The following is a 144,179-nucleotide window of genomic DNA, read 5'->3' on the forward strand; positions in this document are numbered from 1 at the left end:
AGAGACACATGTATCTTGTGGTAAAACAAACAAATGAAAGCGCCAGTCAACTAATAACATGCAAATGGCTTGCATGTAATCTGGTGGTGAGCAATGTGTGAAGTACCATGAAACTACGACCCAGGACACCCCCTATATAAGGTTTTCTATTTCTGCCATTCATAGCATTCCTACAAGCTGGAGGAGGACACAAGGCATAGAGCTGTAGGTAAGAGCCCATTATGGGGGAAACAGTGTTTTAACTTGTGTCACTATTATTACTTTAACTTTAGCACTGACTTGTCTTTTAAATTCAGTAAGTGCTACTTGTTGGGGTAGTTTTAATTGACTGGTGCACATACTCGATTGGTGGAAATAAACACTGATTAACTCATAGCATAGAAGAGTTGACTCATGCACACAAAAATAGCTCCACCTTGATGGAAGCAACAAACTCAGATGTGGTTGAAAGTTGGTGGGCGTAAGCAAACTCAGATTACCTCAAATGGAGGCATTGATGATGTTTAAATGCATAAGTGCATCTCTTTGGGGTTGTCTTGGTTCTGTATATTCATCTACCATATTATCCTCTGTCACTATTATTACTTTGACTTTAGCACTGACTTGTCCTTTAAATACAGTAAGTGCTACTTGTTGGGGTAGTTTTATTTGACCAGTGCACCTAACAAGAACTCAATCATGATGGTTGGATACGCAATGTAACTATGATTGTTTTATGTCACTATTATTACTTTGACTTTAGCACTGACTTGTCCTTTAAATACAGTAAGTGCTACTTGTTGGGGTAGTTTTATTTGACCAGTGCACCTAACAAGAACTCAATCATGGCGGTCATAAAACAAGAAGGATCTGTGTAAACAAATCAAGATTACCTCTAATGGAGACATTGATGATCTTTAAATTCATAAGTGCTTCCCTTTGGGGTTATCTTGGTTCTGTGGTATCATCTCTTACATTTTGTCAATAATGTTACTGTGACATTTTGATGTTAAGAGACACATGTATCTTGTGGTAAAACAAACAAATGAAAGCACCAGTCAACTAATAACATGCAAATAGTTTGCATGTAATCTGGTGGTGAGCAATGTGTGAAGTACCATGAAACTACGACCCAGGACACCCCCTATATAAGGTTTTCTATTTCTGCCATTCATAGCATTCCTACAAGCTGGAGGAGGACACAAGGCATAGAGCAGTAGGTAAGAGCCCATTATGGGGGAAACAGTGTTTTAACTTGTGTCACTATTATTACTTTAACTTTAGCACTGACTTGTCTTTTAAATTCAGTAAGTGCTACTTGTTGGGGTAGTTTTAATTGACTGGTGCACATACTCGATTGGTGGAAATAAACACTGATTAACTCATAGCATAGAAGAGTTGACTCATGCACACAAAAATAGCTCCACCTTGATGGAAGCAACAAACTCAGATGTGGTTGAAAGTTGGTGGGCGTAAGCAAACTCAGATTACCTCAAATGGAGGCATTGATGATGTTTAAATTCATAAGTGCATCTCTTTGGGGTTGTCTTGGTTCTGTATATTCATCTACCATATTATCCTCTGTCACTATTATTACTTTGACTTTAGCACTGACTTGTCCTTTAAATACAGTAAGTGCTACTTGTTGGGGTAGTTTTATTTGACCAGTGCACCTAACAAGAACTCAATCATGGCGGTCATAAAACAAGAAGGATCTGTGTAAACAAATCAAGATTACCTCTAATGGAGACATTGATGATCTTTAAATTCATAAGTGCTTCCCTTTGGGGTTATCTTGGTTCTGTGGTATCATCTACCATATTATCCTCTGTCACTATTATTACTTTGACTTTAGCACTGACTTGTCCTTTAAATACAGTAAGTGCTACTTGTTGGGGTAGTTTTATTTGACCAGTGCACCTAACAAGAACTCAATCATGGCGGTCATAAAACAAGAAGGATCTGTGTAAACAAATCAAGATGACCTCTAATGGAGACATTGATGATCTTTAAATTCATAAGTGCTTCCCTTTGGGGTTATCTTGGTTCTGTGGTATCATCTACCATATTATCCTCTGTCACTATTATTACTTTGACTTTAGCACTGACTTGTCCTTTAAATACAGTAAGTGCTACTTGTTGGGGTAGTTTTATTTGACCAGTGCATCTAACAAGAACTCAATCATGGCGGTCATAAAACAAGAAGGATCTGTGTAAACAAATCAAGATTACCTCTAATGGAGACATTGATGATCTTTAAATTCATAAGTGCTTCCCTTTGGGGTTATCTTGGTTCTGTGGTATCATCTACCATATTATCCTCTGTCACTATTATTACTTTGACTTTAGCACTGACTTGTCCTTTAAATACAGTAAGTGCTACTTGTTGGGGTAGTTTTATTTGACCAGTGCACCTAACAAGAACTCAATCATGGCGGTCATAAAACAAGAAGGATCTGTGTAAACAAATCAAGATTACCTCTAATGGAGACATTGATGATCTTTAAATTCATAAGTGCTTCCCTTTGGGGTTATCTTGGTTCTGTGGTATCATCTACCATATTATCCTCTGTCACTATTATTACTTTGACTTTAGCACTGACTTGTCCTTTAAATACAGTAAGTGCTACTTGTTGGGGTAGTTTTATTTGACCAGTGCACCTAACAAGAACTCAATCATGATGGTTGGATACTCAATGTAACTATGATTGTTTTATGTCACTATTATTACTTTGACTTTAGCACTGACTTGTCCTTTAAATACAGTAAGTGCTACTTGTTGGGGTAGTTTTATTTGACCAGTGCACCTAACAAGAACTCAATCATGGCGGTCATAAAACAAGAAGGATCTGTGTAAACAAATCAAGATTACCTCTAATGGAGACATTGATGATCTTTAAATTCATAAGTGCTTCCCTTTGGGGTTATCTTGGTTCTGTGGTATCATCTCTTACATTTTGTCAATAATGTTACTGTGACATTTTGATGTTAAGAGACACATGTATCTTGTGGTAAAACAAACAAATGAAAGCGCCAGTCAACTAATAACATGCAAATGGCTTGCATGTAATCTGGTGGTGAGCAATGTGTGAAGTACCATGAAACTACGACCCAGGACACCCCCTATATAAGGTTTTCTATTTCTGCCATTCATAGCATTCCTACAAGCTGGAGGAGGACACAAGGCATAGAGCTGTAGGTAAGAGCCCATTATGGGGGAAACAGTGTTTTAACTTGTGTCACTATTATTACTTTAACTTTAGCACTGACTTGTCTTTTAAATTCAGTAAGTGCTACTTGTTGGGGTAGTTTTAATTGACTGGTGCACATACTCGATTGGTGGAAATAAACACTGATTAACTCATAGCATAGAAGAGTTGACTCATGCACACAAAAATAGCTCCACCTTGATGGAAGCAACAAACTCAGATGTGGTTGAAAGTTGGTGGGCGTAAGCAAACTCAGATTACCTCAAATGGAGGCATTGATGATGTTTAAATGCATAAGTGCATCTCTTTGGGGTTGTCTTGGTTCTGTATATTCATCTACCATATTATCCTCTGTCACTATTATTACTTTGACTTTAGCACTGACTTGTCCTTTAAATACAGTAAGTGCTACTTGTTGGGGTAGTTTTATTTGACCAGTGCACCTAACAAGAACTCAATCATGATGGTTGGAAACTCAATTTAACTATGGTTGTTTTATGTCACTATTATTACTTTGACTTTAGCACTGACTTGTCCTTTAAATACAGTAAGTGCTACTTGTTGGGGTAGTTTTATTTGACCAGTGCACCTAACAAGAACTCAATCATGGCGGTCATAAAACAAGAAGGATCTGTGTAAACAAATCAAGATGACCTCTAATGGAGACATTGATGATCTTTAAATTCATAAGTGCTTCCCTTTGGGGTTATCTTGGTTCTGTGGTATCATCTACCATATTATCCTCTGTCACTATTATTACTTTGACTTTAGCACTGACTTGTCCTTTAAATACAGTAAGTGCTACTTGTTGGGGTAGTTTTATTTGACCAGTGCATCTAACAAGAACTCAATCATGGCGGTCATAAAACAAGAAGGATCTGTGTAAACAAATCAAGATTACCTCTAATGGAGACATTGATGATCTTTAAATTCATAAGTGCTTCCCTTTGGGGTTATCTTGGTTCTGTGGTATCATCTACCATATTATCCTCTGTCACTATTATTACTTTGACTTTAGCACTGACTTGTCCTTTAAATACAGTAAGTGCTACTTGTTGGGGTAGTTTTATTTGACCAGTGCACCTAACAAGAACTCAATCATGGCGGTCATAAAACAAGAAGGATCTGTGTAAACAAATCAAGATTACCTCTAATGGAGACATTGATGATCTTTAAATTCATAAGTGCTTCCCTTTGGGGTTATCTTGGTTCTGTGGTATCATCTACCATATTATCCTCTGTCACTATTATTACTTTGACTTTAGCACTGACTTGTCCTTTAAATACAGTAAGTGCTACTTGTTGGGGTAGTTTTATTTGACCAGTGCACCTAACAAGAACTCAATCATGATGGTTGGATACTCAATGTAACTATGATTGTTTTATGTCACTATTATTACTTTGACTTTAGCACTGACTTGTCCTTTAAATACAGTAAGTGCTACTTGTTGGGGTAGTTTTATTTGACCAGTGCACCTAACAAGAACTCAATCATGGCGGTCATAAAACAAGAAGGATCTGTGTAAACAAATCAAGATTACCTCTAATGGAGACATTGATGATCTTTAAATTCATAAGTGCTTCCCTTTGGGGTTATCTTGGTTCTGTGGTATCATCTCTTACATTTTGTCAATAATGTTACTGTGACATTTTGATGTTAAGAGACACATGTATCTTGTGGTAAAACAAACAAATGAAAGCGCCAGTCAACTAATAACATGCAAATGGCTTGCATGTAATCTGGTGGTGAGCAATGTGTGAAGTACCATGAAACTACGACCCAGGACACCCCCTATATAAGGTTTTCTATTTCTGCCATTCATAGCATTCCTACAAGCTGGAGGAGGACACAAGGCATAGAGCTGTAGGTAAGAGCCCATTATGGGGGAAACAGTGTTTTAACTTGTGTCACTATTATTACTTTAACTTTAGCACTGACTTGTCTTTTAAATTCAGTAAGTGCTACTTGTTGGGGTAGTTTTAATTGACTGGTGCACATACTCGATTGGTGGAAATAAACACTGATTAACTCATAGCATAGAAGAGTTGACTCATGCACACAAAAATAGCTCCACCTTGATGGAAGCAACAAACTCAGATGTGGTTGAAAGTTGGTGGGCGTAAGCAAACTCAGATTACCTCAAATGGAGGCATTGATGATGTTTAAATGCATAAGTGCATCTCTTTGGGGTTGTCTTGGTTCTGTATATTCATCTACCATATTATCCTCTGTCACTATTATTACTTTGACTTTAGCACTGACTTGTCCTTTAAATACAGTAAGTGCTACTTGTTGGGGTAGTTTTATTTGACCAGTGCACCTAACAAGAACTCAATCATGATGGTTGGATACGCAATGTAACTATGATTGTTTTATGTCACTATTATTACTTTGACTTTAGCACTGACTTGTCCTTTAAATACAGTAAGTGCTACTTGTTGGGGTAGTTTTATTTGACCAGTGCACCTAACAAGAACTCAATCATGGCGGTCATAAAACAAGAAGGATCTGTGTAAACAAATCAAGATTACCTCTAATGGAGACATTGATGATCTTTAAATTCATAAGTGCTTCCCTTTGGGGTTATCTTGGTTCTGTGGTATCATCTCTTACATTTTGTCAATAATGTTACTGTGACATTTTGATGTTAAGAGACACATGTATCTTGTGGTAAAACAAACAAATGAAAGCACCAGTCTATTATTACTTTGACTTTAGCACTGACTTGTCCTTTAAATACAGTAAGTGCTACTTGTTGGGGTAGTTTTATTTGACCAGTGCACCTAACAAGAACTCAATCATGGCGGTCATAAAACAAGAAGGATCTGTGTAAACAAATCAAGATGACCTCTAATGGAGACATTGATGATCTTTAAATTCATAAGTGCTTCCCTTTGGGGTTATCTTGGTTCTGTGGTATCATCTACCATATTATCCTCTGTCACTATTATTACTTTGACTTTAGCACTGACTTGTCCTTTAAATACAGTAAGTGCTACTTGTTGGGGTAGTTTTATTTGACCAGTGCATCTAACAAGAACTCAATCATGGCGGTCATAAAACAAGAAGGATCTGTGTAAACAAATCAAGATTACCTCTAATGGAGACATTGATGATCTTTAAATTCATAAGTGCTTCCCTTTGGGGTTATCTTGGTTCTGTGGTATCATCTACCATATTATCCTCTGTCACTATTATTACTTTGACTTTAGCACTGACTTGTCCTTTAAATACAGTAAGTGCTACTTGTTGGGGTAGTTTTATTTGACCAGTGCACCTAACAAGAACTCAATCATGGCGGTCATAAAACAAGAAGGATCTGTGTAAACAAATCAAGATTACCTCTAATGGAGACATTGATGATCTTTAAATTCATAAGTGCTTCCCTTTGGGGTTATCTTGGTTCTGTGGTATCATCTACCATATTATCCTCTGTCACTATTATTACTTTGACTTTAGCACTGACTTGTCCTTTAAATACAGTAAGTGCTACTTGTTGGGGTAGTTTTATTTGACCAGTGCACCTAACAAGAACTCAATCATGATGGTTGGATACTCAATGTAACTATGATTGTTTTATGTCACTATTATTACTTTGACTTTAGCACTGACTTGTCCTTTAAATACAGTAAGTGCTACTTGTTGGGGTAGTTTTATTTGACCAGTGCACCTAACAAGAACTCAATCATGGCGGTCATAAAACAAGAAGGATCTGTGTAAACAAATCAAGATTACCTCTAATGGAGACATTGATGATCTTTAAATTCATAAGTGCTTCCCTTTGGGGTTATCTTGGTTCTGTGGTATCATCTCTTACATTTTGTCAATAATGTTACTGTGACATTTTGATGTTAAGAGACACATGTATCTTGTGGTAAAACAAACAAATGAAAGCGCCAGTCAACTAATAACATGCAAATGGCTTGCATGTAATCTGGTGGTGAGCAATGTGTGAAGTACCATGAAACTACGACCCAGGACACCCCCTATATAAGGTTTTCTATTTCTGCCATTCATAGCATTCCTACAAGCTGGAGGAGGACACAAGGCATAGAGCTGTAGGTAAGAGCCCATTATGGGGGAAACAGTGTTTTAACTTGTGTCACTATTATTACTTTAACTTTAGCACTGACTTGTCTTTTAAATTCAGTAAGTGCTACTTGTTGGGGTAGTTTTAATTGACTGGTGCACATACTCGATTGGTGGAAATAAACACTGATTAACTCATAGCATAGAAGAGTTGACTCATGCACACAAAAATAGCTCCACCTTGATGGAAGCAACAAACTCAGATGTGGTTGAAAGTTGGTGGGCGTAAGCAAACTCAGATTACCTCAAATGGAGGCATTGATGATGTTTAAATGCATAAGTGCATCTCTTTGGGGTTGTCTTGGTTCTGTATATTCATCTACCATATTATCCTCTGTCACTATTATTACTTTGACTTTAGCACTGACTTGTCCTTTAAATACAGTAAGTGCTACTTGTTGGGGTAGTTTTATTTGACCAGTGCACCTAACAAGAACTCAATCATGATGGTTGGATACGCAATGTAACTATGATTGTTTTATGTCACTATTATTACTTTGACTTTAGCACTGACTTGTCCTTTAAATACAGTAAGTGCTACTTGTTGGGGTAGTTTTATTTGACCAGTGCACCTAACAAGAACTCAATCATGGCGGTCATAAAACAAGAAGGATCTGTGTAAACAAATCAAGATTACCTCTAATGGAGACATTGATGATCTTTAAATTCATAAGTGCTTCCCTTTGGGGTTATCTTGGTTCTGTGGTATCATCTCTTACATTTTGTCAATAATGTTACTGTGACATTTTGATGTTAAGAGACACATGTATCTTGTGGTAAAACAAACAAATGAAAGCACCAGTCAACTAATAACATGCAAATAGTTTGCATGTAATCTGGTGGTGAGCAATGTGTGAAGTACCATGAAACTACGACCCAGGACACCCCCTATATAAGGTTTTCTATTTCTGCCATTCATAGCATTCCTACAAGCTGGAGGAGGACACAAGGCATAGAGCAGTAGGTAAGAGCCCATTATGGGGGAAACAGTGTTTTAACTTGTGTCACTATTATTACTTTAACTTTAGCACTGACTTGTCTTTTAAATTCAGTAAGTGCTACTTGTTGGGGTAGTTTTAATTGACTGGTGCACATACTCGATTGGTGGAAATAAACACTGATTAACTCATAGCATAGAAGAGTTGACTCATGCACACAAAAATAGCTCCACCTTGATGGAAGCAACAAACTCAGATGTGGTTGAAAGTTGGTGGGCGTAAGCAAACTCAGATTACCTCAAATGGAGGCATTGATGATGTTTAAATTCATAAGTGCATCTCTTTGGGGTTGTCTTGGTTCTGTATATTCATCTACCATATTATCCTCTGTCACTATTATTACTTTGACTTTAGCACTGACTTGTCCTTTAAATACAGTAAGTGCTACTTGTTGGGGTAGTTTTATTTGACCAGTGCACCTAACAAGAACTCAATCATGGCGGTCATAAAACAAGAAGGATCTGTGTAAACAAATCAAGATTACCTCTAATGGAGACATTGATGATCTTTAAATTCATAAGTGCTTCCCTTTGGGGTTATCTTGGTTCTGTGGTATCATCTACCATATTATCCTCTGTCACTATTATTACTTTGACTTTAGCACTGACTTGTCCTTTAAATACAGTAAGTGCTACTTGTTGGGGTAGTTTTATTTGACCAGTGCACCTAACAAGAACTCAATCATGGCGGTCATAAAACAAGAAGGATCTGTGTAAACAAATCAAGATTACCTCTAATGGAGACATTGATGATCTTTAAATTCATAAGTGCTTCCCTTTGGGGTTATCTTGGTTCTGTGGTATCATCTCTTACATTTTGTCAATAATGTTACTGTGACATTTTGATGTTAAGAGACACATGTATCTTGTGGTAAAACAAACAAATGAAAGCACCAGTCAACTAATAACATGCAAATAGTTTGCATGTAATCTGGTGGTGAGCAATGTGTGAAGTACCATGAAACTACGACCCAGGACACCCCCTATATAAGGTTTTCTATTTCTGCCATTCATAGCATTCCTACAAGCTGGAGGAGGACACAAGGCATAGAGCAGTAGGTAAGAGCCCATTATGGGGGAAACAGTGTTTTAACTTGTGTCACTATTATTACTTTAACTTTAGCACTGACTTGTCTTTTAAATTCAGTAAGTGCTACTTGTTGGGGTAGTTTTAATTGACTGGTGCACATACTCGATTGGTGGAAATAAACACTGATTAACTCATAGCATAGAAGAGTTGACTCATGCACACAAAAATAGCTCCACCTTGATGGAATCAACAAACTCAGATGTGGTTGAAAGTTGGTGGGCGTAAGCAAACTCAGATTACCTCAAATGGAGGCATTGATGATGTTTAAATTCATAAGTGCATCTCTTTGGGGTTGTCTTGGTTCTGTATATTCATCTACCATATTATCCTCTGTCACTATTATTACTTTGACTTTAGCACTGACTTGTCCTTTAAATACAGTAAGTGCTACTTGTTGGGGTAGTTTTATTTGACCAGTGCACCTAACAAGAACTCAATCATGATGGTTGGAAACTCAATTTAACTATGGTTGTTTTATGTCACTATTATTACTTTGACTTTAGCACTGACTTGTCCTTTAAATACAGTAAGTGCTACTTGTTGGGGTAGTTTTATTTGACCAGTGCACCTAACAAGAACTCAATCATGGCGGTCATAAAACAAGAAGGATCTGTGTAAACAAATCAAGATGACCTCTAATGGAGACATTGATGATCTTTAAATTCATAAGTGCTTCCCTTTGGGGTTATCTTGGTTCTGTGGTATCATCTACCATATTATCCTCTGTCACTATTATTACTTTGACTTTAGCACTGACTTGTCCTTTAAATACAGTAAGTGCTACTTGTTGGGGTAGTTTTATTTGACCAGTGCATCTAACAAGAACTCAATCATGGCGGTCATAAAACAAGAAGGATCTGTGTAAACAAATCAAGATTACCTCTAATGGAGACATTGATGATCTTTAAATTCATAAGTGCTTCCCTTTGGGGTTATCTTGGTTCTGTGGTATCATCTACCATATTATCCTCTGTCACTATTATTACTTTGACTTTAGCACTGACTTGTCCTTTAAATACAGTAAGTGCTACTTGTTGGGGTAGTTTTATTTGACCAGTGCACCTAACAAGAACTCAATCATGGCGGTCATAAAACAAGAAGGATCTGTGTAAACAAATCAAGATTACCTCTAATGGAGACATTGATGATCTTTAAATTCATAAGTGCTTCCCTTTGGGGTTATCTTGGTTCTGTGGTATCATCTACCATATTATCCTCTGTCACTATTATTACTTTGACTTTAGCACTGACTTGTCCTTTAAATACAGTAAGTGCTACTTGTTGGGGTAGTTTTATTTGACCAGTGCACCTAACAAGAACTCAATCATGATGGTTGGATACTCAATGTAACTATGATTGTTTTATGTCACTATTATTACTTTGACTTTAGCACTGACTTGTCCTTTAAATACAGTAAGTGCTACTTGTTGGGGTAGTTTTATTTGACCAGTGCACCTAACAAGAACTCAATCATGGCGGTCATAAAACAAGAAGGATCTGTGTAAACAAATCAAGATTACCTCTAATGGAGACATTGATGATCTTTAAATTCATAAGTGCTTCCCTTTGGGGTTATCTTGGTTCTGTGGTATCATCTCTTACATTTTGTCAATAATGTTACTGTGACATTTTGATGTTAAGAGACACATGTATCTTGTGGTAAAACAAACAAATGAAAGCGCCAGTCAACTAATAACATGCAAATGGCTTGCATGTAATCTGGTGGTGAGCAATGTGTGAAGTACCATGAAACTACGACCCAGGACACCCCCTATATAAGGTTTTCTATTTCTGCCATTCATAGCATTCCTACAAGCTGGAGGAGGACACAAGGCATAGAGCTGTAGGTAAGAGCCCATTATGGGGGAAACAGTGTTTTAACTTGTGTCACTATTATTACTTTAACTTTAGCACTGACTTGTCTTTTAAATTCAGTAAGTGCTACTTGTTGGGGTAGTTTTAATTGACTGGTGCACATACTCGATTGGTGGAAATAAACACTGATTAACTCATAGCATAGAAGAGTTGACTCATGCACACAAAAATAGCTCCACCTTGATGGAAGCAACAAACTCAGATGTGGTTGAAAGTTGGTGGGCGTAAGCAAACTCAGATTACCTCAAATGGAGGCATTGATGATGTTTAAATTCATAAGTGCATCTCTTTGGGGTTGTCTTGGTTCTGTATATTCATCTACCATATTATCCTCTGTCACTATTATTACTTTGACTTTAGCACTGACTTGTCCTTTAAATACAGTAAGTGCTACTTGTTGGGGTAGTTTTATTTGACCAGTGCACCTAACAAGAACTAAATCATGATGGTTGGAAACTCAATTTAACTATGGTTGTTTCATGTCACTATTATTACTTTGACTTTAGCACTGACTTGTCCTTTAAATACAGTAAGTGCTACTTGTTGGGGTAGTTTTATTTGACCAGTGCACCTAACAAGAACTCAATCATGGCGGTCATAAAACAAGAAGGATCTGTGTAAACAAATCAAGATTACCTCTAATGGAGACATTGATGATCTTTAAATTCATAAGTGCTTCCCTTTGGGGTTATCTTGGTTCTGTGGTATCATCTACCATATTATCCTCTGTCACTATTATTACTTTGACTTTAGCACTGACTTGTCCTTTAAATACAGTAAGTGCTACTTGTTGGGGTAGTTTTATTTGACCAGTGCACCTAACAAGAACTCAATCATGGCGGTCATAAAACAAGAAGGATCTGTGTAAACAAATCAAGATTACCTCTAATGGAGACATTGATGATCTTTAAATTCATAAGTGCTTCCCTTTGGGGTTATCTTGGTTCTGTGGTATCATCTCTTACATTTTGTCAATAATGTTACTGTGACATTTTGATGTTAAGAGACACATGTATCTTGTGGTAAAACAAACAAATGAAAGCACCAGTCAACTAATAACATGCAAATGGCTTGCATGTAATCTGGTGGTGAGCAATGTGTGAAGTACCATGAAACTACGACCCAGGACACCCCCTATATAAGGTTTTCTATTTCTGCCATTCATAGCATTCCTACAAGCTGGAGGAGGACACAAGGCATAGAGCTGTAGGTAAGAGCCCATTATGGGGGAAACAGTGTTTTAACTTGTGTCACTATTATTACTTTAACTTTAGCACTGACTTGTCTTTTAAATTCAGTAAGTGCTACTTGTTGGGGTAGTTTTAATTGACTGGTGCACATACTCGATTGGTGGAAATAAACACTGATTAACTCATAGCATAGAAGAGTTGACTCATGCACACAAAAATAGCTCCACCTTGATGGAAGCAACAAACTCAGATGTGGTTGAAAGTTGGTGGGCGTAAGTAAACTCAGATTACCTCAAATGGAGGCATTGATGATGTTTAAATTCATAAGTGCATCTCTTTGGGGTTGTCTTGGTTCTGTATATTCATCTACCATATTATCCTCTGTCACTATTATTACTTTGACTTTAGCACTGACTTGTCCTTTAAATACAGTAAGTGCTACTTGTTGGGGTAGTTTTATTTGACCAGTGCACCTAACAAGAACTAAATCATGATGGTTGGAAACTCAATTTAACTATGGTTGTTTTATGTCACTATTATTACTTTGACTTTAGCACTGACTTGTCCTTTAAATACAGTAAGTGCTACTTGTTGGGGTAGTTTTATTTGACCAGTGCACCTAACAAGAACTCAATCATGGCGGTCATAAAACAAGAAGGATCTGTGTAAACAAATCAAGATTACCTCTAATGGAGACATTGATGATCTTTAAATTCATAAGTGCTTCCCTTTGGGGTTATCTTGGTTCTGTGGTATCCTCTGTCACTATTATTACTTTGACTTTAGCACTGACTTGTCCTTTAAATACAGTAAGTGCTACTTGTTGGGGTAGTTTTATTTGACCAGTGCACCTAACAAGAACTCAATCATGGCGGTCATAAAACAAGAAGGATCTGTGTAAACAAATCAAGATTACCTCTAATGGAGACATTGATGATCTTTAAATTCATAAGTGCTTCCCTTTGGGGTTATCTTGGTTCTGTGGTATCATCTCTTACATTTTGTCAATAATGTTACTGTGACATTTTGATGTTAAGAGACACATGTATCTTGTGGTAAAACAAACAAATGAAAGCACCAGTCAACTAATAACATGCAAATGGCTTGCATGTAATCTGGTGGTGAGCAATGTGTGAAGTACCATGAAACTACGACCCAGGACACCCCCTATATAAGGTTTTCTATTTCTGCCATTCATAGCATTCCTACAAGCTGGAGGAGGACACAAGGCATAGATCAGTAGGTAAGAGCCCATTATGGGTGAAACAGTGTTTTAACTTGTGTCACTATTATTACTTTAACTTTAGCACTGACTTGTCTTTTAAATTCAGTAAGTGCTACTTGTTGGGGTAGTTTTAATTGACTGGTGCACATACTCGATTGGTGGAAATAAACACTGATGAACTCATAGCATAGAAGAGTTGACTCATGCACACAAAAATAGCTCCACCTTGATGGAAGCAACAAACTCAGATGTGGTTGAAAGTTGGTGGGCGTAAGCAAACTCAGATTACCTCAAATGGAGGCATTGATGATGTTTAAATTCATAAGTGCATCTCTTTGGGGTTGTCTTGGTTCTGTATATTCATCTACCATATTATCCTCTGTCACTATTATTACTTTGACTTTAGCACTGACTTGTCCTTTAAATACAGTAAGTGCTACTTGTTGGGGTAGTTTTATTTGACCAGTGCACCTAACAAGAACTCAATCATGATGGTTGGAAACTCAATTTAACTATGGTTGTTTTATGTCACTATTATTACTTTGACTTTAGCACTGACTTGTCCTTTAAATACAGTAAGTGCTACTTGTTGGGGTAGTTTTATTTGACCAGTGCACCTAACAAGAACTCAATCATGGCGGTCATAAAACAAGAAGGATCTGTGTAAACAAATCAAGATTACCTCTAATGGAGACATTGATGATCTTTAAATTCATAAGTGCTTCCCTTTGGGGTTATCTTGGTTCTGTGGTATCATCTACCATATTATCCTCTGTCACTATTATTACTTTGACTTTAGCACTGACTTGTCCTTTAAATACAGTAAGTGCTACTTGTTGGGGTAGTTTTATTTGACCAGTGCACCTAACAAGAACTCAATCATGGCGGTCATAAAACAAGAAGGATCTGTGTAAACAAATCAAGATTACCTCTAATGGAGACATTGATGATCTTTAAATTCATAAGTGCTTCCCTTTGGGGTTATCTTGGTTCTGTGGTATCATCTACCATATTATCCTCTGTCACTATTATTACTTTGACTTTAGCACTGACTTGTCCTTTAAATACAGTAAGTGCTACTTGTTGGGGTAGTTTTATTTGACCAGTGCACCTAACAAGAACTCAATCATGATGGTTGGATACTCAATGTAACTATGATTGTTTTATGTCACTATTATTACTTTGACTTTAGCACTGACTTGTCCTTTAAATACAGTAAGTGCTACTTGTTGGGGTAGTTTTATTTGACCAGTGCACCTAACAAGAACTCAATCATGGCGGTCATAAAACAAGAAGGATCTGTGTAAACAAATCAAGATTACCTCTAATGGAGACATTGATGATCTTTAAATTCATAAGTGCTTCCCTTTGGGGTTATCTTGGTTCTGTGGTATCATCTCTTACATTTTGTCAATAATGTTACTGTGACATTTTGATGTTAAGAGACACATGTATCTTGTGGTAAAACAAACAAATGAAAGCACCAGTCAACTAATAACATGCAAATGGCTTGCATGTAATCTGGTGGTGAGCAATGTGTGAAGTACCATGAAACTACGACCCAGGACACCCCCTATATAAGGTTTTCTATTTCTGCCATTCATAGCATTCCTACAAGCTGGAGGAGGACACAAGGCATAGAGCTGTAGGTAAGAGCCCATTATGGGGGAAACAGTGTTTTAACTTGTGTCACTATTATTACTTTAACTTTAGCACTGACTTGTCTTTTAAATTCAGTAAGTGCTACTTGTTGGGGTAGTTTTAATTGACTGGTGCACATACTCGATTGGTGGAAATAAACACTGATTAACTCATAGCATAGAAGAGTTGACTCATGCACACAAAAATAGCTCCACCTTGATGGAAGCAACAAACTCAGATGTGGTTGAAAGTTGGTGGGCGTAAGCAAACTCAGATTACCTCAAATGGAGGCATTGATGATGTTTAAATTCATAAGTGCATCTCTTTGGGGTTGTCTTGGTTCTGTATATTCATCTACCATATTATCCTCTGTCACTATTATTACTTTGACTTTAGCACTGACTTGTCCTTTAAATACAGTAAGTGCTACTTGTTGGGGTAGTTTTATTTGACCAGTGCACCTAACAAGAACTAAATCATGATGGTTGGAAACTCAATTTAACTATGGTTGTTTTATGTCACTATTATTACTTTGACTTTAGCACTGACTTGTCCTTTAAATACAGTAAGTGCTACTTGTTGGGGTAGTTTTATTTGACCAGTGCACCTAACAAGAACTCAATCATGGCGGTCATAAAACAAGAAGGATCTGTGTAAACAAATCAAGATTACCTCTAATGGAGACATTGATGATCTTTAAATTCATAAGTGCTTCCCTTTGGGGTTATCTTGGTTCTGTGGTATCATCTCTTACATTTTGTCAATAATGTTACTGTGACATTTTGATGTTAAGAGACACATGTATCTTGTGGTAAAACAAACAAATGAAAGCACCAGTCAACTAATAACATGCAAATGGCTTGCATGTAATCTGGTGGTGAGCAATGTGTGAAGTACCATGAAACTACGACCCAGGACACCCCCTATATAAGGTTTTCTATTTCTGCCATTCATAGCATTCCTACAAGCTGGAGGAGGACACAAGGCATAGATCAGTAGGTAAGAGCCCATTATGGGTGAAACAGTGTTTTAACTTGTGTCACTATTATTACTTTAACTTTAGCACTGACTTGTCTTTTAAATTCAGTAAGTGCTACTTGTTGGGGTAGTTTTAATTGACTGGTGCACATACTCGATTGGTGGAAATAAACACTGATGAACTCATAGCATAGAAGAGTTGACTCATGCACACAAAAATAGCTCCACCTTGATGGAAGCAACAAACTCAGATGTGGTTGAAAGTTGGTGGGCGTAAGCAAACTCAGATTACCTCAAATGGAGGCATTGATGATGTTTAAATTCATAAGTGCATCTCTTTGGGGTTGTCTTGGTTCTGTATATTCATCTACCATATTATCCTCTGTCACTATTATTACTTTGACTTTAGCAAGTGCTACAGATGCTACAGATTACCTCAAATGGAGGCATTGATGATGTTTAAATTCATAAGTGCATCTCTTTGGGGTTGTCTTGGTTCTGTATATTCATCTACCATATTATCCTCTGTCACTATTATTACTTTGACTTTAGCACTGACTTGTCCTTTAAATACAGTAAGTGCTACTTGTTGGGGTAGTTTTATTTGACCAGTGCACCTAACAAGAACTAAATCATGATGGTTGGAAACTCAATTTAACTATGGTTGTTTTATGTCACTATTATTACTTTGACTTTAGCACTGACTTGTCCTTTAAATACAGTAAGTGCTACTTGTTGGGGTAGTTTTATTTGACCAGTGCACCTAACAAGAACTCAATCATGGCGGTCATAAAACAAGAAGGATCTGTGTAAACAAATCAAGATTACCTCTAATGGAGACATTGATGATCTTTAAATTCATAAGTGCTTCCCTTTGGGGTTATCTTGGTTCTGTGGTATCCTCTGTCACTATTATTACTTTGACTTTAGCACTGACTTGTCCTTTAAATACAGTAAGTGCTACTTGTTGGGGTAGTTTTATTTGACCAGTGCACCTAACAAGAACTCAATCATGGCGGTCATAAAACAAGAAGGATCTGTGTAAACAAATCAAGATTACCTCTAATGGAGACATTGATGATCTTTAAATTCATAAGTGCTTCCCTTTGGGGTTATCTTGGTTCTGTGGTATCATCTCTTACATTTTGTCAATAATGTTACTGTGACATTTTGATGTTAAGAGACACATGTATCTTGTGGTAAAACAAACAAATGAAAGCACCAGTCAACTAATAACATGCAAATGGCTTGCATGTAATCTGGTGGTGAGCAATGTGTGAAGTACCATGAAACTACGACCCAGGACACCCCCTATATAAGGTTTTCTATTTCTGCCATTCATAGCATTCCTACAAGCTGGAGGAGGACACAAGGCATAGATCAGTAGGTAAGAGCCCATTATGGGTGAAACAGTGTTTTAACTTGTGTCACTATTATTACTTTAACTTTAGCACTGACTTGTCTTTTAAATTCAGTAAGTGCTACTTGTTGGGGTAGTTTTAATTGACTGGTGCACATACTCGATTGGTGGAAATAAACACTGATGAACTCATAGCATAGAAGAGTTGACTCATGCACACAAAAATAGCTCCACCTTGATGGAAGCAACAAACTCAGATGTGGTTGAAAGTTGGTGGGCGTAAGCAAACTCAGATTACCTCAAATGGAGGCATTGATGATGTTTAAATTCATAAGTGCATCTCTTTGGGGTTGTCTTGGTTCTGTATATTCATCTACCATATTATCCTCTGTCACTATTATTACTTTGACTTTAGCAAGTGCTACAGATGCTACAGATTACCTCAAATGGAGGCATTGATGATGTTTAAATTCATAAGTGCATCTCTTTGGGGTTGTCTTGGTTCTGTATATTCATCTACCATATTATCCTCTGTCACTATTATTACTTTGACTTTAGCACTGACTTGTCCTTTAAATACAGTAAGTGCTACTTGTTGGGGTAGTTTTATTTGACCAGTGCACCTAACAAGAACTAAATCATGATGGTTGGAAACTCAATTTAACTATGGTTGTTTTATGTCACTATTATTACTTTGACTTTAGCACTGACTTGTCCTTTAAATACAGTAAGTGCTACTTGTTGGGGTAGTTTTATTTGACCAGTGCACCTAACAAGAACTCAATCATGGCGGTCATAAAACAAGAAGGATCTGTGTAAACAAATCAAGATTACCTCTAATGGAGACATTGATGATCTTTAAATTCATAAGTGCTTCCCTTTGGGGTTATCTTGGTTCTGTGGTATCCTCTGTCACTATTATTACTTTGACTTTAGCACTGACTTGTCCTTTAAATACAGTAAGTGCTACTTGTTGGGGTAGTTTTATTTGACCAGTGCACCTAACAAGAACTCAATCATGGCGGTCATAAAACAAGAAGGATCTGTGTAAACAAATCAAGATTACCTCTAATGGAGACATTGATGATCTTTAAATTCATAAGTGCTTCCCTTTGGGGTTATCTTGGTTCTGTGGTATCATCTCTTACATTTTGTCAATAATGTTACTGTGACATTTTGATGTTAAGAGACACATGTATCTTGTGGTAAAACAAACAAATGAAAGCACCAGTCAACTAATAACATGCAAATGGCTTGCATGTAATCTGGTGGTGAGCAATGTGTGAAGTACCATGAAACTACGACCCAGGACACCCCCTATATAAGGTTTTCTATTTCTGCCATTCATAGCATTCCTACAAGCTGGAGGAGGACACAAGGCATAGATCAGTAGGTAAGAGCCCATTATGGGTGAAACAGTGTTTTAACTTGTGTCACTATTATTACTTTAACTTTAGCACTGACTTGTCTTTTAAATTCAGTAAGTGCTACTTGTTGGGGTAGTTTTAATTGACTGGTGCACATACTCGATTGGTGGAAATAAACACTGATGAACTCATAGCATAGAAGAGTTGACTCATGCACACAAAAATAGCTCCACCTTGATGGAAGCAACAAACTCAGATGTGGTTGAAAGTTGGTGGGCGTAAGCAAACTCAGATTACCTCAAATGGAGGCATTGATGATGTTTAAATTCATAAGTGCATCTCTTTGGGGTTGTCTTGGTTCTGTATATTCATCTACCATATTATCCTCTGTCACTATTATTACTTTGACTTTAGCACTGACTTGTCCTTTAAATACAGTAAGTGCTACTTGTTGGGGTAGTTTTATTTGACCAGTGCACCTAACAAGAACTCAATCATGATGGTTGGAAACTCAATTTAACTATGGTTGTTTTATGTCACTATTATTACTTTGACTTTAGCACTGACTTGTCCTTTAAATACAGTAAGTGCTACTTGTTGGGGTAGTTTTATTTGACCAGTGCACCTAACAAGAACTCAATCATGGCGGTCATAAAACAAGAAGGATCTGTGTAAACAAATCAAGATTACCTCTAATGGAGACATTGATGATCTTTAAATTCATAAGTGCTTCCCTTTGGGGTTATCTTGGTTCTGTGGTATCATCTACCATATTATCCTCTGTCACTATTATTACTTTGACTTTAGCACTGACTTGTCCTTTAAATACAGTAAGTGCTACTTGTTGGGGTAGTTTTATTTGACCAGTGCACCTAACAAGAACTCAATCATGGCGGTCATAAAACAAGAAGGATCTGTGTAAACAAATCAAGATTACCTCTAATGGAGACATTGATGATCTTTAAATTCATAAGTGCTTCCCTTTGGGGTTATCTTGGTTCTGTGGTATCATCTACCATATTATCCTCTGTCACTATTATTACTTTGACTTTAGCACTGACTTGTCCTTTAAATACAGTAAGTGCTACTTGTTGGGGTAGTTTTATTTGACCAGTGCACCTAACAAGAACTCAATCATGATGGTTGGATACTCAATGTAACTATGATTGTTTTATGTCACTATTATTACTTTGACTTTAGCACTGACTTGTCCTTTAAATACAGTAAGTGCTACTTGTTGGGGTAGTTTTATTTGACCAGTGCACCTAACAAGAACTCAATCATGGCGGTCATAAAACAAGAAGGATCTGTGTAAACAAATCAAGATTACCTCTAATGGAGACATTGATGATCTTTAAATTCATAAGTGCTTCCCTTTGGGGTTATCTTGGTTCTGTGGTATCATCTCTTACATTTTGTCAATAATGTTACTGTGACATTTTGATGTTAAGAGACACATGTATCTTGTGGTAAAACAAACAAATGAAAGCACCAGTCAACTAATAACATGCAAATGGCTTGCATGTAATCTGGTGGTGAGCAATGTGTGAAGTACCATGAAACTACGACCCAGGACACCCCCTATATAAGGTTTTCTATTTCTGCCATTCATAGCATTCCTACAAGCTGGAGGAGGACACAAGGCATAGAGCTGTAGGTAAGAGCCCATTATGGGGGAAACAGTGTTTTAACTTGTGTCACTATTATTACTTTAACTTTAGCACTGACTTGTCTTTTAAATTCAGTAAGTGCTACTTGTTGGGGTAGTTTTAATTGACTGGTGCACATACTCGATTGGTGGAAATAAACACTGATTAACTCATAGCATAGAAGAGTTGACTCATGCACACAAAAATAGCTCCACCTTGATGGAAGCAACAAACTCAGATGTGGTTGAAAGTTGGTGGGCGTAAGCAAACTCAGATTACCTCAAATGGAGGCATTGATGATGTTTAAATTCATAAGTGCATCTCTTTGGGGTTGTCTTGGTTCTGTATATTCATCTACCATATTATCCTCTGTCACTATTATTACTTTGACTTTAGCACTGACTTGTCCTTTAAATACAGTAAGTGCTACTTGTTGGGGTAGTTTTATTTGACCAGTGCACCTAACAAGAACTAAATCATGATGGTTGGAAACTCAATTTAACTATGGTTGTTTTATGTCACTATTATTACTTTGACTTTAGCACTGACTTGTCCTTTAAATACAGTAAGTGCTACTTGTTGGGGTAGTTTTATTTGACCAGTGCACCTAACAAGAACTCAATCATGGCGGTCATAAAACAAGAAGGATCTGTGTAAACAAATCAAGATTACCTCTAATGGAGACATTGATGATCTTTAAATTCATAAGTGCTTCCCTTTGGGGTTATCTTGGTTCTGTGGTATCATCTACCATATTATCCTCTGTCACTATTATTACTTTGACTTTAGCACTGACTTGTCCTTTAAATACAGTAAGTGCTACTTGTTGGGGTAGTTTTATTTGACCAGTGCACCTAACAAGAACTCAATCATGGCGGTCATAAAACAAGAAGGATCTGTGTAAACAAATCAAGATTACCTCTAATGGAGACATTGATGATCTTTAAATTCATAAGTGCTTCCCTTTGGGGTTATCTTGGTTCTGTGGTATCATCTCTTACATTTTGTCAATAATGTTACTGTGACATTTTGATGTTAAGAGACACATGTATCTTGTGGTAAAACAAACAAATGAAAGCACCAGTCAACTAATAACATGCAAATGGCTTGCATGTAATCTGGTGGTGAGCAATGTGTGAAGTACCATGAAACTACGACCCAGGACACCCCCTATATAAGGTTTTCTATTTCTGCCATTCATAGCATTCCTACAAGCTGGAGGAGGACACAAGGCATAGATCAGTAGGTAAGAGCCCATTATGGGTGAAACAGTGTTTTAACTTGTGTCACTATTATTACTTTAACTTTAGCACTGACTTGTCTTTTAAATTCAGTAAGTGCTACTTGTTGGGGTAGTTTTAATTGACTGGTGCACATACTCGATTGGTGGAAATAAACACTGATGAACTCATAGCATAGAAGAGTTGACTCATGCACACAAAAATAGCTCCACCTTGATGGAAGCAACAAACTCAGATGTGGTTGAAAGTTGGTGGGCGTAAGCAAACTCAGATTACCTCAAATGGAGGCATTGATGATGTTTAAATTCATAAGTGCATCTCTTTGGGGTTGTCTTGGTTCTGTATATTCATCTACCATATTATCCTCTGTCACTATTATTACTTTGACTTTAGCACTGACTTGTCCTTTAAATACAGTAAGTGCTACTTGTTGGGGTAGTTTTATTTGACCAGTGCACCTAACAAGAACTCAATCATGATGGTTGGAAACTCAATTTAACTATGGTTGTTTTATGTCACTATTATTACTTTGACTTTAGCACTGACTTGTCCTTTAAATACAGTAAGTGCTACTTGTTGGGGTAGTTTTATTTGACCAGTGCACCTAACAAGAACTCAATCATGGCGGTCATAAAACAAGAAGGATCTGTGTAAACAAATCAAGATTACCTCTAATGGAGACATTGATGATCTTTAAATTCATAAGTGCTTCCCTTTGGGGTTATCTTGGTTCTGTGGTATCATCTACCATATTATCCTCTGTCACTATTATTACTTTGACTTTAGCACTGACTTGTCCTTTAAATACAGTAAGTGCTACTTGTTGGGGTAGTTTTATTTGACCAGTGCACCTAACAAGAACTCAATCATGGCGGTCATAAAACAAGAAGGATCTGTGTAAACAAATCAAGATTACCTCTAATGGAGACATTGATGATCTTTAAATTCATAAGTGCTTCCCTTTGGGGTTATCTTGGTTCTGTGGTATCATCTACCATATTATCCTCTGTCACTATTATTACTTTGACTTTAGCACTGACTTGTCCTTTAAATACAGTAAGTGCTACTTGTTGGGGTAGTTTTATTTGACCAGTGCACCTAACAAGAACTCAATCATGATGGTTGGATACTCAATGTAACTATGATTGTTTTATGTCACTATTATTACTTTGACTTTAGCACTGACTTGTCCTTTAAATACAGTAAGTGCTACTTGTTGGGGTAGTTTTATTTGACCAGTGCACCTAACAAGAACTCAATCATGGCGGTCATAAAACAAGAAGGATCTGTGTAAACAAATCAAGATTACCTCTAATGGAGACATTGATGATCTTTAAATTCATAAGTGCTTCCCTTTGGGGTTATCTTGGTTCTGTGGTATCATCTCTTACATTTTGTCAATAATGTTACTGTGACATTTTGATGTTAAGAGACACATGTATCTTGTGGTAAAACAAACAAATGAAAGCACCAGTCAACTAATAACATGCAAATGGCTTGCATGTAATCTGGTGGTGAGCAATGTGTGAAGTACCATGAAACTACGACCCAGGACACCCCCTATATAAGGTTTTCTATTTCTGCCATTCATAGCATTCCTACAAGCTGGAGGAGGACACAAGGCATAGAGCTGTAGGTAAGAGCCCATTATGGGGGAAACAGTGTTTTAACTTGTGTCACTATTATTACTTTAACTTTAGCACTGACTTGTCTTTTAAATTCAGTAAGTGCTACTTGTTGGGGTAGTTTTAATTGACTGGTGCACATACTCGATTGGTGGAAATAAACACTGATTAACTCATAGCATAGAAGAGTTGACTCATGCACACAAAAATAGCTCCACCTTGATGGAAGCAACAAACTCAGATGTGGTTGAAAGTTGGTGGGCGTAAGCAAACTCAGATTACCTCAAATGGAGGCATTGATGATGTTTAAATTCATAAGTGCATCTCTTTGGGGTTGTCTTGGTTCTGTATATTCATCTACCATATTATCCTCTGTCACTATTATTACTTTGACTTTAGCACTGACTTGTCCTTTAAATACAGTAAGTGCTACTTGTTGGGGTAGTTTTATTTGACCAGTGCACCTAACAAGAACTAAATCATGATGGTTGGAAACTCAATTTAACTATGGTTGTTTTATGTCACTATTATTACTTTGACTTTAGCACTGACTTGTCCTTTAAATACAGTAAGTGCTACTTGTTGGGGTAGTTTTATTTGACCAGTGCACCTAACAAGAACTCAATCATGGCGGTCATAAAACAAGAAGGATCTGTGTAAACAAATCAAGATTACCTCTAATGGAGACATTGATGATCTTTAAATTCATAAGTGCTTCCCTTTGGGGTTATCTTGGTTCTGTGGTATCATCTACCATATTATCCTCTGTCACTATTATTACTTTGACTTTAGCACTGACTTGTCCTTTAAATACAGTAAGTGCTACTTGTTGGGGTAGTTTTATTTGACCAGTGCACCTAACAAGAACTCAATCATGGCGGTCATAAAACAAGAAGGATCTGTGTAAACAAATCAAGATTACCTCTAATGGAGACATTGATGATCTTTAAATTCATAAGTGCTTCCCTTTGGGGTTATCTTGGTTCTGTGGTATCATCTCTTACATTTTGTCAATAATGTTACTGTGACATTTTGATGTTAAGAGACACATGTATCTTGTGGTAAAACAAACAAATGAAAGCACCAGTCAACTAATAACATGCAAATGGCTTGCATGTAATCTGGTGGTGAGCAATGTGTGAAGTACCATGAAACTACGACCCAGGACACCCCCTATATAAGGTTTTCTATTTCTGCCATTCATAGCATTCCTACAAGCTGGAGGAGGACACAAGGCATAGATCAGTAGGTAAGAGCCCATTATGGGTGAAACAGTGTTTTAACTTGTGTCACTATTATTACTTTAACTTTAGCACTGACTTGTCTTTTAAATTCAGTAAGTGCTACTTGTTGGGGTAGTTTTAATTGACTGGTGCACATACTCGATTGGTGGAAATAAACACTGATGAACTCATAGCATAGAAGAGTTGACTCATGCACACAAAAATAGCTCCACCTTGATGGAAGCAACAAACTCAGATGTGGTTGAAAGTTGGTGGGCGTAAGCAAACTCAGATTACCTCAAATGGAGGCATTGATGATGTTTAAATTCATAAGTGCATCTCTTTGGGGTTGTCTTGGTTCTGTATATTCATCTACCATATTATCCTCTGTCACTATTATTACTTTGACTTTAGCACTGACTTGTCCTTTAAATACAGTAAGTGCTACTTGTTGGGGTAGTTTTATTTGACCAGTGCACCTAACAAGAACTCAATCATGATGGTTGGAAACTCAATTTAACTATGGTTGTTTTATGTCACTATTATTACTTTGACTTTAGCACTGACTTGTCCTTTAAATACAGTAAGTGCTACTTGTTGGGGTAGTTTTATTTGACCAGTGCACCTAACAAGAACTCAATCATGGCGGTCATAAAACAAGAAGGATCTGTGTAAACAAATCAAGATTACCTCTAATGGAGACATTGATGATCTTTAAATTCATAAGTGCTTCCCTTTGGGGTTATCTTGGTTCTGTGGTATCATCTACCATATTATCCTCTGTCACTATTATTACTTTGACTTTAGCACTGACTTGTCCTTTAAATACAGTAAGTGCTACTTGTTGGGGTAGTTTTATTTGACCAGTGCACCTAACAAGAACTCAATCATGGCGGTCATAAAACAAGAAGGATCTGTGTAAACAAATCAAGATTACCTCTAATGGAGACATTGATGATCTTTAAATTCATAAGTGCTTCCCTTTGGGGTTATCTTGGTTCTGTGGTATCATCTACCATATTATCCTCTGTCACTATTATTACTTTGACTTTAGCACTGACTTGTCCTTTAAATACAGTAAGTGCTACTTGTTGGGGTAGTTTTATTTGACCAGTGCACCTAACAAGAACTCAATCATGATGGTTGGATACTCAATGTAACTATGATTGTTTTATGTCACTATTATTACTTTGACTTTAGCACTGACTTGTCCTTTAAATACAGTAAGTGCTACTTGTTGGGGTAGTTTTATTTGACCAGTGCACCTAACAAGAACTCAATCATGGCGGTCATAAAACAAGAAGGATCTGTGTAAACAAATCAAGATTACCTCTAATGGAGACATTGATGATCTTTAAATTCATAAGTGCTTCCCTTTGGGGTTATCTTGGTTCTGTGGTATCATCTCTTACATTTTGTCAATAATGTTACTGTGACATTTTGATGTTAAGAGACACATGTATCTTGTGGTAAAACAAACAAATGAAAGCACCAGTCAACTAATAACATGCAAATGGCTTGCATGTAATCTGGTGGTGAGCAATGTGTGAAGTACCATGAAACTACGACCCAGGACACCCCCTATATAAGGTTTTCTATTTCTGCCATTCATAGCATTCCTACAAGCTGGAGGAGGACACAAGGCATAGAGCTGTAGGTAAGAGCCCATTATGGGGGAAACAGTGTTTTAACTTGTGTCACTATTATTACTTTAACTTTAGCACTGACTTGTCTTTTAAATTCAGTAAGTGCTACTTGTTGGGGTAGTTTTAATTGACTGGTGCACATACTCGATTGGTGGAAATAAACACTGATTAACTCATAGCATAGAAGAGTTGACTCATGCACACAAAAATAGCTCCACCTTGATGGAAGCAACAAACTCAGATGTGGTTGAAAGTTGGTGGGCGTAAGCAAACTCAGATTACCTCAAATGGAGGCATTGATGATGTTTAAATTCATAAGTGCATCTCTTTGGGGTTGTCTTGGTTCTGTATATTCATCTACCATATTATCCTCTGTCACTATTATTACTTTGACTTTAGCACTGACTTGTCCTTTAAATACAGTAAGTGCTACTTGTTGGGGTAGTTTTATTTGACCAGTGCACCTAACAAGAACTAAATCATGATGGTTGGAAACTCAATTTAACTATGGTTGTTTTATGTCACTATTATTACTTTGACTTTAGCACTGACTTGTCCTTTAAATACAGTAAGTGCTACTTGTTGGGGTAGTTTTATTTGACCAGTGCACCTAACAAGAACTCAATCATGGCGGTCATAAAACAAGAAGGATCTGTGTAAACAAATCAAGATTACCTCTAATGGAGACATTGATGATCTTTAAATTCATAAGTGCTTCCCTTTGGGGTTATCTTGGTTCTGTGGTATCATCTACCATATTATCCTCTGTCACTATTATTACTTTGACTTTAGCACTGACTTGTCCTTTAAATACAGTAAGTGCTACTTGTTGGGGTAGTTTTATTTGACCAGTGCACCTAACAAGAACTCAATCATGGCGGTCATAAAACAAGAAGGATCTGTGTAAACAAATCAAGATTACCTCTAATGGAGACATTGATGATCTTTAAATTCATAAGTGCTTCCCTTTGGGGTTATCTTGGTTCTGTGGTATCATCTCTTACATTTTGTCAATAATGTTACTGTGACATTTTGATGTTAAGAGACACATGTATCTTGTGGTAAAACAAACAAATGAAAGCACCAGTCAACTAATAACATGCAAATGGCTTGCATGTAATCTGGTGGTGAGCAATGTGTGAAGTACCATGAAACTACGACCCAGGACACCCCCTATATAAGGTTTTCTATTTCTGCCATTCATAGCATTCCTACAAGCTGGAGGAGGACACAAGGCATAGATCAGTAGGTAAGAGCCCATTATGGGTGAAACAGTGTTTTAACTTGTGTCACTATTATTACTTTAACTTTAGCACTGACTTGTCTTTTAAATTCAGTAAGTGCTACTTGTTGGGGTAGTTTTAATTGACTGGTGCACATACTCGATTGGTGGAAATAAACACTGATGAACTCATAGCATAGAAGAGTTGACTCATGCACACAAAAATAGCTCCACCTTGATGGAAGCAACAAACTCAGATGTGGTTGAAAGTTGGTGGGCGTAAGCAAACTCAGATTACCTCAAATGGAGGCATTGATGATGTTTAAATTCATAAGTGCATCTCTTTGGGGTTGTCTTGGTTCTGTATATTCATCTACCATATTATCCTCTGTCACTATTATTACTTTGACTTTAGCACTGACTTGTCCTTTAAATACAGTAAGTGCTACTTGTTGGGGTAGTTTTATTTGACCAGTGCACCTAACAAGAACTCAATCATGATGGTTGGAAACTCAATTTAACTATGGTTGTTTTATGTCACTATTATTACTTTGACTTTAGCACTGACTTGTCCTTTAAATACAGTAAGTGCTACTTGTTGGGGTAGTTTTATTTGACCAGTGCACCTAACAAGAACTCAATCATGGCGGTCATAAAACAAGAAGGATCTGTGTAAACAAATCAAGATTACCTCTAATGGAGACATTGATGATCTTTAAATTCATAAGTGCTTCCCTTTGGGGTTATCTTGGTTCTGTGGTATCATCTACCATATTATCCTCTGTCACTATTATTACTTTGACTTTAGCACTGACTTGTCCTTTAAATACAGTAAGTGCTACTTGTTGGGGTAGTTTTATTTGACCAGTGCACCTAACAAGAACTCAATCATGGCGGTCATAAAACAAGAAGGATCTGTGTAAACAAATCAAGATTACCTCTAATGGAGACATTGATGATCTTTAAATTCATAAGTGCTTCCCTTTGGGGTTATCTTGGTTCTGTGGTATCATCTCTTACATTTTGTCAATAATGTTACTGTGACATTTTGATGTTAAGAGACACATGTATCTTGTGGTAAAACAAACAAATGAAAGCACCAGTCAACTAATAACATGCAAATGGCTTGCATGTAATCTGGTGGTGAGCAATGTGTGAAGTACCATGAAACTACGACCCAGGACACCCCCTATATAAGGTTTTCTATTTCTGCCATTCATAGCATTCCTACAAGCTGGAGGAGGACACAAGGCATAGATCAGTAGGTAAGAGCCCATTATGGGTGAAACAGTGTTTTAACTTGTGTCACTATTATTACTTTAACTTTAGCACTGACTTGTCTTTTAAATTCAGTAAGTGCTACTTGTTGGGGTAGTTTTAATTGACTGGTGCACATACTCGATTGGTGGAAATAAACACTGATGAACTCATAGCATAGAAGAGTTGACTCATGCACACAAAAATAGCTCCACCTTGATGGAAGCAACAAACTCAGATGTGGTTGAAAGTTGGTGGGCGTAAGCAAACTCAGATTACCTCAAATGGAGGCATTGATGATGTTTAAATTCATAAGTGCATCTCTTTGGGGTTGTCTTGGTTCTGTATATTCATCTACCATATTATCCTCTGTCACTATTATTACTTTGACTTTAGCACTGACTTGTCCTTTAAATACAGTAAGTGCTACTTGTTGGGGTAGTTTTATTTGACCAGTGCACCTAACAAGAACTCAATCATGATGGTTGGAAACTCAATTTAACTATGGTTGTTTTATGTCACTATTATTACTTTGACTTTAGCACTGACTTGTCCTTTAAATACAGTAAGTGCTACTTGTTGGGGTAGTTTTATTTGACCAGTGCACCTAACAAGAACTCAATCATGGCGGTCATAAAACAAGAAGGATCTGTGTAAACAAATCAAGATTACCTCTAATGGAGACATTGATGATCTTTAAATTCATAAGTGCTTCCCTTTGGGGTTATCTTGGTTCTGTGGTATCATCTACCATATTATCCTCTGTCACTATTATTACTTTGACTTTAGCACTGACTTGTCCTTTAAATACAGTAAGTGCTACTTGTTGGGGTAGTTTTATTTGACCAGTGCACCTAACAAGAACTCAATCATGGCGGTCATAAAACAAGAAGGATCTGTGTAAACAAATCAAGATTACCTCTAATGGAGACATTGATGATCTTTAAATTCATAAGTGCTTCCCTTTGGGGTTATCTTGGTTCTGTGGTATCATCTCTTACATTTTGTCAATAATGTTACTGTGACATTTTGATGTTAAGAGACACATGTATCTTGTGGTAAAACAAACAAATGAAAGCACCAGTCAACTAATAACATGCAAATGGCTTGCATGTAATCTGGTGGTGAGCAATGTGTGAAGTACCATGAAACTACGACCCAGGACACCCCCTATATAAGGTTTTCTATTTCTGCCATTCATAGCATTCCTACAAGCTGGAGGAGGACACAAGGCATAGATCAGTAGGTAAGAGCCCATTATGGGTGAAACAGTGTTTTAACTTGTGTCACTATTATTACTTTAACTTTAGCACTGACTTGTCTTTTAAATTCAGTAAGTGCTACTTGTTGGGGTAGTTTTAATTGACTGGTGCACATACTCGATTGGTGGAAATAAACACTGATGAACTCATAGCATAGAAGAGTTGACTCATGCACACAAAAATAGCTCCACCTTGATGGAAGCAACAAACTCAGATGTGGTTGAAAGTTGGTGGGCGTAAGCAAACTCAGATTACCTCAAATGGAGGCATTGATGATGTTTAAATTCATAAGTGCATCTCTTTGGGGTTGTCTTGGTTCTGTATATTCATCTACCATATTATCCTCTGTCACTATTATTACTTTGACTTTAGCACTGACTTGTCCTTTAAATACAGTAAGTGCTACTTGTTGGGGTAGTTTTATTTGACCAGTGCACCTAACAAGAACTCAATCATGATGGTTGGAAACTCAATTTAACTATGGTTGTTTTATGTCACTATTATTACTTTGACTTTAGCACTGACTTGTCCTTTAAATACAGTAAGTGCTACTTGTTGGGGTAGTTTTATTTGACCAGTGCACCTAACAAGAACTCAATCATGGCGGTCATAAAACAAGAAGGATCTGTGTAAACAAATCAAGATTACCTCTAATGGAGACATTGATGATCTTTAAATTCATAAGTGCTTCCCTTTGGGGTTATCTTGGTTCTGTGGTATCATCTACCATATTATCCTCTGTCACTATTATTACTTTGACTTTAGCACTGACTTGTCCTTTAAATACAGTAAGTGCTACTTGTTGGGGTAGTTTTATTTGACCAGTGCACCTAACAAGAACTAAATCATGATGGTTGGAAACTCAATTTAACTATGGTTGTTTTATGTCACTATTATTACTTTGACTTTAGCACTGACTTGTCCTTTAAATACAGTAAGTGCTACTTGTTGGGGTAGTTTTATTTGACCAGTGCACCTAACAAGAACTCAATCATGGCGGTCATAAAACAAGAAGGATCTGTGTAAACAAATCAAGATTACCTCTAATGGAGACATTGATGATCTTTAAATTCATAAGTGCTTCCCTTTGGGGTTATCTTGGTTCTGTGGTATCATCTACCATATTATCCTCTGTCACTATTATTACTTTGACTTTAGCACTGACTTGTCCTTTAAATACAGTAAGTGCTACTTGTTGGGGTAGTTTTATTTGACCAGTGCACCTAACAAGAACTCAATCATGGCGGTCATAAAACAAGAAGGATCTGTGTAAACAAATCAAGATTACCTCTAATGGAGACATTGATGATCTTTAAATTCATAAGTGCTTCCCTTTGGGGTTATCTTGGTTCTGTGGTATCATCTCTTACATTTTGTCAATAATGTTACTGTGACATTTTGATGTTAAGAGACACATGTATCTTGTGGTAAAACAAACAAATGAAAGCACCAGTCAACTAATAACATGCAAATGGCTTGCATGTAATCTGGTGGTGAGCAATGTGTGAAGTACCATGAAACTACGACCCAGGACACCCCCTATATAAGGTTTTCTATTTCTGCCATTCATAGCATTCCTACAAGCTGGAGGAGGACACAAGGCATAGATCAGTAGGTAAGAGCCCATTATGGGTGAAACAGTGTTTTAACTTGTGTCACTATTATTACTTTAACTTTAGCACTGACTTGTCTTTTAAATTCAGTAAGTGCTACTTGTTGGGGTAGTTTTAATTGACTGGTGCACATACTCGATTGGTGGAAATAAACACTGATGAACTCATAGCATAGAAGAGTTGACTCATGCACACAAAAATAGCTCCACCTTGATGGAAGCAACAAACTCAGATGTGGTTGAAAGTTGGTGGGCGTAAGCAAACTCAGATTACCTCAAATGGAGGCATTGATGATGTTTAAATTCATAAGTGCATCTCTTTGGGGTTGTCTTGGTTCTGTATATTCATCTACCATATTATCCTCTGTCACTATTATTACTTTGACTTTAGCACTGACTTGTCCTTTAAATACAGTAAGTGCTACTTGTTGGGGTAGTTTTATTTGACCAGTGCACCTAACAAGAACTCAATCATGATGGTTGGAAACTCAATTTAACTATGGTTGTTTTATGTCACTATTATTACTTTGACTTTAGCACTGACTTGTCCTTTAAATACAGTAAGTGCTACTTGTTGGGGTAGTTTTATTTGACCAGTGCACCTAACAAGAACTCAATCATGGCGGTCATAAAACAAGAAGGATCTGTGTAAACAAATCAAGATTACCTCTAATGGAGACATTGATGATCTTTAAATTCATAAGTGCTTCCCTTTGGGGTTATCTTGGTTCTGTGGTATCATCTACCATATTATCCTCTGTCACTATTATTACTTTGACTTTAGCACTGACTTGTCCTTTAAATACAGTAAGTGCTACTTGTTGGGGTAGTTTTATTTGACCAGTGCACCTAACAAGAACTCAATCATGGCGGTCATAAAACAAGAAGGATCTGTGTAAACAAATCAAGATTACCTCTAATGGAGACATTGATGATCTTTAAATTCATAAGTGCTTCCCTTTGGGGTTATCTTGGTTCTGTGGTATCATCTCTTACATTTTGTCAATAATGTTACTGTGACATTTTGATGTTAAGAGACACATGTATCTTGTGGTAAAACAAACAAATGAAAGCACCAGTCAACTAATAACATGCAAATGGCTTGCATGTAATCTGGTGGTGAGCAATGTGTGAAGTACCATGAAACTACGACCCAGGACACCCCCTATATAAGGTTTTCTATTTCTGCCATTCATAGCATTCCTACAAGCTGGAGGAGGACACAAGGCATAGATCAGTAGGTAAGAGCCCATTATGGGTGAAACAGTGTTTTAACTTGTGTCACTATTATTACTTTAACTTTAGCACTGACTTGTCTTTTAAATTCAGTAAGTGCTACTTGTTGGGGTAGTTTTAATTGACTGGTGCACATACTCGATTGGTGGAAATAAACACTGATGAACTCATAGCATAGAAGAGTTGACTCATGCACACAAAAATAGCTCCACCTTGATGGAAGCAACAAACTCAGATGTGGTTGAAAGTTGGTGGGCGTAAGCAAACTCAGATTACCTCAAATGGAGGCATTGATGATGTTTAAATTCATAAGTGCATCTCTTTGGGGTTGTCTTGGTTCTGTATATTCATCTACCATATTATCCTCTGTCACTATTATTACTTTGACTTTAGCACTGACTTGTCCTTTAAATACAGTAAGTGCTACTTGTTGGGGTAGTTTTATTTGACCAGTGCACCTAACAAGAACTCAATCATGATGGTTGGAAACTCAATTTAACTATGGTTGTTTTATGTCACTATTATTACTTTGACTTTAGCACTGACTTGTCCTTTAAATACAGTAAGTGCTACTTGTTGGGGTAGTTTTATTTGACCAGTGCACCTAACAAGAACTCAATCATGGCGGTCATAAAACAAGAAGGATCTGTGTAAACAAATCAAGATTACCTCTAATGGAGACATTGATGATCTTTAAATTCATAAGTGCTTCCCTTTGGGGTTATCTTGGTTCTGTGGTATCATCTACCATATTATCCTCTGTCACTATTATTACTTTGACTTTAGCACTGACTTGTCCTTTAAATACAGTAAGTGCTACTTGTTGGGGTAGTTTTATTTGACCAGTGCACCTAACAAGAACTCAATCATGGCGGTCATAAAACAAGAAGGATCTGTGTAAACAAATCAAGATTACCTCTAATGGAGACATTGATGATCTTTAAATTCATAAGTGCTTCCCTTTGGGGTTATCTTGGTTCTGTGGTATCATCTACCATATTATCCTCTGTCACTATTATTACTTTGACTTTAGCACTGACTTGTCCTTTAAATACAGTAAGTGCTACTTGTTGGGGTAGTTTTATTTGACCAGTGCACCTAACAAGAACTCAATCATGATGGTTGGATACTCAATGTAACTATGATTGTTTTATGTCACTATTATTACTTTGACTTTAGCACTGACTTGTCCTTTAAATACAGTAAGTGCTACTTGTTGGGGTAGTTTTATTTGACCAGTGCACCTAACAAGAACTCAATCATGGCGGTCATAAAACAAGAAGGATCTGTGTAAACAAATCAAGATTACCTCTAATGGAGACATTGATGATCTTTAAATTCATAAGTGCTTCCCTTTGGGGTTATCTTGGTTCTGTGGTATCATCTCTTACATTTTGTCAATAATGTTACTGTGACATTTTGATGTTAAGAGACACATGTATCTTGTGGTAAAACAAACAAATGAAAGCACCAGTCAACTAATAACATGCAAATGGCTTGCATGTAATCTGGTGGTGAGCAATGTGTGAAGTACCATGAAACTACGACCCAGGACACCCCCTATATAAGGTTTTCTATTTCTGCCATTCATAGCATTCCTACAAGCTGGAGGAGGACACAAGGCATAGAGCTGTAGGTAAGAGCCCATTATGGGGGAAACAGTGTTTTAACTTGTGTCACTATTATTACTTTAACTTTAGCACTGACTTGTCTTTTAAATTCAGTAAGTGCTACTTGTTGGGGTAGTTTTAATTGACTGGTGCACATACTCGATTGGTGGAAATAAACACTGATTAACTCATAGCATAGAAGAGTTGACTCATGCACACAAAAATAGCTCCACCTTGATGGAAGCAACAAACTCAGATGTGGTTGAAAGTTGGTGGGCGTAAGCAAACTCAGATTACCTCAAATGGAGGCATTGATGATGTTTAAATTCATAAGTGCATCTCTTTGGGGTTGTCTTGGTTCTGTATATTCATCTACCATATTATCCTCTGTCACTATTATTACTTTGACTTTAGCACTGACTTGTCCTTTAAATACAGTAAGTGCTACTTGTTGGGGTAGTTTTATTTGACCAGTGCACCTAACAAGAACTAAATCATGATGGTTGGAAACTCAATTTAACTATGGTTGTTTTATGTCACTATTATTACTTTGACTTTAGCACTGACTTGTCCTTTAAATACAGTAAGTGCTACTTGTTGGGGTAGTTTTATTTGACCAGTGCACCTAACAAGAACTCAATCATGGCGGTCATAAAACAAGAAGGATCTGTGTAAACAAATCAAGATTACCTCTAATGGAGACATTGATGATCTTTAAATTCATAAGTGCTTCCCTTTGGGGTTATCTTGGTTCTGTGGTATCATCTACCATATTATCCTCTGTCACTATTATTACTTTGACTTTAGCACTGACTTGTCCTTTAAATACAGTAAGTGCTACTTGTTGGGGTAGTTTTATTTGACCAGTGCACCTAACAAGAACTCAATCATGGCGGTCATAAAACAAGAAGGATCTGTGTAAACAAATCAAGATTACCTCTAATGGAGACATTGATGATCTTTAAATTCATAAGTGCTTCCCTTTGGGGTTATCTTGGTTCTGTGGTATCATCTCTTACATTTTGTCAATAATGTTACTGTGACATTTTGATGTTAAGAGACACATGTATCTTGTGGTAAAACAAACAAATGAAAGCACCAGTCAACTAATAACATGCAAATGGCTTGCATGTAATCTGGTGGTGAGCAATGTGTGAAGTACCATGAAACTACGACCCAGGACACCCCCTATATAAGGTTTTCTATTTCTGCCATTCATAGCATTCCTACAAGCTGGAGGAGGACACAAGGCATAGATCAGTAGGTAAGAGCCCATTATGGGTGAAACAGTGTTTTAACTTGTGTCACTATTATTACTTTAACTTTAGCACTGACTTGTCTTTTAAATTCAGTAAGTGCTACTTGTTGGGGTAGTTTTAATTGACTGGTGCACATACTCGATTGGTGGAAATAAACACTGATGAACTCATAGCATAGAAGAGTTGACTCATGCACACAAAAATAGCTCCACCTTGATGGAAGCAACAAACTCAGATGTGGTTGAAAGTTGGTGGGCGTAAGCAAACTCAGATTACCTCAAATGGAGGCATTGATGATGTTTAAATTCATAAGTGCATCTCTTTGGGGTTGTCTTGGTTCTGTATATTCATCTACCATATTATCCTCTGTCACTATTATTACTTTGACTTTAGCACTGACTTGTCCTTTAAATACAGTAAGTGCTACTTGTTGGGGTAGTTTTATTTGACCAGTGCACCTAACAAGAACTCAATCATGATGGTTGGAAACTCAATTTAACTATGGTTGTTTTATGTCACTATTATTACTTTGACTTTAGCACTGACTTGTCCTTTAAATACAGTAAGTGCTACTTGTTGGGGTAGTTTTATTTGACCAGTGCACCTAACAAGAACTCAATCATGGCGGTCATAAAACAAGAAGGATCTGTGTAAACAAATCAAGATTACCTCTAATGGAGACATTGATGATCTTTAAATTCATAAGTGCTTCCCTTTGGGGTTATCTTGGTTCTGTGGTATCATCTACCATATTATCCTCTGTCACTATTATTACTTTGACTTTAGCACTGACTTGTCCTTTAAATACAGTAAGTGCTACTTGTTGGGGTAGTTTTATTTGACCAGTGCACCTAACAAGAACTCAATCATGATGGTTGGATACGCAATGTAACTATGATTGTTTTATGTCACTATTATTACTTTGACTTTAGCACTGACTTGTCCTTTAAATACAGTAAGTGCTACTTGTTGGGGTAGTTTTATTTGACCAGTGCACCTAACAAGAACTCAATCATGGCGGTCATAAAACAAGAAGGATCTGTGTAAACAAATCAAGATTACCTCTAATGGAGACATTGATGATCTTTAAATTCATAAGTACTTCCCTTTGGGGTTATCTTGGTTCTGTGGTATCATCTCTTACATTTTGTCAATAATGTTACTGTGACATTTTGATGTTAAGAGACACATGTATCTTGTGGTAAAACAAACAAATGAAAGCACCAGTCAACTAATAACATGCAAATGGCTTGCATGTAATCTGGTGGTGAGCAATGTGTGAAGTACCATGAAACTACGACCCAGGACACCCCCTATATAAGGTTTTCTATTTCTGCCATTCATAGCATTCCTACAAGCTGGAGGAGGACACAAGGCATAGAGCTGTAGGTAAGAGCCCATTATGGGGGAAACAGTGTTTTAACTTGTGTCACTATTATTACTTTAACTTTAGCACTGACTTGTCTTTTAAATTCAGTAAGTGCTACTTGTTGGGGTAGTTTTAATTGACTGGTGCACATACTCGATTGGTGGAAATAAACACTGATTAACTCATAGCATAGAAGAGTTGACTCATGCACACAAAAATAGCTCCACCTTGATGGAAGCAACAAACTCAGATGTGGTTGAAAGTTGGTGGGCGTAAGCAAACTCAGATTACCTCAAATGGAGGCATTGATGATGTTTAAATTCATAAGTGCATCTCTTTGGGGTTGTCTTGGTTCTGTATATTCATCTACCATATTATCCTCTGTCACTATTATTACTTTGACTTTAGCACTGACTTGTCCTTTAAATACAGTAAGTGCTACTTGTTGGGGTAGTTTTATTTGACCAGTGCACCTAACAAGAACTAAATCATGATGGTTGGAAACTCAATTTAACTATGGTTGTTTTATGTCACTATTATTACTTTGACTTTAGCACTGACTTGTCCTTTAAATACAGTAAGTGCTACTTGTTGGGGTAGTTTTATTTGACCAGTGCACCTAACAAGAACTCAATCATGGCACAAGAAGGATCTGTGTAAACAAATCAAGATTACCTCTAATGGAGACATTGATGATCTTTAAATTCATAAGTGCTTCCCTTTGGGGTTATCTTGGTTCTGTGGTATCATCTACCATATTATCCTCTGTCACTATTATTACTTTGACTTTAGCACTGACTTGTCCTTTAAATACAGTAAGTGCTACTTGTTGGGGTAGTTTTATTTGACCAGTGCACCTAACAAGAACTCAATCATGGCGGTCATAAAACAAGAAGGATCTGTGTAAACAAATCAAGATTACCTCTAATGGAGACATTGATGATCTTTAAATTCATAAGTGCTTCCCTTTGGGGTTATCTTGGTTCTGTGGTATCATCTCTTACATTTTGTCAATAATGTTACTGTGACATTTTGATGTTAAGAGACACATGTATCTTGTGGTAAAACAAACAAATGAAAGCACCAGTCAACTAATAACATGCAAATGGCTTGCATGTAATCTGGTGGTGAGCAATGTGTGAAGTACCATGAAACTACGACCCAGGACACCCCCTATATAAGGTTTTCTATTTCTGCCATTCATAGCATTCCTACAAGCTGGAGGAGGACACAAGGCATAGATCAGTAGGTAAGAGCCCATTATGGGTGAAACAGTGTTTTAACTTGTGTCACTATTATTACTTTAACTTTAGCACTGACTTGTCTTTTAAATTCAGTAAGTGCTACTTGTTGGGGTAGTTTTAATTGACTGGTGCACATACTCGATTGGTGGAAATAAACACTGATGAACTCATAGCATAGAAGAGTTGACTCATGCACACAAAAATAGCTCCACCTTGATGGAAGCAACAAACTCAGATGTGGTTGAAAGTTGGTGGGCGTAAGCAAACTCAGATTACCTCAAATGGAGGCATTGATGATGTTTAAATTCATAAGTGCATCTCTTTGGGGTTGTCTTGGTTCTGTATATTCATCTACCATATTATCCTCTGTCACTATTATTACTTTGACTTTAGCACTGACTTGTCCTTTAAATACAGTAAGTGCTACTTGTTGGGGTAGTTTTATTTGACCAGTGCACCTAACAAGAACTCAATCATGATGGTTGGAAACTCAATTTAACTATGGTTGTTTTATGTCACTATTATTACTTTGACTTTAGCACTGACTTGTCCTTTAAATACAGTAAGTGCTACTTGTTGGGGTAGTTTTATTTGACCAGTGCACCTAACAAGAACTCAATCATGGCGGTCATAAAACAAGAAGGATCTGTGTAAACAAATCAAGATTACCTCTAATGGAGACATTGATGATCTTTAAATTCATAAGTGCTTCCCTTTGGGGTTATCTTGGTTCTGTGGTATCATCTACCATATTATCCTCTGTCACTATTATTACTTTGACTTTAGCACTGACTTGTCCTTTAAATACAGTAAGTGCTACTTGTTGGGGTAGTTTTATTTGACCAGTGCACCTAACAAGAACTCAATCATGATGGTTGGATACGCAATGTAACTATGATTGTTTTATGTCACTATTATTACTTTGACTTTAGCACTGACTTGTCCTTTAAATACAGTAAGTGCTACTTGTTGGGGTAGTTTTATTTGACCAGTGCACCTAACAAGAACTCAATCATGGCGGTCATAAAACAAGAAGGATCTGTGTAAACAAATCAAGATTACCTCTAATGGAGACATTGATGATCTTTAAATTCATAAGTACTTCCCTTTGGGGTTATCTTGGTTCTGTGGTATCATCTCTTACATTTTGTCAATAATGTTACTGTGACATTTTGATGTTAAGAGACACATGTATCTTGTGTTAAAACAAACAAATGAAAGCACCAGTCAACTAATAACATGCAAATAGTTTGCATGTAATCTGGTGGTGAGCAATGTGTGAAGTACCATGAAACTACGACCCAGGACACCCCCTATATAAGGTTTTCTATTTCTGCCATTCATAGCATTCCTACAAGCTGGAGGAGGACACAAGGCATAGAGCAGTAGGTAAGAGCCCATTATGGGGGAAACAGTGTTTTAACTTGTGTCACTATTATTACTTTAACTTTAGCACTGACTTGTCTTTTAAATTCAGTAAGTGCTACTTGTTGGGGTAGTTTTAATTGACTGGTGCACATACTCGATTGGTGGAAATAAACACTGATGAACTCATAGCATAGAAGAGTTGACTCATGCACACAAAAATAGCTCCACCTTGATGGAAGCAACAAACTCAGATGTGGTTGAAAGTTGGTGGGCGTAAGCAAACTCAGATTACCTCAAATGGAGGCATTGATGATGTTTAAATTCATAAGTGCATCTCTTTGGGGTTGTCTTGGTTCTGTATATTCATCTACCATATTATCCTCTGTCACTATTATTACTTTGACTTTAGCACTGACTTGTCCTTTAAATACAGTAAGTGCTACTTGTTGGGGTAGTTTTATTTGACCAGTGCACCTAACAAGAACTCAATCATGATGGTTGGAAACTCAATTTAACTATGGTTGTTTTATGTCACTATTATTACTTTGACTTTAGCACTGACTTGTCCTTTAAATACAGTAAGTGCTACTTGTTGGGGTAGTTTTATTTGACCAGTGCACCTAACAAGAACTCAATCATGGCGGTCATAAAACAAGAAGGATCTGTGTAAACAAATCAAGATTACCTCTAATGGAGACATTGATGATCTTTAAATTCATAAGTGCTTCCCTTTGGGGTTATCTTGGTTCTGTGGTATCATCTACCATATTATCCTCTGTCACTATTATTACTTTGACTTTAGCACTGACTTGTCCTTTAAATACAGTAAGTGCTACTTGTTGGGGTAGTTTTATTTGACCAGTGCACCTAACAAGAACTCAATCATGATGGTTGGATACGCAATGTAACTATGATTGTTTTATGTCACTATTATTACTTTGACTTTAGCACTGACTTGTCCTTTAAATACAGTAAGTGCTACTTGTTGGGGTAGTTTTATTTGACCAGTGCACCTAACAAGAACTCAATCATGGCGGTCATAAAACAAGAAGGATCTGTGTAAACAAATCAAGATTACCTCTAATGGAGACATTGATGATCTTTAAATTCATAAGTGCTTCCCTTTGGGGTTATCTTGGTTCTGTGGTATCATCTCTTACATTTTGTCAATAATGTTACTGTGACATTTTGATGTTAAGAGACACATGTATCTTGTGGTAAAACAAACAAATGAAAGCACCAGTCAACTAATAACATGCAAATAGTTTGCATGTAATCTGGTGGTGAGCAATGTGTGAAGTACCATGAAACTACGACCCAGGACACCCCCTATATAAGGTTTTCTATTTCTGCCATTCATAGCATTCCTACAAGCTGGAGGAGGACACAAGGCATAGAGCAGTAGGTAAGAGCCCATTATGGGGGAAACAGTGTTTTAACTTGTGTCACTATTATTACTTTAACTTTAGCACTGACTTGTCTTTTAAATTCAGTAAGTGCTACTTGTTGGGGTAGTTTTAATTGACTGGTGCACATACTCGATTGGTGGAAATAAACACTGATTAACTCATAGCATAGAAGAGTTGACTCATGCACACAAAAATAGCTCCACCTTGATGGAAGCAACAAACTCAGATGTGGTTGAAAGTTGGTGGGCGTAAGCAAACTCAGATTACCTCAAATGGAGGCATTGATGATGTTTAAATTCATAAGTGCATCTCTTTGGGGTTGTCTTGGTTCTGTATATTCATCTACCATATTATCCTCTGTCACTATTATTACTTTGACTTTAGCACTGACTTGTCCTTTAAATACAGTAAGTGCTACTTGTTGGGGTAGTTTTATTTGACCAGTGCACCTAACAAGAACTCAATCATGATGGTTGGAAACTCAATTTAACTATGGTTGTTTTATGTCACTATTATTACTTTGACTTTAGCACTGACTTGTCCTTTAAATACAGTAAGTGCTACTTGTTGGGGTAGTTTTATTTGACCAGTGCACCTAACAAGAACTCAATCATGATGGTCATAAAACAAGAAGGATCTGTGTAAACAAATCAAGATTACCTCTAATGGAGACATTGATGATCTTTAAATTCATAAGTGCTTCCCTTTGGGGTTATCTTGGTTCTGTGGTATCATCTACCATATTATCCTCTGTCACTATTATTACTTTGACTTTAGCACTGACTTGTCCTTTAAATACAGTAAGTGCTACTTGTTGGGGTAGTTTTATTTGACCAGTGCACCTAACAAGAACTCAATCATGGCGGTCATAAAACAAGAAGGATCTGTGTAAACAAATCAAGATTACCTCTAATGGAGACATTGATGATCTTTAAATTCATAAGTGCTTCCCTTTGGGGTTATCTTGGTTCTGTGGTATCATCTACCATATTATCCTCTGTCACTATTATTACTTTGACTTTAGCACTGACTTGTCCTTTAAATACAGTAAGTGCTACTTGTTGGGGTAGTTTTATTTGACCAGTGCACCTAACAAGAACTCAATCATGATGGTTGGATACGCAATGTAACTATGATTGTTTTATGTCACTATTATTACTTTGACTTTAGCACTGACTTGTCCTTTAAATACAGTAAGTGCTACTTGTTGGGGTAGTTTTATTTGACCAGTGCACCTAACAAGAACTCAATCATGGCGGTCATAAAACAAGAAGGATCTGTGTAAACAAATCAAGATTACCTCTAATGGAGACATTGATGATCTTTAAATTCATAAGTGCTTCCCTTTGGGGTTATCTTGGTTCTGTGGTATCATCTCTTACATTTTGTCAATAATGTTACTGTGACATTTTGATGTTAAGAGACACATGTATCTTGTGGTAAAACAAACAAATGAAAGCACCAGTCAACTAATAACATGCAAATAGTTTGCATGTAATCTGGTGGTGAGCAATGTGTGAAGTACCATGAAACTACGACCCAGGACACCCCCTATATAAGGTTTTCTATTTCTGCCATTCATAGCATTCCTACAAGCTGGAGGAGGACACAAGGCATAGAGCAGTAGGTAAGAGCCCATTATGGGGGAAACAGTGTTTTAACTTGTGTCACTATTATTACTTTAACTTTAGCACTGACTTGTCTTTTAAATTCAGTAAGTGCTACTTGTTGGGGTAGTTTTAATTGACTGGTGCACATACTCGATTGGTGGAAATAAACACTGATTAACTCATAGCATAGAAGAGTTGACTCATGCACACAAAAATAGCTCCACCTTGATGGAAGCAACAAACTCAGATGTGGTTGAAAGTTGGTGGGCGTAAGCAAACTCAGATTACCTCAAATGGAGGCATTGATGATGTTTAAATTCATAAGTGCATCTCTTTGGGGTTGTCTTGGTTCTGTATATTCATCTACCATATTATCCTCTGTCACTATTATTACTTTGACTTTAGCACTGACTTGTCCTTTAAATACAGTAAGTGCTACTTGTTGGGGTAGTTTTATTTGACCAGTGCACCTAACAAGAACTCAATCATGATGGTTGGAAACTCAATTTAACTATGGTTGTTTTATGTCACTATTATTACTTTGACTTTAGCACTGACTTGTCCTTTAAATACAGTAAGTGCTACTTGTTGGGGTAGTTTTATTTGACCAGTGCACCTAACAAGAACTCAATCATGATGGTCATAAAACAAGAAGGATCTGTGTAAACAAATCAAGATTACCTCTAATGGAGACATTGATGATCTTTAAATTCATAAGTGCTTCCCTTTGGGGTTATCTTGGTTCTGTGGTATCATCTACCATATTATCCTCTGTCACTATTATTACTTTGACTTTAGCACTGACTTGTCCTTTAAATACAGTAAGTGCTACTTGTTGGGGTAGTTTTATTTGACCAGTGCACCTAACAAGAACTCAATCATGGCGGTCATAAAACAAGAAGGATCTGTGTAAACAAATCAAGATTACCTCTAATGGAGACATTGATGATCTTTAAATTCATAAGTGCTTCCCTTTGGGGTTATCTTGGTTCTGTGGTATCATCTACCATATTATCCTCTGTCACTATTATTACTTTGACTTTAGCACTGACTTGTCCTTTAAATACAGTAAGTGCTACTTGTTGGGGTAGTTTTATTTGACCAGTGCACCTAACAAGAACTCAATCATGATGGTTGGATACGCAATGTAACTATGATTGTTTTATGTCACTATTATTACTTTGACTTTAGCACTGACTTGTCCTTTAAATACAGTAAGTGCTACTTGTTGGGGTAGTTTTATTTGACCAGTGCACCTAACAAGAACTCAATCATGGCGGTCATAAAACAAGAAGGATCTGTGTAAACAAATCAAGATTACCTCTAATGGAGACATTGATGATCTTTAAATTCATAAGTGCTTCCCTTTGGGGTTATCTTGGTTCTGTGGTATCATCTCTTACATTTTGTCAATAATGTTACTGTGACATTTTGATGTTAAGAGACACATGTATCTTGTGGTAAAACAAACAAATGAAAGCACCAGTCAACTAATAACATGCAAATAGTTTGCATGTAATCTGGTGGTGAGCAATGTGTGAAGTACCATGAAACTACGACCCAGGACACCCCCTATATAAGGTTTTCTATTTCTGCCATTCATAGCATTCCTACAAGCTGGAGGAGGACACAAGGCATAGAGCAGTAGGTAAGAGCCCATTATGGGGGAAACAGTGTTTTAACTTGTGTCACTATTATTACTTTAACTTTAGCACTGACTTGTCTTTTAAATTCAGTAAGTGCTACTTGTTGGGGTAGTTTTAATTGACTGGTGCACATACTCGATTGGTGGAAATAAACACTGATTAACTCATAGCATAGAAGAGTTGACTCATGCACACAAAAATAGCTCCACCTTGATGGAAGCAACAAACTCAGATGTGGTTGAAAGTTGGTGGGCGTAAGCAAACTCAGATTACCTCAAATGGAGGCATTGATGATGTTTAAATTCATAAGTGCATCTCTTTGGGGTTGTCTTGGTTCTGTATATTCATCTACCATATTATCCTCTGTCACTATTATTACTTTGACTTTAGCACTGACTTGTCCTTTAAATACAGTAAGTGCTACTTGTTGGGGTAGTTTTATTTGACCAGTGCACCTAACAAGAACTCAATCATGATGGTTGGAAACTCAATTTAACTATGGTTGTTTTATGTCACTATTATTACTTTGACTTTAGCACTGACTTGTCCTTTAAATACAGTAAGTGCTACTTGTTGGGGTAGTTTTATTTGACCAGTGCACCTAACAAGAACTCAATCATGATGGTCATAAAACAAGAAGGATCTGTGTAAACAAATCAAGATTACCTCTAATGGAGACATTGATGATCTTTAAATTCATAAGTGCTTCCCTTTGGGGTTATCTTGGTTCTGTGGTATCATCTACCATATTATCCTCTGTCACTATTATTACTTTGACTTTAGCACTGACTTGTCCTTTAAATACAGTAAGTGCTACTTGTTGGGGTAGTTTTATTTGACCAGTGCACCTAACAAGAACTCAATCATGGCGGTCATAAAACAAGAAGGATCTGTGTAAACAAATCAAGATTACCTCTAATGGAGACATTGATGATCTTTAAATTCATAAGTGCTTCCCTTTGGGGTTATCTTGGTTCTGTGGTATCATCTACCATATTATCCTCTGTCACTATTATTACTTTGACTTTAGCACTGACTTGTCCTTTAAATACAGTAAGTGCTACTTGTTGGGGTAGTTTTATTTGACCAGTGCACCTAACAAGAACTCAATCATGATGGTTGGATACTCAATGTAACTATGATTGTTTTATGTCACTATTATTACTTTGACTTTAGCACTGACTTGTCCTTTAAATACAGTAAGTGCTACTTGTTGGGGTAGTTTTATTTGACCAGTGCACCTAACAAGAACTCAATCATGGCGGTCATAAAACAAGAAGGATCTGTGTAAACAAATCAAGATTACCTCTAATGGAGACATTGATGATCTTTAAATTCATAAGTGCTTCCCTTTGGGGTTATCTTGGTTCTGTGGTATCATCTCTTACATTTTGTCAATAATGTTACTGTGACATTTTGATGTTAAGAGACACATGTATCTTGTGGTAAAACAAACAAATGAAAGCACCAGTCAACTAATAACATGCAAATGGCTTGCATGTAATCTGGTGGTGAGCAATGTGTGAAGTACCATGAAACTACGACCCAGGACACCCCCTATATAAGGTTTTCTATTTCTGCCATTCATAGCATTCCTACAAGCTGGAGGAGGACACAAGGCATAGAGCTGTAGGTAAGAGCCCATTATGGGGGAAACAGTGTTTTAACTTGTGTCACTATTATTACTTTAACTTTAGCACTGACTTGTCTTTTAAATTCAGTAAGTGCTACTTGTTGGGGTAGTTTTAATTGACTGGTGCACATACTCGATTGGTGGAAATAAACACTGATTAACTCATAGCATAGAAGAGTTGACTCATGCACACAAAAATAGCTCCACCTTGATGGAAGCAACAAACTCAGATGTGGTTGAAAGTTGGTGGGCGTAAGCAAACTCAGATTACCTCAAATGGAGGCATTGATGATGTTTAAATTCATAAGTGCATCTCTTTGGGGTTGTCTTGGTTCTGTATATTCATCTACCATATTATCCTCTGTCACTATTATTACTTTGACTTTAGCACTGACTTGTCCTTTAAATACAGTAAGTGCTACTTGTTGGGGTAGTTTTATTTGACCAGTGCACCTAACAAGAACTAAATCATGATGGTTGGAAACTCAATTTAACTATGGTTGTTTTATGTCACTATTATTACTTTGACTTTAGCACTGACTTGTCCTTTAAATACAGTAAGTGCTACTTGTTGGGGTAGTTTTATTTGACCAGTGCACCTAACAAGAACTCAATCATGGCGGTCATAAAACAAGAAGGATCTGTGTAAACAAATCAAGATTACCTCTAATGGAGACATTGATGATCTTTAAATTCATAAGTGCTTCCCTTTGGGGTTATCTTGGTTCTGTGGTATCATCTACCATATTATCCTCTGTCACTATTATTACTTTGACTTTAGCACTGACTTGTCCTTTAAATACAGTAAGTGCTACTTGTTGGGGTAGTTTTATTTGACCAGTGCACCTAACAAGAACTCAATCATGGCGGTCATAAAACAAGAAGGATCTGTGTAAACAAATCAAGATTACCTCTAATGGAGACATTGATGATCTTTAAATTCATAAGTGCTTCCCTTTGGGGTTATCTTGGTTCTGTGGTATCATCTCTTACATTTTGTCAATAATGTTACTGTGACATTTTGATGTTAAGAGACACATGTATCTTGTGGTAAAACAAACAAATGAAAGCACCAGTCAACTAATAACATGCAAATGGCTTGCATGTAATCTGGTGGTGAGCAATGTGTGAAGTACCATGAAACTACGACCCAGGACACCCCCTATATAAGGTTTTCTATTTCTGCCATTCATAGCATTCCTACAAGCTGGAGGAGGACACAAGGCATAGATCAGTAGGTAAGAGCCCATTATGGGTGAAACAGTGTTTTAACTTGTGTCACTATTATTACTTTAACTTTAGCACTGACTTGTCTTTTAAATTCAGTAAGTGCTACTTGTTGGGGTAGTTTTAATTGACTGGTGCACATACTCGATTGGTGGAAATAAACACTGATGAACTCATAGCATAGAAGAGTTGACTCATGCACACAAAAATAGCTCCACCTTGATGGAAGCAACAAACTCAGATGTGGTTGAAAGTTGGTGGGCGTAAGCAAACTCAGATTACCTCAAATGGAGGCATTGATGATGTTTAAATTCATAAGTGCATCTCTTTGGGGTTGTCTTGGTTCTGTATATTCATCTACCATATTATCCTCTGTCACTATTATTACTTTGACTTTAGCACTGACTTGTCCTTTAAATACAGTAAGTGCTACTTGTTGGGGTAGTTTTATTTGACCAGTGCACCTAACAAGAACTCAATCATGATGGTTGGAAACTCAATTTAACTATGGTTGTTTTATGTCACTATTATTACTTTGACTTTAGCACTGACTTGTCCTTTAAATACAGTAAGTGCTACTTGTTGGGGTAGTTTTATTTGACCAGTGCACCTAACAAGAACTCAATCATGATGGTCATAAAACAAGAAGGATCTGTGTAAACAAATCAAGATTACCTCTAATGGAGACATTGATGATCTTTAAATTCATAAGTGCTTCCCTTTGGGGTTATCTTGGTTCTGTGGTATCATCTAACATATTATCCTCTGTCACTATTATTACTTTGACTTTAGCACTGACTTGTCCTTTAAATACAGTAAGTGCTACTTGTTGGGGTAGTTTTATTTGACCAGTGCACCTAACAAGAACTCAATCATGGCGGTCATAAAACAAGAAGGATCTGTGTAAACAAATCAAGATTACCTCTAATGGAGACATTGATGATCTTTAAATTCATAAGTGCTTCCCTTTGGGGTTATCTTGGTTCTGTGGTATCATCTACCATATTATCCTCTGTCACTATTATTACTTTGACTTTAGCACTGACTTGTCCTTTAAATACAGTAAGTGCTACTTGTTGGGGTAGTTTTATTTGACCAGTGCACCTAACAAGAACTCAATCATGATGGTTGGATACTCAATGTAACTATGATTGTTTTATGTCACTATTATTACTTTGACTTTAGCACTGACTTGTCCTTTAAATACAGTAAGTGCTACTTGTTGGGGTAGTTTTATTTGACCAGTGCACCTAACAAGAACTCAATCATGGCGGTCATAAAACAAGAAGGATCTGTGTAAACAAATCAAGATTACCTCTAATGGAGACATTGATGATCTTTAAATTCATAAGTGCTTCCCTTTGGGGTTATCTTGGTTCTGTGGTATCATCTCTTACATTTTGTCAATAATGTTACTGTGACATTTTGATGTTAAGAGACACATGTATCTTGTGGTAAAACAAACAAATGAAAGCACCAGTCAACTAATAACATGCAAATGGCTTGCATGTAATCTGGTGGTGAGCAATGTGTGAAGTACCATGAAACTACGACCCAGGACACCCCCTATATAAGGTTTTCTATTTCTGCCATTCATAGCATTCCTACAAGCTGGAGGAGGACACAAGGCATAGAGCTGTAGGTAAGAGCCCATTATGGGGGAAACAGTGTTTTAACTTGTGTCACTATTATTACTTTAACTTTAGCACTGACTTGTCTTTTAAATTCAGTAAGTGCTACTTGTTGGGGTAGTTTTAATTGACTGGTGCACATACTCGATTGGTGGAAATAAACACTGATTAACTCATAGCATAGAAGAGTTGACTCATGCACACAAAAATAGCTCCACCTTGATGGAAGCAACAAACTCAGATGTGGTTGAAAGTTGGTGGGCGTAAGCAAACTCAGATTACCTCAAATGGAGGCATTGATGATGTTTAAATTCATAAGTGCATCTCTTTGGGGTTGTCTTGGTTCTGTATATTCATCTACCATATTATCCTCTGTCACTATTATTACTTTGACTTTAGCACTGACTTGTCCTTTAAATACAGTAAGTGCTACTTGTTGGGGTAGTTTTATTTGACCAGTGCACCTAACAAGAACTAAATCATGATGGTTGGAAACTCAATTTAACTATGGTTGTTTTATGTCACTATTATTACTTTGACTTTAGCACTGACTTGTCCTTTAAATACAGTAAGTGCTACTTGTTGGGGTAGTTTTATTTGACCAGTGCACCTAACAAGAACTCAATCATGGCGGTCATAAAACAAGAAGGATCTGTGTAAACAAATCAAGATTACCTCTAATGGAGACATTGATGATCTTTAAATTCATAAGTGCTTCCCTTTGGGGTTATCTTGGTTCTGTGGTATCATCTACCATATTATCCTCTGTCACTATTATTACTTTGACTTTAGCACTGACTTGTCCTTTAAATACAGTAAGTGCTACTTGTTGGGGTAGTTTTATTTGACCAGTGCACCTAACAAGAACTCAATCATGGCGGTCATAAAACAAGAAGGATCTGTGTAAACAAATCAAGATTACCTCTAATGGAGACATTGATGATCTTTAAATTCATAAGTGCTTCCCTTTGGGGTTATCTTGGTTCTGTGGTATCATCTCTTACATTTTGTCAATAATGTTACTGTGACATTTTGATGTTAAGAGACACATGTATCTTGTGGTAAAACAAACAAATGAAAGCACCAGTCAACTAATAACATGCAAATGGCTTGCATGTAATCTGGTGGTGAGCAATGTGTGAAGTACCATGAAACTACGACCCAGGACACCCCCTATATAAGGTTTTCTATTTCTGCCATTCATAGCATTCCTACAAGCTGGAGGAGGACACAAGGCATAGATCAGTAGGTAAGAGCCCATTATGGGTGAAACAGTGTTTTAACTTGTGTCACTATTATTACTTTAACTTTAGCACTGACTTGTCTTTTAAATTCAGTAAGTGCTACTTGTTGGGGTAGTTTTAATTGACTGGTGCACATACTCGATTGGTGGAAATAAACACTGATGAACTCATAGCATAGAAGAGTTGACTCATGCACACAAAAATAGCTCCACCTTGATGGAAGCAACAAACTCAGATGTGGTTGAAAGTTGGTGGGCGTAAGCAAACTCAGATTACCTCAAATGGAGGCATTGATGATGTTTAAATTCATAAGTGCATCTCTTTGGGGTTGTCTTGGTTCTGTATATTCATCTACCATATTATCCTCTGTCACTATTATTACTTTGACTTTAGCACTGACTTGTCCTTTAAATACAGTAAGTGCTACTTGTTGGGGTAGTTTTATTTGACCAGTGCACCTAACAAGAACTCAATCATGATGGTTGGAAACTCAATTTAACTATGGTTGTTTTATGTCACTATTATTACTTTGACTTTAGCACTGACTTGTCCTTTAAATACAGTAAGTGCTACTTGTTGGGGTAGTTTTATTTGACCAGTGCACCTAACAAGAACTCAATCATGGCGGTCATAGAACAAGAAGGATCTGTGTAAACAAATCAAGATTACCTCTAATGGAGACATTGATGATCTTTAAATTCATAAGTGCTTCCCTTTGGGGTTATCTTGGTTCTGTGGTATCATCTACCATATTATCCTCTGTCACTATTATTACTTTGACTTTAGCACTGACTTGTCCTTTAAATACAGTAAGTGCTACTTGTTGGGGTAGTTTTATTTGACCAGTGCACCTAACAAGAACTCAATCATGATGGTTGGATACGCAATGTAACTATGATTGTTTTATGTCACTATTATTACTTTGACTTTAGCACTGACTTGTCCTTTAAATACAGTAAGTGCTACTTGTTGGGGTAGTTTTATTTGACCAGTGCACCTAACAAGAACTCAATCATGGCGGTCATAAAACAAGAAGGATCTGTGTAAACAAATCAAGATTACCTCTAATGGAGACATTGATGATCTTTAAATTCATAAGTGCTTCCCTTTGGGGTTATCTTGGTTCTGTGGTATCATCTCTTACATTTTGTCAATAATGTTACTGTGACATTTTGATGTTAAGAGACACATGTATCTTGTGGTAAAACAAACAAATGAAAGCACCAGTCAACTAATAACATGCAAATAGTTTGCATGTAATCTGGTGGTGAGCAATGTGTGAAGTACCATGAAACTACGACCCAGGACACCCCCTATATAAGGTTTTCTATTTCTGCCATTCATAGCATTCCTACAAGCTGGAGGAGGACACAAGGCATAGAGCAGTAGGTAAGAGCCCATTATGGGGGAAACAGTGTTTTAACTTGTGTCACTATTATTACTTTAACTTTAGCACTGACTTGTCTTTTAAATTCAGTAAGTGCTACTTGTTGGGGTAGTTTTAATTGACTGGTGCACATACTCGATTGGTGGAAATAAACACTGATGAACTCATAGCATAGAAGAGTTGACTCATGCACACAAAAATAGCTCCACCTTGATGGAAGCAACAAACTCAGATGTGGTTGAAAGTTGGTGGGCGTAAGCAAACTCAGATTACCTCAAATGGAGGCATTGATGATGTTTAAATTCATAAGTGCATCTCTTTGGGGTTGTCTTGGTTCTGTATATTCATCTACCATATTATCCTCTGTCACTATTATTACTTTGACTTTAGCACTGACTTGTCCTTTAAATACAGTTTGGGGTTATCTTGGTTCTGTGGTATCATCTCTTACATTTTGTCAATAATGTTACTGTGACATTTTGATGTTAAGAGACACATGTATCTTGTGGTAAAACAAACAAATGAAAGCACCAGTCAACTAATAACATGCAAATAGTTTGCATGTAATCTGGTGGTGAGCAATGTGTGAAGTACCATGAAACTACGACCCAGGACACCCCCTATATAAGGTTTTCTATTTCTGCCATTCATAGCATTCCTACAAGCTGGAGGAGGACACAAGGCATAGAGCAGTAGGTAAGAGCCCATTATGGGGGAAACAGTGTTTTAACTTGTGTCACTATTATTACTTTAACTTTAGCACTGACTTGTCTTTTAAATTCAGTAAGTGCTACTTGTTGGGGTAGTTTTAATTGACTGGTGCACATACTCGATTGGTGGAAATAAACACTGATTAACTCATAGCATAGAAGAGTTGACTCATGCACACAAAAATAGCTCCACCTTGATGGAAGCAACAAACTCAGATGTGGTTGAAAGTTGGTGGGCGTAAGCAAACTCAGATTACCTCAAATGGAGGCATTGATGATGTTTAAATTCATAAGTGCATCTCTTTGGGGTTGTCTTGGTTCTGTATATTCATCTACCATATTATCCTCTGTCACTATTATTACTTTGACTTTAGCACTGACTTGTCCTTTAAATACAGTAAGTGCTACTTGTTGGGGTAGTTTTATTTGACCAGTGCACCTAACAAGAACTCAATCATGATGGTTGGAAACTCAATTTAACTATGGTTGTTTTATGTCACTATTATTACTTTGACTTTAGCACTGACTTGTCCTTTAAATACAGTAAGTGCTACTTGTTGGGGTAGTTTTATTTGACCAGTGCACCTAACAAGAACTCAATCATGGCGGTCATAAAACAAGAAGGATCTGTGTAAACAAATCAAGATGACCTCTAATGGAGACATTGATGATCTTTAAATTCATAAGTGCTTCCCTTTGGGGTTATCTTGGTTCTGTGGTATCATCTACCATATTATCCTCTGTCACTATTATTACTTTGACTTTAGCACTGACTTGTCCTTTAAATACAGTAAGTGCTACTTGTTGGGGTAGTTTTATTTGACCAGTGCATCTAACAAGAACTCAATCATGGCGGTCATAAAACAAGAAGGATCTGTGTAAACAAATCAAGATTACCTCTAATGGAGACATTGATGATCTTTAAATTCATAAGTGCTTCCCTTTGGGGTTATCTTGGTTCTGTGGTATCATCTACCATATTATCCTCTGTCACTATTATTACTTTGACTTTAGCACTGACTTGTCCTTTAAATACAGTAAGTGCTACTTGTTGGGGTAGTTTTATTTGACCAGTGCACCTAACAAGAACTCAATCATGATGGTTGGATACGCAATGTAACTATGATTGTTTTATGTCACTATTATTACTTTGACTTTAGCACTGACTTGTCCTTTAAATACAGTAAGTGCTACTTGTTGGGGTAGTTTTATTTGACCAGTGCACCTAACAAGAACTCAATCATGGCGGTCATAAAACAAGAAGGATCTGTGTAAACAAATCAAGATTACCTCTAATGGAGACATTGATGATCTTTAAATTCATAAGTGCTTCCCTTTGGGGTTATCTTGGTTCTGTGGTATCATCTCTTACATTTTGTCAATAATGTTACTGTGACATTTTGATGTTAAGAGACACATGTATCTTGTGGTAAAACAAACAAATGAAAGCACCAGTCAACTAATAACATGCAAATAGTTTGCATGTAATCTGGTGGTGAGCAATGTGTGAAGTACCATGAAACTACGACCCAGGACACCCCCTATATAAGGTTTTCTATTTCTGCCATTCATAGCATTCCTACAAGCTGGAGGAGGACACAAGGCATAGAGCAGTAGGTAAGAGCCCATTATGGGGGAAACAGTGTTTTAACTTGTGTCACTATTATTACTTTAACTTTAGCACTGACTTGTCTTTTAAATTCAGTAAGTGCTACTTGTTGGGGTAGTTTTAATTGACTGGTGCACATACTCGATTGGTGGAAATAAACACTGATTAACTCATAGCATAGAAGAGTTGACTCATGCACACAAAAATAGCTCCACCTTGATGGAAGCAACAAACTCAGATGTGGTTGAAAGTTGGTGGGCGTAAGCAAACTCAGATTACCTCAAATGGAGGCATTGATGATGTTTAAATTCATAAGTGCATCTCTTTGGGGTTGTCTTGGTTCTGTATATTCATCTACCATATTATCCTCTGTCACTATTATTACTTTGACTTTAGCACTGACTTGTCCTTTAAATACAGTAAGTGCTACTTGTTGGGGTAGTTTTATTTGACCAGTGCACCTAACAAGAACTCAATCATGATGGTTGGAAACTCAATTTAACTATGGTTGTTTTATGTCACTATTATTACTTTGACTTTAGCACTGACTTGTCCTTTAAATACAGTAAGTGCTACTTGTTGGGGTAGTTTTATTTGACCAGTGCACCTAACAAGAACTCAATCATGATGGTCATAAAACAAGAAGGATCTGTGTAAACAAATCAAGATTACCTCTAATGGAGACATTGATGATCTTTAAATTCATAAGTGCTTCCCTTTGGGGTTATCTTGGTTCTGTGGTATCATCTCTTACATTTTGTCAATAATGTTACTGTGACATTTTGATGTTAAGAGACACATGTATCTTGTGGTAAAACAAACAAATGAAAGCACCAGTCAACTAATAACATGCAAATGGCTTGCATGTAATCTGGTGGTGAGCAATGTGTGAAGTACCATGAAACTACGACCCAGGACACCCCCTATATAAGGTTTTCTATTTCTGCCATTCATAGCATTCCTACAAGCTGGAGGAGGACACAAGGCATAGAGCTGTAGGTAAGAGCCCATTATGGGGGAAACAGTGTTTTAACTTGTGTCACTATTATTACTTTAACTTTAGCACTGACTTGTCTTTTAAATTCAGTAAGTGCTACTTGTTGGGGTAGTTTTAATTGACTGGTGCACATACTCGATTGGTGGAAATAAACACTGATTAACTCATAGCATAGAAGAGTTGACTCATGCACACAAAAATAGCTCCACCTTGATGGAAGCAACAAACTCAGATGTGGTTGAAAGTTGGTGGGCGTAAGCAAACTCAGATTACCTCAAATGGAGGCATTGATGATGTTTAAATTCATAAGTGCATCTCTTTGGGGTTGTCTTGGTTCTGTATATTCATCTACCATATTATCCTCTGTCACTATTATTACTTTGACTTTAGCACTGACTTGTCCTTTAAATACAGTAAGTGCTACTTGTTGGGGTAGTTTTATTTGACCAGTGCACCTAACAAGAACTAAATCATGATGGTTGGAAACTCAATTTAACTATGGTTGTTTTATGTCACTATTATTACTTTGACTTTAGCACTGACTTGTCCTTTAAATACAGTAAGTGCTACTTGTTGGGGTAGTTTTATTTGACCAGTGCACCTAACAAGAACTCAATCATGGCGGTCATAAAACAAGAAGGATCTGTGTAAACAAATCAAGATTACCTCTAATGGAGACATTGATGATCTTTAAATTCATAAGTGCTTCCCTTTGGGGTTATCTTGGTTCTGTGGTATCATCTACCATATTATCCTCTGTCACTATTATTACTTTGACTTTAGCACTGACTTGTCCTTTAAATACAGTAAGTGCTACTTGTTGGGGTAGTTTTATTTGACCAGTGCACCTAACAAGAACTCAATCATGGCGGTCATAAAACAAGAAGGATCTGTGTAAACAAATCAAGATTACCTCTAATGGAGACATTGATGATCTTTAAATTCATAAGTGCTTCCCTTTGGGGTTATCTTGGTTCTGTGGTATCATCTCTTACATTTTGTCAATAATGTTACTGTGACATTTTGATGTTAAGAGACACATGTATCTTGTGGTAAAACAAACAAATGAAAGCACCAGTCAACTAATAACATGCAAATGGCTTGCATGTAATCTGGTGGTGAGCAATGTGTGAAGTACCATGAAACTACGACCCAGGACACCCCCTATATAAGGTTTTCTATTTCTGCCATTCATAGCATTCCTACAAGCTGGAGGAGGACACAAGGCATAGATCAGTAGGTAAGAGCCCATTATGGGTGAAACAGTGTTTTAACTTGTGTCACTATTATTACTTTAACTTTAGCACTGACTTGTCTTTTAAATTCAGTAAGTGCTACTTGTTGGGGTAGTTTTAATTGACTGGTGCACATACTCGATTGGTGGAAATAAACACTGATGAACTCATAGCATAGAAGAGTTGACTCATGCACACAAAAATAGCTCCACCTTGATGGAAGCAACAAACTCAGATGTGGTTGAAAGTTGGTGGGCGTAAGCAAACTCAGATTACCTCAAATGGAGGCATTGATGATGTTTAAATTCATAAGTGCATCTCTTTGGGGTTGTCTTGGTTCTGTATATTCATCTACCATATTATCCTCTGTCACTATTATTACTTTGACTTTAGCACTGACTTGTCCTTTAAATACAGTAAGTGCTACTTGTTGGGGTAGTTTTATTTGACCAGTGCACCTAACAAGAACTCAATCATGATGGTTGGAAACTCAATTTAACTATGGTTGTTTTATGTCACTATTATTACTTTGACTTTAGCACTGACTTGTCCTTTAAATACAGTAAGTGCTACTTGTTGGGGTAGTTTTATTTGACCAGTGCACCTAACAAGAACTCAATCATGGCGGTCATAAAACAAGAAGGATCTGTGTAAACAAATCAAGATTACCTCTAATGGAGACATTGATGATCTTTAAATTCATAAGTGCTTCCCTTTGGGGTTATCTTGGTTCTGTGGTATCATCTACCATATTATCCTCTGTCACTATTATTACTTTGACTTTAGCACTGACTTGTCCTTTAAATACAGTAAGTGCTACTTGTTGGGGTAGTTTTATTTGACCAGTGCATCTAACAAGAACTCAATCATGGCGGTCATAAAACAAGAAGGATCTGTGTAAACAAATCAAGATTACCTCTAATGGAGACATTGATGATCTTTAAATTCATAAGTGCTTCCCTTTGGGGTTATCTTGGTTCTGTGGTATCATCTACCATATTATGCTCTGTCACTATTATTACTTTGACTTTAGCACTGACTTGTCCTTTAAATACAGTAAGTGCTACTTGTTGGGGTAGTTTTATTTGACCAGTGCACCTAACAAGAACTCAATCATGGCGGTCATAAAACAAGAAGGATCTGTGTAAACAAATCAAGATTACCTCTAATGGAGACATTGATGATCTTTAAATTCATAAGTGCTTCCCTTTGGGGTTATCTTGGTTCTGTGGTATCATCTACCATATTATCCTCTGTCACTATTATTACTTTGACTTTAGCACTGACTTGTCCTTTAAATACAGTAAGTGCTACTTGTTGGGGTAGTTTTATTTGACCAGTGCACCTAACAAGAACTCAATCATGATGGTTGGATACTCAATGTAACTATGATTGTTTTTATGTCACTATTATTACTTTGACTTTAGCACTGACTTGTCCTTTAAATACAGTAAGTGCTACTTGTTGGGGTAGTTTTATTTGACCAGTGCACCTAACAAGAACTCAATCATGGCGGTCATAAAACAAGAAGGATCTGTGTAAACAAATCAAGATTACCTCTAATGGAGACATTGATGATCTTTAAATTCATAAGTGCTTCCCTTTGGGGTTATCTTGGTTCTGTGGTATCATCTCTTACATTTTGTCAATAATGTTACTGTGACATTTTGATGTTAAGAGACACATGTATCTTGTGGTAAAACAAACAAATGAAAGCACCAGTCAACTAATAACATGCAAATGGCTTGCATGTAATCTGGTGGTGAGCAATGTGTGAAGTACCATGAAACTACGACCCAGGACACCCCCTATATAAGGTTTTCTATTTCTGCCATTCATAGCATTCCTACAAGCTGGAGGAGGACACAAGGCATAGATCAGTAGGTAAGAGCCCATTATGGGTGAAACAGTGTTTTAACTTGTGTCACTATTATTACTTTAACTTTAGCACTGACTTGTCTTTTAAATTCAGTAAGTGCTACTTGTTGGGGTAGTTTTAATTGACTGGTGCACATACTCGATTGGTGGAAATAAACACTGATGAACTCATAGCATAGAAGAGTTGACTCATGCACACAAAAATAGCTCCACCTTGATGGAAGCAACAAACTCAGATGTGGTTGAAAGTTGGTGGGCGTAAGCAAACTCAGATTACCTCAAATGGAGGCATTGATGATGTTTAAATTCATAAGTGCATCTCTTTGGGGTTGTCTTGGTTCTGTATATTCATCTACCATATTATCCTCTGTCACTATTATTACTTTGACTTTAGCACTGACTTGTCCTTTAAATACAGTAAGTGCTACTTGTTGGGGTAGTTTTATTTGACCAGTGCACCTAACAAGAACTCAATCATGATGGTTGGAAACTCAATTTAACTATGGTTGTTTTATGTCACTATTATTACTTTGACTTTAGCACTGACTTGTCCTTTAAATACAGTAAGTGCTACTTGTTGGGGTAGTTTTATTTGACCAGTGCACCTAACAAGAACTCAATCATGGCGGTCATAGAACAAGAAGGATCTGTGTAAACAAATCAAGATTACCTCTAATGGAGACATTGATGATCTTTAAATTCATAAGTGCTTCCCTTTGGGGTTATCTTGGTTCTGTGGTATCATCTACCATATTATCCTCTGTCACTATTATTACTTTGACTTTAGCACTGACTTGTCCTTTAAATACAGTAAGTGCTACTTGTTGGGGTAGTTTTATTTGACCAGTGCACCTAACAATAACTCAATCATGATGGTTGGATACGCAATGTAACTATGATTGTTTTATGTCACTATTATTACTTTGACTTTAGCACTGACTTGTCCTTTAAATACAGTAAGTGCTACTTGTTGGGGTAGTTTTATTTGACCAGTGCACCTAACAAGAACTCAATCATGGCGGTCATAAAACAAGAAGGATCTGTGTAAACAAATCAAGATTACCTCTAATGGAGACATTGATGATCTTTAAATTCATAAGTGCTTCCCTTTGGGGTTATCTTGGTTCTGTGGTATCATCTCTTACATTTTGTCAATAATGTTACTGTGACATTTTGATGTTAAGAGACACATGTATCTTGTGGTAAAACAAACAAATGAAAGCACCAGTCAACTAATAACATGCAAATAGTTTGCATGTAATCTGGTGGTGAGCAATGTGTGAAGTACCATGAAACTACGACCCAGGACACCCCCTATATAAGGTTTTCTATTTCTGCCATTCATAGCATTCCTACAAGCTGGAGGAGGACACAAGGCATAGAGCAGTAGGTAAGAGCCCATTATGGGGGAAACAGTGTTTTAACTTGTGTCACTATTATTACTTTAACTTTAGCACTGACTTGTCTTTTAAATTCAGTAAGTGCTACTTGTTGGGGTAGTTTTAATTGACTGGTGCACATACTCGATTGGTGGAAATAAACACTGATGAACTCATAGCATAGAAGAGTTGACTCATGCACACAAAAATAGCTCCACCTTGATGGAAGCAACAAACTCAGATGTGGTTGAAAGTTGGTGGGCGTAAGCAAACTCAGATTACCTCAAATGGAGGCATTGATGATGTTTAAATTCATAAGTGCATCTCTTTGGGGTTGTCTTGGTTCTGTATATTCATCTACCATATTATCCTCTGTCACTATTATTACTTTGACTTTAGCACTGACTTGTCCTTTAAATACAGTAAGTGCTACTTGTTGGGGTAGTTTTATTTGACCAGTGCACCTAACAAGAACTCAATCATGATGGTTGGAAACTCAATTTAACTATGGTTGTTTTATGTCACTATTATTACTTTGACTTTAGCACTGACTTGTCCTTTAAATACAGTAAGTGCTACTTGTTGGGGTAGTTTTATTTGACCAGTGCACCTAACAAGAACTCAATCATGGCGGTCATAAAACAAGAAGGATCTGTGTAAACAAATCAAGATTACCTCTAATGGAGACATTGATGATCTTTAAATTCATAAGTGCTTCCCTTTGGGGTTATCTTGGTTCTGTGGTATCATCTACCATATTATCCTCTGTCACTATTATTACTTTGACTTTAGCACTGACTTGTCCTTTAAATACAGTAAGTGCTACTTGTTGGGGTAGTTTTATTTGACCAGTGCACCTAACAAGAACTCAATCATGATGGTTGGATACGCAATGTAACTATGATTGTTTTATGTCACTATTATTACTTTGACTTTAGCACTGACTTGTCCTTTAAATACAGTAAGTGCTACTTGTTGGGGTAGTTTTATTTGACCAGTGCACCTAACAAGAACTCAATCATGGCGGTCATAAAACAAGAAGGATCTGTGTAAACAAATCAAGATTACCTCTAATGGAGACATTGATGATCTTTAAATTCATAAGTGCTTCCCTTTGGGGTTATCTTGGTTCTGTGGTATCATCTCTTACATTTTGTCAATAATGTTACTGTGACATTTTGATGTTAAGAGACACATGTATCTTGTGGTAAAACAAACAAATGAAAGCACCAGTCAACTAATAACATGCAAATAGTTTGCATGTAATCTGGTGGTGAGCAATGTGTGAAGTACCATGAAACTACGACCCAGGACACCCCCTATATAAGGTTTTCTATTTCTGCCATTCATAGCATTCCTACAAGCTGGAGGAGGACACAAGGCATAGAGCAGTAGGTAAGAGCCCATTATGGGGGAAACAGTGTTTTAACTTGTGTCACTATTATTACTTTAACTTTAGCACTGACTTGTCTTTTAAATTCAGTAAGTGCTACTTGTTGGGGTAGTTTTAATTGACTGGTGCACATACTCGATTGGTGGAAATAAACACTGATTAACTCATAGCATAGAAGAGTTGACTCATGCACACAAAAATAGCTCCACCTTGATGGAAGCAACAAACTCAGATGTGGTTGAAAGTTGGTGGGCGTAAGCAAACTCAGATTACCTCAAATGGAGGCATTGATGATGTTTAAATTCATAAGTGCATCTCTTTGGGGTTGTCTTGGTTCTGTATATTCATCTACCATATTATCCTCTGTCACTATTATTACTTTGACTTTAGCACTGACTTGTCCTTTAAATACAGTAAGTGCTACTTGTTGGGGTAGTTTTATTTGACCAGTGCACCTAACAAGAACTCAATCATGATGGTTGGAAACTCAATTTAACTATGGTTGTTTTATGTCACTATTATTACTTTGACTTTAGCACTGACTTGTCCTTTAAATACAGTAAGTGCTACTTGTTGGGGTAGTTTTATTTGACCAGTGCACCTAACAAGAACTCAATCATGATGGTCATAAAACAAGAAGGATCTGTGTAAACAAATCAAGATTACCTCTAATGGAGACATTGATGATCTTTAAATTCATAAGTGCTTCCCTTTGGGGTTATCTTGGTTCTGTGGTATCATCTCTTACATTTTGTCAATAATGTTACTGTGACATTTTGATGTTAAGAGACACATGTATCTTGTGGTAAAACAAACAAATGAAAGCACCAGTCAACTAATAACATGCAAATGGCTTGCATGTAATCTGGTGGTGAGCAATGTGTGAAGTACCATGAAACTACGACCCAGGACACCCCCTATATAAGGTTTTCTATTTCTGCCATTCATAGCATTCCTACAAGCTGGAGGAGGACACAAGGCATAGAGCTGTAGGTAAGAGCCCATTATGGGGGAAACAGTGTTTTAACTTGTGTCACTATTATTACTTTAACTTTAGCACTGACTTGTCTTTTAAATTCAGTAAGTGCTACTTGTTGGGGTAGTTTTAATTGACTGGTGCACATACTCGATTGGTGGAAATAAACACTGATTAACTCATAGCATAGAAGAGTTGACTCATGCACACAAAAATAGCTCCACCTTGATGGAAGCAACAAACTCAGATGTGGTTGAAAGTTGGTGGGCGTAAGCAAACTCAGATTACCTCAAATGGAGGCATTGATGATGTTTAAATTCATAAGTGCATCTCTTTGGGGTTGTCTTGGTTCTGTATATTCATCTACCATATTATCCTCTGTCACTATTATTACTTTGACTTTAGCACTGACTTGTCCTTTAAATACAGTAAGTGCTACTTGTTGGGGTAGTTTTATTTGACCAGTGCACCTAACAAGAACTAAATCATGATGGTTGGAAACTCAATTTAACTATGGTTGTTTTATGTCACTATTATTACTTTGACTTTAGCACTGACTTGTCCTTTAAATACAGTAAGTGCTACTTGTTGGGGTAGTTTTATTTGACCAGTGCACCTAACAAGAACTCAATCATGGCGGTCATAAAACAAGAAGGATCTGTGTAAACAAATCAAGATTACCTCTAATGGAGACATTGATGATCTTTAAATTCATAAGTGCTTCCCTTTGGGGTTATCTTGGTTCTGTGGTATCATCTACCATATTATCCTCTGTCACTATTATTACTTTGACTTTAGCACTGACTTGTCCTTTAAATACAGTAAGTGCTACTTGTTGGGGTAGTTTTATTTGACCAGTGCACCTAACAAGAACTCAATCATGGCGGTCATAAAACAAGAAGGATCTGTGTAAACAAATCAAGATTACCTCTAATGGAGACATTGATGATCTTTAAATTCATAAGTGCTTCCCTTTGGGGTTATCTTGGTTCTGTGGTATCATCTCTTACATTTTGTCAATAATGTTACTGTGACATTTTGATGTTAAGAGACACATGTATCTTGTGGTAAAACAAACAAATGAAAGCACCAGTCAACTAATAACATGCAAATGGCTTGCATGTAATCTGGTGGTGAGCAATGTGTGAAGTACCATGAAACTACGACCCAGGACACCCCCTATATAAGGTTTTCTATTTCTGCCATTCATAGCATTCCTACAAGCTGGAGGAGGACACAAGGCATAGATCAGTAGGTAAGAGCCCATTATGGGTGAAACAGTGTTTTAACTTGTGTCACTATTATTACTTTAACTTTAGCACTGACTTGTCTTTTAAATTCAGTAAGTGCTACTTGTTGGGGTAGTTTTAATTGACTGGTGCACATACTCGATTGGTGGAAATAAACACTGATGAACTCATAGCATAGAAGAGTTGACTCATGCACACAAAAATAGCTCCACCTTGATGGAAGCAACAAACTCAGATGTGGTTGAAAGTTGGTGGGCGTAAGCAAACTCAGATTACCTCAAATGGAGGCATTGATGATGTTTAAATTCATAAGTGCATCTCTTTGGGGTTGTCTTGGTTCTGTATATTCATCTACCATATTATCCTCTGTCACTATTATTACTTTGACTTTAGCACTGACTTGTCCTTTAAATACAGTAAGTGCTACTTGTTGGGGTAGTTTTATTTGACCAGTGCACCTAACAAGAACTCAATCATGATGGTTGGAAACTCAATTTAACTATGGTTGTTTTATGTCACTATTATTACTTTGACTTTAGCACTGACTTGTCCTTTAAATACAGTAAGTGCTACTTGTTGGGGTAGTTTTATTTGACCAGTGCACCTAACAAGAACTCAATCATGGCGGTCATAAAACAAGAAGGATCTGTGTAAACAAATCAAGATTACCTCTAATGGAGACATTGATGATCTTTAAATTCATAAGTGCTTCCCTTTGGGGTTATCTTGGTTCTGTGGTATCATCTACCATATTATCCTCTGTCACTATTATTACTTTGACTTTAGCACTGACTTGTCCTTTAAATACAGTAAGTGCTACTTGTTGGGGTAGTTTTATTTGACCAGTGCATCTAACAAGAACTCAATCATGGCGGTCATAAAACAAGAAGGATCTGTGTAAACAAATCAAGATTACCTCTAATGGAGACATTGATGATCTTTAAATTCATAAGTGCTTCCCTTTGGGGTTATCTTGGTTCTGTGGTATCATCTACCATATTATGCTCTGTCACTATTATTACTTTGACTTTAGCACTGACTTGTCCTTTAAATACAGTAAGTGCTACTTGTTGGGGTAGTTTTATTTGACCAGTGCACCTAACAAGAACTCAATCATGGCGGTCATAAAACAAGAAGGATCTGTGTAAACAAATCAAGATTACCTCTAATGGAGACATTGATGATCTTTAAATTCATAAGTGCTTCCCTTTGGGGTTATCTTGGTTCTGTGGTATCATCTACCATATTATCCTCTGTCACTATTATTACTTTGACTTTAGCACTGACTTGTCCTTTAAATACAGTAAGTGCTACTTGTTGGGGTAGTTTTATTTGACCAGTGCACCTAACAAGAACTCAATCATGATGGTTGGATACTCAATGTAACTATGATTGTTTTTATGTCACTATTATTACTTTGACTTTAGCACTGACTTGTCCTTTAAATACAGTAAGTGCTACTTGTTGGGGTAGTTTTATTTGACCAGTGCACCTAACAAGAACTCAATCATGGCGGTCATAAAACAAGAAGGATCTGTGTAAACAAATCAAGATTACCTCTAATGGAGACATTGATGATCTTTAAATTCATAAGTGCTTCCCTTTGGGGTTATCTTGGTTCTGTGGTATCATCTCTTACATTTTGTCAATAATGTTACTGTGACATTTTGATGTTAAGAGACACATGTATCTTGTGGTAAAACAAACAAATGAAAGCACCAGTCAACTAATAACATGCAAATGGCTTGCATGTAATCTGGTGGTGAGCAATGTGTGAAGTACCATGAAACTACGACCCAGGACACCCCCTATATAAGGTTTTCTATTTCTGCCATTCATAGCATTCCTACAAGCTGGAGGAGGACACAAGGCATAGATCAGTAGGTAAGAGCCCATTATGGGTGAAACAGTGTTTTAACTTGTGTCACTATTATTACTTTAACTTTAGCACTGACTTGTCTTTTAAATTCAGTAAGTGCTACTTGTTGGGGTAGTTTTAATTGACTGGTGCACATACTCGATTGGTGGAAATAAACACTGATGAACTCATAGCATAGAAGAGTTGACTCATGCACACAAAAATAGCTCCACCTTGATGGAAGCAACAAACTCAGATGTGGTTGAAAGTTGGTGGGCGTAAGCAAACTCAGATTACCTCAAATGGAGGCATTGATGATGTTTAAATTCATAAGTGCATCTCTTTGGGGTTGTCTTGGTTCTGTATATTCATCTACCATATTATCCTCTGTCACTATTATTACTTTGACTTTAGCACTGACTTGTCCTTTAAATACAGTAAGTGCTACTTGTTGGGGTAGTTTTATTTGACCAGTGCACCTAACAATAACTCAATCATGATGGTTGGATACGCAATGTAACTATGATTGTTTTATGTCACTATTATTACTTTGACTTTAGCACTGACTTGTCCTTTAAATACAGTAAGTGCTACTTGTTGGGGTAGTTTTATTTGACCAGTGCACCTAACAAGAACTCAATCATGGCGGTCATAAAACAAGAAGGATCTGTGTAAACAAATCAAGATTACCTCTAATGGAGACATTGATGATCTTTAAATTCATAAGTGCTTCCCTTTGGGGTTATCTTGGTTCTGTGGTATCATCTCTTACATTTTGTCAATAATGTTACTGTGACATTTTGATGTTAAGAGACACATGTATCTTGTGGTAAAACAAACAAATGAAAGCACCAGTCAACTAATAACATGCAAATAGTTTGCATGTAATCTGGTGGTGAGCAATGTGTGAAGTACCATGAAACTACGACCCAGGACACCCCCTATATAAGGTTTTCTATTTCTGCCATTCATAGCATTCCTACAAGCTGGAGGAGGACACAAGGCATAGAGCAGTAGGTAAGAGCCCATTATGGGGGAAACAGTGTTTTAACTTGTGTCACTATTATTACTTTAACTTTAGCACTGACTTGTCTTTTAAATTCAGTAAGTGCTACTTGTTGGGGTAGTTTTAATTGACTGGTGCACATACTCGATTGGTGGAAATAAACACTGATGAACTCATAGCATAGAAGAGTTGACTCATGCACACAAAAATAGCTCCACCTTGATGGAAGCAACAAACTCAGATGTGGTTGAAAGTTGGTGGGCGTAAGCAAACTCAGATTACCTCAAATGGAGGCATTGATGATGTTTAAATTCATAAGTGCATCTCTTTGGGGTTGTCTTGGTTCTGTATATTCATCTACCATATTATCCTCTGTCACTATTATTACTTTGACTTTAGCACTGACTTGTCCTTTAAATACAGTAAGTGCTACTTGTTGGGGTAGTTTTATTTGACCAGTGCACCTAACAAGAACTCAATCATGATGGTTGGAAACTCAATTTAACTATGGTTGTTTTATGTCACTATTATTACTTTGACTTTAGCACTGACTTGTCCTTTAAATACAGTAAGTGCTACTTGTTGGGGTAGTTTTATTTGACCAGTGCACCTAACAAGAACTCAATCATGGCGGTCATAAAACAAGAAGGATCTGTGTAAACAAATCAAGATTACCTCTAATGGAGACATTGATGATCTTTAAATTCATAAGTGCTTCCCTTTGGGGTTATCTTGGTTCTGTGGTATCATCTACCATATTATCCTCTGTCACTATTATTACTTTGACTTTAGCACTGACTTGTCCTTTAAATACAGTAAGTGCTACTTGTTGGGGTAGTTTTATTTGACCAGTGCACCTAACAAGAACTCAATCATGATGGTTGGATACGCAATGTAACTATGATTGTTTTATGTCACTATTATTACTTTGACTTTAGCACTGACTTGTCCTTTAAATACAGTAAGTGCTACTTGTTGGGGTAGTTTTATTTGACCAGTGCACCTAACAAGAACTCAATCATGGCGGTCATAAAACAAGAAGGATCTGTGTAAACAAATCAAGATTACCTCTAATGGAGACATTGATGATCTTTAAATTCATAAGTGCTTCCCTTTGGGGTTATCTTGGTTCTGTGGTATCATCTCTTACATTTTGTCAATAATGTTACTGTGACATTTTGATGTTAAGAGACACATGTATCTTGTGGTAAAACAAACAAATGAAAGCACCAGTCAACTAATAACATGCAAATAGTTTGCATGTAATCTGGTGGTGAGCAATGTGTGAAGTACCATGAAACTACGACCCAGGACACCCCCTATATAAGGTTTTCTATTTCTGCCATTCATAGCATTCCTACAAGCTGGAGGAGGACACAAGGCATAGAGCAGTAGGTAAGAGCCCATTATGGGGGAAACAGTGTTTTAACTTGTGTCACTATTATTACTTTAACTTTAGCACTGACTTGTCTTTTAAATTCAGTAAGTGCTACTTGTTGGGGTAGTTTTAATTGACTGGTGCACATACTCGATTGGTGGAAATAAACACTGATTAACTCATAGCATAGAAGAGTTGACTCATGCACACAAAAATAGCTCCACCTTGATGGAAGCAACAAACTCAGATGTGGTTGAAAGTTGGTGGGCGTAAGCAAACTCAGATTACCTCAAATGGAGGCATTGATGATGTTTAAATTCATAAGTGCATCTCTTTGGGGTTGTCTTGGTTCTGTATATTCATCTACCATATTATCCTCTGTCACTATTATTACTTTGACTTTAGCACTGACTTGTCCTTTAAATACAGTAAGTGCTACTTGTTGGGGTAGTTTTATTTGACCAGTGCACCTAACAAGAACTCAATCATGATGGTTGGAAACTCAATTTAACTATGGTTGTTTTATGTCACTATTATTACTTTGACTTTAGCACTGACTTGTCCTTTAAATACAGTAAGTGCTACTTGTTGGGGTAGTTTTATTTGACCAGTGCACCTAACAAGAACTCAATCATGGCGGTCATAAAACAAGAAGGATCTGTGTAAACAAATCAAGATGACCTCTAATGGAGACATTGATGATCTTTAAATTCATAAGTGCTTCCCTTTGGGGTTATCTTGGTTCTGTGGTATCATCTACCATATTATCCTCTGTCACTATTATTACTTTGACTTTAGCACTGACTTGTCCTTTAAATACAGTAAGTGCTACTTGTTGGGGTAGTTTTATTTGACCAGTGCATCTAACAAGAACTCAATCATGGCGGTCATAAAACAAGAAGGATCTGTGTAAACAAATCAAGATTACCTCTAATGGAGACATTGATGATCTTTAAATTCATAAGTGCTTCCCTTTGGGGTTATCTTGGTTCTGTGGTATCATCTACCATATTATGCTCTGTCACTATTATTACTTTGACTTTAGCACTGACTTGTCCTTTAAATACAGTAAGTGCTACTTGTTGGGGTAGTTTTATTTGACCAGTGCACCTAACAAGAACTCAATCATGGCGGTCATAAAACAAGAAGGATCTGTGTAAACAAATCAAGATTACCTCTAATGGAGACATTGATGATCTTTAAATTCATAAGTGCTTCCCTTTGGGGTTATCTTGGTTCTGTGGTATCATCTACCATATTATCCTCTGTCACTATTATTACTTTGACTTTAGCACTGACTTGTCCTTTAAATACAGTAAGTGCTACTTGTTGGGGTAGTTTTATTTGACCAGTGCACCTAACAAGAACTCAATCATGATGGTTGGATACTCAATGTAACTATGATTGTTTTTATGTCACTATTATTACTTTGACTTTAGCACTGACTTGTCCTTTAAATACAGTAAGTGCTACTTGTTGGGGTAGTTTTATTTGACCAGTGCACCTAACAAGAACTCAATCATGGCGGTCATAAAACAAGAAGGATCTGTGTAAACAAATCAAGATTACCTCTAATGGAGACATTGATGATCTTTAAATTCATAAGTGCTTCCCTTTGGGGTTATCTTGGTTCTGTGGTATCATCTCTTACATTTTGTCAATAATGTTACTGTGACATTTTGATGTTAAGAGACACATGTATCTTGTGGTAAAACAAACAAATGAAAGCACCAGTCAACTAATAACATGCAAATGGCTTGCATGTAATCTGGTGGTGAGCAATGTGTGAAGTACCATGAAACTACGACCCAGGACACCCCCTATATAAGGTTTTCTATTTCTGCCATTCATAGCATTCCTACAAGCTGGAGGAGGACATAAGGCATAGAGCAGTAGGTAAGAGCCCATTATGGGGGAAACAGTGTTTTAACTTGTGTCACTATTATTACTTTAACTTTAGCACTGACTTGTCTTTTAAATTCAGTAAGTGCTACTTGTTGGGGTAGTTTTAATTGACTGGTGCACATACTCGATTGGTGGAAATAAACACTGATTAACTCATAGCATAGAAGAGTTGACTCATGCACACAAAAATAGCTCCACCTTGATGGAAGCAACAAACTCAGATGTGGTTGAAAGTTGGTGGGCGTAAGCAAACTCAGATTACCTCAAATGGAGGCATTGATGATGTTTAAATTCATAAGTGCATCTCTTTGGGGTTGTCTTGGTTCTGTATATTCATCTACCATATTATCCTCTGTCACTATTATTACTTTGACTTTAGCACTGACTTGTCCTTTAAATACAGTAAGTGCTACTTGTTGGGGTAGTTTTATTTGACCAGTGCACCTAACAAGAACTAAATCATGATGGTTGGAAACTCAATTTAACTATGGTTGTTTTATGTCACTATTATTACTTTGACTTTAGCACTGACTTGTCCTTTAAATACAGTAAGTGCTACTTGTTGGGGTAGTTTTATTTGACCAGTGCACCTAACAAGAACTCAATCATGGCGGTCATAAAACAAGAAGGATCTGTGTAAACAAATCAAGATTACCTCTAATGGAGGCATTGATGATGTTTAAATTCATAAGTGCATCTCTTTGGGGTTGTCTTGGTTCTGTATATTCATCTACCATATTATCCTCTGTCACTATTATTACTTTGACTTTAGCACTGACTTGTCCTTTAAATACAGTAAGTGCTACTTGTTGGGGTAGTTTTATTTGACCAGTGCACCTAACAAGAACTCAATCATGATGGTTGGAAACTCAATTTAACTATGGTTGTTTTATGTCACTATTATTACTTTGACTTTAGCACTGACTTGTCCTTTAAATACAGTAAGTGCTACTTGTTGGGGTAGTTTTATTTGACCAGTGCACCTAACAAGAACTCAATCATGGCGGTCATAAAACAAGAAGGATCTGTGTAAACAAATCAAGATGACCTCTAATGGAGACATTGATGATCTTTAAATTCATAAGTGCTTCCCTTTGGGGTTATCTTGGTTCTGTGGTATCATCTACCATATTATCCTCTGTCACTATTATTACTTTGACTGACTTGTCCTTTAAATACAGTAAGTGCTACTTGTTGGGGTAGTTTTATTTGACCAGTGCATCTAACAAGAACTCAATCATGGCGGTCATAAAACAAGAAGGATCTGTGTAAACAAATCAAGATTACCTCTAATGGAGACATTGATGATCTTTAAATTCATAAGTGCTTCCCTTTGGGGTTATCTTGGTTCTGTGGTATCATCTACCATATTATCCTCTGTCACTATTATTACTTTGACTTTAGCACTGACTTGTCCTTTAAATACAGTAAGTGCTACTTGTTGGGGTAGTTTTATTTGACCAGTGCACCTAACAAGAACTCAATCATGGCGGTCATAAAACAAGAAGGATCTGTGTAAACAAATCAAGATGACCTCTAATGGAGACATTGATGATCTTTAAATTCATAAGTGCTTCCCTTTGGGGTTATCTTGGTTCTGTGGTATCATCTCTTACATTTTGTCAATAATGTTACTGTGACATTTTGATGTTAAGAGACACATGTATCTTGTGGTAAAACAAACAAATGAAAGCACCAGTCAACTAATAACATGCAAATGGCTTGCATGTAATCTGGTGGTGAGCAATGTGTGAAGTACCATGAAACTACGACCCAGGACACCCCCTATATAAGGTTTTCTATTTCTGCCATTCATAGCATTCCTACAAGCTGGAGGAGGACATAAGGCATAGAGCAGTAGGTAAGAGCCCATTATGGGGGAAACAGTGTTTTAACTTGTGTCACTATTATTACTTTAACTTTAGCACTGACTTGTCTTTTAAATTCAGTAAGTGCTACTTGTTGGGGTAGTTTTAATTGACTGGTGCACATACTCGATTGGTGGAAATAAACACTGATTAACTCATAGCATAGAAGAGTTGACTCATGCACACAAAAATAGCTCCACCTTGATGGAAGCAACAAACTCAGATGTGGTTGAAAGTTGGTGGGCGTAAGCAAACTCAGATTACCTCAAATGGAGGCATTGATGATGTTTAAATTCATAAGTGCATCTCTTTGGGGTTGTCTTGGTTCTGTATATTCATCTACCATATTATCCTCTGTCACTATTATTACTTTGACTTTAGCACTGACTTGTCCTTTAAATACAGTAAGTGCTACTTGTTGGGGTAGTTTTATTTGACCAGTGCACCTAACAAGAACTAAATCATGATGGTTGGAAACTCAATTTAACTATGGTTGTTTTATGTCACTATTATTACTTTGACTTTAGCACTGACTTGTCCTTTAAATACAGTAAGTGCTACTTGTTGGGGTAGTTTTATTTGACCAGTGCACCTAACAAGAACTCAATCATGGCGGTCATAAAACAAGAAGGATCTGTGTAAACAAATCAAGATTACCTCTAATGGAGACATTGATGATCTTTAAATTCATAAGTGCTTCCCTTTGGGGTTATCTTGGTTCTGTGGTATCATCTACCATATTATCCTCTGTCACTATTATTACTTTGACTTTAGCACTGACTTGTCCTTTAAATACAGTAAGTGCTACTTGTTGGGGTAGTTTTATTTGACCAGTGCACCTAACAAGAACTCAATCATGATGGTTGGATACGCAATGTAACTATGATTGTTTTATGTCACTATTATTACTTTGACTTTAGCACTGACTTGTCCTTTAAATACAGTAAGTGCTACTTGTTGGGGTAGTTTTATTTGACCAGTGCACCTAACAAGAACTCAATCATGGCGGTCATAAAACAAGAAGGATCTGTGTAAACAAATCAAGATTACCTCTAATGGAGACATTGATGATCTTTAAATTCATAAGTGCTTCCCTTTGGGGTTATCTTGGTTCTGTGGTATCATCTCTTACATTTTGTCAATAATGTTACTGTGACATTTTGATGTTAAGAGACACATGTATCTTGTGGTAAAACAAACAAATGAAAGCACCAGTCAACTAATAACATGCAAATAGTTTGCATGTAATCTGGTGGTGAGCAATGTGTGAAGTACCATGAAACTACGACCCAGGACACCCCCTATATAAGGTTTTCTATTTCTGCCATTCATAGCATTCCTACAAGCTGGAGGAGGACACAAGGCATAGAGCAGTAGGTAAGAGCCCATTATGGGGGAAACAGTGTTTTAACTTGTGTCACTATTATTACTTTAACTTTAGCACTGACTTGTCTTTTAAATTCAGTAAGTGCTACTTGTTGGGGTAGTTTTAATTGACTGGTGCACATACTCGATTGGTGGAAATAAACACTGATGAACTCATAGCATAGAAGAGTTGACTCATGCACACAAAAATAGCTCCACCTTGATGGAAGCAACAAACTCAGATGTGGTTGAAAGTTGGTGGGCGTAAGCAAACTCAGATTACCTCAAATGGAGGCATTGATGATGTTTAAATTCATAAGTGCATCTCTTTGGGGTTGTCTTGGTTCTGTATATTCATCTACCATATTATCCTCTGTCACTATTATTACTTTGACTTTAGCACTGACTTGTCCTTTAAATACAGTAAGTGCTACTTGTTGGGGTAGTTTTATTTGACCAGTGCACCTAACAAGAACTCAATCATGATGGTTGGAAACTCAATTTAACTATGGTTGTTTTATGTCACTATTATTACTTTGACTTTAGCACTGACTTGTCCTTTAAATACAGTAAGTGCTACTTGTTGGGGTAGTTTTATTTGACCAGTGCACCTAACAAGAACTCAATCATGGCGGTCATAAAACAAGAAGGATCTGTGTAAACAAATCAAGATTACCTCTAATGGAGACATTGATGATCTTTAAATTCATAAGTGCTTCCCTTTGGGGTTATCTTGGTTCTGTGGTATCATCTACCATATTATCCTCTGTCACTATTATTACTTTGACTTTAGCACTGACTTGTCCTTTAAATACAGTAAGTGCTACTTGTTGGGGTAGTTTTATTTGACCAGTGCACCTAACAAGAACTAAATCATGATGGTTGGAAACTCAATTTAACTATGGTTGTTTTATGTCATTGGTGGGCGTAAGCAAACTCAGATTACCTCAAATGGAGGCATTGATGATGTTTAAATTCATAAGTGCATCTCTTTGGGGTTGTCTTGGTTCTGTATATTCATCTACCATATTATCCTCTGTCACTATTATTACTTTGACTTTAGCACTGACTTGTCCTTTAAATACAGTAAGTGCTACTTGTTGGGGTAGTTTTATTTGACCAGTGCACCTAACAAGAACTCAATCATGATGGTTGGAAACTCAATTTAACTATGGTTGTTTTATGTCACTATTATTACTTTGACTTTAGCACTGACTTGTCCTTTAAATACAGTAAGTGCTACTTGTTGGGGTAGTTTTATTTGACCAGTGCACCTAACAAGAACTCAATCATGGCGGTCATAAAACAAGAAGGATCTGTGTAAACAAATCAAGATTACCTCTAATGGAGACATTGATGATCTTTAAATTCATAAGTGCTTCCCTTTGGGGTTATCTTGGTTCTGTGGTATCATCTCTTACATTTTGTCAATAATGTTACTGTGACATTTTGATGTTAAGAGACACATGTATCTTGTGGTAAAACAAACAAATGAAAGCACCAGTCAACTAATAACATGCAAATGGCTTGCATGTAATCTGGTGGTGAGCAATGTGTGAAGTACCATGAAACTACGACCCAGGACACCCCCTATATAAGGTTTTCTATTTCTGCCATTCATAGCATTCCTACAAGCTGGAGGAGGACATAAGGCATAGAGCAGTAGGTAAGAGCCCATTATGGGGGAAACAGTGTTTTAACTTGTGTCACTATTATTACTTTAACTTTAGCACTGACTTGTCTTTTAAATTCAGTAAGTGCTACTTGTTGGGGTAGTTTTAATTGACTGGTGCACATACTCGATTGGTGGAAATAAACACTGATTAACTCATAGCATAGAAGAGTTGACTCATGCACACAAAAATAGCTCCACCTTGATGGAAGCAACAAACTCAGATGTGGTTGAAAGTTGGTGGGCGTAAGCAAACTCAGATTACCTCAAATGGAGGCATTGATGATGTTTAAATTCATAAGTGCATCTCTTTGGGGTTGTCTTGGTTCTGTATATTCATCTACCATATTATCCTCTGTCACTATTATTACTTTGACTTTAGCACTGACTTGTCCTTTAAATACAGTAAGTGCTACTTGTTGGGGTAGTTTTATTTGACCAGTGCACCTAACAAGAACTAAATCATGATGGTTGGAAACTCAATTTAACTATGGTTGTTTTATGTCACTATTATTACTTTGACTTTAGCACTGACTTGTCCTTTAAATACAGTAAGTGCTACTTGTTGGGGTAGTTTTATTTGACCAGTGCACCTAACAAGAACTCAATCATGGCGGTCATAAAACAAGAAGGATCTGTGTAAACAAATCAAGATTACCTCTAATGGAGACATTGATGATCTTTAAATTCATAAGTGCTTCCCTTTGGGGTTATCTTGGTTCTGTGGTATCATCTACCATATTATCCTCTGTCACTATTATTACTTTGACTTTAGCACTGACTTGTCCTTTAAATACAGTAAGTGCTACTTGTTGGGGTAGTTTTATTTGACCAGTGCACCTAACAAGAACTCAATCATGATGGTTGGATACGCAATGTAACTATGATTGTTTTATGTCACTATTATTACTTTGACTTTAGCACTGACTTGTCCTTTAAATACAGTAAGTGCTACTTGTTGGGGTAGTTTTATTTGACCAGTGCACCTAACAAGAACTCAATCATGGCGGTCATAAAACAAGAAGGATCTGTGTAAACAAATCAAGATTACCTCTAATGGAGACATTGATGATCTTTAAATTCATAAGTGCTTCCCTTTGGGGTTATCTTGGTTCTGTGGTATCATCTCTTACATTTTGTCAATAATGTTACTGTGACATTTTGATGTTAAGAGACACATGTATCTTGTGGTAAAACAAACAAATGAAAGCACCAGTCAACTAATAACATGCAAATAGTTTGCATGTAATCTGGTGGTGAGCAATGTGTGAAGTACCATGAAACTACGACCCAGGACACCCCCTATATAAGGTTTTCTATTTCTGCCATTCATAGCATTCCTACAAGCTGGAGGAGGACACAAGGCATAGAGCAGTAGGTAAGAGCCCATTATGGGGGAAACAGTGTTTTAACTTGTGTCACTATTATTACTTTAACTTTAGCACTGACTTGTCTTTTAAATTCAGTAAGTGCTACTTGTTGGGGTAGTTTTAATTGACTGGTGCACATACTCGATTGGTGGAAATAAACACTGATGAACTCATAGCATAGAAGAGTTGACTCATGCACACAAAAATAGCTCCACCTTGATGGAAGCAACAAACTCAGATGTGGTTGAAAGTTGGTGGGCGTAAGCAAACTCAGATTACCTCAAATGGAGGCATTGATGATGTTTAAATTCATAAGTGCATCTCTTTGGGGTTGTCTTGGTTCTGTATATTCATCTACCATATTATCCTCTGTCACTATTATTACTTTGACTTTAGCACTGACTTGTCCTTTAAATACAGTAAGTGCTACTTGTTGGGGTAGTTTTATTTGACCAGTGCACCTAACAAGAACTCAATCATGATGGTTGGAAACTCAATTTAACTATGGTTGTTTTATGTCACTATTATTACTTTGACTTTAGCACTGACTTGTCCTTTAAATACAGTAAGTGCTACTTGTTGGGGTAGTTTTATTTGACCAGTGCACCTAACAAGAACTCAATCATGGCGGTCATAAAACAAGAAGGATCTGTGTAAACAAATCAAGATTACCTCTAATGGAGACATTGATGATCTTTAAATTCATAAGTGCTTCCCTTTGGGGTTATCTTGGTTCTGTGGTATCATCTACCATATTATCCTCTGTCACTATTATTACTTTGACTTTAGCACTGACTTGTCCTTTAAATACAGTAAGTGCTACTTGTTGGGGTAGTTTTATTTGACCAGTGCACCTAACAAGAACTAAATCATGATGGTTGGAAACTCAATTTAACTATGGTTGTTTTATGTCATTGGTGGGCGTAAGCAAACTCAGATTACCTCAAATGGAGGCATTGATGATGTTTAAATTCATAAGTGCATCTCTTTGGGGTTGTCTTGGTTCTGTATATTCATCTACCATATTATCCTCTGTCACTATTATTACTTTGACTTTAGCACTGACTTGTCCTTTAAATACAGTAAGTGCTACTTGTTGGGGTAGTTTTATTTGACCAGTGCACCTAACAAGAACTCAATCATGATGGTTGGAAACTCAATTTAACTATGGTTGTTTTATGTCACTATTATTACTTTGACTTTAGCACTGACTTGTCCTTTAAATACAGTAAGTGCTACTTGTTGGGGTAGTTTTATTTGACCAGTGCACCTAACAAGAACTCAATCATGGCGGTCATAAAACAAGAAGGATCTGTGTAAACAAATCAAGATTACCTCTAATGGAGACATTGATGATCTTTAAATTCATAAGTGCTTCCCTTTGGGGTTATCTTGGTTCTGTGGTATCATCTCTTACATTTTGTCAATAATGTTACTGTGACATTTTGATGTTAAGAGACACATGTATCTTGTGGTAAAACAAACAAATGAAAGCACCAGTCAACTAATAACATGCAAATGGCTTGCATGTAATCTGGTGGTGAGCAATGTGTGAAGTACCATGAAACTACGACCCAGGACACCCCCTATATAAGGTTTTCTATTTCTGCCATTCATAGCATTCCTACAAGCTGGAGGAGGACATAAGGCATAGAGCAGTAGGTAAGAGCCCATTATGGGGGAAACAGTGTTTTAACTTGTGTCACTATTATTACTTTAACTTTAGCACTGACTTGTCTTTTAAATTCAGTAAGTGCTACTTGTTGGGGTAGTTTTAATTGACTGGTGCACATACTCGATTGGTGGAAATAAACACTGATTAACTCATAGCATAGAAGAGTTGACTCATGCACACAAAAATAGCTCCACCTTGATGGAAGCAACAAACTCAGATGTGGTTGAAAGTTGGTGGGCGTAAGCAAACTCAGATTACCTCAAATGGAGGCATTGATGATGTTTAAATTCATAAGTGCATCTCTTTGGGGTTGTCTTGGTTCTGTATATTCATCTACCATATTATCCTCTGTCACTATTATTACTTTGACTTTAGCACTGACTTGTCCTTTAAATACAGTAAGTGCTACTTGTTGGGGTAGTTTTATTTGACCAGTGCACCTAACAAGAACTAAATCATGATGGTTGGAAACTCAATTTAACTATGGTTGTTTTATGTCACTATTATTACTTTGACTTTAGCACTGACTTGTCCTTTAAATACAGTAAGTGCTACTTGTTGGGGTAGTTTTATTTGACCAGTGCACCTAACAAGAACTCAATCATGGCGGTCATAAAACAAGAAGGATCTGTGTAAACAAATCAAGATTACCTCTAATGGAGACATTGATGATCTTTAAATTCATAAGTGCTTCCCTTTGGGGTTATCTTGGTTCTGTGGTATCATCTACCATATTATCCTCTGTCACTATTATTACTTTGACTTTAGCACTGACTTGTCCTTTAAATACAGTAAGTGCTACTTGTTGGGGTAGTTTTATTTGACCAGTGCACCTAACAAGAACTCAATCATGATGGTTGGATACGCAATGTAACTATGATTGTTTTATGTCACTATTATTACTTTGACTTTAGCACTGACTTGTCCTTTAAATACAGTAAGTGCTACTTGTTGGGGTAGTTTTATTTGACCAGTGCACCTAACAAGAACTCAATCATGGCGGTCATAAAACAAGAAGGATCTGTGTAAACAAATCAAGATTACCTCTAATGGAGACATTGATGATCTTTAAATTCATAAGTGCTTCCCTTTGGGGTTATCTTGGTTCTGTGGTATCATCTCTTACATTTTGTCAATAATGTTACTGTGACATTTTGATGTTAAGAGACACATGTATCTTGTGGTAAAACAAACAAATGAAAGCACCAGTCAACTAATAACATGCAAATAGTTTGCATGTAATCTGGTGGTGAGCAATGTGTGAAGTACCATGAAACTACGACCCAGGACACCCCCTATATAAGGTTTTCTATTTCTGCCATTCATAGCATTCCTACAAGCTGGAGGAGGACACAAGGCATAGAGCAGTAGGTAAGAGCCCATTATGGGGGAAACAGTGTTTTAACTTGTGTCACTATTATTACTTTAACTTTAGCACTGACTTGTCTTTTAAATTCAGTAAGTGCTACTTGTTGGGGTAGTTTTAATTGACTGGTGCACATACTCGATTGGTGGAAATAAACACTGATGAACTCATAGCATAGAAGAGTTGACTCATGCACACAAAAATAGCTCCACCTTGATGGAAGCAACAAACTCAGATGTGGTTGAAAGTTGGTGGGCGTAAGCAAACTCAGATTACCTCAAATGGAGGCATTGATGATGTTTAAATTCATACGTGCATCTCTTTGGGGTTGTCTTGGTTCTGTATATTCATCTACCATATTATCCTCTGTCACTATTATTACTTTGACTTTAGCACTGACTTGTCCTTTAAATACAGTAAGTGCTACTTGTTGGGGTAGTTTTATTTGACCAGTGCACCTAACAAGAACTCAATCATGATGGTTGGAAACTCAATTTCACTATGGTTGTTTTATGTCATTGGTGGGCGTAAGCAAACTCAGATTACCTCAAATGGAGGCATTGATGATGTTTAAATTCATAAGTGCATCTCTTTGGGGTTGTCTTGGTTCTGTATATTCATCTACCATATTATCCTCTGTCACTATTATTACTTTGACTTTAGCACTGACTTGTCCTTTAAATACAGTAAGTGCTACTTGTTGGGGTAGTTTTATTTGACCAGTGCACCTAACAAGAACTCAATCATGATGGTTGGAAACTCAATTTAACTATGGTTGTTTTATGTCACTATTATTACTTTGACTTTAGCACTGACTTGTCCTTTAAATACAGTAAGTGCTACTTGTTGGGGTAGTTTTATTTGACCAGTGCACCTAACAAGAACTCAATCATGGCGGTCATAAAACAAGAAGGATCTGTGTAAACAAATCAAGATTACCTCTAATGGAGACATTGATGATCTTTAAATTCATAAGTGCTTCCCTTTGGGGTTATCTTGGTTCTGTGGTATCATCTCTTACATTTTGTCAATAATGTTACTGTGACATTTTGATGTTAAGAGACACATGTATCTTGTGGTAAAACAAACAAATGAAAGCACCAGTCAACTAATAACATGCAAATGGCTTGCATGTAATCTGGTGGTGAGCAATGTGTGAAGTACCATGAAACTACGACCCAGGACACCCCCTATATAAGGTTTTCTATTTCTGCCATTCATAGCATTCCTACAAGCTGGAGGAGGACATAAGGCATAGAGCAGTAGGTAAGAGCCCATTATGGGGGAAACAGTGTTTTAACTTGTGTCACTATTATTACTTTAACTTTAGCACTGACTTGTCTTTTAAATTCAGTAAGTGCTACTTGTTGGGGTAGTTTTAATTGACTGGTGCACATACTCGATTGGTGGAAATAAACACTGATTAACTCATAGCATAGAAGAGTTGACTCATGCACACAAAAATAGCTCCACCTTGATGGAAGCAACAAACTCAGATGTGGTTGAAAGTTGGTGGGCGTAAGCAAACTCAGATTACCTCAAATGGAGGCATTGATGATGTTTAAATTCATAAGTGCATCTCTTTGGGGTTGTCTTGGTTCTGTATATTCATCTACCATATTATCCTCTGTCACTATTATTACTTTGACTTTAGCACTGACTTGTCCTTTAAATACAGTAAGTGCTACTTGTTGGGGTAGTTTTATTTGACCAGTGCACCTAACAAGAACTAAATCATGATGGTTGGAAACTCAATTTAACTATGGTTGTTTTATGTCACTATTATTACTTTGACTTTAGCACTGACTTGTCCTTTAAATACAGTAAGTGCTACTTGTTGGGGTAGTTTTATTTGACCAGTGCACCTAACAAGAACTCAATCATGGCGGTCATAAAACAAGAAGGATCTGTGTAAACAAATCAAGATTACCTCTAATGGAGACATTGATGATCTTTAAATTCATAAGTGCTTCCCTTTGGGGTTATCTTGGTTCTGTGGTATCATCTACCATATTATCCTCTGTCACTATTATTACTTTGACTTTAGCACTGACTTGTCCTTTAAATACAGTAAGTGCTACTTGTTGGGGTAGTTTTATTTGACCAGTGCACCTAACAAGAACTCAATCATGATGGTTGGATACGCAATGTAACTATGATTGTTTTATGTCACTATTATTACTTTGACTTTAGCACTGACTTGTCCTTTAAATACAGTAAGTGCTACTTGTTGGGGTAGTTTTATTTGACCAGTGCACCTAACAAGAACTCAATCATGGCGGTCATAAAACAAGAAGGATCTGTGTAAACAAATCAAGATTACCTCTAATGGAGACATTGATGATCTTTAAATTCATAAGTGCTTCCCTTTGGGGTTATCTTGGTTCTGTGGTATCATCTCTTACATTTTGTCAATAATGTTACTGTGACATTTTGATGTTAAGAGACACATGTATCTTGTGGTAAAACAAACAAATGAAAGCACCAGTCAACTAATAACATGCAAATAGTTTGCATGTAATCTGGTGGTGAGCAATGTGTGAAGTACCATGAAACTACGACCCAGGACACCCCCTATATAAGGTTTTCTATTTCTGCCATTCATAGCATTCCTACAAGCTGGAGGAGGACACAAGGCATAGAGCAGTAGGTAAGAGCCCATTATGGGGGAAACAGTGTTTTAACTTGTGTCACTATTATTACTTTAACTTTAGCACTGACTTGTCTTTTAAATTCAGTAAGTGCTACTTGTTGGGGTAGTTTTAATTGACTGGTGCACATACTCGATTGGTGGAAATAAACACTGATGAACTCATAGCATAGAAGAGTTGACTCATGCACACAAAAATAGCTCCACCTTGATGGAAGCAACAAACTCAGATGTGGTTGAAAGTTGGTGGGCGTAAGCAAACTCAGATTACCTCAAATGGAGGCATTGATGATGTTTAAATTCATACGTGCATCTCTTTGGGGTTGTCTTGGTTCTGTATATTCATCTACCATATTATCCTCTGTCACTATTATTACTTTGACTTTAGCACTGACTTGTCCTTTAAATACAGTAAGTGCTACTTGTTGGGGTAGTTTTATTTGACCAGTGCACCTAACAAGAACTCAATCATGATGGTTGGAAACTCAATTTAACTATGGTTGTTTTATGTCACTATTATTACTTTGACTTTAGCACTGACTTGTCCTTTAAATACAGTAAGTGCTACTTGTTGGGGTAGTTTTATTTGACCAGTGCACCTAACAAGAACTCAATCATGGCGGTCATAAAACAAGAAGGATCTGTGTAAACAAATCAAGATTACCTCTAATGGAGACATTGATGATCTTTAAATTCATAAGTGCTTCCCTTTGGGGTTATCTTGGTTCTGTGGTATCATCTACCATATTATCCTCTGTCACTATTATTACTTTGACTTTAGCACTGACTTGTCCTTTAAATACAGTAAGTGCTACTTGTTGGGGTAGTTTTATTTGACCAGTGCACCTAACAAGAACTAAATCATGATGGTTGGAAACTCAATTTAACTATGGTTGTTTTATGTCATTGGTGGGCGTAAGCAAACTCAGATTACCTCAAATGGAGGCATTGATGATGTTTAAATTCATAAGTGCATCTCTTTGGGGTTGTCTTGGTTCTGTATATTCATCTACCATATTATCCTCTGTCACTATTATTACTTTGACTTTAGCACTGACTTGTCCTTTAAATACAGTAAGTGCTACTTGTTGGGGTAGTTTTATTTGACCAGTGCACCTAACAAGAACTCAATCATGATGGTTGGAAACTCAATTTAACTATGGTTGTTTTATGTCACTATTATTACTTTGACTTTAGCACTGACTTGTCCTTTAAATACAGTAAGTGCTACTTGTTGGGGTAGTTTTATTTGACCAGTGCACCTAACAAGAACTCAATCATGGCGGTCATAAAACAAGAAGGATCTGTGTAAACAAATCAAGATTACCTCTAATGGAGACATTGATGATCTTTAAATTCATAAGTGCTTCCCTTTGGGGTTATCTTGGTTCTGTGGTATCATCTCTTACATTTTGTCAATAATGTTACTGTGACATTTTGATGTTAAGAGACACATGTATCTTGTGGTAAAACAAACAAATGAAAGCACCAGTCAACTAATAACATGCAAATGGCTTGCATGTAATCTGGTGGTGAGCAATGTGTGAAGTACCATGAAACTACGACCCAGGACACCCCCTATATAAGGTTTTCTATTTCTGCCATTCATAGCATTCCTACAAGCTGGAGGAGGACATAAGGCATAGAGCAGTAGGTAAGAGCCCATTATGGGGGAAACAGTGTTTTAACTTGTGTCACTATTATTACTTTAACTTTAGCACTGACTTGTCTTTTAAATTCAGTAAGTGCTACTTGTTGGGGTAGTTTTAATTGACTGGTGCACATACTCGATTGGTGGAAATAAACACTGATTAACTCATAGCATAGAAGAGTTGACTCATGCACACAAAAATAGCTCCACCTTGATGGAAGCAACAAACTCAGATGTGGTTGAAAGTTGGTGGGCGTAAGCAAACTCAGATTACCTCAAATGGAGGCATTGATGATGTTTAAATTCATAAGTGCATCTCTTTGGGGTTGTCTTGGTTCTGTATATTCATCTACCATATTATCCTCTGTCACTATTATTACTTTGACTTTAGCACTGACTTGTCCTTTAAATACAGTAAGTGCTACTTGTTGGGGTAGTTTTATTTGACCAGTGCACCTAACAAGAACTAAATCATGATGGTTGGAAACTCAATTTAACTATGGTTGTTTTATGTCACTATTATTACTTTGACTTTAGCACTGACTTGTCCTTTAAATACAGTAAGTGCTACTTGTTGGGGTAGTTTTATTTGACCAGTGCACCTAACAAGAACTCAATCATGGCGGTCATAAAACAAGAAGGATCTGTGTAAACAAATCAAGATTACCTCTAATGGAGACATTGATGATCTTTAAATTCATAAGTGCTTCCCTTTGGGGTTATCTTGGTTCTGTGGTATCATCTACCATATTATCCTCTGTCACTATTATTACTTTGACTTTAGCACTGACTTGTCCTTTAAATACAGTAAGTGCTACTTGTTGGGGTAGTTTTATTTGACCAGTGCACCTAACAAGAACTCAATCATGATGGTTGGATACGCAATGTAACTATGATTGTTTTATGTCACTATTATTACTTTGACTTTAGCACTGACTTGTCCTTTAAATACAGTAAGTGCTACTTGTTGGGGTAGTTTTATTTGACCAGTGCACCTAACAAGAACTCAATCATGGCGGTCATAAAACAAGAAGGATCTGTGTAAACAAATCAAGATTACCTCTAATGGAGACATTGATGATCTTTAAATTCATAAGTGCTTCCCTTTGGGGTTATCTTGGTTCTGTGGTATCATCTCTTACATTTTGTCAATAATGTTACTGTGACATTTTGATGTTAAGAGACACATGTATCTTGTGGTAAAACAAACAAATGAAAGCACCAGTCAACTAATAACATGCAAATAGTTTGCATGTAATCTGGTGGTGAGCAATGTGTGAAGTACCATGAAACTACGACCCAGGACACCCCCTATATAAGGTTTTCTATTTCTGCCATTCATAGCATTCCTACAAGCTGGAGGAGGACACAAGGCATAGAGCAGTAGGTAAGAGCCCATTATGGGGGAAACAGTGTTTTAACTTGTGTCACTATTATTACTTTAACTTTAGCACTGACTTGTCTTTTAAATTCAGTAAGTGCTACTTGTTGGGGTAGTTTTAATTGACTGGTGCACATACTCGATTGGTGGAAATAAACACTGATGAACTCATAGCATAGAAGAGTTGACTCATGCACACAAAAATAGCTCCACCTTGATGGAAGCAACAAACTCAGATGTGGTTGAAAGTTGGTGGGCGTAAGCAAACTCAGATTACCTCAAATGGAGGCATTGATGATGTTTAAATTCATAAGTGCATCTCTTTGGGGTTGTCTTGGTTCTGTATATTCATCTACCATATTATCCTCTGTCACTATTATTACTTTGACTTTAGCACTGACTTGTCCTTTAAATACAGTAAGTGCTACTTGTTGGGGTAGTTTTATTTGACCAGTGCACCTAACAAGAACTCAATCATGATGGTTGGAAACTCAATTTAACTATGGTTGTTTTATGTCACTATTATTACTTTGACTTTAGCACTGACTTGTCCTTTAAATACAGTAAGTGCTACTTGTTGGGGTAGTTTTATTTGACCAGTGCACCTAACAAGAACTCAATCATGGCGGTCATAAAACAAGAAGGATCTGTGTAAACAAATCAAGATGACCTCTAATGGAGACATTGATGATCTTTAAATTCATAAGTGCTTCCCTTTGGGGTTACCTTGGTTCTGTGGTATCATCTACCATATTATCCTCTGTCACTATTATTACTTTGACTTTAGCACTGACTTGTCCTTTAAATACAGTAAGTGCTACTTGTTGGGGTAGTTTTATTTGACCAGTGCATCTAACAAGAACTCAATGGCGGTCATAAAACAAGAAGGATCTGTGTAAACAAATCAAGATTACCTCTAATGGAGACATTGATGATCTTTAAATTCATAAGTGCTTCCCTTTGGGGTTATCTTGGTTCTGTGGTATCATCTACCATATTATCCTCTGTCACTATTATTACTTTGACTTTAGCACTGACTTGTCCTTTAAATACAGTAAGTGCTACTTGTTGGGGTAGTTTTATTTGACCAGTGCACCTAACAAGAACTCAATCATGATGGTTGGATACTCAATGTAACTATGATTGTTTTATGTCACTATTATTACTTTGACTTTAGCACTGACTTGTCCTTTAAATACAGTAAGTGCTACTTGTTGGGGTAGTTTTATTTGACCAGTGCACCTAACAAGAACTCAATCATGGCGGTCATAAAACAAGAAGGATCTGTGTAAACAAATCAAGATTACCTCTAATGGAGACATTGATGATCTTTAAATTCATAAGTGCTTCCCTTTGGAGTTATCTTGGTTCTGTGGTATCATCTCTTACATTTTGTCAATAATGTTACTGTGACATTTTGATGTTAAGAGACACATGTATCTTGTGGTAAAACAAACAAATGAAAGCACCAGTCAACTAATAACATGCAAATGGCTTGCATGTAATCTGGTGGTGAGCAATGTGTGAAGTACCATGAAACTACGACCCAGGACACCCCCTATATAAGGTTTTATATTTCTGCCATTCATAGCATTCCTACAAGCTGGAGGAGGACACAAGGCATAGAGCAGTAGGTAAGAGCCCATTATGGGGGAAACAGTGTTTTAACTTGTGTCACTATTATTACTTTAACTTTAGCACTGACTTGTCTTTTAAATTCAGTAAGTGCTACTTGTTGGGGTAGTTTTAATTGACTGGTGCACATACTCGATTGGTGGAAATAAACACTGATTAACTCATAGCATAGAAGAGTTGACTCATGCACACAAAAATAGCTCCACCTTGATGGAAGCAACAAACTCAGATGTGGTTGAAAGTTGGTGGGCGTAAGCAAACTCAGATTACCTCAAATGGAGGCATTGATGATGTTTAAATTCATAAGTGCATCTCTTTGGGGTTGTCTTGGTTCTGTATATTCATCTACCATATTATCCTCTGTCACTATTATTACTTTGACTTTAGCACTGACTTGTCCTTTAAATACAGTAAGTGCTACTTGTTGGGGTAGTTTTATTTGACCAGTGCACCTAACAAGAACTAAATCATGATGGTTGGAAACTCAATTTAACTATGGTTGTTTTATGTCACTATTATTACTTTGACTTTAGCACTGACTTATCCTTTAAATACAGTAAGTGCTACTTGTTGGGGTAGTTTTATTTGACCAGTGCACCTAACAAGAACTCAATCATGGCGGTCATAAAACAAGAAGGATCTGTGTAAACAAATCAAGATTACCTCTAATGGAGACATTGATGATCTTTAAATTCATAAGTGCTTCCCTTTGGGGTTATCTTGGTTCTGTGGTATCATCTACCATATTATCCTCTGTCACTATTATTACTTTGACTTTAGCACTGACTTGTCCTTTAAATACAGTAAGTGCTACTTGTTGGGGTAGTTTTATTTGACCAGTGCACCTAACAAGAACTCAATCATGGCGGTCATAAAACAAGAAGGATCTGTGTAAACAAATCAAGATTACCTCTAATGGAGACATTGATGATCTTTAAATTCATAAGTGCTTCCCTTTGGGGTTATCTTGGTTCTGTGGTATCATCTCTTACATTTTGTCAATAATGTTACTGTGACATTTTGATGTTAAGAGACACATGTATCTTGTGGTAAAACAAACAAATGAAAGCACCAGTCAACTAATAACATGCAAATAGTTTGCATGTAATCTGGTGGTGAGCAATGTGTGAAGTACCATGAAACTACGACCCAGGACACCCCCTATATAAGGTTTTCTATTTCTGCCATTCATAGCATTCCTACAAGCTGGAGGAGGACACAAGGCATAGAGCAGTAGGTAAGAGCCCATTATGGGGGAAACAGTGTTTTAACTTGTGTCACTATTATTACTTTAACTTTAGCACTGACTTGTCTTTTAAATTCAGTAAGTGCTACTTGTTGGGGTAGTTTTAATTGACTGGTGCACATACTCGATTGGTGGAAATAAACACTGATGAACTCATAGCATAGAAGAGTTGACTCATGCACACAAAAATAGCTCCACCTTGATGGAAGCAACAAACTCAGATGTGGTTGAAAGTTGGTGGGCGTAAGCAAACTCAGATTACCTCAAATGGAGGCATTGATGATGTTTAAATTCATAAGTGCATCTCTTTGGGGTTGTCTTGGTTCTGTATATTCATCTACCATATTATCCTCTGTCACTATTATTACTTTGACTTTAGCACTGACTTGTCCTTTAAATACAGTAAGTGCTACTTGTTGGGGTAGTTTTATTTGACCAGTGCACCTAACAAGAACTCAATCATGATGGTTGGAAACTCAATTTAACTATGGTTGTTTTATGCCACTATTATTACTTTGACTTTAGCACTGACTTGTCCTTTAAATACAGTAAGTGCTACTTGTTGGGGTAGTTTTATTTGACCAGTGCACCTAACAAGAACTCAATCATGGCGGTCATAAAACAAGAAGGATCTGTGTAAACAAATCAAGATGACCTCTAATGGAGACATTGATGATCTTTAAATTCATAAGTGCTTCCCTTTGGGGTTATCTTGGTTCTGTGGTATCATCTACCATATTATCCTCTGTCACTATTATTACTTTGACTTTAGCACTGACTTGTCCTTTAAATACAGTAAGTGCTACTTGTTGGGGTAGTTTTATTTGACCAGTGCCCCTAACAAGAACTCAATCATGATGGTTGGAAACTCAATTTAACTATGGTTGTTTTATGTCACTATTATTACTTTGACTTTAGCACTGACTTGTCCTTTAAATACAGTAAGTGCTACTTGTTGGGGTAGTTTTATTTGACCAGTGCACCTAACAAGAACTCAATCATGGCGGTCATAAAACAAGAAGGATCTGTGTAAACAAATCAAGATGACCTCTAATGGAGACATTGATGATCTTTAAATTCATAAGTGCTTCCCTTTGGGGTTATCTTGGTTCTGTGGTATCATCTACCATATTATCCTCTGTCACTATTATTACTTTGACTTTAGCACTGACTTGTCCTTTAAATACAGTAAGTGCTACTTGTTGGGGTAGTTTTATTTGACCAGTGCATCTAACAAGAACTCAATCATGATGGTTGGATACGCAATGTAACTATGATTGTTTTATGTCACTATTATTACTTTGACTTTAGCACTGACTTGTCCTTTAAATACAGTAAGTGCTACTTGTTGGGGTAGTTTTATTTGACCAGTGCACCTAACAAGAACTCAATCATGGCGGTCATAAAACAAGAAGGATCTGTGTAAACAAATCAAGATTACCTCTAATGGAGACATTGATGATCTTTAAATTCATAAGTGCTTCCCTTTGGGGTTATCTTGGTTCTGTGGTATCATCTCTTACATTTTGTCAATAATGTTACTGTGACATTTTGATGTTAAGAGACACATGTATCTTGTGGTAAAACAAACAAATGAAAGCACCAGTCAACTAATAACATGCAAATAGTTTGCATGTAATCTGGTGGTGAGCAATGTGTGAAGTACCATGAAACTACGACCCAGGACACCCCCTATATAAGGTTTTCTATTTCTGCCATTCATAGCATTCCTACAAGCTGGAGGAGGACACAAGGCATAGAGCAGTAGGTAAGAGCCCATTATGGGGGAAACAGTGTTTTAACTTGTGTCACTATTATTACTTTAACTTTAGCACTGACTTGTCTTTTAAATTCAGTAAGTGCTACTTGTTGGGGTAGTTTTAATTGACTGGTGCACATACTCGATTGGTGGAAATAAACACTGATGAACTCATAGCATAGAAGAGTTGACTCATGCACACAAAAATAGCTCCACCTTGATGGAAGCAACAAACTCAGATGTGGTTGAAAGTTGGTGGGCGTAAGCAAACTCAGATTACCTCAAATGGAGGCATTGATGATGTTTAAATTCATACGTGCATCTCTTTGGGGTTGTCTTGGTTCTGTATATTCATCTACCATATTATCCTCTGTCACTATTATTACTTTGACTTTAGCACTGACTTGTCCTTTAAATACAGTAAGTGCTACTTGTTGGGGTAGTTTTATTTGACCAGTGCACCTAACAAGAACTCAATCATGATGGTTGGAAACTCAATTTAACTATGGTTGTTTTATGTCACTATTATTACTTTGACTTTAGCACTGACTTGTCCTTTAAATACAGTAAGTGCTACTTGTTGGGGTAGTTTTATTTGACCAGTGCACCTAACAAGAACTCAATCATGGCGGTCATAAAACAAGAAGGATCTGTGTAAACAAATCAAGATTACCTCTAATGGAGACATTGATGATCTTTAAATTCATAAGTGCTTCCCTTTGGGGTTATCTTGGTTCTGTGGTATCATCTACCATATTATCCTCTGTCACTATTATTACTTTGACTTTAGCACTGACTTGTCCTTTAAATACAGTAAGTGCTACTTGTTGGGGTAGTTTTATTTGACCAGTGCACCTAACAAGAACTAAATCATGATGGTTGGAAACTCAATTTAACTATGGTTGTTTTATGTCATTGGTGGGCGTAAGCAAACTCAGATTACCTCAAATGGAGGCATTGATGATGTTTAAATTCATAAGTGCATCTCTTTGGGGTTGTCTTGGTTCTGTATATTCATCTACCATATTATCCTCTGTCACTATTATTACTTTGACTTTAGCACTGACTTGTCCTTTAAATACAGTAAGTGCTACTTGTTGGGGTAGTTTTATTTGACCAGTGCACCTAACAAGAACTCAATCATGATGGTTGGAAACTCAATTTAACTATGGTTGTTTTATGTCACTATTATTACTTTGACTTTAGCACTGACTTGTCCTTTAAATACAGTAAGTGCTACTTGTTGGGGTAGTTTTATTTGACCAGTGCACCTAACAAGAACTCAATCATGGCGGTCATAAAACAAGAAGGATCTGTGTAAACAAATCAAGATTACCTCTAATGGAGACATTGATGATCTTTAAATTCATAAGTGCTTCCCTTTGGGGTTATCTTGGTTCTGTGGTATCATCTCTTACATTTTGTCAATAATGTTACTGTGACATTTTGATGTTAAGAGACACATGTATCTTGTGGTAAAACAAACAAATGAAAGCACCAGTCAACTAATAACATGCAAATGGCTTGCATGTAATCTGGTGGTGAGCAATGTGTGAAGTACCATGAAACTACGACCCAGGACACCCCCTATATAAGGTTTTCTATTTCTGCCATTCATAGCATTCCTACAAGCTGGAGGAGGACATAAGGCATAGAGCAGTAGGTAAGAGCCCATTATGGGGGAAACAGTGTTTTAACTTGTGTCACTATTATTACTTTAACTTTAGCACTGACTTGTCTTTTAAATTCAGTAAGTGCTACTTGTTGGGGTAGTTTTAATTGACTGGTGCACATACTCGATTGGTGGAAATAAACACTGATTAACTCATAGCATAGAAGAGTTGACTCATGCACACAAAAATAGCTCCACCTTGATGGAAGCAACAAACTCAGATGTGGTTGAAAGTTGGTGGGCGTAAGCAAACTCAGATTACCTCAAATGGAGGCATTGATGATGTTTAAATTCATAAGTGCATCTCTTTGGGGTTGTCTTGGTTCTGTATATTCATCTACCATATTATCCTCTGTCACTATTATTACTTTGACTTTAGCACTGACTTGTCCTTTAAATACAGTAAGTGCTACTTGTTGGGGTAGTTTTATTTGACCAGTGCACCTAACAAGAACTAAATCATGATGGTTGGAAACTCAATTTAACTATGGTTGTTTTATGTCACTATTATTACTTTGACTTTAGCACTGACTTGTCCTTTAAATACAGTAAGTGCTACTTGTTGGGGTAGTTTTATTTGACCAGTGCACCTAACAAGAACTCAATCATGGCGGTCATAAAACAAGAAGGATCTGTGTAAACAAATCAAGATTACCTCTAATGGAGACATTGATGATCTTTAAATTCATAAGTGCTTCCCTTTGGGGTTATCTTGGTTCTGTGGTATCATCTACCATATTATCCTCTGTCACTATTATTACTTTGACTTTAGCACTGACTTGTCCTTTAAATACAGTAAGTGCTACTTGTTGGGGTAGTTTTATTTGACCAGTGCACCTAACAAGAACTCAATCATGATGGTTGGATACGCAATGTAACTATGATTGTTTTATGTCACTATTATTACTTTGACTTTAGCACTGACTTGTCCTTTAAATACAGTAAGTGCTACTTGTTGGGGTAGTTTTATTTGACCAGTGCACCTAACAAGAACTCAATCATGGCGGTCATAAAACAAGAAGGATCTGTGTAAACAAATCAAGATTACCTCTAATGGAGACATTGATGATCTTTAAATTCATAAGTGCTTCCCTTTGGGGTTATCTTGGTTCTGTGGTATCATCTCTTACATTTTGTCAATAATGTTACTGTGACATTTTGATGTTAAGAGACACATGTATCTTGTGGTAAAACAAACAAATGAAAGCACCAGTCAACTAATAACATGCAAATAGTTTGCATGTAATCTGGTGGTGAGCAATGTGTGAAGTACCATGAAACTACGACCCAGGACACCCCCTATATAAGGTTTTCTATTTCTGCCATTCATAGCATTCCTACAAGCTGGAGGAGGACACAAGGCATAGAGCAGTAGGTAAGAGCCCATTATGGGGGAAACAGTGTTTTAACTTGTGTCACTATTATTACTTTAACTTTAGCACTGACTTGTCTTTTAAATTCAGTAAGTGCTACTTGTTGGGGTAGTTTTAATTGACTGGTGCACATACTCGATTGGTGGAAATAAACACTGATGAACTCATAGCATAGAAGAGTTGACTCATGCACACAAAAATAGCTCCACCTTGATGGAAGCAACAAACTCAGATGTGGTTGAAAGTTGGTGGGCGTAAGCAAACTCAGATTACCTCAAATGGAGGCATTGATGATGTTTAAATTCATAAGTGCATCTCTTTGGGGTTGTCTTGGTTCTGTATATTCATCTACCATATTATCCTCTGTCACTATTATTACTTTGACTTTAGCACTGACTTGTCCTTTAAATACAGTAAGTGCTACTTGTTGGGGTAGTTTTATTTGACCAGTGCACCTAACAAGAACTCAATCATGATGGTTGGAAACTCAATTTAACTATGGTTGTTTTATGTCACTATTATTACTTTGACTTTAGCACTGACTTGTCCTTTAAATACAGTAAGTGCTACTTGTTGGGGTAGTTTTATTTGACCAGTGCACCTAACAAGAACTCAATCATGGCGGTCATAAAACAAGAAGGATCTGTGTAAACAAATCAAGATGACCTCTAATGGAGACATTGATGATCTTTAAATTCATAAGTGCTTCCCTTTGGGGTTACCTTGGTTCTGTGGTATCATCTACCATATTATCCTCTGTCACTATTATTACTTTGACTTTAGCACTGACTTGTCCTTTAAATACAGTAAGTGCTACTTGTTGGGGTAGTTTTATTTGACCAGTGCATCTAACAAGAACTCAATGGCGGTCATAAAACAAGAAGGATCTGTGTAAACAAATCAAGATTACCTCTAATGGAGACATTGATGATCTTTAAATTCATAAGTGCTTCCCTTTGGGGTTATCTTGGTTCTGTGGTATCATCTACCATATTATCCTCTGTCACTATTATTACTTTGACTTTAGCACTGACTTGTCCTTTAAATACAGTAAGTGCTACTTGTTGGGGTAGTTTTATTTGACCAGTGCACCTAACAAGAACTCAATCATGATGGTTGGATACTCAATGTAACTATGATTGTTTTATGTCACTATTATTACTTTGACTTTAGCACTGACTTGTCCTTTAAATACAGTAAGTGCTACTTGTTGGGGTAGTTTTATTTGACCAGTGCACCTAACAAGAACTCAATCATGGCGGTCATAAAACAAGAAGGATCTGTGTAAACAAATCAAGATTACCTCTAATGGAGACATTGATGATCTTTAAATTCATAAGTGCTTCCCTTTGGAGTTATCTTGGTTCTGTGGTATCATCTCTTACATTTTGTCAATAATGTTACTGTGACATTTTGATGTTAAGAGACACATGTATCTTGTGGTAAAACAAACAAATGAAAGCACCAGTCAACTAATAACATGCAAATGGCTTGCATGTAATCTGGTGGTGAGCAATGTGTGAAGTACCATGAAACTACGACCCAGGACACCCCCTATATAAGGTTTTATATTTCTGCCATTCATAGCATTCCTACAAGCTGGAGGAGGACACAAGGCATAGAGCAGTAGGTAAGAGCCCATTATGGGGGAAACAGTGTTTTAACTTGTGTCACTATTATTACTTTAACTTTAGCACTGACTTGTCTTTTAAATTCAGTAAGTGCTACTTGTTGGGGTAGTTTTAATTGACTGGTGCACATACTCGATTGGTGGAAATAAACACTGATTAACTCATAGCATAGAAGAGTTGACTCATGCACACAAAAATAGCTCCACCTTGATGGAAGCAACAAACTCAGATGTGGTTGAAAGTTGGTGGGCGTAAGCAAACTCAGATTACCTCAAATGGAGGCATTGATGATGTTTAAATTCATAAGTGCATCTCTTTGGGGTTGTCTTGGTTCTGTATATTCATCTACCATATTATCCTCTGTCACTATTATTACTTTGACTTTAGCACTGACTTGTCCTTTAAATACAGTAAGTGCTACTTGTTGGGGTAGTTTTATTTGACCAGTGCACCTAACAAGAACTAAATCATGATGGTTGGAAACTCAATTTAACTATGGTTGTTTTATGTCACTATTATTACTTTGACTTTAGCACTGACTTATCCTTTAAATACAGTAAGTGCTACTTGTTGGGGTAGTTTTATTTGACCAGTGCACCTAACAAGAACTCAATCATGGCGGTCATAAAACAAGAAGGATCTGTGTAAACAAATCAAGATTACCTCTAATGGAGACATTGATGATCTTTAAATTCATAAGTGCTTCCCTTTGGGGTTATCTTGGTTCTGTGGTATCATCTACCATATTATCCTCTGTCACTATTATTACTTTGACTTTAGCACTGACTTGTCCTTTAAATACAGTAAGTGCTACTTGTTGGGGTAGTTTTATTTGACCAGTGCACCTAACAAGAACTCAATCATGGCGGTCATAAAACAAGAAGGATCTGTGTAAACAAATCAAGATTACCTCTAATGGAGACATTGATGATCTTTAAATTCATAAGTGCTTCCCTTTGGGGTTATCTTGGTTCTGTGGTATCATCTCTTACATTTTGTCAATAATGTTACTGTGACATTTTGATGTTAAGAGACACATGTATCTTGTGGTAAAACAAACAAATGAAAGCACCAGTCAACTAATAACATGCAAATAGTTTGCATGTAATCTGGTGGTGAGCAATGTGTGAAGTACCATGAAACTACGACCCAGGACACCCCCTATATAAGGTTTTCTATTTCTGCCATTCATAGCATTCCTACAAGCTGGAGGAGGACACAAGGCATAGAGCAGTAGGTAAGAGCCCATTATGGGGGAAACAGTGTTTTAACTTGTGTCACTATTATTACTTTAACTTTAGCACTGACTTGTCTTTTAAATTCAGTAAGTGCTACTTGTTGGGGTAGTTTTAATTGACTGGTGCACATACTCGATTGGTGGAAATAAACACTGATGAACTCATAGCATAGAAGAGTTGACTCATGCACACAAAAATAGCTCCACCTTGATGGAAGCAACAAACTCAGATGTGGTTGAAAGTTGGTGGGCGTAAGCAAACTCAGATTACCTCAAATGGAGGCATTGATGATGTTTAAATTCATAAGTGCATCTCTTTGGGGTTGTCTTGGTTCTGTATATTCATCTACCATATTATCCTCTGTCACTATTATTACTTTGACTTTAGCACTGACTTGTCCTTTAAATACAGTAAGTGCTACTTGTTGGGGTAGTTTTATTTGACCAGTGCACCTAACAAGAACTCAATCATGATGGTTGGAAACTCAATTTAACTATGGTTGTTTTATGCCACTATTATTACTTTGACTTTAGCACTGACTTGTCCTTTAAATACAGTAAGTGCTACTTGTTGGGGTAGTTTTATTTGACCAGTGCACCTAACAAGAACTCAATCATGGCGGTCATAAAACAAGAAGGATCTGTGTAAACAAATCAAGATGACCTCTAATGGAGACATTGATGATCTTTAAATTCATAAGTGCTTCCCTTTGGGGTTATCTTGGTTCTGTGGTATCATCTACCATATTATCCTCTGTCACTATTATTACTTTGACTTTAGCACTGACTTGTCCTTTAAATACAGTAAGTGCTACTTGTTGGGGTAGTTTTATTTGACCAGTGCCCCTAACAAGAACTCAATCATGATGGTTGGAAACTCAATTTAACTATGGTTGTTTTATGTCACTATTATTACTTTGACTTTAGCACTGACTTGTCCTTTAAATACAGTAAGTGCTACTTGTTGGGGTAGTTTTATTTGACCAGTGCACCTAACAAGAACTCAATCATGGCGGTCATAAAACAAGAAGGATCTGTGTAAACAAATCAAGATGACCTCTAATGGAGACATTGATGATCTTTAAATTCATAAGTGCTTCCCTTTGGGGTTATCTTGGTTCTGTGGTATCATCTACCATATTATCCTCTGTCACTATTATTACTTTGACTTTAGCACTGACTTGTCCTTTAAATACAGTAAGTGCTACTTGTTGGGGTAGTTTTATTTGACCAGTGCATCTAACAAGAACTCAATCATGGCGGTCATAAAACAAGAAGGATCTGTGTAAACAAATCAAGATTACCTCTAATGGAGACATTGATGATCTTTAAATTCATAAGTGCTTCCCTTTGGGGTTATCTTGGTTCTGTGGTATCATTTACCATATTATCCTCTGTCACTATTATTACTTTGACTTTAGCACTGACTTGTCCTTTAAATACAGTAAGTGCTACTTGTTGGGGTAGTTTTATTTGACCAGTGCACCTAACAAGAACTCAATCATGGCGGTCATAAAACAAGAAGGATCTGTGTAAACAAATCAAGATTACCTCTAATGGAGACATTGATGATCTTTAAATTCATAAGTGCTTCCCTTTGGGGTTATCTTGGTTCTGTGGTATCATCTCTTACATTTTGTCAATAATGTTACTGTGACATTTTGATGTTAAGAGACACATGTATCTTGTGGTAAAACAAACAAATGAAAGCACCAGTCAACTAATAACATGCAAATAGTTTGCATGTAATCTGGTGGTGAGCAATGTGTGAAGTACCATGAAACTACGACCCAGGACACCCCCTATATAAGGTTTTCTATTTCTGCCATTCATAGCATCCCTAAAAGCTGGAGGAGGACACAAGGCATAGAGCAGTAGGTAAGAGCCCATTATGGGGGAAACAGTGTTTTAACTTGTGTCACTATTATTACTTTAACTTTAGCACTGACTTGTCTTTTAAATTCAGTAAGTGCTACTTGTTGGGGTAGTTTTAATTGACTGGTGCACATACTCGATTGGTGGAAATAAACACTGATTAACTCATAGCATAGAAGAGTTGACTCATGCACACAAAAATAGCTCCACCTTGATGGAAGCAACAAACTCAGATGTGGTTGAAAGTTGGTGGGCGTAAGCAAACTCAGATTACCTCAAATGGAGGCATTGATGATGTTTAAATTCATAAGTGCATCTCTTTGGGGTTGTCTTGGTTCTGTATATTCATCTACCATATTATCCTCTGTCACTATTATTACTTTGACTTTAGCACTGACTTGTCCTTTAAATACAGTAAGTGCTACTTGTTGGGGTAGTTTTATTTGACCAGTGCACCTAACAAGAACTCAATCATGATGGTTGGAAACTCAATTTAACTATGGTTGTTTTATGTCACTATTATTACTTTGACTTTAGCACTGACTTGTCCTTTAAATACAGTAAGTGCTACTTGTTGGGGTAGTTTTATTTGACCAGTGCACCTAACAAGAACTCAATCATGGCGGTCATAAAACAAGAAGGATCTGTGTAAACAAATCAAGATGACCTCTAATGGAGACATTGATGATCTTTAAATTCATAAGTGCTTCCCTTTGGGGTTACCTTGGTTCTGTGGTATCATCTACCATATTATCCTCTGTCACTATTATTACTTTGACTTTAGCACTGACTTGTCCTTTAAATACAGTAAGTGCTACTTGTTGGGGTAGTTTTATTTGACCAGTGCATCTAACAAGAACTCAATGGCGGTCATAAAACAAGAAGGATCTGTGTAAACAAATCAAGATTACCTCTAATGGAGACATTGATGATCTTTAAATTCATAAGTGCTTCCCTTTGGGGTTATCTTGGTTCTGTGGTATCATCTACCATATTATCCTCTGTCACTATTATTACTTTGACTTTAGCACTGACTTGTCCTTTAAATACAGTAAGTGCTACTTGTTGGGGTAGTTTTATTTGACCAGTGCACCTAACAAGAACTCAATCATGGCGGTCATAAAACAAGAAGGATCTGTGTAAACAAATCAAGATTACCTCTAATGGAGACATTGATGATCTTTAAATTCATAAGTGCTTCCCTTTGGGGTTATCTTGGTTCTGTGGTATCATCTACCATATTATCCTCTGTCACTATTATTACTTTGACTTTAGCACTGACTTGTCCTTTAAATACAGTAAGTGCTACTTGTTGGGGTAGTTTTATTTGACCAGTGCACCTAACAATAACTCAATCATGATGGTTGGATACTCAATGTAACTATGATTGTTTTATGTCACTATTATTACTTTGACTTTAGCACTGACTTGTCCTTTAAATACAGTAAGTGCTACTTGTTGGGGTAGTTTTATTTGACCAGTGCACCTAACAAGAACTCAATCATGGCGGTCATAAAACAAGAAGGATCTGTGTAAACAAATCAAGATTACCTCTAATGGAGACATTGATGATCTTTAAATTCATAAGTGCTTCCCTTTGGAGTTATCTTGGTTCTGTGGTATCATCTCTTACATTTTGTCAATAATGTTACTGTGACATTTTGATGTTAAGAGACACATGTATCTTGTGGTAAAACAAACAAATGAAAGCACCAGTCAACTAATAACATGCAAATGGCTTGCATGTAATCTGGTGGTGAGCAATGTGTGAAGTACCATGAAACTACGACCCAGGACACCCCCTATATAAGGTTTTCTATTTCTGCCATTCATAGCATTCCTACAAGCTGGAGGAGGACACAAGCCATAGAGCAGTAGGTAAGAGCCCATTATGGGGGAAACAGTGTTTTAACTTGTGTCACTATTATTACTTTAACTTTAGCACTGACTTGTCTTTTAAATTCAGTAAGTGCTACTTGTTGGGGTAGTTTTAATTGACTGGTGCACATACTCGATTGGTGGAAATAAACACTGATTAACTCATAGCATAGAAGAGTTGACTCATGCACACAAAAATAGCTCCACCTTGATGGAAGCAACAAACTCAGATGTGGTTGAAAGTTGGTGGGCGTAAGCAAACTCAGATTACCTCAAATGGAGGCATTGATGATGTTTAAATTCATAAGTGCATCTCTTTGGGGTTGTCTTGGTTATGTATATTCATCTACCATATTATCCTCTGTCACTATTATTACTTTGACTTTAGCACTGACTTGTCCTTTAAATACAGTAAGTGCTACTTGTTGGGGTAGTTTTATTTGACCAGTGCACCTAACAAGAACTAAATCATGATGGTTGGAAACTCAATTTAACTATGGTTGTTTTATGTCACTATTATTACTTTGACTTTAGCACTGACTTGTCCTTTAAATACAGTAAGTGCTACTTGTTGGGGTAGTTTTATTTGACCAGTGCACCTAACAAGAACTCAATCATGGCGGTCATAAAACAAGAAGGATCTGTGTAAACAAATCAAGATTACCTCTAATGGAGACATTGATGATCTTTAAATTCATAAGTGCTTCCCTTTGGGGTTATCTTGGTTCTGTGGTATCATCTACCATATTATCCTCTGTCACTATTATTACTTTGACTTTAGCACTGACTTGTCCTTTAAATACAGTAAGTGCTACTTGTTGGGGTAGTTTTATTTGACCAGTGCACCTAACAAGAACTCAATCATGATGGTTGGATACGCAATGTAACTATGATTGTTTTATGTCACTATTATTACTTTGACTTTAGCACTGACTTGTCCTTTAAATACAGTAAGTGCTACTTGTTGGGGTAGTTTTATTTGACCAGTGCACCTAACAAGAACTCAATCATGGCGGTCATAAAACAAGAAGGATCTGTGTAAACAAATCAAGATTACCTCTAATGGAGACATTGATGATCTTTAAATTCATAAGTGCTTCCCTTTGGGGTTATCTTGGTTCTGTGGTATCATCTCTTACATTTTGTCAATAATGTTACTGTGACATTTTGATGTTAAGAGACACATGTATCTTGTGGTAAAACAAACAAATGAAAGCACCAGTCAACTAATAACATGCAAATAGTTTGCATGTAATCTGGTGGTGAGCAATGTGTGAAGTACCATGAAACTACGACCCAGGACACCCCCTATATAAGGTTTTCTATTTCTGCCATTCATAGCATTCCTACAAGCTGGAGGAGGACACAAGGCATAGAGCAGTAGGTAAGAGCCCATTATGGGGGAAACAGTGTTTTAACTTGTGTCACTATTATTACTTTAACTTTAGCACTGACTTGTCTTTTAAATTCAGTAAGTGCTACTTGTTGGGGTAGTTTTAATTGACTGGTGCACATACTCGATTGGTGGAAATAAACACTGATGAACTCATAGCATAGAAGAGTTGACTCATGCACACAAAAATAGCTCCACCTTGATGGAAGCAACAAACTCAGATGTGGTTGAAAGTTGGTGGGCGTAAGCAAACTCAGATTACCTCAAATGGAGGCATTGATGATGTTTAAATTCATACGTGCATCTCTTTGGGGTTGTCTTGGTTCTGTATATTCATCTACCATATTATCCTCTGTCACTATTATTACTTTGACTTTAGCACTGACTTGTCCTTTAAATACAGTAAGTGCTACTTGTTGGGGTAGTTTTATTTGACCAGTGCACCTAACAAGAACTCAATCATGATGGTTGGAAACTCAATTTCACTATGGTTGTTTTATGTCATTGGTGGGCGTAAGCAAACTCAGATTACCTCAAATGGAGGCATTGATGATGTTTAAATTCATAAGTGCATCTCTTTGGGGTTGTCTTGGTTCTGTATATTCATCTACCATATTATCCTCTGTCACTATTATTACTTTGACTTTAGCACTGACTTGTCCTTTAAATACAGTAAGTGCTACTTGTTGGGGTAGTTTTATTTGACCAGTGCACCTAACAAGAACTCAATCATGATGGTTGGAAACTCAATTTAACTATGGTTGTTTTATGTCACTATTATTACTTTGACTTTAGCACTGACTTGTCCTTTAAATACAGTAAGTGCTACTTGTTGGGGTAGTTTTATTTGACCAGTGCACCTAACAAGAACTCAATCATGGCGGTCATAAAACAAGAAGGATCTGTGTAAACAAATCAAGATTACCTCTAATGGAGACATTGATGATCTTTAAATTCATAAGTGCTTCCCTTTGGGGTTATCTTGGTTCTGTGGTATCATCTCTTACATTTTGTCAATAATGTTACTGTGACATTTTGATGTTAAGAGACACATGTATCTTGTGGTAAAACAAACAAATGAAAGCACCAGTCAACTAATAACATGCAAATGGCTTGCATGTAATCTGGTGGTGAGCAATGTGTGAAGTACCATGAAACTACGACCCAGGACACCCCCTATATAAGGTTTTCTATTTCTGCCATTCATAGCATTCCTACAAGCTGGAGGAGGACATAAGGCATAGAGCAGTAGGTAAGAGCCCATTATGGGGGAAACAGTGTTTTAACTTGTGTCACTATTATTACTTTAACTTTAGCACTGACTTGTCTTTTAAATTCAGTAAGTGCTACTTGTTGGGGTAGTTTTAATTGACTGGTGCACATACTCGATTGGTGGAAATAAACACTGATTAACTCATAGCATAGAAGAGTTGACTCATGCACACAAAAATAGCTCCACCTTGATGGAAGCAACAAACTCAGATGTGGTTGAAAGTTGGTGGGCGTAAGCAAACTCAGATTACCTCAAATGGAGGCATTGATGATGTTTAAATTCATAAGTGCATCTCTTTGGGGTTGTCTTGGTTCTGTATATTCATCTACCATATTATCCTCTGTCACTATTATTACTTTGACTTTAGCACTGACTTGTCCTTTAAATACAGTAAGTGCTACTTGTTGGGGTAGTTTTATTTGACCAGTGCACCTAACAAGAACTAAATCATGATGGTTGGAAACTCAATTTAACTATGGTTGTTTTATGTCACTATTATTACTTTGACTTTAGCACTGACTTGTCCTTTAAATACAGTAAGTGCTACTTGTTGGGGTAGTTTTATTTGACCAGTGCACCTAACAAGAACTCAATCATGGCGGTCATAAAACAAGAAGGATCTGTGTAAACAAATCAAGATTACCTCTAATGGAGACATTGATGATCTTTAAATTCATAAGTGCTTCCCTTTGGGGTTATCTTGGTTCTGTGGTATCATCTACCATATTATCCTCTGTCACTATTATTACTTTGACTTTAGCACTGACTTGTCCTTTAAATACAGTAAGTGCTACTTGTTGGGGTAGTTTTATTTGACCAGTGCACCTAACAAGAACTCAATCATGATGGTTGGATACGCAATGTAACTATGATTGTTTTATGTCACTATTATTACTTTGACTTTAGCACTGACTTGTCCTTTAAATACAGTAAGTGCTACTTGTTGGGGTAGTTTTATTTGACCAGTGCACCTAACAAGAACTCAATCATGGCGGTCATAAAACAAGAAGGATCTGTGTAAACAAATCAAGATTACCTCTAATGGAGACATTGATGATCTTTAAATTCATAAGTGCTTCCCTTTGGGGTTATCTTGGTTCTGTGGTATCATCTCTTACATTTTGTCAATAATGTTACTGTGACATTTTGATGTTAAGAGACACATGTATCTTGTGGTAAAACAAACAAATGAAAGCACCAGTCAACTAATAACATGCAAATAGTTTGCATGTAATCTGGTGGTGAGCAATGTGTGAAGTACCATGAAACTACGACCCAGGACACCCCCTATATAAGGTTTTCTATTTCTGCCATTCATAGCATTCCTACAAGCTGGAGGAGGACACAAGGCATAGAGCAGTAGGTAAGAGCCCATTATGGGGGAAACAGTGTTTTAACTTGTGTCACTATTATTACTTTAACTTTAGCACTGACTTGTCTTTTAAATTCAGTAAGTGCTACTTGTTGGGGTAGTTTTAATTGACTGGTGCACATACTCGATTGGTGGAAATAAACACTGATGAACTCATAGCATAGAAGAGTTGACTCATGCACACAAAAATAGCTCCACCTTGATGGAAGCAACAAACTCAGATGTGGTTGAAAGTTGGTGGGCGTAAGCAAACTCAGATTACCTCAAATGGAGGCATTGATGATGTTTAAATTCATACGTGCATCTCTTTGGGGTTGTCTTGGTTCTGTATATTCATCTACCATATTATCCTCTGTCACTATTATTACTTTGACTTTAGCACTGACTTGTCCTTTAAATACAGTAAGTGCTACTTGTTGGGGTAGTTTTATTTGACCAGTGCACCTAACAAGAACTCAATCATGATGGTTGGAAACTCAATTTAACTATGGTTGTTTTATGTCACTATTATTACTTTGACTTTAGCACTGACTTGTCCTTTAAATACAGTAAGTGCTACTTGTTGGGGTAGTTTTATTTGACCAGTGCACCTAACAAGAACTCAATCATGATGGTTGGAAACTCAATTTAACTATGGTTGTTTTATGTCACTATTATTACTTTGACTTTAGCACTGACTTGTCCTTTAAATACAGTAAGTGCTACTTGTTGGGGTAGTTTTATTTGACCAGTGCACCTAACAAGAACTCAATCATGGCGGTCATAAAACAAGAAGGATCTGTGTAAACAAATCAAGATTACCTCTAATGGAGACATTGATGATCTTTAAATTCATAAGTGCTTCCCTTTGGGGTTATCTTGGTTCTGTGGTATCATCTACCATATTATCCTCTGTCACTATTATTACTTTGACTTTAGCACTGACTTGTCCTTTAAATACAGTAAGTGCTACTTGTTGGGGTAGTTTTATTTGACCAGTGCACCTAACAAGAACTAAATCATGATGGTTGGAAACTCAATTTAACTATGGTTGTTTTATGTCATTGGTGGGCGTAAGCAAACTCAGATTACCTCAAATGGAGGCATTGATGATGTTTAAATTCATAAGTGCATCTCTTTGGGGTTGTCTTGGTTCTGTATATTCATCTACCATATTATCCTCTGTCACTATTATTACTTTGACTTTAGCACTGACTTGTCCTTTAAATACAGTAAGTGCTACTTGTTGGGGTAGTTTTATTTGACCAGTGCACCTAACAAGAACTCAATCATGATGGTTGGAAACTCAATTTAACTATGGTTGTTTTATGTCACTATTATTACTTTGACTTTAGCACTGACTTGTCCTTTAAATACAGTAAGTGCTACTTGTTGGGGTAGTTTTATTTGACCAGTGCACCTAACAAGAACTCAATCATGGCGGTCATAAAACAAGAAGGATCTGTGTAAACAAATCAAGATTACCTCTAATGGAGACATTGATGATCTTTAAATTCATAAGTGCTTCCCTTTGGGGTTATCTTGGTTCTGTGGTATCATCTCTTACATTTTGTCAATAATGTTACTGTGACATTTTGATGTTAAGAGACACATGTATCTTGTGGTAAAACAAACAAATGAAAGCACCAGTCAACTAATAACATGCAAATGGCTTGCATGTAATCTGGTGGTGAGCAATGTGTGAAGTACCATGAAACTACGACCCAGGACACCCCCTATATAAGGTTTTCTATTTCTGCCATTCATAGCATTCCTACAAGCTGGAGGAGGACATAAGGCATAGAGCAGTAGGTAAGAGCCCATTATGGGGGAAACAGTGTTTTAACTTGTGTCACTATTATTACTTTAACTTTAGCACTGACTTGTCTTTTAAATTCAGTAAGTGCTACTTGTTGGGGTAGTTTTAATTGACTGGTGCACATACTCGATTGGTGGAAATAAACACTGATTAACTCATAGCATAGAAGAGTTGACTCATGCACACAAAAATAGCTCCACCTTGATGGAAGCAACAAACTCAGATGTGGTTGAAAGTTGGTGGGCGTAAGCAAACTCAGATTACCTCAAATGGAGGCATTGATGATGTTTAAATTCATAAGTGCATCTCTTTGGGGTTGTCTTGGTTCTGTATATTCATCTACCATATTATCCTCTGTCACTATTATTACTTTGACTTTAGCACTGACTTGTCCTTTAAATACAGTAAGTGCTACTTGTTGGGGTAGTTTTATTTGACCAGTGCACCTAACAAGAACTAAATCATGATGGTTGGAAACTCAATTTAACTATGGTTGTTTTATGTCACTATTATTACTTTGACTTTAGCACTGACTTGTCCTTTAAATACAGTAAGTGCTACTTGTTGGGGTAGTTTTATTTGACCAGTGCACCTAACAAGAACTCAATCATGGCGGTCATAAAACAAGAAGGATCTGTGTAAACAAATCAAGATTACCTCTAATGGAGACATTGATGATCTTTAAATTCATAAGTGCTTCCCTTTGGGGTTATCTTGGTTCTGTGGTATCATCTACCATATTATCCTCTGTCACTATTATTACTTTGACTTTAGCACTGACTTGTCCTTTAAATACAGTAAGTGCTACTTGTTGGGGTAGTTTTATTTGACCAGTGCACCTAACAAGAACTCAATCATGATGGTTGGATACGCAATGTAACTATGATTGTTTTATGTCACTATTATTACTTTGACTTTAGCACTGACTTGTCCTTTAAATACAGTAAGTGCTACTTGTTGGGGTAGTTTTATTTGACCAGTGCACCTAACAAGAACTCAATCATGGCGGTCATAAAACAAGAAGGATCTGTGTAAACAAATCAAGATTACCTCTAATGGAGACATTGATGATCTTTAAATTCATAAGTGCTTCCCTTTGGGGTTATCTTGGTTCTGTGGTATCATCTCTTACATTTTGTCAATAATGTTACTGTGACATTTTGATGTTAAGAGACACATGTATCTTGTGGTAAAACAAACAAATGAAAGCACCAGTCAACTAATATCATGCAAATAGTTTGCATGTAATCTGGTGGTGAGCAATGTGTGAAGTACCATGAAACTACGACCCAGGACACCCCCTATATAAGGTTTTCTATTTCTGCCATTCATAGCATTCCTACAAGCTGGAGGAGGACACAAGGCATAGAGCAGTAGGTAAGAGCCCATTATGGGGGAAACAGTGTTTTAACTTGTGTCACTATTATTACTTTAACTTTAGCACTGACTTGTCTTTTAAATTCAGTAAGTGCTACTTGTTGGGGTAGTTTTAATTGACTGGTGCACATACTCGATTGGTGGAAATAAACACTGATGAACTCATAGCATAGAAGAGTTGACTCATGCACACAAAAATAGCTCCACCTTGATGGAAGCAACAAACTCAGATGTGGTTGAAAGTTGGTGGGCGTAAGCAAACTCAGATTACCTCAAATGGAGGCATTGATGATGTTTAAATTCATAAGTGCATCTCTTTGGGGTTGTCTTGGTTCTGTATATTCATCTACCATATTATCCTCTGTCACTATTATTACTTTGACTTTAGCACTGACTTGTCCTTTAAATACAGTAAGTGCTACTTGTTGGGGTAGTTTTATTTGACCAGTGCACCTAACAAGAACTCAATCATGATGGTTGGAAACTCAATTTAACTATGGTTGTTTTATGTCACTATTATTACTTTGACTTTAGCACTGACTTGTCCTTTAAATACAGTAAGTGCTACTTGTTGGGGTAGTTTTATTTGACCAGTGCACCTAACAAGAACTCAATCATGGCGGTCATAAAACAAGAAGGATCTGTGTAAACAAATCAAGATGACCTCTAATGGAGACATTGATGATCTTTAAATTCATAAGTGCTTCCCTTTGGGGTTACCTTGGTTCTGTGGTATCATCTACCATATTATCCTCTGTCACTATTATTACTTTGACTTTAGCACTGACTTGTCCTTTAAATACAGTAAGTGCTACTTGTTGGGGTAGTTTTATTTGACCAGTGCATCTAACAAGAACTCAATGGCGGTCATAAAACAAGAAGGATCTGTGTAAACAAATCAAGATTACCTCTAATGGAGACATTGATGATCTTTAAATTCATAAGTGCTTCCCTTTGGGGTTATCTTGGTTCTGTGGTATCATCTACCATATTATCCTCTGTCACTATTATTACTTTGACTTTAGCACTGACTTGTCCTTTAAATACAGTAAGTGCTACTTGTTGGGGTAGTTTTATTTGACCAGTGCACCTAACAAGAACTCAATCATGATGGTTGGATACTCAATGTAACTATGATTGTTTTATGTCACTATTATTACTTTGACTTTAGCACTGACTTGTCCTTTAAATACAGTAAGTGCTACTTGTTGGGGTAGTTTTATTTGACCAGTGCACCTAACAAGAACTCAATCATGGCGGTCATAAAACAAGAAGGATCTGTGTAAACAAATCAAGATTACCTCTAATGGAGACATTGATGATCTTTAAATTCATAAGTGCTTCCCTTTGGAGTTATCTTGGTTCTGTGGTATCATCTCTTACATTTTGTCAATAATGTTACTGTGACATTTTGATGTTAAGAGACACATGTATCTTGTGGTAAAACAAACAAATGAAAGCACCAGTCAACTAATAACATGCAAATGGCTTGCATGTAATCTGGTGGTGAGCAATGTGTGAAGTACCATGAAACTACGACCCAGGACACCCCCTATATAAGGTTTTATATTTCTGCCATTCATAGCATTCCTACAAGCTGGAGGAGGACACAAGGCATAGAGCAGTAGGTAAGAGCCCATTATGGGGGAAACAGTGTTTTAACTTGTGTCACTATTATTACTTTAACTTTAGCACTGACTTGTCTTTTAAATTCAGTAAGTGCTACTTGTTGGGGTAGTTTTAATTGACTGGTGCACATACTCGATTGGTGGAAATAAACACTGATTAACTCATAGCATAGAAGAGTTGACTCATGCACACAAAAATAGCTCCACCTTGATGGAAGCAACAAACTCAGATGTGGTTGAAAGTTGGTGGGCGTAAGCAAACTCAGATTACCTCAAATGGAGGCATTGATGATGTTTAAATTCATAAGTGCATCTCTTTGGGGTTGTCTTGGTTCTGTATATTCATCTACCATATTATCCTCTGTCACTATTATTACTTTGACTTTAGCACTGACTTGTCCTTTAAATACAGTAAGTGCTACTTGTTGGGGTAGTTTTATTTGACCAGTGCACCTAACAAGAACTAAATCATGATGGTTGGAAACTCAATTTAACTATGGTTGTTTTATGTCACTATTATTACTTTGACTTTAGCACTGACTTATCCTTTAAATACAGTAAGTGCTACTTGTTGGGGTAGTTTTATTTGACCAGTGCACCTAACAAGAACTCAATCATGGCGGTCATAAAACAAGAAGGATCTGTGTAAACAAATCAAGATTACCTCTAATGGAGACATTGATGATCTTTAAATTCATAAGTGCTTCCCTTTGGGGTTATCTTGGTTCTGTGGTATCATCTACCATATTATCCTCTGTCACTATTATTACTTTGACTTTAGCACTGACTTGTCCTTTAAATACAGTAAGTGCTACTTGTTGGGGTAGTTTTATTTGACCAGTGCACCTAACAAGAACTCAATCATGGCGGTCATAAAACAAGAAGGATCTGTGTAAACAAATCAAGATTACCTCTAATGGAGACATTGATGATCTTTAAATTCATAAGTGCTTCCCTTTGGGGTTATCTTGGTTCTGTGGTATCATCTCTTACATTTTGTCAATAATGTTACTGTGACATTTTGATGTTAAGAGACACATGTATCTTGTGGTAAAACAAACAAATGAAAGCACCAGTCAACTAATAACATGCAAATAGTTTGCATGTAATCTGGTGGTGAGCAATGTGTGAAGTACCATGAAACTACGACCCAGGACACCCCCTATATAAGGTTTTCTATTTCTGCCATTCATAGCATTCCTACAAGCTGGAGGAGGACACAAGGCATAGAGCAGTAGGTAAGAGCCCATTATGGGGGAAACAGTGTTTTAACTTGTGTCACTATTATTACTTTAACTTTAGCACTGACTTGTCTTTTAAATTCAGTAAGTGCTACTTGTTGGGGTAGTTTTAATTGACTGGTGCACATACTCGATTGGTGGAAATAAACACTGATGAACTCATAGCATAGAAGAGTTGACTCATGCACACAAAAATAGCTCCACCTTGATGGAAGCAACAAACTCAGATGTGGTTGAAAGTTGGTGGGCGTAAGCAAACTCAGATTACCTCAAATGGAGGCATTGATGATGTTTAAATTCATAAGTGCATCTCTTTGGGGTTGTCTTGGTTCTGTATATTCATCTACCATATTATCCTCTGTCACTATTATTACTTTGACTTTAGCACTGACTTGTCCTTTAAATACAGTAAGTGCTACTTGTTGGGGTAGTTTTATTTGACCAGTGCACCTAACAAGAACTCAATCATGATGGTTGGAAACTCAATTTAACTATGGTTGTTTTATGCCACTATTATTACTTTGACTTTAGCACTGACTTGTCCTTTAAATACAGTAAGTGCTACTTGTTGGGGTAGTTTTATTTGACCAGTGCACCTAACAAGAACTCAATCATGGCGGTCATAAAACAAGAAGGATCTGTGTAAACAAATCAAGATGACCTCTAATGGAGACATTGATGATCTTTAAATTCATAAGTGCTTCCCTTTGGGGTTATCTTGGTTCTGTGGTATCATCTACCATATTATCCTCTGTCACTATTATTACTTTGACTTTAGCACTGACTTGTCCTTTAAATACAGTAAGTGCTACTTGTTGGGGTAGTTTTATTTGACCAGTGCCCCTAACAAGAACTCAATCATGATGGTTGGAAACTCAATTTAACTATGGTTGTTTTATGTCACTATTATTACTTTGACTTTAGCACTGACTTGTCCTTTAAATACAGTAAGTGCTACTTGTTGGGGTAGTTTTATTTGACCAGTGCACCTAACAAGAACTCAATCATGGCGGTCATAAAACAAGAAGGATCTGTGTAAACAAATCAAGATGACCTCTAATGGAGACATTGATGATCTTTAAATTCATAAGTGCTTCCCTTTGGGGTTATCTTGGTTCTGTGGTATCATCTACCATATTATCCTCTGTCACTATTATTACTTTGACTTTAGCACTGACTTGTCCTTTAAATACAGTAAGTGCTACTTGTTGGGGTAGTTTTATTTGACCAGTGCATCTAACAAGAACTCAATCATGGCGGTCATAAAACAAGAAGGATCTGTGTAAACAAATCAAGATTACCTCTAATGGAGACATTGATGATCTTTAAATTCATAAGTGCTTCCCTTTGGGGTTATCTTGGTTCTGTGGTATCATTTACCATATTATCCTCTGTCACTATTATTACTTTGACTTTAGCACTGACTTGTCCTTTAAATACAGTAAGTGCTACTTGTTGGGGTAGTTTTATTTGACCAGTGCACCTAACAAGAACTCAATCATGGCGGTCATAAAACAAGAAGGATCTGTGTAAACAAATCAAGATTACCTCTAATGGAGACATTGATGATCTTTAAATTCATAAGTGCTTCCCTTTGGGGTTATCTTGGTTCTGTGGTATCATCTCTTACATTTTGTCAATAATGTTACTGTGACATTTTGATGTTAAGAGACACATGTATCTTGTGGTAAAACAAACAAATGAAAGCACCAGTCAACTAATAACATGCAAATAGTTTGCATGTAATCTGGTGGTGAGCAATGTGTGAAGTACCATGAAACTACGACCCAGGACACCCCCTATATAAGGTTTTCTATTTCTGCCATTCATAGCATCCCTACAAGCTGGAGGAGGACACAAGGCATAGAGCAGTAGGTAAGAGCCCATTATGGGGGAAACAGTGTTTTAACTTGTGTCACTATTATTACTTTAACTTTAGCACTGACTTGTCTTTTAAATTCAGTAAGTGCTACTTGTTGGGGTAGTTTTAATTGACTGGTGCACATACTCGATTGGTGGAAATAAACACTGATTAACTCATAGCATAGAAGAGTTGACTCATGCACACAAAAATAGCTCCACCTTGATGGAAGCAACAAACTCAGATGTGGTTGAAAGTTGGTGGGCGTAAGCAAACTCAGATTACCTCAAATGGAGGCATTGATGATGTTTAAATTCATAAGTGCATCTCTTTGGGGTTGTCTTGGTTCTGTATATTCATCTACCATATTATCCTCTGTCACTATTATTACTTTGACTTTAGCACTGACTTGTCCTTTAAATACAGTAAGTGCTACTTGTTGGGGTAGTTTTATTTGACCAGTGCACCTAACAAGAACTCAATCATGATGGTTGGAAACTCAATTTAACTATGGTTGTTTTATGTCACTATTATTACTTTGACTTTAGCACTGACTTGTCCTTTAAATACAGTAAGTGCTACTTGTTGGGGTAGTTTTATTTGACCAGTGCACCTAACAAGAACTCAATCATGGCGGTCATAAAACAAGAAGGATCTGTGTAAACAAATCAAGATGACCTCTAATGGAGACATTGATGATCTTTAAATTCATAAGTGCTTCCCTTTGGGGTTACCTTGGTTCTGTGGTATCATCTACCATATTATCCTCTGTCACTATTATTACTTTGACTTTAGCACTGACTTGTCCTTTAAATACAGTAAGTGCTACTTGTTGGGGTAGTTTTATTTGACCAGTGCATCTAACAAGAACTCAATGGCGGTCATAAAACAAGAAGGATCTGTGTAAACAAATCAAGATTACCTCTAATGGAGACATTGATGATCTTTAAATTCATAAGTGCTTCCCTTTGGGGTTATCTTGGTTCTGTGGTATCATCTACCATATTATCCTCTGTCACTATTATTACTTTGACTTTAGCACTGACTTGTCCTTTAAATACAGTAAGTGCTACTTGTTGGGGTAGTTTTATTTGACCAGTGCACCTAACAAGAACTCAATCATGGCGGTCATAAAACAAGAAGGATCTGTGTAAACAAATCAAGATTACCTCTAATGGAGACATTGATGATCTTTAAATTCATAAGTGCTTCCCTTTGGGGTTATCTTGGTTCTGTGGTATCATCTACCATATTATCCTCTGTCACTATTATTACTTTGACTTTAGCACTGACTTGTCCTTTAAATACAGTAAGTGCTACTTGTTGGGGTAGTTTTATTTGACCAGTGCACCTAACAATAACTCAATCATGATGGTTGGATACTCAATGTAACTATGATTGTTTTATGTCACTATTATTACTTTGACTTTAGCACTGACTTGTCCTTTAAATACAGTAAGTGCTACTTGTTGGGGTAGTTTTATTTGACCAGTGCACCTAACAAGAACTCAATCATGGCGGTCATAAAACAAGAAGGATCTGTGTAAACAAATCAAGATTACCTCTAATGGAGACATTGATGATCTTTAAATTCATAAGTGCTTCCCTTTGGAGTTATCTTGGTTCTGTGGTATCATCTCTTACATTTTGTCAATAATGTTACTGTGACATTTTGATGTTAAGAGACACATGTATCTTGTGGTAAAACAAACAAATGAAAGCACCAGTCAACTAATAACATGCAAATGGCTTGCATGTAATCTGGTGGTGAGCAATGTGTGAAGTACCATGAAACTACGACCCAGGACACCCCCTATATAAGGTTTTCTATTTCTGCCATTCATAGCATTCCTACAAGCTGGAGGAGGACACAAGCCATAGAGCAGTAGGTAAGAGCCCATTATGGGGGAAACAGTGTTTTAACTTGTGTCACTATTATTACTTTAACTTTAGCACTGACTTGTCTTTTAAATTCAGTAAGTGCTACTTGTTGGGGTAGTTTTAATTGACTGGTGCACATACTCGATTGGTGGAAATAAACACTGATTAACTCATAGCATAGAAGAGTTGACTCATGCACACAAAAATAGCTCCACCTTGATGGAAGCAACAAACTCAGATGTGGTTGAAAGTTGGTGGGCGTAAGCAAACTCAGATTACCTCAAATGGAGGCATTGATGATGTTTAAATTCATAAGTGCATCTCTTTGGGGTTGTCTTGGTTCTGTATATTCATCTACCATATTATCCTCTGTCACTATTATTACTTTGACTTTAGCACTGACTTGTCCTTTAAATACAGTAAGTGCTACTTGTTGGGGTAGTTTTATTTGACCAGTGCACCTAACAAGAACTAAATCATGATGGTTGGAAACTCAATTTAACTATGGTTGTTTTATGTCACTATTATTACTTTGACTTTAGCACTGACTTATCCTTTAAATACAGTAAGTGCTACTTGTTGGGGTAGTTTTATTTGACCAGTGCACCTAACAAGAACTCAATCATGGCGGTCATAAAACAAGAAGGATCTGTGTAAACAAATCAAGATTACCTCTAATGGAGACATTGATGATCTTTAAATTCATAAGTGCTTCCCTTTGGGGTTATCTTGGTTCTGTGGTATCATCTACCATATTATCCTCTGTCACTATTATTACTTTGACTTTAGCACTGACTTGTCCTTTAAATACAGTAAGTGCTACTTGTTGGGGTAGTTTTATTTGACCAGTGCACCTAACAAGAACTCAATCATGGCGGTCATAAAACAAGAAGGATCTGTGTAAACAAATCAAGATTACCTCTAATGGAGACATTGATGATCTTTAAATTCATAAGTGCTTCCCTTTGGGGTTATCTTGGTTCTGTGGTATCATCTCTTACATTTTGTCAATAATGTTACTGTGACATTTTGATGTTAAGAGACACATGTATCTTGTGGTAAAACAAACAAATGAAAGCACCAGTCAACTAATAACATGCAAATGGCTTGCATGTAATCTGGTGGTGAGCAATGTGTGAAGTACCATGAAACTACGACCCAGGACACCCCCTATATAAGGTTTTCTATTTCTGCCATTCATAGCATTCCTACAAGCTGGAGGAGGACACAAGGCATAGATCAGTAGGTAAGAGCCCATTATGGGTGAAACAGTGTTTTAACTTGTGTCACTATTATTACTTTAACACTGACTTGTCTTTTAAATTCAGTAAGTGCTACTTGTTGGGGTAGTTTTAATTGACTGGTGCACATACTCGATTGGTGGAAATAAACACTGATGAACTCATAGCATAGAAGAGTTGACTCATGCACACAAAAATAGCTCCACCTTGATGGAAGCAACAAACTCAGATGTGATTGAAAGTTGGTGGGCGTAAGCAAACTCAGATTACCTCAAATGGAGGCATTGATGATCTTTAAATTCATAAGTGCATCTCTTTGGGGTTGTCTTGGTTCTGTATATTCATCTACCATATTATCCTCTGTCACTATTATTACTTTGACTTTAGCACTGACTTGTCCTTTAAATACAGTAAGTGCTACTTGTTGGGGTAGTTTTATTTGACCAGTGCACCTAACAAGAACTAAATCATGATGGTTGGAAACTCAATTTAACTATGGTTGTTTTATGTCACTATTATTACTTTGACTTTAGCACTGACTTATCCTTTAAATACAGTAAGTGCTACTTGTTGGGGTAGTTTTATTTGACCAGTGCACCTAACAAGAACTCAATCATGGCGGTCATAAAACAAGAAGGATCTGTGTAAACAAATCAAGATTACCTCTAATGGAGACATTGATGATCTTTAAATTCATAAGTGCTTCCCTTTGGGGTTATCTTGGTTCTGTGGTATCATCTACCATATTATCCTCTGTCACTATTATTACTTTGACTTTAGCACTGACTTGTCCTTTAAATACAGTAAGTGCTACTTGTTGGGGTAGTTTTATTTGACCAGTGCACCTAACAAGAACTCAATCATGGCGGTCATAAAACAAGAAGGATCTGTGTAAACAAATCAAGATTACCTCTAATGGAGACATTGATGATCTTTAAATTCATAAGTGCTTCCCTTTGGGGTTATCTTGGTTCTGTGGTATCATCTCTTACATTTTGTCAATAATGTTACTGTGACATTTTGATGTTAAGAGACACATGTATCTTGTGGTAAAACAAACAAATGAAAGCACCAGTCAACTAATAACATGCAAATAGTTTGCATGTAATCTGGTGGTGAGCAATGTGTGAAGTACCATGAAACTACGACCCAGGACACCCCCTATATAAGGTTTTCTATTTCTGCCATTCATAGCATTCCTACAAGCTGGAGGAGGACACAAGGCATAGAGCAGTAGGTAAGAGCCCATTATGGGGGAAACAGTGTTTTAACTTGTGTCACTATTATTACTTTAACTTTAGCACTGACTTGTCTTTTAAATTCAGTAAGTGCTACTTGTTGGGGTAGTTTTAATTGACTGGTGCACATACTCGATTGGTGGAAATAAACACTGATGAACTCATAGCATAGAAGAGTTGACTCATGCACACAAAAATAGCTCCACCTTGATGGAAGCAACAAACTCAGATGTGGTTGAAAGTTGGTGGGCGTAAGCAAACTCAGATTACCTCAAATGGAGGCATTGATGATGTTTAAATTCATAAGTGCATCTCTTTGGGGTTGTCTTGGTTCTGTATATTCATCTACCATATTATCCTCTGTCACTATTATTACTTTGACTTTAGCACTGACTTGTCCTTTAAATACAGTAAGTGCTACTTGTTGGGGTAGTTTTATTTGACCAGTGCACCTAACAAGAACTCAATCATGATGGTTGGAAACTCAATTTAACTATGGTTGTTTTATGCCACTATTATTACTTTGACTTTAGCACTGACTTGTCCTTTAAATACAGTAAGTGCTACTTGTTGGGGTAGTTTTATTTGACCAGTGCACCTAACAAGAACTCAATCATGGCGGTCATAAAACAAGAAGGATCTGTGTAAACAAATCAAGATGACCTCTAATGGAGACATTGATGATCTTTAAATTCATAAGTGCTTCCCTTTGGGGTTATCTTGGTTCTGTGGTATCATCTACCATATTATCCTCTGTCACTATTATTACTTTGACTTTAGCACTGACTTGTCCTTTAAATACAGTAAGTGCTACTTGTTGGGGTAGTTTTATTTGACCAGTGCACCTAACAAGAACTCAATCATGATGGTTGGAAACTCAATTTAACTATGGTTGTTTTATGTCACTATTATTACTTTGACTTTAGCACTGACTTGTCCTTTAAATACAGTAAGTGCTACTTGTTGGGGTAGTTTTATTTGACCAGTGCACCTAACAAGAACTCAATCATGGCGGTCATAAAACAAGAAGGATCTGTGTAAACAAATCAAGATGACCTCTAATGGAGACATTGATGATCTTTAAATTCATAAGTGCTTCCCTTTGGGGTTATCTTGGTTCTGTGGTATCATCTACCATATTATCCTCTGTCACTATTATTACTTTGACTTTAGCACTGACTTGTCCTTTAAATACAGTAAGTGCTACTTGTTGGGGTAGTTTTATTTGACCAGTGCATCTAACAAGAACTCAATCATGGCGGTCATAAAACAAGAAGGATCTGTGTAAACAAATCAAGATTACCTCTAATGGAGACATTGATGATCTTTAAATTCATAAGTGCTTCCCTTTGGGGTTATCTTGGTTCTGTGGTATCATTTACCATATTATCCTCTGTCACTATTATTACTTTGACTTTAGCACTGACTTGTCCTTTAAATACAGTAAGTGCTACTTGTTGGGGTAGTTTTATTTGACCAGTGCACCTAACAAGAACTCAATCATGGCGGTCATAAAACAAGAAGGATCTGTGTAAACAAATCAAGATTACCTCTAATGGAGACATTGATGATCTTTAAATTCATAAGTGCTTCCCTTTGGGGTTATCTTGGTTCTGTGGTATCATCTCTTACATTTTGTCAATAATGTTACTGTGACATTTTGATGTTAAGAGACACATGTATCTTGTGGTAAAACAAACAAATGAAAGCACCAGTCAACTAATAACATGCAAATAGTTTGCATGTAATCTGGTGGTGAGCAATGTGTGAAGTACCATGAAACTACGACCCAGGACACCCCCTATATAAGGTTTTCTATTTCTGCCATTCATAGCATCCCTACAAGCTGGAGGAGGACACAAGGCATAGAGCAGTAGGTAAGAGCCCATTATGGGGGAAACAGTGTTTTAACTTGTGTCACTATTATTACTTTAACTTTAGCACTGACTTGTCTTTTAAATTCAGTAAGTGCTACTTGTTGGGGTAGTTTTAATTGACTGGTGCACATACTCGATTGGTGGAAATAAACACTGATTAACTCATAGCATAGAAGAGTTGACTCATGCACACAAAAATAGCTCCACCTTGATGGAAGCAACAAACTCAGATGTGGTTGAAAGTTGGTGGGCGTAAGCAAACTCAGATTACCTCAAATGGAGGCATTGATGATGTTTAAATTCATAAGTGCATCTCTTTGGGGTTGTCTTGGTTCTGTATATTCATCTACCATATTATCCTCTGTCACTATTATTACTTTGACTTTAGCACTGACTTGTCCTTTAAATACAGTAAGTGCTACTTGTTGGGGTAGTTTTATTTGACCAGTGCACCTAACAAGAACTCAATCATGATGGTTGGAAACTCAATTTAACTATGGTTGTTTTATGTCACTATTATTACTTTGACTTTAGCACTGACTTGTCCTTTAAATACAGTAAGTGGTACTTGTTGGGGTAGTTTTATTTGACCAGTGCACCTAACAAGAACTCAATCATGGCGGTCATAAAACAAGAAGGATCTGTGTAAACAAATCAAGATGACCTCTAATGGAGACATTGATGATCTTTAAATTCATAAGTGCTTCCCTTTGGGGTTACCTTGGTTCTGTGGTATCATCTACCATATTATCCTCTGTCACTATTATTACTTTGACTTTAGCACTGACTTGTCCTTTAAATACAGTAAGTGCTACTTGTTGGGGTAGTTTTATTTGACCAGTGCATCTAACAAGAACTCAATGGCGGTCATAAAACAAGAAGGATCTGTGTAAACAAATCAAGATTACCTCTAATGGAGACATTGATGATCTTTAAATTCATAAGTGCTTCCCTTTGGGGTTATCTTGGTTCTGTGGTATCATCTACCATATTATCCTCTGTCACTATTATTACTTTGACTTTAGCACTGACTTGTCCTTTAAATACAGTAAGTGCTACTTGTTGGGGTAGTTTTATTTGACCAGTGCACCTAACAAGAACTCAATCATGGCGGTCATAAAACAAGAAGGATCTGTGTAAACAAATCAAGATTACCTCTAATGGAGACATTGATGATCTTTAAATTCATAAGTGCTTCCCTTTGGGGTTATCTTGGTTCTGTGGTATCATCTACCATATTATCCTCTGTCACTATTATTACTTTGACTTTAGCACTGACTTGTCCTTTAAATACAGTAAGTGCTACTTGTTGGGGTAGTTTTATTTGACCAGTGCACCTAACAATAACTCAATCATGATGGTTGGATACTCAATGTAACTATGATTGTTTTATGTCACTATTATTACTTTGACTTTAGCACTGACTTGTCCTTTAAATACAGTAAGTGCTACTTGTTGGGGTAGTTTTATTTGACCAGTGCACCTAACAAGAACTCAATCATGGCGGTCATAAAACAAGAAGGATCTGTGTAAACAAATCAAGATTACCTCTAATGGAGACATTGATGATCTTTAAATTCATAAGTGCTTCCCTTTGGAGTTATCTTGGTTCTGTGGTATCATCTCTTACATTTTGTCAATAATGTTACTGTGACATTTTGATGTTAAGAGACACATGTATCTTGTGGTAAAACAAACAAATGAAAGCACCAGTCAACTAATAACATGCAAATGGCTTGCATGTAATCTGGTGGTGAGCAATGTGTGAAGTACCATGAAACTACGACCCAGGACACCCCCTATATAAGGTTTTCTATTTCTGCCATTCATAGCATTCCTACAAGCTGGAGGAGGACACAAGCCATAGAGCAGTAGGTAAGAGCCCATTATGGGGGAAACAGTGTTTTAACTTGTGTCACTATTATTACTTTAACTTTAGCACTGACTTGTCTTTTAAATTCAGTAAGTGCTACTTGTTGGGGTAGTTTTAATTGACTGGTGCACATACTCGATTGGTGGAAATAAACACTGATTAACTCATAGCATAGAAGAGTTGACTCATGCACACAAAAATAGCTCCACCTTGATGGAAGCAACAAACTCAGATGTGGTTGAAAGTTGGTGGGCGTAAGCAAACTCAGATTACCTCAAATGGAGGCATTGATGATGTTTAAATTCATAAGTGCATCTCTTTGGGGTTGTCTTGGTTCTGTATATTCATCTACCATATTATCCTCTGTCACTATTATTACTTTGACTTTAGCACTGACTTGTCCTTTAAATACAGTAAGTGCTACTTGTTGGGGTAGTTTTATTTGACCAGTGCACCTAACAAGAACTAAATCATGATGGTTGGAAACTCAATTTAACTATGGTTGTTTTATGTCACTATTATTACTTTGACTTTAGCACTGACTTATCCTTTAAATACAGTAAGTGCTACTTGTTGGGGTAGTTTTATTTGACCAGTGCACCTAACAAGAACTCAATCATGGCGGTCATAAAACAAGAAGGATCTGTGTAAACAAATCAAGATTACCTCTAATGGAGACATTGATGATCTTTAAATTCATAAGTGCTTCCCTTTGGGGTTATCTTGGTTCTGTGGTATCATCTACCATATTATCCTCTGTCACTATTATTACTTTGACTTTAGCACTGACTTGTCCTTTAAATACAGTAAGTGCTACTTGTTGGGGTAGTTTTATTTGACCAGTGCACCTAACAAGAACTCAATCATGGCGGTCATAAAACAAGAAGGATCTGTGTAAACAAATCAAGATTACCTCTAATGGAGACATTGATGATCTTTAAATTCATAAGTGCTTCCCTTTGGGGTTATCTTGGTTCTGTGGTATCATCTCTTACATTTTGTCAATAATGTTACTGTGACATTTTGATGTTAAGAGACACATGTATCTTGTGGTAAAACAAACAAATGAAAGCACCAGTCAACTAATAACATGCAAATGGCTTGCATGTAATCTGGTGGTGAGCAATGTGTGAAGTACCATGAAACTACGACCCAGGACACCCCCTATATAAGGTTTTCTATTTCTGCCATTCATAGCATTCCTACAAGCTGGAGGAGGACACAAGGCATAGATCAGTAGGTAAGAGCCCATTATGGGTGAAACAGTGTTTTAACTTGTGTCACTATTATTACTTTAACACTGACTTGTCTTTTAAATTCAGTAAGTGCTACTTGTTGGGGTAGTTTTAATTGACTGGTGCACATACTCGATTGGTGGAAATAAACACTGATGAACTCATAGCATAGAAGAGTTGACTCATGCACACAAAAATAGCTCCACCTTGATGGAAGCAACAAACTCAGATGTGATTGAAAGTTGGTGGGCGTAAGCAAACTCAGATTACCTCAAATGGAGGCATTGATGATCTTTAAATTCATAAGTGCATCTCTTTGGGGTTGTCTTGGTTCTGTATATTCATCTACCATATTATCCTCTGTCACTATTATTACTTTGACTTTAGCACTGACTTGTCCTTTAAATACAGTAAGTGCTACTTGTTGGGGTAGTTTTATTTGACCAGTGCACCTAACAAGAACTCAATCATGGCGGTCATAAAACAAGAAGGATCTGTGTAAACAAATCAAGATTACCTCTAATGGAGACATTGATGATCTTTAAATTCATAAGTGCTTCCCTTTGGGGTTATCTTGGTTCTGTGGTATCATCTACCATATTATCCTCTGTCACTATTATTACTTTGACTTTAGCACTGACTTGTCCTTTAAATACAGTAAGTGCTACTTGTTGGGGTAGTTTTATTTGACCAGTGCACCTAACAAGAACTCAATCATGATGGTTGGATACGCAATGTAACTATGATTGTTTTATGTCACTATTATTACTTTGACTTTAGCACTGACTTGTCCTTTAAATACAGTAAGTGCTACTTGTTGGGGTAGTTTTATTTGACCAGTGCACCTAACAAGAACTCAATCATGGCGGTCATAAAACAAGAAGGATCTGTGTAAACAAATCAAGATTACCTCTAATGGAGACATTGATGATCTTTAAATTCATAAGTGCTTCCCTTTGGGGTTATCTTGGTTCTGTGGTATCATCTCTTACATTTTGTCAATAATGTTACTGTGACATTTTGATGTTAAGAGACACATGTATCTTGTGGTAAAACAAACAAATGAAAGCACCAGTCAACTAATAACATGCAAATAGTTTGCATGTAATCTGGTGGTGAGCAATGTGTGAAGTACCATGAAACTACGACCCAGGACACCCCCTATATAAGGTTTTCTATTTCTGCCATTCATAGCATTCCTACAAGCTGGAGGAGGACACAAGGCATAGAGCAGTAGGTAAGAGCCCATTATGGGGGAAACAGTGTTTTAACTTGTGTCACTATTATTACTTTAACGTTAGCACTGACTTGTCTTTTAAATTCAGTAAGTGCTACTTGTTGGGGTAGTTTTAATTGACTGGTGCACATACTCGATTGGTGGAAATAAACACTGATTAACTCATAGCATAGAAGAGTTGACTCATGCACACAAAAATAGCTCCACCTTGATGGAAGCAACAAACTCAGATGTGGTTGAAAGTTGGTGGGCGTAAGCAAACTCAGATTACCTCAAATGGAGGCATTGATGATGTTTAAATTCATAAGTGCATCTCTTTGGGGTTGTCTTGGTTCTGTATATTCATCTACCATATTATCCTCTGTCACTATTATTACTTTGACTTTAGCACTGACTTGTCCTTTAAATACAGTAAGTGCTACTTGTTGGGGTAGTTTTATTTGACCAGTGCACCTAACAAGAACTCAATCATGATGGTTGGAAACTCAATTTAACTATGGTTGTTTTATGTCACTATTATTACTTTGACTTTAGCACTGACTTGTCCTTTAAATACAGTAAGTGCTACTTGTTGGGGTAGTTTTATTTGACCAGTGCATCTAACAAGAACTCAATCATGGCGGTCATAAAACAAGAAGGATCTGTGTAAACAAATCAAGATTACCTCTAATGGAGACATTGATGATCTTTAAATTCATAAGTGCTTCCCTTTGGGGTTATCTTGGTTCTGTGGTATCATCTACCATATTATCCTCTGTCACTATTATTACTTTGACTTTAGCACTGACTTGTCCTTTAAATACAGTAAGTGCTACTTGTTGGGGTAGTTTTATTTGACCAGTGCACCTAACAAGAACTCAATCATGGCGGTCATAAAACAAGAAGGATCTGTGTAAACAAATCAAGATTACCTCTAATGGAGACATTGATGATCTTTAAATTCATAAGTGCTTCCCTTTGGGGTTATCTTGGTTCTGTGGTATCATCTCTTACATTTTGTCAATAATGTTACTGTGACATTTTGATGTTAAGAGACACATGTATCTTGTGGTAAAACAAACAAATGAAAGCACCAGTCAACTAATAACATGCAAATAGTTTGCATGTAATCTGGTGGTGAGCAATGTGTGAAGTACCATGAAACTACGACCCAGGACACCCCCTATATAAGGTTTTCTATTTCTGCCATTCATAGCATTCCTACAAGCTGGAGGAGGACACAAGGCATAGAGCAGTAGGTAAGAGTCCATTATGGGGGAAACAGTGTTTTAACTTGTGTCACTATTATTACTTTAACTTTAGCACTGACTTGTCTTTTAAATTCAGTAAGTGCTACTTGTTGGGGTAGTTTTAATTGACTGGTGCACATACTCGATTGGTGGAAATAAACACTGATTAACTCATAGCATAGAAGAGTTGACTCATGCACACAAAAATAGCTCCACCTTGATGGAAGCAACAAACTCAGATGTGGTTGAAAGTTGGTGGGCGTAAGCAAACTCAGATTACCTCAAATGGAGGCATTGATGATGTTTAAATTCATAAGTGCATCTCTTTGGGGTTGTCTTGGTTCTGTATATTCATCTACCATATTATCCTCTGTCACTATTATTACTTTGACTTTAGCACTGACTTGTCCTTTAAATACAGTAAGTGCTACTTGTTGGGGTAGTTTTATTTGACCAGTGCACCTAACAAGAACTCAATCATGATGGTTGGAAACTCAATTTAACTATGGTTGTTTTATGTCACTATTATTACTTTGACTTTAGCACTGACTTGTCCTTTAAATACAGTAAGTGCTACTTGTTGGGGTAGTTTTATTTGACCAGTGCACCTAACAAGAACTCAATCATGGCGGTCATAAAACAAGAAGGATCTGTGTAAACAAATCAAGATGACCTCTAATGGAGACATTGATGATCTTTAAATTCATAAGTGCTTCCCTTTGGGGTTATCTTGGTTCTGTGGTATCATCTACCATATTATCCTCTGTCACTATTATTACTTTGACTTTAGCACTGACTTGTCCTTTAAATACAGTAAGTGCTACTTGTTGGGGTAGTTTTATTTGACCAGTGCATCTAACAAGAACTCAATCATGGCGGTCATAAAACAAGAAGGATCTGTGTAAACAAATCAAGATTACCTCTAATGGAGACATTGATGATCTTTAAATTCATAAGTGCTTCCCTTTGGGGTTATCTTGGTTCTGTGGTATCATCTACCATATTATCCTCTGTCACTATTATTACTTTGACTTTAGCACTGACTTGTCCTTTAAATACAGTAAGTGCTACTTGTTGGGGTAGTTTTATTTGACCAGTGCACCTAACAAGAACTCAATCATGGCGGTCATAAAACAAGAAGGATCTGTGTAAACAAATCAAGATTACCTCTAATGGAGGCATGGATGATCTTTAAATTCATAAGTGCTTCCCTTTGGGGTTATCTTGGTTCTGTGGTATCATCTACCATATTATCCTCTGTCACTATTATTACTTTGACTTTAGCACTGACTTGTCCTTTAAATACAGTAAGTGCTACTTGTTGGGGTAGTTTTATTTGACCAGTGCACCTAACAAGAACTCAATCATGATGGTTGGAAACTCAATTTAACTATGGTTGTTTTATGTCACTATTATTACTTTGACTTTAGCACTGACTTGTCCTTTAAATACAGTAAGTGCTACTTGTTGGGGTAGTTTTATTTGACCAGTGCACCTAACAAGAACTCAATCATGGCGGTCATAAAACAAGAAGGATCTGTGTAAACAAATCAAGATTACCTCTAATGGAGACATTGATGATCTTTAAATTCATAAGTGCTTCCCTTTGGGGTTATCTTGGTTCTGTGGTATCATCTCTTACATTTTGTCAATAATGTTACTGTGACATTTTGATGTTAAGAGACACATGTATCTTGTGGTAAAACAAACAAATGAAAGCACCAGTCAACTAATAACATGCAAATGGCTTGCATGTAATCTGGTGGTGAGCAATGTGTGAAGTACCATGAAACTACGACCCAGGACACCCCCTATATAAGGTTTTCTATTTCTGCCATTCATAGCATTCCTACAAGCTGGAGGAGGACACAAGGCATAGATCAGTAGGTAAGAGCCCATTATGGGGGAAACAGTGTTTTAACTTGTGTCACTATTATTACTTTAACTTTAGCACTGACTTGTCTTTTAAATTCAGTAAGTGCTACTTGTTGGGGTAGTTTTAATTGACTGGTGCACATACTCGATTGGTGGAAATAAACACTGATGAACTCATAGCATAGAAGAGTTGACTCATGCACACAAAAATAGCTCCACCTTGATGGAAGCAACAAACTCAGATGTGGTTGAAAGTTGGTGGGCGTAAGCAAACTCAGATTACCTCAAATGGAGGCATTGATGATGTTTAAATTAATAAGTGCATCTCTTTGGGGTTGTCTTGGTTCTGTATATTCATCTACCATATTATCCTCTGTCACTATTATTACTTTAGCACTGACTTGTCCTTTAAATACAGTAAGTGCTACTTGTTGGGGTAGTTTTATTTGACCAGTGCACCTAACAAGAACTCAATCATGATGGTTGGAAACTCAATTTAACTATGGTTGTTTTATGTCACTATTATTACTTTGACTTTAGCACTGACTTGTCCTTTAAATACAGTAAGTGCTACTTGTTGGGGTAGTTTTATTTGACCAGTGCACCTAACAAGAACTCAATCATGGCGGTCATAAAACAAGAAGGATCTGTGTAAACAAATCAAGATTACCTCTAATGGAGACATTGATGATCTTTAAATTCATAAGTGCTTCCCTTTGGGGTTATCTTGGTTCTGTGGTATCATCTCTTACATTTTGTCAATAATGTTACTGTGACATTTTGATGTTAAGAGACACATGTATCTTGTGGTAAAACAAACAAATGAAAGCACCAGTCAACTAATAACATGCAAATAGTTTGCATGTAATCTGGTGGTGAGCAATGTGTGAAGTACCATGAAACTACGACCCAGGACACCCCCTATATAAGGTTTTCTATTTCTGCCATTCATAGCATTCCTACAAGCTGGAGGAGGACACAAGGCATAGAGCAGTAGGTAAGAGTCCATTATGGGGGAAACAGTGTTTTAACTTGTGTCACTATTATTACTTTAACTTTAGCACTGACTTGTCTTTTAAATTCAGTAAGTGCTACTTGTTGGGGTAGTTTTAATTGACTGGTGCACATACTCGATTGGTGGAAATAAACACTGATTAACTCATAGCATAGAAGAGTTGACTCATGCACACAAAAATAGCTCCACCTTGATGGAAGCAACAAACTCAGATGTGGTTGAAAGTTGGTGGGCGTAAGCAAACTCAGATTACCTCAAATGGAGGCATTGATGATGTTTAAATTCATAAGTGCATCTCTTTGGGGTTGTCTTGGTTCTGTATATTCATCTACCATATTATCCTCTGTCACTATTATTACTTTGACTTTAGCACTGACTTGTCCTTTAAATACAGTAAGTGCTACTTGTTGGGGTAGTTTTATTTGACCAGTGCACCTAACAAGAACTCAATCATGATGGTTGGAAACTCAATTTAACTATGGTTGTTTTATGTCACTATTATTACTTTGACTTTAGCACTGACTTGTCCTTTAAATACAGTAAGTGCTACTTGTTGGGGTAGTTTTATTTGACCAGTGCACCTAACAAGAACTCAATCATGGCGGTCATAAAACAAGAAGGATCTGTGTAAACAAATCAAGATGACCTCTAATGGAGACATTGATGATCTTTAAATTCATAAGTGCTTCCCTTTGGGGTTATCTTGGTTCTGTGGTATCATCTACCATATTATCCTCTGTCACTATTATTACTTTGACTTTAGCACTGACTTGTCCTTTAAATACAGTAAGTGCTACTTGTTGGGGTAGTTTTATTTGACCAGTGCATCTAACAAGAACTCAATCATGGCGGTCATAAAACAAGAAGGATCTGTGTAAACAAATCAAGATTACCTCTAATGGAGACATTGATGATCTTTAAATTCATAAGTGCTTCCCTTTGGGGTTATCTTGGTTCTGTGGTATCATCTACCATATTATCCTCTGTCACTATTATTACTTTGACTTTAGCACTGACTTGTCCTTTAAATACAGTAAGTGCTACTTGTTGGGGTAGTTTTATTTGACCAGTGCACCTAACAAGAACTCAATCATGGCGGTCATAAAACAAGAAGGATCTGTGTAAACAAATCAAGATTACCTCTAATGGAGGCATGGATGATCTTTAAATTCATAAGTGCTTCCCTTTGGGGTTATCTTGGTTCTGTGGTATCATCTACCATATTATCCTCTGTCACTATTATTACTTTGACTTTAGCACTGACTTGTCCTTTAAATACAGTAAGTGCTACTTGTTGGGGTAGTTTTATTTGACCAGTGCACCTAACAAGAACTCAATCATGATGGTTGGAAACTCAATTTAACTATGGTTGTTTTATGTCACTATTATTACTTTGACTTTAGCACTGACTTGTCCTTTAAATACAGTAAGTGCTACTTGTTGGGGTAGTTTTATTTGACCAGTGCACCTAACAAGAACTCAATCATGGCGGTCATAAAACAAGAAGGATCTGTGTAAACAAATCAAGATTACCTCTAATGGAGACATTGATGATCTTTAAATTCATAAGTGCTTCCCTTTGGGGTTATCTTGGTTCTGTGGTATCATCTCTTACATTTTGTCAATAATGTTACTGTGACATTTTGATGTTAAGAGACACATGTATCTTGTGGTAAAACAAACAAATGAAAGCACCAGTCAACTAATAACATGCAAATGGCTTGCATGTAATCTGGTGGTGAGCAATGTGTGAAGTACCATGAAACTACGACCCAGGACACCCCCTATATAAGGTTTTCTATTTCTGCCATTCATAGCATTCCTACAAGCTGGAGGAGGACACAAGGCATAGATCAGTAGGTAAGAGCCCATTATGGGGGAAACAGTGTTTTAACTTGTGTCACTATTATTACTTTAACTTTAGCACTGACTTGTCTTTTAAATTCAGTAAGTGCTACTTGTTGGGGTAGTTTTAATTGACTGGTGCACATACTCGATTGGTGGAAATAAACACTGATGAACTCATAGCATAGAAGAGTTGACTCATGCACACAAAAATAGCTCCACCTTGATGGAAGCAACAAACTCAGATGTGGTTGAAAGTTGGTGGGCGTAAGCAAACTCAGATTGTTGTTGGGGTAGTTTTATTTGACCAGTGCACCTAACAAGAACTCAATCATGGCGGTCATAAAACAAGAAGGATCTGTGTAAACAAATCAAGATTACCTCTAATGGAGACATTGATGATCTTTAAATTCATAAGTGCTTCCCTTTGGGGTTATCTTGGTTCTGTGGTATCATCTACCATATTATCCTCTGTCACTATTATTACTTTGACTTTAGCACTGACTTGTCCTTTAAATACAGTAAGTGCTACTTGTTGGGGTAGTTTTATTTGACCAGTGCACCTAACAAGAACTCAATCATGATGGTTGGAAACTCAATTTAACTATGGTTGTTTTATGTCACTATTATTACTTTGACTTTAGCACTGACTTGTCCTTTAAATACAGTAAGTGCTACTTGTTGGGGTAGTTTTATTTGACCAGTGCACCTAACAAGAACTCAATCATGGCGGTCATAAAACAAGAAGGATCTGTGTAAACAAATCAAGATTACCTCTAATGGAGACATTGATGATCTTTAAATTCATAAGTGCTTCCCTTTGGGGTTATCTTGGTTCTGTGGTATCATCTCTTACATTTTGTCAATAATGTTACTGTGACATTTTGATGTTAAGAGACACATGTATCTTGTGGTAAAACAAACAAATGAAAGCACCAGTCAACTAATAACATGCAAATGGCTTGCATGTAATCTGGTGGTGAGCAATGTGTGAAGTACCATGAAACTACGACCCAGGACACCCCCTATATAAGGTTTTCTATTTCTGCCATTCATAGCATTCCTACAAGCTGGAGGAGGACACAAGGCATAGATCAGTAGGTAAGAGCCCATTATGGGGGAAACAGTGTTTTAACTTGTGTCACTATTATTACTTTAACTTTAGCACTGACTTGTCTTTTAAATTCAGTAAGTGCTACTTGTTGGGGTAGTTTTAATTGACTGGTGCACATACTCGATTGGTGGAAATAAACACTGATGAACTCATAGCATAGAAGAGTTGACTCATGCACACAAAAATAGCTCCACCTTGATGGAAGCAACAAACTCAGATGTGGTTGAAAGTTGGTGGGCGTAAGCAAACTCAGATTACCTCAAATGGAGGCATTGATGATGTTTAAATTCATAAGTGCATCTCTTTGGGGTTGTCTTGGTTCTGTATATTCATCTACCATATTATCCTCTGTCACTATTATTACTTTGACTTTAGCACTGACTTGTCCTTTAAATACAGTAAGTGCTACTTGTTGGGGTAGTTTTATTTGACCAGTGCACCTAACAAGAACTCAATCATGATGGTTGGAAACTCAATTTAACTATGGTTGTTTTATGTCACTATTATTACTTTGACTTTAGCACTGACTTGTCCTTTAAATACAGTAAGTGCTACTTGTTGGGGTAGTTTTATTTGACCAGGGCACCTAACAAGAACTCAATCATGGCGGTCATAAAACAAGAAGGATCTGTGTAAACAAATCAAGATTACCTCTAATGGAGACATTGATGATCTTTAAATTCATAAGTGCTTCCCTTTGGGGTTATCTTGGTTCTGTGGTATCATCTCTTACATTTTGTCAATAATGTTACTGTGACATTTTGATGTTAAGAGACACATGTATCTTGTGGTAAAACAAACAAATGAAAGCACCAGTCAACTAATAACATGCAAATGGCTTGCATGTAATCTGGTGGTGAGCAATGTGTGAAGTACCATGAAACTACGACCCAGGACACCCCCTATATAAGGTTTTCTATTTCTGCCATTCATAGCATTCCTACAAGCTGGAGGAGGACACAAGGCATAGATCAGTAGGTAAGAGCCCATTATGGGGGAAACAGTGTTTTAACTTGTGTCACTATTATTACTTTAACTTTAGCACTGACTTGTCTTTTAAATTCAGTAAGTGCTACTTGTTGGGGTAGTTTTAATTGACTGGTGCACATACTCGATTGGTGGAAATAAACACTGATGAACTCATAGCATAGAAGAGTTGACTCATGCACACAAAAATAGCTCCACCTTGATGGAAGCAACAAACTCAGATGTGGTTGAAAGTTGGTGGGCGTAAGCAAACTCAGATTACCTCAAATGGAGGCATTGATGATGTTTAAATTCATAAGTGCATCTCTTTGGGGTTGTCTTGGTTCTGTATATTCATCTACCATATTATCCTCTGTCACTATTATTACTTTGACTTTAGCACTGACTTGTCCTTTAAATACAGTAAGTGCTACTTGTTGGGGTAGTTTTATTTGACCAGTGCACCTAACAAGAACTCAATCATGATGGTTGGAAACTCAATTTAACTATGGTTGTTTTATGTCACTATTATTACTTTGACTTTAGCACTGACTTGTCCTTTAAATACAGTAAGTGCTACTTGTTGGGGTAGTTTTATTTGACCAGTGCACCTAACAAGAACTCAATCATGGCGGTCATAAAACAAGAAGGATCTGTGTAAACAAATCAAGATTACCTCTAATGGAGACATTGATGATCTTTAAATTCATAAGTGCTTCCCTTTGGGGTTATCTTGGTTCTGTGGTATCATCTACCATATTATCCTCTGTCACTATTATTACTTTGACTTTAGCACTGACTTGTCCTTTAAATACAGTAAGTGCTACTTGTTGGGGTAGTTTTATTTGACCAGTGCACCTAACAAGAACTCAATCATGGCGGTCATAAAACAAGAAGGATCTGTGTAAACAAATCAAGATTACCTCTAATGGAGACATTGATGATCTTTAAATTCATAAGTGCTTCCCTTTGGGGTTATCTTGGTTCTGTGGTATCATCTCTTACATTTTGTCAATAATGTTACTGTGACATTTTGATGTTAAGAGACACATGTATCTTGTGGTAAAACAAACAAATGAAAGCACCAGTCAACTAATAACATGCAAATGGCTTGCATGTAATCTGGTGGTGAGCAATGTGTGAAGTACCATGAAACTACGACCCAGGACACCCCCTATATAAGGTTTTCTATTTCTGCCATTCATAGCATTCCTACAAGCTGGAGGAGGACACAAGGCATAGATCAGTAGGTAAGAGCCCATTATGGGGGAAACAGTGTTTTAACTTGTGTCACTATTATTACTTTAACTTTAGCACTGACTTGTCTTTTAAATTCAGTAAGTGCTACTTGTTGGGGTAGTTTTAATTGACTGGTGCACATACTCGATTGGTGGAAATAAACACTGATGAACTCATAGCATAGAAGAGTTGACTCATGCACACAAAAATAGCTCCACCTTGATGGAAGCAACAAACTCAGATGTGGTTGAAAGTTGGTGGGCGTAAGCAAACTCAGATTACCTCAAATGGAGGCATTGATGATGTTTAAATTCATAAGTGCATCTCTTTGGGGTTGTCTTGGTTCTGTATATTCATCTACCATATTATCCTCTGTCACTATTATTACTTTGACTTTAGCACTGACTTGTCCTTTAAATACAGTAAGTGCTACTTGTTGGGGTAGTTTTATTTGACCAGTGCACCTAACAAGAACTCAATCATGATGGTTGGAAACTCAATTTAACTATGGTTGTTTTATGTCACTATTATTACTTTGACTTTAGCACTGACTTGTCCTTTAAATACAGTAAGTGCTACTTGTTGGGGTAGTTTTATTTGACCAGTGCACCTAACAAGAACTCAATCATGGCGGTCATAAAACAAGAAGGATCTGTGTAAACAAATCAAGATTACCTCTAATGGAGACATTGATGATCTTTAAATTCATAAGTGCTTCCCTTTGGGGTTATCTTGGTTCTGTGGTATCATCTACCATATTATCCTCTGTCACTATTATTACTTTGACTTTAGCACTGACTTGTCCTTTAAATACAGTAAGTGCTACTTGTTGGGGTAGTTTTATTTGACCAGTGCACCTAACAAGAACTCAATCATGGCGGTCATAAAACAAGAAGGATCTGTGTAAACAAATCAAGATTACCTCTAATGGAGACATTGATGATCTTTAAATTCATAAGTGCTTCCCTTTGGGGTTATCTTGGTTCTGTGGTATCATCTCTTACATTTTGTCAATAATGTTACTGTGACATTTTGATGTTAAGAGACACATGTATCTTGTGGTAAAACAAACAAATGAAAGCACCAGTCAACTAATAACATGCAAATGGCTTGCATGTAATCTGGTGGTGAGCAATGTGTGAAGTACCATGAAACTACGACCCAGGACACCCCCTATATAAGGTTTTCTATTTCTGCCATTCATAGCATTCCTACAAGCTGGAGGAGGACACAAGGCATAGATCAGTAGGTAAGAGCCCATTATGGGGGAAACAGTGTTTTAACTTGTGTCACTATTATTACTTTAACTTTAGCACTGACTTGTCTTTTAAATTCAGTAAGTGCTACTTGTTGGGGTAGTTTTAATTGACTGGTGCACATACTCGATTGGTGGAAATAAACACTGATGAACTCATAGCATAGAAGAGTTGACTCATGCACACAAAAATAGCTCCACCTTGATGGAAGCAACAAACTCAGATGTGGTTGAAAGTTGGTGGGCGTAAGCAAACTCAGATTACCTCAAATGGAGGCATTGATGATGTTTAAATTCATAAGTGCATCTCTTTGGGGTTGTCTTGGTTCTGTATATTCATCTACCATATTATCCTCTGTCACTATTATTACTTTGACTTTAGCACTGACTTGTCCTTTAAATACAGTAAGTGCTACTTGTTGGGGTAGTTTTATTTGACCAGTGCACCTAACAAGAACTCAATCATGATGGTTGGATACGCAATGTAACTATGATTGTTTTATGTCACTATTATTACTTTGACTTTAGCACTGACTTGTCCTTTAAATACAGTAAGTGCTACTTGTTGGGGTAGTTTTATTTGACCAGGGCACCTAACAAGAACTCAATCATGGCGGTCATAAAACAAGAAGGATCTGTGTAAACAAATCCAGATTACCTCTAATGGAGACATTGATGATCTTTAAATTCATAAGTGCTTCCCTTTGGGGTTATCTTGGTTCTGTGGTATCATCTCTTACATTTTGTCAATAATGTTACTGTGACATTTTGATGTTAAGAGACACATGTATCTTGTGGTAAAACAAACAAATGAAAGCACCAGTCAACTAATAACATGCAAATGGCTTGCATGTAATCTGGTGGTGAGCAATGTGTGAAGTACCATGAAACTACGACCCAGGACACCCCCTATATAAGGTTTTCTATTTCTGCCATTCATAGCATTCCTACAAGCTGGAGGAGGACACAAGGCATAGATAAGTAGGTAAGAGCCCATTATGGGGGAAACAGTGTTTTAACTTGTGTCACTATTATTACTTTAACTTTAGCACTGACTTGTCTTTTAAATTCAGTAAGTGCTACTTGTTGGGGTAGTTTTAATTGACTGGTGCACATACTCGATTGGTGGAAATAAACACTGATGAACTCATAGCATAGAAGAGTTGACTCATGCACACAAAAATAGCTCCACCTTGATGGAAGCAACAAACTCAGATGTGGTTGAAAGTTGGTGGGCGTAAGCAAACTCAGATTACCTCAAATGGAGGCATTGATGATGTTTAAATTCATAAGTGCATCTCTTTGGGGTTGTCTTGGTTCTGTATATTCATCTACCATATTATCCTCTGTCACTATTATTACTTTGACTTTAGCACTGACTTGTCCTTTAAATACAGTAAGTGCTACTTGTTGGGGTAGTTTTATTTGACCAGTGCACCTAACAAGAACTCAATCATGATGGTTGGAAACTCAATTTAACTATGGTTGTTTTATGTCACTATTATTACTTTGACTTTAGCACTGACTTGTCCTTTAAATACAGTAAGTGCTACTTGTTGGGGTAGTTTTATTTGACCAGTGCACCTAACAAGAACTCAATCATGGCGGTCATAAAACAAGAAGGATCTGTGTAAACAAATCAAGATTACCTCTAATGGAGACATTGATGATCTTTAAATTCATAAGTGCTTCCCTTTGGGGTTATCTTGGTTCTGTGGTATCATCTACCATATTATCCTCTGTCACTATTATTACTTTGACTTTAGCACTGACTTGTGCTTTAAATACAGTAAGTGCTACTTGTTGGGGTAGTTTTATTTGACCAGTGCACCTAACAAGAACTCAATCATGATGGTTGGATACGCAATGTAACTATGATTGTTTTATGTCACTATTATTACTTTGACTTTAGCACTGACTTGTCCTTTAAATACAGTAAGTGCTACTTGTTGGGGTAGTTTTATTTGACCAGTGCACCTAACAAGAACTCAATCATGGCGGTCATAAAACAAGAAGGATCTGTGTAAACAAATCAAGATTACCTCTAATGGAGACATTGATGATCTTTAAATTCATAAGTGCTTCCCTTTGGGGTTATCTTGGTTCTGTGGTATCATCTCTTACATTTTGTCAATAATGTTACTGTGACATTTTGATGTTAAGAGACACATGTATCTTGTGGTAAAACAAACAAATGAAAGCACCAGTCAACTAATAACATGCAAATGGCTTGCATGTAATCTGGTGGTGAGCAATGTGTGAAGTACCATGAAACTACGACCCAGGACACCCCCTATATAAGGTTTTCTATTTTTGCCATTCATAGCATTCCTACAAGCTGGAGGAGGACACAAGGCATAGATCAGTAGGTAAGAGCCCATTATGGGGGAAACAGTGTTTTAACTTGTGTCACTATTATTACTTTAACTTTAGCACTGACTTGTCTTTTAAATTCAGTAAGTGCTACTTGTTGGGGTAGTTTTAATTGACTGGTGCACATACTCGATTGGTGGAAATAAACACTGATGAACTCATAGCATAGAAGAGTTGACTCATGCACACAAAAATAGCTCCACCTTGATGGAAGCAACAAACTCAGATGTGGTTGAAAGTTGGTGGGCGTAAGCAAACTCAGATTACCTCAAATGGAGGCATTGATGATGTTTAAATTCATAAGTGCATCTCTTTGGGGTTGTCTTGGTTATGTATATTCATCTACCATATTATCCTCTGTCACTATTATTAATTTGACTTTAGCACTGACTTGTCCTTTAAATACAGTAAGTGCTACTTGTTGGGGTAGTTTTATTTGACCAGTGCACCTAACAAGAACTCAATCATGATGGTTGGAAACTCAATTTAACTATGGTTGTTTTATGTCACTATTATTACTTTGACTTTAGCACTGACTTGTCCTTTAAATACAGTAAGTGCTACTTGTTGGGGTAGTTTTATTTGACCAGGGCACCTAACAAGAACTCAATCATGGCGGTCATAAAACAAGAAGGATCTGTGTAAACAAATCAAGATTACCTCTAATGGAGACATTGATGATCTTTAAATTCATAAGTGCTTCCCTTTGGGGTTATCTTGGTTCTGTGGTATCATCTACCATATTATCCTCTGTCACTATTATTACTTTGACTTTAGCACTGACTTGTCCTTTAAATACAGTAAGTGCTACTTGTTGGGGTAGTTTTATTTGACCAGTGCACCTAACAAGAACTCAATCATGGCGGTCATAAAACAAGAAGGATCTGTGTAAACAAATCAAGATTACCTCTAATGGAGACATTGATGATCTTTAAATTCATAAGTGCTTCCCTTTGGGGTTATCTTGGTTCTGTGGTATCATCTCTTACATTTTGTCAATAATGTTACTGTGACATTTTGATGTTAAGAGACACATGTATCTTGTGGTAAAACAAACAAATGAAAGCACCAGTCAACTAATAACATGCAAATGGCTTGCATGTAATCTGGTGGTGAGCAATGTGTGAAGTACCATGAAACTACGACCCAGGACACCCCCTATATAAGGTTTTCTATTTCTGCCATTCATAGCATTCCTACAAGCTGGAGGAGGACACAAGGCATAGATCAGTAGGTAAGAGCCCATTATGGGGGAAACAGTGTTTTAACTTGTGTCACTATTATTACTTTAACTTTAGCACTGACTTGTCTTTTAAATTCAGTAAGTGCTACTTGTTGTGGTAGTTTTAATTGACTGGTGCACATACTCGATTGGTGGAAATAAACACTGATGAACTCATAGCATAGAAGAGTTGACTCATGCACACAAAAATAGCTCCACCTTGATGGAAGCAACAAACTCAGATGTGGTTGAAAGTTGGTGGGCGTAAGCAAACTCAGATTACCTCAAATGGAGGCATTGATGATGTTTAAATTCATAAGTGCATCTCTTTGGGGTTGTCTTGGTTCTGTATATTCATCTACCATATTATCCTCTGTCACTATTATTACTTTGACTTTAGCACTGACTTGTCCTTTAAATACAGTAAGTGCTACTTGTTGGGGTAGTTTTATTTGACCAGTGCACCTAACAAGAACTCAATCATGATGGTTGGAAACTCAATTTAACTATGGTTGTTTTATGTCACTATTATTACTTTGACTTTAGCACTGACTTGTCCTTTAAATACAGTAAGTGCTACTTGTTGGGGTAGTTTTATTTGACCAGGGCACCTAACAAGAACTCAATCATGGCGGTCATAAAACAAGAAGGATCTGTGTAAACAAATCAAGATTACCTCTAATGGAGACATTGATGATCTTTAAATTCATAAGTGCTTCCCTTTGGGGTTATCTTGGTTCTGTGGTATCATCTACCATATTATCCTCTGTCACTATTATTACTTTGACTTTAGCACTGACTTGTCCTTTAAATACAGTAAGTGCTACTTGTTGGGGTAGTTTTATTTGACCAGTGCACCTAACAAGAACTCAATCATGATGGTTGGATACGCAATGTAACTATGATTGTTTTATGTCACTATTATTACTTTGACTTTAGCACTGACTTGTCCTTTAAATACAGTAAGTGCTACTTGTTGGGGTAGTTTTATTTGACCAGTGCACCTAACAAGAACTCAATCATGATGGTTGGAAACTCAATTTAACTATGGTTGTTTTATGTCACTATTATTACTTTGACTTTAGCACTGACTTGTCCTTTAAATACAGTAAGTGCTACTTGTTGGGGTAGTTTTATTTGACCAGTGCACCTAACAAGAACTCAATCATGGCGGTCATAAAACAAGAAGGATCTGTGTAAACAAATCAAGATTACCTCTAATGGAGACATTGATGATGTTTAAATTCATAAGTGCTTCCCTTTGGGGTTATCTTGGTTCTGTGGTATCATCTACCATATTATCCTCTGTCACTATTATTACTTTGACTTTAGCACTGACTTGTCCTTTAAATACAGTAAGTGCTACTTGTTGGGGTAGTTTTATTTGACCAGTGCACCTAACAAGAACTCAATCATGATGGTTGGAAACTCAATTTAACTATGGTTGTTTTATGTCACTATTATTACTTTGACTTTAGCACTGACTTGTCCTTTAAATACAGTAAGTGCTACTTGTTGGGGTAGTTTTATTTGACCAGTGCACCTAACAAGAACTCAATCATGGCGGTCATAAAACAAGAAGGATCTGTGTAAACAAATCAAGATTACCTCTAATGGAGACATTGATGATCTTTAAATTCATAAGTGCTTCCCTTTGGGGTTATCTTGGTTCTGTGGTATCATCTCTTACATTTTGTCAATAATGTTACTGTGACATTTTGATGTTAAGAGACACATGTATCTTGTGGTAAAACAAACAAATGAAAGCACCAGTCAACTAATAACATGCAAATGGCTTGCATGTAATCTGGTGGTGAGCAATGTGTGAAGTACCATGAAACTACGACCCAGGACACCCCCTATATAAGGTTTTCTATTTCTGCCATTCATAGCATTCCTACAAGCTGGAGGAGGACACAAGGCATAGATCAGTAGGTAAGAGCCCATTATGGGGGAAACAGTGTTTTAACTTGTGTCACTATTATTACTTTAACTTTAGCACTGACTTGTCTTTTAAATTCAGTAAGTGCTACTTGTTGGGGTAGTTTTAATTGACTGGTGCACATACTCGATTGGTGGAAATAAACACTGATGAACTCATAGCATAGAAGAGTTGACTCATGCACACAAAAATAGCTCCACCTTGATGGAAGCAACAAACTCAGATGTGGTTGAAAGTTGGTGGGCGTAAGCAAACTCAGATTACCTCAAATGGAGGCATTGATGATGTTTAAATTCATAAGTGCATCTCTTTGGGGTTGTCTTGGTTCTGTATATTCATCTACCATATTATCCTCTGTCACTATTATTACTTTGACTTTAGCACTGACTTGTCCTTTAAATACAGTAAGTGCTACTTGTTGGGGTAGTTTTATTTGACCAGTGCACCTAACAATAACTCAATCATGATGGTTGGAAACTCAATTTAACTATGGTTGTTTTATGTCACTATTATTACTTTGACTTTAGCACTGACTTGTCCTTTAAATACAGTAAGTGCTACTTGTTGGGGTAGTTTTATTTGACCAGGGCACCTAACAAGAACTCAATCATGGCGGTCATAAAACAAGAAGGATCTGTGTAAACAAATCAAGATTACCTCTAATGGAGACATTGATGATCTTTAAATTCATAAGTGCTTCCCTTTGGGGTTATCTTGGTTCTGTGGTATCATCTACCATATTATCCTCTGTCACTATTATTACTTTGACTTTAGCACTGACTTGTCCTTTAAATACAGTAAGTGCTACTTGTTGGGGTAGTTTTATTTGACCAGTGCACCTAACAAGAACTCAATCATGATGGTTGGATACGCAATGTAACTATGATTGTTTTATGTCACTATTATTACTTTGACTTTAGCACTGACTTGTCCTTTAAATACAGTAAGTGCTACTTGTTGGGGTAGTTTTATTTGACCAGTGCACCTAACAAGAACTCAATCATGGCGGTCATAAAACAAGAAGGATCTGTGTAAACAAATCAAGATTACCTCTAATGGAGACATTGATGATCTTTAAATTCATAAGTGCTTCCCTTTGGGGTTATCTTGGTTCTGTGGTATCATCTCTTACATTTTGTCAATAATGTTACTGTGACATTTTGATGTTAAGAGACACATGTATCTTGTGGTAAAACAAACAAATGAAAGCACCAGTCAACTAATAACATGCAAATGGCTTGCATGTAATCTGGTGGTGAGCAATGTGTGAAGTACCATGAAACTACGACCCAGGACACCCCCTATATAAGGTTTTCTATTTCTGCCATTCATAGCATTCCTACAAGCTGGAGGAGGACACAAGGCATAGATCAGTAGGTAAGAGCCCATTATGGGGGAAACAGTGTTTTAACTTGTGTCACTATTATTACTTTAACTTTAGCACTGACTTGTCTTTTAAATTCAGTAAGTGCTACTTGTTGGGGTAGTTTTAATTGACTGGTGCACATACTCGATTGGTGGAAATAAACACTGATGAACTCATAGCATAGAAGAGTTGACTCATGCACACAAAAATAGCTCCACCTTGATGGAAGCAACAAACTCAGATGTGGTTGAAAGTTGGTGGGCGTAAGCAAACTCAGATTACCTCAAATGGAGGCATTGATGATGTTTAAATTCATAAGTGCATCTCTTTGGGGTTGTCTTGGTTCTGTATATTCATCTACCATATTATCCTCTGTCACTATTATTACTTTAGCACTGACTTGTCCTTTAAATACAGTAAGTGCTACTTGTTGGGGTAGTTTTATTTGACCAGTGCACCTAACAAGAACTCAATCATGATGGTTGGAAACTCAATTTAACTATGGTTGTTTTATGTCACTATTATTACTTTGACTTTAGCACTGACTTGTCCTTTAAATACAGTAAGTGCTACTTGTTGGGGTAGTTTTATTTGACCAGTGCACCTAACAAGAACTCAATCATGGTGGTCATAAAACAAGAAGGATCTGTGTAAACAAATCAAGATTACCTCTAATGGAGACATTGATGATCTTTAAATTCATAAGTGCTTCCCTTTGGGGTTATCTTGGTTCTGTGGTATCATCTACCATATTATCCTCTGTCACTATTATTACTTTGACTTTAGCACTGACTTGTCCTTTAAATACAGTAAGTGCTACTTGTTGGGGTAGTTTTATTTGACCAGTGCACCTAACAAGAACTCAATCATGGCGGTCATAAAACAAGAAGGATCTGTTTAAACAAATCAAGATGACCTGGAGACATTGATGATCTTTAAATTCATAAGTGCTTCCCTTTGGGGTTATCTTGGTTCTGTGGTATCATCTCTTACATTTTGTCAATAATGTTACTGTGACATTTTGATGTTAAGAGACACATGTATCTTGTGGTAAAACAAACAAATGAAAGCACCAGTCAACTAATAACATGCAAATGGCTTGCATGTAATCTGGTGGTGAGCAATGTGTGAAGTACCATGAAACTACGACCCAGGACACCCCCTATATAAGGTTTTCTATTTCTGCCATTCATAGCATTCCTACAAGCTGGAGGAGGACACAAGGCATAGATCAGTAGGTAAGAGCCCATTATGGGGGAAACAGTGTTTTAACTTGTGTCACTATTATTACTTTAACTTCAGCACTGACTTGTCTTTTAAATTCAGTAAGTGCTACTTGTTGGGGTAGTTTTAATTGACTGGTGCACATACTCGATTGGTGGAAATAAACACTGATGAACTCATAGCATAGAAGAGTTGACTCATGCACATAAAAATAGCTCCACCTTGATGGAAGCAACAAACTCAGATGTGGTTGAAAGTTGGTGGGCGTAAGCAAACTCAGATTACCTCAAATGGAGGCATTGATGATGTTTAAATTCATAAGTGCATCTCTTTGGGGTTGTCTTGGTTCTGTATATTCATCTACCATATTATCCTCTGTCACTATTATTACTTTGACTTTAGCACTGACTTGTCCTTTAAATACAGTAAGTGCTACTTGTTGGGGTAGTTTTATTTGACCAGTGCACCTAACAAGAACTCAATCATGATGGTTGGAAACTCAATTTAACTATGGTTGTTTTATGTCACTATTATTACTTTGACTTTAGCACTGACTTGTCCTTTAAATACAGTAAGTGCTACTTGTTGGGGTAGTTTTATTTGACCAGTGCACCTAACAAGAACTCAATCATGGCGGTCATAAAACAAGAAGGATCTGTGTAAACAAATCAAGATTACCTCTAATGGAGACATTGATGATCTTTAAATTCATAAGTGCTTCCCTTTGGGGTTATCTTGGTTCTGTGGTATCATCTACCATATTATCCTCTGTCACTATTATTACTTTGACTTTAGCACTGACTTGTCTTTTAAATTCAGTAAGTGCTACTTGTTGGGGTAGTTTTAATTGACTGGTGCACATACTCGATTGGTGGAAATAAACACTGATGAACTCATAGCATAGAAGAGTTGACTCATGCACATAAAAATAGCTCCACCTTGATGGAAGCAACAAACTCAGATGTGGTTGAAAGTTGGTGGGCGTAAGCAAACTCAGATTACCTCAAATGGAGGCATTGATGATGTTTAAATTCATAAGTGCATCTCTTTGGGGTTGTCTTGGTTCTGTATATTCATCTACCATATTATCCTCTGTCACTATTATTACTTTGACTTTAGCACTGACTTGTCCTTTAAATACAGTAAGTGCTACTTGTTGGGGTAGTTTTATTTGACCAGTGCACCTAACAAGAACTCAATCATGATGGTTGGAAACTCAATTTAACTATGGTTGTTTTATGTCACTATTATTACTTTGACTTTAGCACTGACTTGTCCTTTAAATACAGTAAGTGCTACTTGTTGGGGTAGTTTTATTTGACCAGTGCACCTAACAAGAACTCAATCATGGCGGTCATAAAACAAGAAGGATCTGTGTAAACAAATCAAGATTACCTCTAATGGAGACATTGATGATCTTTAAATTCATAAGTGCTTCCCTTTGGGGTTATCTTGGTTCTGTGGTATCATCTCTTACATTTTGTCAATAATGTTACTGTGACATTTTGATGTTAAGAGACACATGTATCTTGTGGTAAAACAAACAAATGAAAGCACCAGTCAACTAATAACATGCAAATGGCTTGCATGTAATCTGGTGGTGAGCAATGTGTGAAGTACCATGAAACTACGACCCAGGACACCCCCTATATAAGGTTTTCTATTTCTGCCATTCATAGCATTCCTACAAGCTGGAGGAGGACACAAGGCATAGATCAGTAGGTAAGAGCCCATTATGGGGGAAACAGTGTTTTAACTTGTGTCACTATTATTACTTTAACTTTAGCACTGACTTGTCTTTTAAATTCAGTAAGTGCTACTTGTTGGGGTAGTTTTAATTGACTGGTGCACATACTCGATTGGTGGAAATAAACACTGATGAACTCATAGCATAGAAGAGTTGACTCATGCACAAAAAAATAGCTCCACCTTGATGGAAGCAACAAACTCAGATGTGGTTGAAAGTTGGTGGGCGTAAGCAAACTCAGATTACCTCAAATGGAGGCATTGATGATGTTTAAATTCATAAGTGCATCTCTTTGGGGTTGTCTTGGTTCTGTATATTCATCTACCATATTATCCTCTGTCACTATTATTACTTTAGCACTGACTTGTCCTTTAAATACAGTAAGTGCTACTTGTTGGGGTAGTTTTATTTGACCAGTGCACCTAACAAGAACTCAATCATGATGGTTGGAAACTCAATTTAACTATGGTTGTTTTATGTCACTATTATTACTTTGACTTTAGCACTGACTTGTCCTTTAAATACAGTAAGTGCTACTTGTTGGGGTAGTTTTATTTGACCAGTGCACCTAACAAGAACTCAATCATGGCGGTCATAAAACAAGAAGGATCTGTGTAAACAAATCAAGATTACCTCTAATGGAGACATTGATGATCTTTAAATTCATAAGTGCTTCCCTTTGGGGTTATCTTGGTTCTGGGGTATCATCTACCATATTATCCTCTGTCACTATTATTACTTTGACTTTAGCACTGACTTGTCCTTTAAATACAGTAAGTGCTACTTGTTGGGGTAGTTTTATTTGACCAGTGCACCTAACAAGAACTCAATCATGATGGTTGGAAACTCAATTTAACTATGGTTGTTTTATGTCACTATTATTACTTTGACTTTAGCACTGACTTGTCCTTTAAATACAGTAAGTGCTACTTGTTGGGGTAGTTTTATTTGACCAGTGCACCTAACAAGAACTCAATCATGGCGGTCATGAAACAAGAAGGATCTGTGTAAACAAATCAAGATTACCTCTAATGGAGACATTGATGATCTTTAAATTCATAAGTGCTTCCCTTTGGGGTTATCTTGGTTCTGTGGTATCATCTACCATATTATCCTCTGTCACTATTATTACTTTGACTTTAGCACTGACTTGTCCTTTAAATACAGTAAGTGCTACTTGTTGGGGTAGTTTTATTTGACCAGTGCACCTAACAAGAACTCAATCATGATGGTTGGATACGCAATGTAACTATGATTGTTTTATGTCACTATTATTACTTTGACTTTAGCACTGACTTGTCCTTTAAATACAGTAAGTGCTACTTGTTGGGGTAGTTTTATTTGACCAGTGCACCTAACAAGAACTCAATCATGGCGGTCATAAAACAAGAAGGATCTGTGTAAACAAATCAAGATTACCTCTAATGGAGACATTGATGATCTTTAAATTCATAAGTGCTTCCCTTTGGGGTTATCTTGGTTCTGTGGTATCATCTCTTACATTTTGTCAATAATGTTACTGTGACATTTTGATGTTAAGAGACACATGTATCTTGTGGTAAAACAAACAAATGAAAGCACCAGTCAACTAATAACATGCAAATGGCTTGCATGTAATCTGGTGGTGAGCAATGTGTGAAGTACCATGAAACTACGACCCAGGACACCCCCTATATAAGGTTTTCTATTTCTGCCATTCATAGCATTCCTACAAGCTGGAGGAGGACACAAGGCATAGATCAGTAGGTAAGAGCCCATTATGGGGGAAACAGTGTTTTAACTTGTGTCACTATTATTACTTTAACTTTAGCACTGACTTGTCTTTTAAATTCAGTAAGTGCTACTTGTTGGGGTAGTTTTAATTGACTGGTGCACATACTCGATTGGTGGAAATAAACACTGATGAACTCATAGCATAGAAGAGTTGACTCATGCACACAAAAATAGCTCCACCTTGATGGAAGCAACAAACTCAGATGTGGTTGAAAGTTGGTGGGCGTAAGCAAACTCAGATTACCTCAAATGGAGGCATTGATTATGTTTAAATTCATAAGTGCATCTCTTTGGGGTTGTCTTGGTTCTGTATATTCATCTACCATATTATCCTCTGTCACTATTGTTACTTTGACTTTAGCACTGACTTGTCCTTTAAATACAGTAAGTGCTACTTGTTGGGGTAGTTTTATTTGACCAGTGCACCTAACAAGAACTCAATCATGATGGTTGGAAACTCAATTTAACTATGGTTGTTTTATGTCACTATTATTACTTTGACTTTAGCACTGACTTGTCCTTTAAATACAGTAAGTGCTACTTGTTGGGGTAGTTTTATTTGACCAGTGCACCTAACAAGAACTCAATCATGGCGGTCATAAAACAAGAAGGATCTGTGTAAACAAATCAAGATTACCTCTAATGGAGACATTGATGATGTTTAAATTCATACGTGCTTCCCTTTGGGGTTATCTTGGTTCTGTGGTATCATCTCTTACATTTTGTCAATAATGTTACTGTGACATTTTGATGTTAAGAGACACATGTATCTTGTGGTAAAACAAACAAATGAAAGCACCAGTCAACTAATAACATGCAAATGGCTTGCATGTAATCTGGTGGTGAGCAATGTGTGAAGTACCATGAAACTACGACCCAGGACACCCCCTATATAAGGTTTTCTATTTCTGCCATTCATAGCATTCCTACAAGCTGGAGGAGGACACAAGGCATAGATCAGTAGGTAAGAGCCCATTATG

The sequence above is a fragment of the Protomyctophum parallelum genome (assembly GCF_964188405.1).
Source record: "Protomyctophum parallelum genome assembly, chromosome: 11".
NCBI lineage: Eukaryota > Metazoa > Chordata > Actinopteri > Myctophiformes > Myctophidae > Protomyctophum > Protomyctophum parallelum.